The 144,179-nt window shown below is 44.1% G+C and overlaps 2 protein-coding genes, 1 long non-coding RNA gene and 1 pseudogene across 12 annotated transcripts; 2 read left to right on the top strand and 2 right to left on the bottom strand.

Moving 5' to 3' along the window:
* Nucleotides 1-32,379: 32,379 nt before the first annotated feature.
* On the top strand, nucleotides 32,380-35,006 carry LOC101276342 (serine/threonine-protein phosphatase 1 regulatory subunit 10-like; annotated as a pseudogene).
* Nucleotides 35,007-43,989: 8,983 nt separating this feature from the next.
* RNF11 (ring finger protein 11) lies at nucleotides 43,990-82,179 on the top strand. Its single transcript, XM_004273872.4, has 3 exons — nucleotides 43,990-44,142; nucleotides 79,211-79,380; nucleotides 80,688-82,179. Exons 1-3 carry the CDS (start codon nucleotides 44,020-44,022, stop codon nucleotides 80,857-80,859), a joined length of 465 nt encoding a protein of 154 aa, XP_004273920.1. The 5' UTR covers nucleotides 43,990-44,019; the 3' UTR covers nucleotides 80,860-82,179.
* A 675-nt stretch (nucleotides 82,180-82,854) lies between these two features.
* LOC125961578 (uncharacterized) lies at nucleotides 82,855-90,285 on the bottom strand. Its single transcript, XR_007472453.1, has 2 exons — nucleotides 89,750-90,285; nucleotides 82,855-88,874 (listed from the first exon to the last, which is right to left on the bottom strand). It is a non-coding gene; the product is annotated as an uncharacterized LOC125961578 (long non-coding RNA).
* Nucleotides 90,286-91,052: 767 nt separating this feature from the next.
* Nucleotides 91,053-143,769, bottom strand: TTC39A (tetratricopeptide repeat domain 39A). Of its 10 annotated transcripts, none has more exons than XM_033435543.2 (18): nucleotides 143,621-143,763; nucleotides 123,455-123,559; nucleotides 115,116-115,247; nucleotides 114,145-114,221; nucleotides 112,801-112,868; nucleotides 110,339-110,403; nucleotides 108,195-108,294; nucleotides 106,782-106,847; nucleotides 105,323-105,431; nucleotides 104,811-104,878; nucleotides 104,670-104,729; nucleotides 103,577-103,738; nucleotides 98,732-98,823; nucleotides 96,662-96,782; nucleotides 94,416-94,527; nucleotides 93,880-93,994; nucleotides 92,837-92,953; nucleotides 91,053-92,320 (listed from the first exon to the last, which is right to left on the bottom strand). In XM_033435543.2, exons 1-18 carry the CDS (start codon nucleotides 143,671-143,673, stop codon nucleotides 92,197-92,199), a joined length of 1,746 nt encoding a protein of 581 aa, XP_033291434.1. In that variant the 5' UTR covers nucleotides 143,674-143,763; the 3' UTR covers nucleotides 91,053-92,196. The 10 variants fall into 10 exon arrangements, with proteins under 10 accessions (XP_033291434.1, XP_033291436.1, XP_004273919.1 ...); XM_033435545.2 differs by lacking the exon at nucleotides 143,621-143,763 and adding an exon at nucleotides 143,294-143,587; XM_004273871.4 differs by lacking the exon at nucleotides 143,621-143,763 and adding an exon at nucleotides 130,594-131,759.
* Nucleotides 143,770-144,179: the final 410 nt, after the last annotated feature.

The following is a 144,179-nucleotide window of genomic DNA, read 5'->3' as shown; positions in this document are numbered from 1 at the left end:
GTCCATTGATTCATTTGCAAATATTTTCTCCCATTGTAAGGGTTGTCTTTTTGTCTTGTTTATGGTTTCCTTTGTTATGAAAAAGCTTTTAAGTTTCATTAGGTCCCATTTGTTTATTTTTGTTTTTATTTCCATTTTCTAGGAGGTGGGTCAAAAAAGATCTTTCTGTGATTTATGTCAAAGAGTGTTCTTTCTATGTTTTCCTCTGAGAGTTTTATAGTGTCCGGCCTTACATTTAGGTCTTTAATCCATTTTGAGTTTATTTTTGTGTATGGTATTAGGGAGTGTTCTAACTTCATTCTTTTACATGTAGCTGTCCAGTTTTCCCAGCACCACTTATTGAAGAGACTGTCTTTTCTCCACTGTATATCATTGCCTCCTTTGTCATAAATTAGTTGACCATAGTTGTGTGGGTTTATCTCTGACTTTTCTATCCTGTCCCATTGATTGATATTTCTGTTTTTGTACCAGTATCATATTGTCTTGATGACTGTAGCTTTGTAATATAGTCTGAAGTCAGGGAGTCTGATTCCTCCAGCTCCATTTCTTCCCTCAAGATTGCTTTGGCAATTTGGGGTCTTCTGTGTCTCCATAGAAATTTTAAGATTTTTTGTTCTAGTTCTGTGAAAACTGCCATTGGTAATTTGAAAGCAATTGCATTGAATCTGCAGATTGCTTTGGGTACTATAGTCATTTTCACAGTATGGATTCTTCCAATCCAAGAACATGATATATCTCACCATCTGTTTGTGTCATCTTTGATTTCTTTCATCAGTGTCTTATAGTCTTCTGAGTACAGGTCTTCTACCTCCTTAGGTAGGTGTATTCCTAGGTATTTTTTCTTTTTGTTGCAATGGTGAATGGGATTGTTTCCTTAATTTCTCTTTCTGATCTTTCATTGTTAGTGTATAAGAATGCAAGAGATTTCTGTGCATTAATTTTGTATACTACAACTTTACCAAATTCATTGATTAGCTCTAGTAGTTTTCTGGTAGCATCTTTAGGATTATCTATGTATAGTATCATTGTCATCTGCAAACAGTGACAGTTTCACTTCTTTTCCAATGTGTAGTCCTTTTATTCCTTTTCTTCTCTGATTGCCGTGGCTAAGACTGCAAAACTATGTTGCCTAAGAGTGGTGAGAGTGGACATCCTTCTCCTGTTCCTGATCTTTGAGGAAATGCTTTCAGTTTTTCACCGTTGAGAATGATGTTTGCTGTGGGTTTGTCATAAATGGCTTTTATTATGTTGAGGTAGTTTCCCTCTATGCCCCCTTTCTGGAGAGTTTTTATCGTAAATGGGTGTTGAATTTTATCAAAAGCTTTTTCTGCGTCTATTGAGATTATTGTATGGTTTTTATCCTTCAGTTTTTTAATATCGTGTATCACATCGCTTGATTTGCATATATTGAAGAATCCATGCATCCCTGGCATAAATCCCACTTGATCATGGTGTATGATCCTTTGAATGTGTTGTTGGATTCTATTTGCTAATTTTTTTTGAGGTTTTTTGCATCTATGTTCATCAGTGATATTGGTCTGTAATTTTCTTTTTTTATAGTAAGTTTGTCTGGTTTTGGTATCAGGGTGTTGGTGGCCTCATAGAATGAGTTTGGGAGTGCTTCTCCCTCTGCAATTTTATGGAAGAGTTTGAGAAGGATGGGTGTTAGCTCTTCTCTAAATGTTTGATAGAATTCACCTGTGAAGCCATTTGGTCTGCACTTTTGTTTATTGGAAGATTTTTAATCACAGTTTCAATTTCATTGCTTGTGATTGGTCTGTTCATATTTTCTGTTTCTTCCTGGTTCAGTCTTGGAGGGTTATACTTTTCTAAGAATTTGTCCATTTCTTCCAGGTTGTCCATTTTATTGGCATAGAGTCACTTGTAGTAGTCTCTTAGGATGTTTTTTATTTCTGCGGTGTCCATTGTAACTTCTTTTTCATTTCCAATTTTATTGATTTGAGTCCTCTCCCTCTTTTTCTTGATGAGCCTGGCTAAAGGTTTATCAATTTGTTTATCTTCTCAAAGAACCAGCTTTTACTTTTATTGATCTTTGCTACAGTTTTCTTTGTTACTATGTCATTTATTTCTGCTCTGATCTTTATGATTTCTTTCCTTCTACTGACTTTGCGTTTTCTTACTTCTTCTTTCTCTAGTTGCTTTAGGTATAAGGTTAGATTGTTTATTTGAGGTTTTTCTTGTTTCTTGAAGTAGGACTGTATTGCTATAAACTTCTCTCTTAGAACTGCTTTTGCTGCATCCCATAGGTTTTGGATTGTTGTGTTTTCATTGTCATTTGTCCCCAGGTATTTTTTAATTTCCTCTTTGATTTCTTCAGTGATCTCTTGGTTATTTAGTCATATACTGTTTAGCCTCCATGTGTTTGTGTTTTTTATGTTTTTTCCCCCTATAATTTATTTCTGATCTCATAGTGTTGTGGTCAGAAAAGATGCTTGGTATGATTTCAATTTTCTTAAATTTACCGAGGTTTGTTTTGTGACCCAAGATGTGAACTATCCTGGAGAATGTTCCATGTGCACTTGAGAAGAAAATGTAATCTGTTGGTTTTGGGTGGAATGTCCTATAAATATCAATTAAATCTCTCTGGTCTATTGTGTCATTTAAAGCTTGTATTTCCTTATTTTCCATCTGGATGATCTGTCTTTTGGTGTAAGTGGGGTGTTAAAGTCATCCACTGTTATTGTGTTACTGTTGGTTTCCCCTTTTATGGCTGTTAGCATTTGCCTTATGTATTGAGGTGCTCCTATGTTGTGTGCATAAATATTTATAATTGTTATATCTTCTTCTTGGATTGATCCCTTGATCATTATGTAGTGTCCTTCCTTATCTCTTATAACAGTCTTTATTTTAAAGTCTATTTTATCTGATATGAGCATTACTACTCCAGCTTTCTTGTGATTTCCTTTTGCATGGAATATCTTTTCCCATCCCATCACTTTCAGTCTGTATGTGTCTCTGTGAAGTGGGTTTCTTGTAGACAGCATATATATGGGTCTTGTTTTTGTATCCATTCAGCGAACTGTGTATTTTGGTTGTAGCATTTAATCCATTCACATTTAAGGTAATTATTGATATGTATGTTCTTATGACCATTTTCTTAATTGTTTTGGGTTTGTTTTTGTAGTTCCTTTTCTTCTCTTGTGTTTCCCACTTAGAGAAGTTCCTTTAGCATTTGTTTTAGGGCTGGTTTGGTGGTGCTGAATTCTCTTAGCTTTTGCTTGTCTGTAAAGGTTTTAATTTCTCCATCAAATCTGAATGAGATCCTTGCCAGGTAGAGTAAGCTTGGTTGTAGGTTCTTCCCTTTCATCACTTTAAATATATCATGCCACTCCCTTCTGGCTTGTAGCATTTCTGCTAAGAAATCAGCTGTTAACCTTATGGGAGTTCCCTTGTATGTTATTTGTTATTTTTCCCTTGTTGCTTTTAATAATTTTTCTTTGTTTTTAATTTTTGTCAGTTTGATTACTATGTGTCTCAGCATGTTTCTCCTTGGGTTTATCCCACCTGGGACTCTCTGTGCTTCCTGGACTTGGGTGGCTATTTCCTTTTCCATATTAGGGAAGTTTTCTACTATAATCTCTTCAAATACTTTCTCGGGTCCTTTCTCTGTCTCTTCTCCTTCTGGGACCCCAATAGGACGGATGTTGGTACATTTAATTTTGTCCCAGGGGTCTCAGGCTGTCTTCATTTCTCTTCATTCTTTTTTCTTTATTCTGTTCCATGGCAGTGAATTCCACCATTCTGTCTTCCAGGTCACCTATCCGTTCTTCTGCCTCAGTTATTCTGCTATTGATTTCTTCCAGTGTATTTTTCATTTCGGTTATTGTATTGTTCATCTCTGTTTGTTTGTTCTTTAATTCTTCTAGGTGTTTGTTCTCTAATTCTTCTAGGTCTTTGTTAAATATTTCTTGCATCTTCTCGATCTTTGCCTCCATTCTTTTCCAAGGTCCTGGATCATCTTCACTATCATTATTCTGAATTCTTTTTCTGGAATGTTGCCTATCTCCACTTCATTTAATTGCTTTTCTGGGGTTTTATCTTGTTCCTTCATCTGGTACATAGACCTCTGCCTTTACATGCTGTCTATCTTTCTGTGAATGTGGTTTTCATTTCATAGGCTGCAGGATTGTAGTTCTTGCTTCTGCTGTCTGCCCTCTGGTGGATGAGGCTCTCTAAGAGGCCTGTGCAGGCTTCTAGATGGGAGGGACTGGTGGTAGGTAGAACTGGGTGTTGCTCTGGTGGTCAGAGCACAGTAAAACTTTAATCCACTCATCTGCTGATGTGTGGGGCTGAGTTCCCTCCCTGTTGGTTGTTTGGCCTGAGGCAACCCAGCCCTGGAGACTACAGGCCCTTTGGCTGGTCTAATGGCAGACTCTGGGAGGGCTCACACCAAGGAGTATTTCCCAGAACTTGTTCTGCCAGTGTCCTTGTCCCTGTGGTGAGCCACAGCTGCCCACCCCCTCCGCCTCTGCAGGAGACCCTCCAACACTAGCAGGTAGGTCTGGTTCAGTCTCCTATGGGGTCACTGCTCCTTCCCCCTGGGTCCTGAAGCATTGTGTGTGCCCTCCAAGAGTGGGGTCTCTGTTTCCCCCAGCCCTGTTGAAGTTCTGCAATCAAATCCCAGTAGACTTCAAAGTTTGATTCTGTGAGAATTCCCCCTCTCATTGCCAGACCCCCAGGTTGGGAAGCCTGACGTGGGGCTCAGAACCTTCACTCCAGTGGGTGGACTTCTGTGGTATAATTGTTCTCCAGTTTGTGAGTCACCCATCCAGCAGTTATGGGATTTGATTTTATTGTGATTGCACCCCTCCTACCATATCATTGTGACTTCTCCTTTGTATTTGGATGTGGGGTATCTTTTTTGTTGAGTTCCAGCGTCTTCCTGTCAATGATTGTTCAACAGTTAGTTGTGATTCTGGTGCTCTCTCAATAGGGAGTAAGCGCACGTCCTTCTAATCTGCCATCTTGAACCAATCCAGGGTTGTTTAAGTTTTAACCAAAGAAATATTTTCATACTTGTACTCACTGTTTTCACTGCCATTGTTCCACTTTTTCATCAAAGAGCCATTTACACTTATTAAGCTGGACAACTATTTGAATTTCTTTGTTTTTTAAAGATATTTCTTTTTTTTTAATTAATTAAATAACTTATTTATTTTTGGCTGCACTGCGTCTTCGTTGCTGCGCAAGGGCTTCTCATTGTGGTGGCTTCTCCTGTTGTGGAGCATGGGCTTTAGGCATGTGGGCTTTGGTAGTTGCTGCATGCGGGCTTCAGTTGTTGTGGCTCATGGTCTCTAGAGCGCAGGCTCAGTAGAGGGCCCATGGGCTTAGTCGCTCTGCAGCATGAGGGATCTTCCCAGACCAGGGATCAAACCCATGTCCCCTGCATCGGCAGGTGAATTCTTAACCATTGTGCTACCAGGAAAGTCCCAGCTATTTGAATTTCATAATAGAATTATCTAGACTTTCATTTCCTATTATGCCCATAGCCATACAAATGAACTTTATTATTATCACTTATCAGTAATAATCACTCATTAATAAAGTCATTTCTATACAACTCCCAGATCGACTAAGCCCAGCAGTTCCAAATACCTGGCAGAGGCTGCAGTGAGAGATGCACCATGTGGGCTGCCCCTATAGGACTATAGACAGAGTTATTTAACAAATACCCAATGGCACTTGCTCTGAACCAGCTCTGTGCTTGGGAGACAGATTATAACATAGACCCTGATTCCAAGATTCCCTTGGTCTAGGGAGGGAGATATTTGATATCTGAAAAATACTTCTACCTTGCAGCAGAACTTAAGTGTAATTACAGTGGTACAACATGCCATAAAAGCAGAAGGAGATATTAATTATGATTTAGAAAATTCAGGCAGACATCTTAGAGAGGATACCATTTGGCCTGAAAAGGACATAAGCTCCGTGATGGCAGAGTTATTTTTCACTGTTATATCCTAAGTTCCTACAACTGTGACTGGCACATAGTAAATGCTTAATAAATAGCTATTGAATGAATGGATTGATCTTGAAATCAATAAGAATTTTAATGACAAAAAAAGCAAGGAAAAAGAATTTCCCTTTTGAAAAGGCTTATCTTCAAAACCATGATTACTACCTTTGGTTTACTCTTGACTCTCCTTTATCTTTAGGATAAAATACTGTCTCCTGTCCTCTTCTCCAGAGTTATATCCATGTATCCCATTCCAAGCCATTAGGGTCTGCAGACGTCTGATGTGGAACTGGACATCCTGTATTTCATGTATCTGTCTGAGAAATAAAAAATACAAAATATATTGTGGTATGAATTATTCATGTACCAGCTAACATAAAATATAATGTAAGTTATAAATGAACATACTGATTCTGTGTATATGTGTTTCAAATTGAAATCAATTCAGTTTCAAGTAATAGAAAATCCAATTCAAATTGGCTTAACCTAGTGAAAAGATTTATTGGCAAATGTAACTGAAAGTTGAACAATAGGGTGGACTCCAGGGCAGTTCAGTCACGGCTTTTCCTCAATTGCTCTTCAGTTGTCTCATCTCTGACCTCCATGCATGTAGCCTGTAATACTTTCTTGCTCACATGCAGAAGGAGAGAACATTGCTTCTCAAAACTAATGAATAAAAGTCCCAAACTACAGTTTCTGTAGCCAGAAACTGCCAAATTTGACTGATTTATACCTGATTTACCAGAACAAATCACTGTGTCAAGGGGTTTAAGATTAATCTACTTGGCTTCTGTCAGTCAGAGTCACCTCTAGAGCTGGGATTTAAGTTAACCACACAAGGAGGAAGAATTAGCTCCCAGAGGAAAATATGAGTATGATTAGGAAGAGGAGAGGGAAGGTAGATGCTGAATAGGCAACTAATGAACCTCTAACGTGTTACCTTTTTGATTGGTAAGTATGTATCAACTATTACTAGTATTTTTGTTGAGGTCAACTGGAATTTCTGCTGGTTGTAAAACTACAAACAGGTCTGAGCTTTCTTTTATCATTGCCCCATCACATATTCAGCTCTCTCTCCTCAGGAACCCCCTTTTGCCCAGAAAACTCTTATTGACCTTTAAGAACTACTCTTCCTTGGAAAGGTTTCTCTGACTCTCAATCTGGTTAGGCACTGACACAAGGCTCTCACGATCCCTGGTTTTCCTCCAGGGCAGCACTTGACATACTGAGATGTGTTTGTTTGTTTCTATGCCTGGCTCTCCCACAGGCAGGGTTCTCCTCAAGGATAGTGTTGTCAGATGCTTTGGCTGCAAATAAGAGAAACCTAATGAAAACTGACTTAAACCATAAGAGAATTTATTATTTCTCAAAATAGAAAGTCTTTGGGTAGGGCAGGCTCCAGGATTGGTTAATATAGTGGTTCAATGGTATCATCAAGAACCCATGCTCTTTCCCTCTCTCTGCCATCTTCAGTGTTAACTTCATCCTCGGGCTGCTAACAGGATGGTTAAAAAGTTTCAGGCATCACATAATCTAGAGAAAGAAGAGGAACTTTCTATTTCTTCAGAATAAGGAAACATCCCAGAGACTTCCCTGGTGGTCCAGTGGTAAAGAATCTGCCTTCCAATGCAGGAGACACAGGTTCAATCCCTAGTCAGGGAACTAAGATCCCACATGCCACGGGGCGACTAAGCCTGCATGCCACAACTACTGAGCTCGTGTGCCTCAGCTAGAGAGCCTGCATGCCGCAAACTACAGAGCCCACGCGCTCTGGAGCCTGTTTACCACAGCTAGAGAAGAGAAAACCAGCACGCCACACTAGAGAGAAGCCCGTGCTCCAAAACGAAAGATCCCACATGACTCAACAAAGATCCCACGTGCCACAGCTAAGACCCGACGCAGCCAAAAAAAATTTTTTTTAATTAAAAATAAATAAATAAACAAATATTAAAAAAAAACTTGAAATAAAGAAAGGAAATATATCCCAGACTTGCCCTCATCTTCTCAGACACCCCTAAATCAGCCACTGAGAAGGGAAGTAATGTTATCACAAAGAGTGTAAGCTAATCACCCAAGGCAGGGTGGAAATTGGTAAATGTTTATGTTAATTACTACAGTAAGGTCTTGCTGTCACTCTTCATTTCCTGAACTCTGATACTCTATGGCTCTGTGCATCTGCCTTTGTGACTCCATTTTCCACCCCAGCCCAAATCTCACCAACATGGTCATACCCTAGACCCTATCCTTACCAATAAATACACCCCTCCATAATTTCACTTTCAAGCATCTCAATCTCTGACTGACTATATTTCTAGCTCATTTTCTTTAATACTCCAACTCCAGCAATCTTTCAGTCCCACTTACATTCCGCTGATGACTGACATATTCCACTGATGTTCCTACCACCTTTTCACTGTCCCTCACCCCTTTCATGTCCTCATTTCCCTCCCTACACAGCTTAAATTTCATGGTCCATGATTATAATCACTCCCTTGCATATTCTATCAACTCCCTTGCCCCACTTCATTTCATGATACTTTTTTGGTAAGGCTACAACCGTGCCCATACCCAACACAGCTTATTTTGTGCATCAAGGCCTTTAAGTGTGGCTGGAGAAAAGAACACAAAAAAGTCAACCAGCCCTATTCTACTCTTAATGGGTTTTTACTGCTGAACAGTAAATCTGCTCAGCAATCACAATACATTTCACTAGTCTGTTTTGTCTTTCATTCTCCTAGATGATCTTCCATCTCTTAAAACCTCCAACACCTTTCATGTGCTCAATTTTAGCTGCCTACTCTGCTGCTTATTTTATTGAGAAAGAGCAAAGGTGACTAGAAGAGAACTTCCTTAGATTTCTACCACCACATCTAGCCACCCAGCTGCATCTGTGCCCATAACCTCTGCTTTCTCTGTTAATGTGGATTCACAGTCTATAAAACTAGTGGGCCTATCCCTCTTCTTGTGCCATAGGTCCCATACCTTCTCATTAACTCAAGGATATTGCCCCAGCAATTCTCCAATTTTCTATCCAGCATCACCAATATTTTTATTTTCTACTAAGTCAGTGGTTCTCAGCCGCGGGTGATTTTGTCCATTTCCTTCCCTCCATCTCTCAGGGAACATTTGGCAATGCATAGAGACCCTTATGGTTATCACAACTGGGGAGATTGGGGGATGCTACTGGCATCAAGTGGATAGAATGCCAGGGATGTTATACTTAGAATCTTACAGTGCAAAAGACAGCCCTCCACAACAAAAAATTATTCAACCCAAAATGTCAGTAGTGCCAAAGTTGAGAAACCCTAAACTAGAACATTCCTATAAGCACACACACAAATGTTGATATTTCTCCCATATTAAACTCCTATCCCTGCCCCAACTCCATATCCCCTTCCAACTTCAACCCTATTTGTTGCTTTACTGAGAGAGTCCTCAAAAGTCTTATCTAATCTCACTGTGTCTCTTCTTTTCCTCTAAATCTCACTTAAACTTTCCAGTCTGGCTATGCCCCCAACATTCCATAGGAATTTCTCATCAAGATCACCAATGACCTCCATATTGTTAAGCCCAACAGTCAATTCTCAGCAGCACATAACTGAGTTGATCACTCCCTTTCCCAGAAACATTGCCTTCTTTTGATTCTTAAAATCTACCCTCTCCTGGTTTTCCTTCTAATTTTAATAATTCTTCCTCAGTCTTCTATTCTGGTTTCTTATGTCCTGACCTCTAAATCTTGGAGTGCCCAGAACTCAGTCCTTGGTTGTTTTTCTTGTATACACTCCCTTGGTGACTTCATGTAGCTTCAAATAATCATCTACATGCTGATGAATCCCAGATTTTTATCTCTAGCCTGGAACTCTCCCCTGAACTCCAGACCCATACAATCCAATTGCTTACTCATCATCTCCACCTGAATATTTAATATACATGTCAAAACTAAGCTCCAGATCTTTCTCTTAAAACCTGCTTCTTCCTCAGTCTTATTCACCAAAGTAAATTACAATTCCACCTTTACATTTCCTTAGGGTAAAACCTTGGTGTCATCCTTGACTCCACTCTTTCACACCTCAATTTGATCCATCAGCAAACTTTACAAGCTCTTCCTTTAAAATACAGTATATTCAGAATCAATACCTCTACTGCTATCATTCTGATCCTAGCCACCATCATCTCTCCCTTACAATACCACCTAACTGGTTTCCCTACCTCCACCCTTATCCTTCTTCAGTCTATTATCAACACAGCAACCAGAATAAAAATGTGACATCATAAAGCAGATCATAACACTTCTTGGTTCAAAAACCATCCAATGGCTACCCATCTCTCTCAGAATAAGAGTCAAAATTCTTATAATACTTAATCTTTCCCAGTTACACTGGCCCTTTTGCTGTTTTTGGATCACACCAAGCACACTTCAGACTCAGGCCCTTTGTACTTGCTCTTTCCTCTACCTAGAATGCTCTCCTTTTTGTGAAAATGCAAGGTCTTTGCTCAAATATCACCTTCCTAGAGGGGTCTTTCCTGATCTTGCTATCTCATTGATACTTCCTGTCCCCCTTCTCTTCTTTAGTTTTCTTCCTGACTCTCATCACCTTCTAAAATACTATATATTTTACATATTTATTTGTCTGTCTCTCCCTAATAGAACATAAGCTCCATGAAGGAATGTCTGTTTTGTTTACTGTTGTATCCCCAGTGCCTAGAACAAAGCCTCAAACATAGTATCTTCTCCATACTTATTTGTAGAAAGAATGAGCCAACCCCAATGACCACTACTGGGAGGGACTGTGTCTGACTCTAATCCGAATCCCTGGTGACCAGTAGAGGCAACAACAGGAACTAGTAAAATAAATAACTCTTCGTTGTTGTTTTAAACAGTTGTGCCTGTCACGTGTTTCAGTGTTTCATTATTGTTTTAAACAGTTGTGCCTGTCATGTGTTTCAGATCTCTCTGGGCACTTCTTCCCAGATTCCCTGGTATCTGGGGAGCTCTCTATTTCCTCTCTCCTCTTCCTGGAGCTTTCACCCCATGAGTCTGTACCCCAGCCAAGCCCTGGGCATATATGACACCATCACTTCTTTGGGCTCCATTTCTGGAACCACCTGAATTTTCCACCTAATTTTGGGTTTTTAACACCCTTATTAAACTGATTTCTCCTTCAGGGTAAAGATGATATTTGACTTTTTTATGTCCCTAGTACTTAGGATAGGGCCCAGAACATACTAGGCCTTCTATAAATGGTACTTGGACTAAACCTTTGCCTATTTCTACTTTATTTACTGCCATTTTATAGACCTCATTCTCTCCATACTACCACACAGCCACAATACCTTAGTAAATTTATTAGTAAACATGTCTCAGTGGTGTTGTGATTAAGAGCAAAAACTTTGGGGCTTCCCTGGTGGCACAGTGGTTGAGAATCTGCCTGCCAATGCAGGGCACACGGGTTCGAGCCCTAGTCTGGGAAGATCCCACATGCCGTGGAGCAACTGGGCCCGTGAGCCACAATTACTGAGCCTGCGCGTCTGGAGCCTGTGCTCCGCAACAAGAGAGGCCGCAATAGTGAGAGGCCCGCGCACCGCGATGAAAAGTGGCCCCCGCTTGCCACAACTAGAGAAAGCCCTCGCATGGAAACGAAGACCCAACACAGCCATAAATAAATAAATAAAAAGCAAACTGTCAACGAGTAAAAATAAATAAACACTATTAAAAAAAAAAAAGAGCAAAAACTTTGGAATCCAATAGACTGAGTCCTGGCTCTGTAATTTACTGGTTATATAATTTGGGGCAAGATCCTTAACCTCTGTAGCTTCTCTTTCTCTACTGGTAAAATGGAAATAATGCCACAGAAAGTTATGGTGAAGGTTAAACTCAATATTGTATACTAAGCCCTAGCACTCTGGAGCATAATAGCTCAATGAATGTTCTCTAGCCAAATGTTCTCTAGCCAAAGATAATAATAACAATACAAATATGAGTATCTTGAGGGTCAGGGTCTATATTGCTAGCATCTAGAGCATATAGACCTTGTGAGGGAAGGAAATGATGAGAGATGGGGCTGGTGATGCCAGTTGGGGCCACATTATGAAGGGTTAAGCCTTTATTCCTTAGACAATGAAGAATAATCAGAGTTATATAACACCTTAAAGCAAAGAGCAAGTTAAAGATGGTATTTGTGAGTACCAAATGAGGAAGGCTAGGAGAGCTGCATGGGGCCATGTTAACAACTCATTGAACTTTATGGTGACTGACAACAGTAATGCACTCAGGCTATAGTTACATGATGTCAGCCTTCAGATGAAAATAGAAAACTTCAGTCAAACATCTGGTTGTTTAGTCTACCCAACATCAAAGACCTGGCTGTTCTGAAACTTTCAGATGTTTGGCTGAATGGTTTAGTTTTCATCTTCATCTAAGGGGTCTGGTAGACACAATCACTATGATTTTTGTCAGCTTTAGGCTTGAGAGGTTTTTTTTTTTAATTATAAAAACATTTTTATTGCAACATAAAAGGATTTTTTTAAAAAGAAAAACAAAACCTTCCTAATTCTACCTTGCTAAAACAACTGGTTCTATTTTTGTATATTCCCCTTATAGCATATAAAGTTTACATTGCTTACCCACAGTGAACATATGTTTGTATTTTCTTTGCACTTAGTGTTTATTATAATATTTAACTGTTAATGTAATCCATGTTGGAAAATAATTACTATACACTATTAGCATCTCAAACTAGACATCTACTGAATTTTAACATCTTGAGATTGTTAAAAATTTTCATTGCCTTTAATTTTTCATTAAAATTGATAACATTTTTGTTGATTAAATTTTTCCCCTAAAAAATTTCATAGGATAATCAGTTAAAGGTCAAAGTATTTTTATGACTCAATATAGATTTCTATATTCCAAAGGAATTATATTAATTTATGTTGATAACAGTAATGAATGAGGGGGACCTTCAAGATGGCAGAGGAGTGAGATGTGGAGATCACCTTCCTCTCCACAAAGACATCAGAAATACATCTACTTGTGGAACAACTCCTATAGAACACCTACTGAACACTGGCAGAAGACCTCAGACTTCCCAAAAGGCAAGAAACTCCCCTCGTACCTGGCAAGGGCAAAAGAAAAAAGAAAACACAGAGACAAAAGAATAGGGACAGGACCTGCACCTCAGGGAGGGAGCTGTGAAGGAGGAAGAGTTTCCACCCACTAGGAAGACCCTTCACTGGTGGAGACGGGGGTGGGTGGGGGCGGCGGGGGGGAAGCTTCGGAGCCACGGAGGAGAGCACAGCAACGGAGATGCAGAGGGCAAAGCAGAGAGATTCCGCCACAGAGGATCGGTGCCAACCAGCACTCACTGGCCGGAGAGGCTTGTCTGCTCACGCGCCGGGACAGGTAGGGGCTGGGAGCTGAGGCTCAGGCTTCGGAGGACAGATCCCAGGGAGAGGACTGGGGTTGGCTGCGTGAACACAGCCTGAAGGGGGCTGGTGCACCACAGCTAGCCGAGAGGGAGTACGGGAAAATGTCTGGACCTGCCTAAGAGGCAAGAGACCATTGTTTCCGGGTAAACGAGGAGAGGGGATTCAGAGCACCACTTAAACGAGCTCCAGAGACAGGCACGAGCTGCAGCTATCAGCACGGACACCAGAGATGGGTATGAAATGCTAAGGCTGCTGCTGTAGCCACCAAGAAGCCTGTGTGCAAGCACAGGTCACTATCCACACCTCCCCTCCCAGGAGCCTGTGCAGCCCACCACCGCAGGGTCCCATGATCCAGGGACAACTTCCCCGGAAGAATACATTGCATGCCTCAGGCTGTTGTAACGTCATGTTGGTCTCTGCCACCGCTCACCCCGCATTCCGTACCCCTCCCTCCCCCCCGGCCTGAGTGAGCCAGAGCCCCCAAATCAGCTGATACTTTAACCCCATTCTGTCTGAGCAAAGGACAGACATCCTCAGGTGACCTACACACAGGGATGGGGCCAAATCCAAAGCTGAACCCCAGGAGCTGTGCAAACAAAGAAGATAAAGGGAAATCTCTTTCAGCAGCCTCAGGAGCAGCAGATTAAATCTCCACAATCACCTTGATGTACCCTGCATCTCTGGAATACCTGTGTAGACAATGAATCATCCCAAAATTGAGGCGGTGGACTTCGAGAGCAACTGTAGACTTGGGGTTTGCTTTCTGTGTTTAATTTGTTTCTGGTATTATGTTTATCTTAATTTAGTATTTAGAGCTTATTATCACTGGTAGATTTCTTTATTGATTTGGTTGCTCTCTTCCTTTTTTTTAATATATATATATTTTCCTTTTTTCTCTTTTTGTGAGTTTGTATGTGTATGCTTCTTTATGTGATTTTGTCTGTATAGCTTTGCTTTTACCATTTGTCCTACGGTTCTAGCTGTCTGGTTTTTTTTGTTTTGTTTTCTGGGGGGGTTTTTTAGTATAGTTTTTAGCACTTGTTATCATTGGTGGATTTGGTTTTTGGTTTCATTCCTCTCTTCTTTCTTTCTTTCTTTTTTAAATTACTTTTTAATTTTTTTATTTTTAATAATTTAAAAAAAATTTTATTCTATTAACGTTATTTTATTTTTTCTTTCTTTCTTTCTTTTTTCCTCCCTTTTCTTTTGAGCTGTGTGGCTGACAGAATCTTGGTGGTCCAGTCAGGTGTCAGGCCTGAGCCTCTGAGGTGGGAGAGCCGAGTTCAGGACATTGGTCCACCAGAGACCTCCCAGCTCCACGTAACATCAAATGGCGAAAGATCTCCCAGAGATCTCCATCTCAATGCTAAGACACAACTCCACTCAATGACCAGCAAGCTACAGTGCTGGATGCCCCATGACAAACAACTAGCAAGACAGGAACACAACCCCACCCATTAGCAGAGAGGCTGCCTAAAATCATAATAAGGTCAGAGACATCCCAAAACACCACCAGACGTGGTCCTGCCCACCAGAAAGACAAGATCCAGCCTCATCGACCAGAACACAGGCACCAGTACCCCCCACCAGGAAGCCTACACAACCCACTGAACAAGTCTTACCCACTGGGGACAGACACCAAAAACAACGGGAACTACAAACCTACAGCCTGCGAAAAAGAGACCCCAAACACAGTAAGTTAAGCAAAATGAGAAGACAGAGAAATATGCAGCAGATGAAGGAGCAAGGTAATGACCAGACCAGAAACTTCAAACAAATGAAGAGGAGATAGGCAGCCTACCTGAAAAAGAATTCAGAGTAGTGATGGTGAGGGTGGTCCAAAATCTTGGAAATAAAATGGAGAAAATACAAGAAACATTTAGGCAGGACTTAGAAGAATGAAAGAGCAAACAAACCATGATGAACAACAAAATAAATGAAGTTAAAAATTCTCTGGAAGGAATCAATAGCAGAGTAACTGAGGCAGAAGAACGGATAAGTGACCTGGAAGATAAAATAGTGGAAATAACTATGACAGAACAGAATAAAGAAAAATGAATGAAAAGAATTGAGGAAGGTCTCAGAGACCTCTGGGACAACATTAAATGCACCAACATTTGACTTATGGGGGTCCCAGAGGAAGAAGAGAAAAAAAAGGTACTAGAAAATATTTGAGGAGATTATAGTTGAAAGCTTCCTAATATGAGAAAGGAAATAGTCAATCAGGTCCAGGAAGCACAGAGTCCCATGCAGGATAAATCCAAGGAGAAACGTGCCAAGACATATTAATCAAACTATCAAAAACTGAATACAGAGAAAGAATATTGAAAGCAACAAGGGAAAAGCAACAAATAACATACCAGGGAATCCCCATGGGGTTGACAGCTAGTTTTTTGGTGGAGACTCTGCAGGCCAGAGGGGAGTGGCAGGACATATTTAAAGTAATGAAGGAGAAAAACCTACAACCAAGATTACTCTACCCAGCAAGGATCTCATTCAGATTCAACAGAAAAATTAAAACCTTTACAGACAAGCAAAAGCTAAGAGAATTTAGCACCACCAAACCAACTTTACAACAAATGCTAAAGGGGCTTCTCTAGGCAGGAGACACACGAGAAGGAAAAGACCTACAATAAAAAACCCAAAACATTAAGAAAATGGTAATAGGAACATACATATAGATAACTACCTTAAATGTAAATGGATTAAATGCTCCAACCAAGAGACATAGACTGGCTGAATGGATACAAGAATAAGACCCATGTATATACTGTCTACAAGACACTCACTTTACACCTGGGGACACATGCAGACTGAAAGTGAGGGGATGGAAAAAGATATTCCATGCAAATGGAAATCAAAGGAAAGTTGGAGTAGCAATTCTCATATCAGAAAAAATAGACTTTAAAACAAAGACTACCACAAGAGACAAGGAAGGACACTACATGATGATCAAGGGATCAGTCCCAGAAGAAGATAAAACAATTGTAAATATTTATGCACCCAACATAGGAGCACCTCAATACATAAGGCAAATACTAACAGTCATAAAAGGGGAAATCAACAGTAACACATTCATAGTAGGGGAATTTAACACCCCACTTTCACCAATGGACAGATCATCCAAAATGAAAATAAATAAGGAAACACAAGCTTTACGTGATACATTAAACAAGATGGACTTAACGGATATTTATAGGACGTTCCATCCAAAAATAACAGAATACATATTTTTCTCAAGTGCTCATGGAACATTCTCCAGGATAGATCATATCTTGGGTCACAACTCAAGCCTTGGTAAATTTAAGAAAATTGAAATTGTATCAAGTATCTTTTCTGACCACAATGCTATGAGATTAGATATCAATTACAGGAAAAGATCTGTAAAAAATACAAACACATGGAGGCCATACAATACACTACTTAATAACGAAGTGATCAATGGAGAAATCAAAGAGGAAGTTAAAAAATACCTAGAAACAAATGACAATGGAGACACAACGACCCAAAACCTCTGGGATGCAGCAAAAGCAGTTCTAAGAGGGAAGATTATAGCAATATAATCCTACCTTAAGAAACAGGAAACATCTCGAATAAACAACCTAACCTTGCACCTAAAGCAATTAGAGAAAGAAGAACAAAAAAGCCCCAAAGTTAGCAGAAGGAAAGAAATAATAAAGGTCAGATCAGAAATAAATGAAAAAAATGAAGGAAATGTTAGCAAAGATCAATAAAACTAAAAGCTGGTTCTTTGAGAAGATAAACAAAATTGATAAACCTTTAGCCAGACTCATCAAGAAAAAAAGGGAGAAGACTCAAATCAATAGCATTAGAAATGAAAAAGGAGAAGTAACAACTGACACTGCAGAAATTCAAAAGATCATGAGAGATTACTACAAGCAACTCTATGCCAATAAAATGGACAACCTGGAAGAAATGGACAAATTCTTAGAAATGCACAACCTGCCAAGACTGAATCAGGAAGAAATAGAAAATATGAACAGACCAATCACAAGCACTGAAATTGAAACTGTGATTAAAAATTTTCCAACAAACAAAAACACAGGACCAGATGGTTTCACAAGCGAATTCTATCAAACATTCAGAGAAGAGCTAACACCTATCCTTCTCAAACTCTTCCAAAATATAGCAGAGGGAGGAACACTCCCAAACTCATTCTACGAGGCCACCATCACCCTGATACCAAAGGATGACAAGGATGTCACAAAGAAAGAAAACTAGAGGCCAATATCACTGATGAACATAGATGCAAAAATCCTCAACAAAATACTAGCAAACAGAATCCAACAGCACGTTAAAAGGATCATACACCATGATCAAGTGGGATTTAATCCAGGAATGCAAGGATTCTTCAATATACACCAATCAATCAACGTGATACACCATATTAACAAACTGAAGGAGAAAAACCATATGATCATCTCAATAGATGCAGAGAAAGCTTTCAACAAAATTCAACACTCATTTATGATAAAAACACTGCAGAAAGTAGGCATAGATGGAACTTTCCTCAACATAATAAAGGCCATATATGACAAATCCACAGCCAACATCGTCCTCAATGGTCGTCCTCATTTTCATTGTCCTCAATGAAAAACTGAAAGCATTTCCACCAAAATCAGGAACAAGACAAGATTGCCCACTCTCACCACTCTTATTCAACATAGTTTTGGAAGTTTTAGCCACAGCAATCAGAGAAGAAAAGGAAATAAAAGGAATCCAAATCGGAAAAGAAGAAGTAAAGCTGTCACTGTTTGCAGATGACATTGTACTATACATAGAGAATCCTAAAGATGCTACAAGAGAATTACTAGAGCTAATCAATGAATTTCATAAAGTAGCAGGATACAAAATTAATGCACAGAAATATCTAGCATTCCTATACACTAATGATGAAAAATCTGAAAGTTAATATAAGAAAACACTCCCATTTACCATTACAACAAAAAGAGTAAAATATCTAGGAATAAACCTACCTAAGGAGACAAAAGACCTGTATGCAGAAAATTATAAGACACTGATGAAAGAAATTAAAGATGATACAAATAGATGGAGAGATATACCATGTCCTTGGATTGGAAGAATCAACATTGTGAAAATGACTCTACTACCCAAAGCAATCTACAGATTCAATGCAATCCCTATCAAACTACCACTGGCATTATCCACAGAACTAGAGCAAAAAATTTCACAATTTGTATAGAAACACAAAACACCCCGAATAGCCAAAGCAATCTTGAGAAAGAAAAATGGAGCTAGAGGAATCAGGCTCCCTGACTTCAGACTATACTACAAAGCTACAATAATCAAGATAGTATGATGCTGGCACAAAAACAGAAATATAGATCAGTGGAACAGGATAAAAAGTCCAGAGATAAACCCACGCACATATGTTCACCTTATGTTTGATAAAGGAGGCAGGAATGTACAGTGGAGAAAGGACAGCCTCTTCAATAAGTGGTGCTGGGAAAACTGGACAGTTACATGTAAAAGTATGAGATTAGAACACTCCCTAACACCATACACAAAAATAAGCTCAAAATGGATTAAAGACGTAAATGTAAGGCCAGAAACTGTCAAACTCTTAGAGGAAAACATAGGCAGAACACTCTATGACATAAATCACAGCAAGATCCTTTTTGACCCACCTCCTAGATAAATGGAAATAAAAAAAATAAACAAATGGGACCTAATGAAACTACAAAGCTTTTGCACAGCAAAGGAAACCATAAACAAGACCAAAAGACAACCCTCAGTAAGGGAGAAAATATTTACAAATGAAGCAACTGACAAAGGATTAATCTCCAATATTTACAAGCAGCTCATGCAGCTCAACAAAAAAACAAATAACCCAATCCACAAATGGGCAGAAGACCTAAATAGACATTTCTCCAAAGAAGATATACAGATTAGTAAGAAACACATGAAAGAATGCTCAACATCATTAATCATTAGAGAAATGCAAATCAAAACTACAATGAGATATCATCTCACACCGGTCAGAATGGACATCATCAAAAACTCTAGAAACAATAAATGCTGGAGAGGGTGTGGAGAAAAGGGAACCCTCTTGCACTGCTGGTGGGAATGTGAATTGGTTCAGCCACTATGGAGTACAGGTGGGATGTTCCTTAAAAAACTACAAATAGAACTACCATATGACCCAGCAATCCCACTACTGGGCATGTACCCTGAGAAAACCATAATTCAAAAAGAGTCATGTACCAAAATGTTCATTGCAGCTCTATTTACAATAACCAGGAGATGGAAGCAACCTAAGTGCCCATCATCGGATGAATGCATAAAGAAGATTTGGCACATATATACAATGGAATATTACTCAGCCAGAAAAAGAAACGAAATTGAGTTATTTGTAGTGAGGTGGATGGACCTAGAGTCTGTCATACAGAGTGAAGTAAGTCAGAAAGAGAAAAACAAATACCGTATGCCAACACATATATATATGGAATCTAAGAAAAAAAATGTCATGAAGAACCTAAGGGTAAGATGGGAATAAAGATACAGACCTACTAGAGAATGGACTTGAGGATATGGGGAGGGGGAAGGGTAAGCTGTGACAAAGTGAGACAGTGGCATCGACATATATACACTACCAAACGTAAAATATATAGGTAATGGGAAGCAGCCGCATAGCACAGGGAGATGCTATGTTCTTTGTGACTAGCTTTGAGGGGTGGGATAGGGAGGGTGGGAGGGAGGGTGGGAGGGAGGGAGACGCAAGAGGGAAGAGATATGGGAACATATGTATATGTATAACTGATTCACTTTGTTATAAAGCAGAAACTAACACACCATTGTAAAGCAATTATACTCCAATAAAGATGTTTTAAAAAAAATAAAAGAAAAATTATTAAAGAAAGAATACAGGAAAAAATTTCCAGACTAGAGAATACATATTTCCAGTTTGTAAATGCTTATCAAGGGCTGAGCACAATAGTTTTAAATAACAAAAACAAAAACTATATTAAGTTGCAACATTAAGAAATTTCAGAACACTAGGAGATTAAAAAAAATATGCTCAGACTTCCAGGGGAAAATAATGGCATCATGCAAGGGACTGAGAGAGATTGAAATGACATTAAATTTCTCAACAACAAATACCAGAAACTAGGATACAAAGCAGCAATGCCTTGGGCTTCCCTGGTGGCGCAGTGGTTGAGAGTCTGCCTGCTGATGCAGGGGACATGGGTTCATGCCCCGGTCCGGGAAGATCCCGCATGCCACGGAGCGGCTGGGCCCGTGAGCCGTGGCTGCTGAGCCTGTGCGTCTGGAGCCTGTGCTCCGCAGCAGAAGAGGCCAAAACAGTGAGAGGCCCGCGTACCGCAAAAAAAAACCCAAAACAAACAAACAAAAAAAAAACAAAGTAGCAATGCCTTAAAAGTTCTGTGCAAAAAATTTTTTCAACCTAGAATTCTATATCCAGAGAACTACCAATCAAGTGTGAAGGTAAAATTAAGGCACATTGAGACTTGCAAAGTCTTAAAAAAAATTATTTCCCATACCTCTTTTCCAGAAAGCTACTACAGGATATGCACCACTAAAATGAGGGAGTTTAAAAATAAAAGAGAGAGAGAGAGAGAGAGAGAGAGAAACATGGGATTTGTAAAAAAAAGAAATAGGAAATATAACACAGGAGAGAGGCAAAGAGAATACCCATGATGATTTTAAAAGGGAATCCTAGGATAACCACTGTTTAGTATGTAAAAAGATTGGAACAGGAGAATAGAGGGCTCCAGGACTTATGTCTTCAGGAAAATAAATGGAACAGATACATTATCTGATATATTTGATAATGTAGAAAATAGTGAAATAGAGAGCTAAGCAAATGAAAAAATAAAATTATTAATGTCTCCAGTAAGAAAAGTATGTACAAGAAAGGAAATATAATTATAGTACAGAATTTAGCTTAGCAGCAACCAATGCTTAACACTAATTCAAAAAATGAATTTTGAATTAGTCAAGTTTTATTTTAACTACATAAGGGAGAGGAAATAGGGGCCTACGGTGATGGAAGAGATGAATCCTCATCTTCCAAAATATGAATTCAAAAGATAATGTCTAAAACTGATAAATAAAAAAGAATCAGTATAACTATATTATTTTTTAATGGAAGTAAATACTAGAAGAAATAGCTAAAAGAGTTTGGGCAGGGGGTTTGAGGTTAAGAATGGGTGGAGCTGGAGATTAGGAGTTTTCATAATAAGCATTATAGCATTTTTTGACCTTATAAACAATGTGAATATATTATTTTTATTACTTTTTAAAATTTTTAAATATTTTTTAAACATATCATTTTCATTTAAATTTCCTTAACTGAAGTCTTTCTATCATGTGTTTATGTGCTGACTGCAAGTTACTTAACAAACATTTATGTATATATTTGGTGTCTTACCTGGCACTGGAGATAAATACATGAGGAAAGTTAAAGATTTACCTTTAAAGAAATAGCTCACAGCACAGGTGAGGGAGAAAGATAAATAACCAAGTAGCTATCAAACAGATGACAAGTGCTATAACAGAGAAATATGAAGGGCACTAGCAGAAAGCAGTGCATATCTAGCTTTGCCTTGGGAGAGGTGAATCTGAGCTGCTTCACAGAGGAGGATAATGGAAGGGGGAGCTTTCCAGGCAAATGGAATTCATGTGAAAAGGATTGGAGGTGTCAGCAAGTTTCCTTTGTCATGTTTGTTAAGGCTAGAAGGTAAGACATGCAGAATGTGAGCTTGCCTCAGCTTTTGTTTAGTTTTATTTGGGTCAGGTCAAGTTTTGTGGCCTTCTGTGGACATTTTCAAATCTCAGAAAGGTACCTGTTATTAAAATGCAGCTGGCATCCTGTCTTTGAGGTAGAAACAAGGCACACAGCTATAGATGGAATAGTTTCACAAATGGGAAGGCCAGGAAAACACTAGTGTCTGAACTTTTTTGGTATGTGTATCCTCTTATGGTCTCAATGTGTCTGATTTGCCATGTGTGGAAGACCACTGAGTTGTAAGCAGAGTTCCTGACTTTCCAAATACTCTCTCCAAGCAAAACCAGCAGCATTTAATCATCTTTCAAAATACTATGCCCAAAGGGAAATAGACATCAGCTATGAAAATAAGCACTAGTCCACATGTTCCTCGGTTCCCTTTCCTCCAACCTCGCTACCATCATCCTAGTTCACGCCTTGATATCAGACACTGCAACTGAGTCCTGACTCCCTTCTGTATGCCTCCAGCCTCTTCCATTCAGTCCATTTTTCCTTGCCATCAGATTACTCCTTCTAAAACACAGACATAATCATGGCATTCCTTTGATTAAAAAAGAACAAAAGAGGGCTTCCCTGGTGGCGCCGTAGTTAAGAATCCACCTGCCAGTGCAGGGGACATGGGTTCCATCTCTGGTCCGGGAAGATCCTGCATTTTGCAGAGCAACTAAGCCCAGGCACCACAACTGCTGGGCCTGCGCTCTAGAGCCCACGAGCCACAACTGCTGAGCCCACGTGCCACAACTACTGAAGCTCACATGCCTAGAGCCCATGCTCCGCAACAAGAGAGGCCACTGCAGTGAGAAGCCCATGCACCATAACGAAGAGTAGCCCCTGCTCACCGCAACTAGAGAAAGCCACATACAGCAACGAAGATCCAACTCAGCCAAAAATAAATAAATAAAATTTATTAAAAAAAAAAAAAGAAGAAGAAGAAAAGCAACTTCAATGCCTCTGCATAGCCTACAAGATCAAGTCCAAACTCTTTTGTCTAGCATCCAGGCCTTCTTACCTGGCCACAAACTACTGGGTTGGCCAAAAGTTTCATTCGGTTTTTTCCATAAGATGGCTCTAGTAACACTTACTTGTCTTTAACTTCATTCTAAACAATTTTGTTAGATAGTATTGTGACATCTGTCATATCAGCATGCATTTTGAAAAAACTTATCAAAATTGGTGAATTTTTGTGTAGCCATTTAAATATTGAAGCTGGAGGGAGAAAAGCAACATTTCAGCATTTTATGCTTTACTATTTCAAGAAAGGTAAAAACACAACTGAAACGCAAAAAAAGATTTATGCAGTGTATGGAGAAGGTGCTGTGACTTATTGAACGTGTCAAAGGTGGTTTGCAAAGTTTCATGCTGGAGATTTCTCGCTGGACGATGCTCCACAGTCGTCGTGTAGACCAGTCGAAGTTGATAGTGATCAAATCGAGACATTAATTGAGAACAATCAACATTATACCACGCGGGAGATAGCCGACATACTCAAAATATCGAAATCAAGCAGTGAAAATAATTTGCACCAGCTTGGTTACGTTAAGCACTTTGAGGTTTGGGTTCCACGTAAGTTAAGCGAAAAAAACCTTCTTGACCGTATTTCCGCATGCGATTCTCTACTTAAATGTAATAAAAATATTCCATTTTTAAAACAAATTGTGACGGATAATGAAAAGTGGATATTGTACAATAATATGGAATGGAAGAGATCATGGGGCAAGCAAAATGAAACACCCCCCAACCACACCAAAGGCCGGTCTTCATCCAAAGAAGGTGATGTTGTATATATGGTGGGATTGGAAGGGAGTCCTCTATGAACTCCTTCTGGAAAACCAAACGATTAATTCCAACAAGTACTGCTCCCAATTAGACTAACTGAAAGCAGCGCTCGACGAAAAGTGTCCGGAATTAGTCAACAGAAAACGCATAATCTTCCATCAGGATAATGCAAGCCTATGTGTTTCTTTGATGACCAGGCAAAAACTGTTACAGCTTGGCTGGGAAGTTCTGATTCATCCACTGTATTCACCAGACATTGCACCGTCAGATTTCCATTTATTTCGGTCTTTACAAAATTTTCTTAATGAAAAAAATTTCAATTCCCTGGAAACTGTAAAAGGCACCTGGAACAGTTCTTTGCTCAAAAAGATAACAAGTTTTGGGAAGATGGAATTATGAAGTTGCCTGAAAAATGGCAGAAGGTAGTGGAACAAAATGGTGAATATGTTGTTCAATAAAGTTCTTGGTGAAAATGAAAAATGTGTCTTTTATTTTAAAACCAAAGGAACTTTTTGGGCAACCCAATACATTTCTAGCACCCTCTTCTATCATTCTTCTGTAACCCTCTCTCTCCACTTCCTACCACACACACACACACACACACACACACACACACACACAATGTTCTTTCTCTAAAGGTCCCTAAACTTCCCTGAAATCCTATTCTTAGAACACAGTGAACTTTCATACCATCAAGTATTTGCATTTGTTTTTCTCTCTTAAATGCCCTTTGGTCCACAAATCTCCCTGTCTTAAGGTCCAGTTTAAATGTCCCTACTTATGGCTAAAACATGATGTCTGACTCACCAGGATCCAACCCAGGATTACTAAATGTGTGACTTGAACATGTTACCTAAGCTCTCTTTGCTTTAGAAATAAAAGTAGAAAATAACAGTACCTGTTTCACAGGATTGTTGTGAGATATCAATAACATGTGTAAAATGCTTAGAACAATGGCAGGTACATGGTTTGAGCTCAGTGAATGTTAGCTCTGGTTTAAAATAATAATAAACGAATAATGAATAAACAAATGTCCTCTTTTCTAGGAAGCTTTATTCACTTCTCCAAGGAAAATTAATCATTCCTTCTATTTCCCACAAGGAAAATTAATCATAAGTAATTCATATTGCTTGTGACATTTACTTTCACATTTCTTCTACTTTATACAATTTCAGTCATGTAGAATATGTTCAAAATAATTTTTAAAATAAAGTTATATTAACTTCTGAAGTCTTTTAAAGTATCGTTTCAAAGCTGTTAGACATGGATTCACATCCTGGATCAACCACCTATTAATAATGTGATCTTCAGCAAGTGACAAAACCTCAGTTTCTATATGTATAAAAAGAAGAAAAACATCATTTATCTGACTGAGGATTCAGTGATACTTTTCCTTCAGAGGTCTCCCTGGGTCTGTAGAAAAGCCTAAAACACTTGGCCAGGCACACAAGTCCCTCCATCATCTGGCCCTTTTCTATCTTTCCAGCTTCATCTACCCCATTCTCCCTTGTACTTGCTACTTCAACAATTCTGAAATGCTTTCAGTTTCCTAAGCTGTCCAGGTTTTTGCATTTTTGTACATGCTGTTCATTCTGCCTGAAACGTCCCTCCTTTCACTTCTACTTACCCAGTTCTTCTTCGTCCTTCAAAACTCATTAAAATATTTATTGGATACCTAATAATATATGTTCTATGTCCCGCTGGTCATTCAACAGCTGTCCAAATGTCATCTGGTGTAGCTCAACTGCCTTCAACTGCATGGGAACTGAAAATCAGAGCTATTAAGAGCCTTATGGTTCACCTAACCTAGCCCAACACTGCCCAAGTTGAAGAAGTAGTTCTAGAGAGAAGAGACTGACCCAAGGTCATGGAGATCTCAGTTATCTACTGTTGTGTAACAAAGTACCCCAAAGTTCAGCAGCTTAGATCAACAACCATTATATTATTTCTCACAATTTTATGAGTCAGGAATCTAGTCAAGGCTAGGCTAGTTGCTGCTTCTGCTCCACATGGAGTCAAATGAAATCTCTCCATGGTATTCGTTTGGCTTCACCCAACGTCTTGAGCCTTGGCTTCATTTGGCCCCCTCTCTCCTTCCAGAGTGTCTCAGTGTGATATCTCCAGCAGAGTATATGGTATCTCAGGGCTCAAAGAGAAAATGTTCCCAGGAGACAGGAAGTGGAAGTTACCAGTCTCTTAAGACCTGGGCTTGGAAACTAGTACAGTGTCACCTCTGCAGTATTCTATTGGTCAAAACAATCATAGAGCCCATCCAGACTCCAGAGGAGGAGACATTGTCAATGGGAGGAGGATCCAACAATTTACAGCCATCTTTAATCTGTCACCGTCTGCCCTCTGGCCACAAATTGTTTACATTCTTCCCACAGCAAAATACATTCACTTCCTCAAAGGACCTACCCCTCCAAACTCAACCTATTACGGTGTTACGCTCAGGATCAAGGTCCATGATCTCATCATCTGAATAAGTTCCAGATGTGGATGAGTTTCCTCAGATGTAGTTCCTAGGGTATAGTTTCTTGAGCACTGTTCCTTTCCATTGAAAATCTCTGAACAAAAGAGAAAAGTTATCTTCCCCATATATACCCAACTACAATGGTGAGACAGGCATAAGGTAACTGCTGTAGACACTCTTGTTCAAAAGAGGGTGGGGTGGTGGTGGTGGGTAGAAGGAATGGAAGCACAGAGGAGTCACTGGTGCTTAGAAATTCTGAAATCTAGCCAAACACATGATGCCAGTGCTTTAATTAAGGCCTAGTTCTGCTCCCTGGGAATGAGTCTCTGTGACTTTTGGTTCTGCCCTCTGAGTCACCATTCTTTTCCCATAAGAAATAGCCCATTTTTATAGTTCAGTAGTTTTCTCAGCCTGCTCTCTGCCCATAGTAGACTGGGAGTCCAAAGACCTCTTTTCATTTCGTACTGTCTCTGTGAGCTTCAGGCCAAGCTAACGTAATTCTTTTTAAATTGGGGGGGGGGGTTCCTGTGTATCAAATTATGCTCTACTCCATTATCCAAAAAAACACACCCACAAATCTTTCAGGTAGCCTTTCTTGACCTTGGGCCCCCTGTGAACCTGTTGTGGAAAAACACCCTTAACACTCTTAGAAATCCTGTTGTTTAACATAGAGGGTCCATGAGGCACAGCATTAAGTTCCGCAGAAAGAATTTTTTTCCACTAGGAATAACTTTGAAAGCATCTATGAGACACTGCCTTAAATCTTTCTGACCTACACTGCTGGTGGAATGTAAACTGGTACAGCCATATGGAAAACAGTATTGAGCTTCCTCAAAAAATTAAGGATATAACTATGATATGATCCAGCTATTCTACTACTGGGTATTTATCCAAAGAATATGAAAACACTAATTAGAAAAGATACACGTACCCCTATGTTCATTACAGCATTATGTATGATAGCTAAGATATGGAAACAACCTAAGTGCCCATCAACAGAAGAATGGATAAAGAAGATGTGGTATACATACATACACACACACACACACACACACACACACACACACACACACACACCAGTGGAATACTACTTAGTCATAAAAAAGATGAAATCTTGCCATTTGCCACAACATGCATGGACGTTGAGGGTATTAGGCTAAGTGAAATAAGTCAGAGAGAAAGACAAACAACTTATGATTTCATTCATATGTGGAATATTTTAAAAAGTAAAATAAAAACAAGCACATAGATACAGAGAACAAAGTAGTGGTTTCCAGAGGGGAAGAGGTATGGGGATAGGGTAAAATGAGTAAAGGGGATCAACTGTATGTGGTGAATTGAAACTAAACTTTTGGTGGTAAGTATGCTGTAGTGTATATACAAGTCTAAATATAATGTTATACACATGACTGTTATCAACCAATGTTACCTCAATTAAAAAAATCTTTCTGAGGTCTTAAAGGATTTTACAGTTGCATCCTCGACTTGTCTTTACCCTGTGATCTCATTTTGCTAGCAACACCTTAGAGCTGATCTTTACTATAAGGCCATTTTTTTCCATTGAGATTCTTGTGCTGTCTGGAAATACTATCCTAGGTCCTCTTTTAGTTTACCTCTCTCTTCTCATATTTCATTATAAATAGCTAGAAAAAGCCAGCTGACACTTTGGACTTTCTGCCTGGAAACTCGCCAAACAGATCCTCAAACTCATTAGGTACCTTTCTATTTTCCGTGTTCCCGCAAGTAACCTTGCTGCCAAACCTTTGTCTAGCTTCCAGTAACAATTCCTTTACTGTTTTGAAAGTGATCACCAACACCTCCTCCAAGTCTTTCTAGCTTTCACTGACAGACGCCTCAAGGCCCTTCAAGTCCCCACACATTGCCAGGTCTCAAAGCCAATGTCACATGTTTGGGGGTTTGGGTTATAGAAGTGCCCAATTCCCAGTTATCAACTTCTGTTGTGGTTATCAGTTGTTGCGTAACAAACCACCCCCAAACTTAGTAGCTTTAAAAAAAAAATCATTATATGTCTCGATTTTGTGTGTCAATATTTGAGGTAAGCCTCGAATGACCAGCTCTTCAACTCCACATGAAGTGAACTGGGGTCAGTTGATATTCAGCTGGCAGTTGGGCTGGTCTGAAGGATCCAAGATAGCTTCACTCACATGACTGAGACATTGGCAAGGACAACTGCAAGGCTAGATTCAGTCTTCTCTTGAAGGCCTTCTCTTTGTCCCTCTCTTGAAGGCTGGGCTCAGTCAGGCCCTTCTCTTCTGCATGTAGTCTCAAAGCCTGTTCATGAAGTGTGTCCAGAAGGGATGTCAAACATCTTACGTGACACCCAAGGGATCCAAGAGGCAGTGTTCCAAGAGATAGGAAATGGAAGCTTCCAGTTTTTCAAGTCCTGGGCTTGGAAACTGGCAATGTCATTTCTGTCATATTTTATTTATTAGCTAAAGCAGTTACAGACTCTGCTCAGATTCAAGGGGAAAGTATATGGACATCATCTCTTAATAGAAGGAGCATCAAAGAATTTGTGGCCATATTTAATCTGCCACATAAAGAAAGTTAGCAGTAAAACAAAGAGTTGAACCCAGATCTTCTGCCTTCAGATGCATGCATGGGTCATAGCACTCATTCATTCTTTCATTCATTCATGATGCAAGAAACATTTCTGAAATGCCGCTGTCTGTTAGGTACCATGTTAGATGCTGAGCAGGATATAAACATTATCTTCTATTCTAGGATAGCCCACAGTCTAATGAGGTTAGTAGATGTGTTCACAGATAATGCTAGATACTAATAGAAAGTTACGCCAAATGCTGGGGGAACACCGAAGATGGAGGGAATATCTACAATGTGAAAGAGGGAATGTTGGGAAGGCTTGCTAGAGAAATGACCTTAGAGCTGAGATTTAAAAGCTGAAGAGAATTTGCTGAGAAGAGAAGACAGTGAAAGACTTTCTAGGCATGGGCCAAGAAGAGGCGGGGTGAGAGAGCATGGTATGTTTGGGAAACATTGAGGAGTTCACATGACTGATGTGGAGAATGTGAGGGGTACAAGCCTGAAATTATTTTAATGTTTTTTTCCTGAGGTAGTCAGAGAGGTATAGGGAGAAGTTGATTGGAGACTTCATTTCAACCTAATGCTTTTCCTATTGATTCTAAGAGTTGTGACTCCAAAGCTTTTCCTTCTTTGTTTCTATTTGCAACCCTCCCACCCTGTTTCTTCATTAAATCATGGCAATAGGCTCAGAGGAAGATAAGGTCATTTAATGTTCTATATTTACATCCAGCATATAAACTTCGGTTTTCCAACATGTGTGCAAGTCTGGGTAACAGACTGTGTCATAAATATTCATCCTGCCTTTTCATATGGTTATTTGAAGGCTACACATTAAGCCTGACATTAGTCCTTAGTGGAGCGGAGATTGATGTGGTTCAACAAAGAGGTATTTTACTCGGCAACAGACTCCAACATGCTAAGTCAAAGACCCATTTCAATACCTGTCCCCTGCAATGCCTGTGTGAAAATTAGAAAAATGTACATCCTCTGGGCTCACACCAGGTTTCAGTGGCTTGGAGAGTAGAGCAGGGTCTGAATATCAGCTGCCACTTGTTTCCTGCCTCTGGCACCTTTGTGACATGTACAGAATGTGTGACTCTATGTTCTGGCTTTGGCTAGTTACTGGTGTTCTATTGTTAAATGCAGAATAGAGCCTGTGGAAACAGACCAGAGAAGCTAGTTTCTGTCCCCTGCTCCCCACATCCTTTAATTATATTCTGTGACTTACTGTTCAAACAGTAAGCAAATCATTCTCCTTCTTTGTCTTTATTATCCTCTCTCTGAAAGCTCCAGGGACCGTTCCTTCCTACCTGGAATATAGAGCCCAATTTGTCAGGAATAAGTTTGGTAAGCATAATATTCTATCCATACTTTCATCTGCCTCAGGAAAATGACTTTTTAAAAAAGCTGTTTGTTTTCAGTGTACAGACTATTTTGAAACACTAATACCAGGAATAAAGAGAAAGAGGGGGAGAAAATATTGCCGACAATCCTGTCTCCTATCGTATAAACTATTTTCATTTCTCCACTTAACCTTGGTGACCATTGTCTCCAAGTTCCTAAATTCCAAACTCTTGTCAATGTGTGTCATTTTTTATTGTTTTAATGGAAGAATACATTTCATTTTATTTTCTGCACTTTTTACTAAATAGTATGTCCCCCCAAAATTTCATGTTTCCTTCATGCATATACCCAACAAATATTTACTTAGTTCTTATAATTTGCCAGGTTCTATTTTAGATGACAAGGATTCAGTAATGAATATGCCAAAGCTCTTACCCTGAGGACTTAATGCCAGTGAGAGACACATACAACAAACAATGCAAATGTCGAGTGCTGTAAAGTAAATTAAACCAAGGCAATGGAACAGAAGTAATGTAGAGAGTGACCATTTTAGAAAATACCTCTTGGAGTAAATATACAATTACTTAATATTTCCCTTTGATCAAACATTTAGATCATTGTTTTTGAGATTATCTGCCAGTGAAATATATATATATATTATATATATTATATATATTATATATATATTTATTTATTTATATTCTTGGCTGCGTTGGGTCTTCATTGCTGCTCAGGCTTTCTCTAGCTGTGGTGAGCAGGGATTACTCTTTGTTGCAGTGCACAGGCTTCTCATTGCAGTGGCTTCTCTTGTAGAGCACCGGCTCTAGGTGTGCCGGCTTCAGTAGTTGTGGCATGAGGGCTCAGTAGTTGTGGCTCACGGGCTCTAGGAGTGCAGGCTCAGTAGTTGTGGCACACGGGCTTAGTTGCTCCGCGGCATGTGGGATCTTCCCGGGCCAGGGCTCGAACCCGTGTCCCCTGCATTGGGAGGTGGATTCTTATCCACTGCACCACCAGGGAAGCCCTATGTATTTATTTTTTATTTAAAATTTTCCTTTAGAATGAAACTCCAGAAGAGGACTACTGGCAGTTTTAGCTCCTGGTTTTACTGTAAAGATTGTAATCACCACAATTCATGCTTCAGAGGACAAAATGTTAGCAAGAGAGGATTCTGGGAAGACGGCAAAGTAGAAAGCACCAGGATGCTATCTCCCCACCTAGACAACAACTTCACTAGCAGAATCTGCCTCATGTAACTGTTTGGAATTCCAGAGTCTATTGAAGGCTTGCTTACAACTTCCAGGGGAAGACTTGCTTCTGATCACCAACGTGCAGACAAAGAGGCAGGCCGTTGTTGCTGCACATCCCACCCTGTTGCAAGCTCCTACCCATGTAGCTAAATTCCCGGGGATTTAAAGGGCTGGCACCCCTATTTCCACCCCCCCTCATTTTTCTCTTTTCCTTCTGATGGAATTGAAGGGAGAAATAGAAGGCTCGATTCTGGGGTTCTTTTAGAGGTTTGAATTTTCTCAGAGAAAGACAGGACGGCCATGAGGAAAAAAGAAACAAACTGCAGCAACATCGAAGACCTTGAAAGGAACCTGAGGGTGTCAGAGGAAGGAAAACAGTAGCCACAAGCCCAAGCACTTGTATCTTCTGCCTCTTGCCACCTACCTTGCCCACCCCACCAGCCCACTCTGCCTGGGACTTGAAATCTGTGGCTGAAGGACCATCACCACGTAGCTTCAAAAATAATTAACAACCCTCCCTTCCCAAACACACCCAAATTCACTCATCCAGCATTTACTTTTTTGAATCCACTCAGAACTTTTTTTCTACAACCCCCCTCCCTAAATGGAGTTGGTGGCGGTGGGGGGATGAATACTGAGCTGGCCTTAGTTTTTTTTAAAGAGAATTTTTGATCCAATGAGGCCCCCCAAATAATTGAGTTTTGGGTTCTGGTTGGTTGTTTTATTTTTTCCCCCAAATTTTAACCCCCTCCACCCCAAGTCCGATAAAACCTTGATCATGGGTTCAGGTCCCGTAGACCCCAAAGAGCCTCCTTAAGCTTAAGGAAGCTGGATAGCTTCCTTAACTGAGATGGGGAAGTCAAGAGTGTGGATGGGATTTCGAAGATCTTCAGTATGATAAAGGAAGCACGAAAGACAGTAAGTCGATGTATTTACTTGAACACTCTCCTGCAGACCTGTTCAACTAGAAATATTGGTCAAGTTTACTGATGTTGGTAGTTACAAGTTTCTTAACAATTGGCTGACGTATTCAAAGACAACAAGCAACATTCCCCTCTAGCAGCAAATTCTGCTGACGCTGCAGCATCTACCACTCACTGTTGACCATCTCAAGCAGCACAACACAGCCAAACTGGTGAAGCAACTGAGCAAGTCAAGCAAGGATGAAGAGCTCTGGAAATTGGCCTCAGTCCTTATCAGCGACTGAATGACTGTCATCCACTCCCAGAGCAGTACCCAGCCTGCTGAGAAAGATAAGAAGAAATGGAAAGAAGAGGGAAAGAGTTGAACCACCCCTCCTGAGTGACCTTTGACTGAGGTGGAGGCTGAGACTCAGACTGAGGAGGCCCCAGAGGAGAAGAGGGAGAAGCCCAGGTCTCTCTGAACCGTGGTGCCCAGTCACGTCACATTCCTTTCCACTAGGCTAGAGCTGGAGACCCCATCTTCGGTGCCTGTAAAGAAGAATGCCAGTGCAGTGGTGGTTTCTGACAAGTACAACCTTAAACCCATCTCCCTCAAGTGTCAGAGTTCCACAGCTGCCCCAGGAGATGCTGCACCCCCCGCAGAGAAGAAATACAAGCCACTCAACACGACACCCAATGCCACCAAAGAGATCAAAGTGAAGATCATCCCACCATAGCCTATGGAGGGCCTGGGCTTTTTGGATGCACTAAATTCAGCACCTGTTCCAGGCAACAAAATTAAGAAGAAGAAGGTGCTGTCACCCACAGCTGCCAAGTCAAGCCCATTTGAATGGAAAACAAGCACAGAACCGAGCACAGCAAACCTTCTTCCCTAGAGCCAGCACCTCCTTCTGCGGCTATGGACACAGAACGTCCAGGGACCCCAGTCCCCACTGTTGAAGTCCCAGAACTCATGGATACCGCCTCTTTGGAACCAGGAGCTTGGGATGCAAAGCCAGTGGAGATCCTAGCCAGCTGACCCGGAAGGGCAGGAAGAGGAAAACTGTGACGTGACCTGAGGAGGGCAAACAGAGAGTATTTCTATTTTGAACTGAATGAAACTGAACGAGTAAATGTGAATAAGATCAAGGATTTTGGTGAGTCAGCTAAGTGAGAGAGACTGTCAGGCCGACACGCATTTGAGGTAGCCCAGCGTCTGAGCCACGACAGCATGGAGGAGAATGTGCCCTGGGTGTGCCCCCAGCTCCTGGTGCTGCTCTCGCCTCTCATCACCCCTGGAAGCAGTAGCCAGGATCAGTACATCCAGGCTGAGCAGGAGAAGGGGATCCTTCAGGAGCTCTTCCTGAGCAAGGAAAGTCCTCACAATCCTGATCCTGAGCCCTATTCATCCCCCTAGATGAGGAATGTTCCATGGATAAAGCCCCATATGTTGAGACCCTGGAGCCTATTAGGTTGGTTGGGCTGTGGTTCACCTGATGGGGTAAGTGTTTCCAAGTTGCCTTCTGTTCTGGACGATCTTATGGAAAACATGGGTGCCGGGAAGAGCCCCCTGGGTTCTGGAGGAGGAGGCATCGATGTGCAAGAGATCCTCCCTCCATCGTGGGTAGCCCTAACAGTCATCCCACAGAGGAACTGCTGAAACAAACAGACTATCCAGACAAGGTCAAGCAGATGCCAGTGCCACACAGACTCTTAGGCCCTGATCTGATAGCCAATGGTTTTCTACCGGGAGGCCCCGGGAGCCCCCAAGGGCATACAGCACTTCCCCCCTGGACCTAGGGGACCAATGCCAGGTCCCCATGTAGGCCCTGCGTGCCCTAGTGGGCCAGTGGTCCACGTCTCCTGGGTCCCCCACCCCCTCCCTGGGGGCAGTGCAATCCCTTCTAGGATGACCCAGTTTTCCCCATTCAGGGTGGCCTGACGCTGGGGGTATCAGGACCAGGTCCTGGACCATCCCATAGAGGCCGTGGTGGCCAAGGAGGAAATGAACCTCTTCCTCCTCTTCCATTCTGAGGGACCAGAGGAGGTTGCTCTGGAGGAGGACCCCCAAATGAACAAGGGGGCCCTGGTGGGGGCATGGTTGGAGGCGATGGGCATGGTCTCCATGAAGGCCCTGGTGGAGGAATGGGTGCTTGTGATGGACATCAGCCCCATGAAGGCCCTGGTTATGGGGGGCCCCATGGCCACTGGCCTCATTATGTCCCTGGTCACTGAGGCCATGACCATCGAAGGCCACCCCCTCGTAAGTACCGTGGCTATGATGGCTCTGGCCATGGAGAAGGGGGTCACCAAGGGCCTGATGGAGGCCACAGCCATGGAGGTGACATGTCAGACTGCCCTGTTTGTTGACATATCATGATGTTCTCATAGCAACTGATGCTATGAGAACAACTGTGCCTTCTACCACCCGAGTGTCAATGGCCCCTCCTGCCCTAGGGAATCACCTGCCCGCCCCATCCACACACACCCCTATGTACTGTAGCCTTGCTCCTTTCACACTTTTATGGCTTCTGTGAGGCCCATTTTCCCCTTTCCCCAGCTGATGAGCTGGCCCCCTCAGGGCCCACCTGCCTGGGTTCCTGTGGGTTTTCTGATCACTGGTGCACATTGATGTACATATTTTCCTCCAGTCTGGGGAGTAGAGAGACTGGACACATTATTTACCTTGGACTGCTTAAGAGGAGACCAAGTTGCCTTCACTTTTTGAGATTTGCCCTGTATCCCAAGCCCCTTTCTGGTATTACCCTTTATGCCTGAGAACCTAAAGCTGGTTATCCTGGAGAATACCTCTACCCTCCTATTGTGGGTCCTCCTCATGCACACACAACTCTGATGTAGGATCAGCTGCACTTATGAAATCATCCCAGTCAAGTTCATTCTTCCTTATGGGGTGAGGAGATGGCAAAAGGGGTATTGTGTATCCTACTGCACTGAGAAGGCTCAATCCAGTTGGATTTGAGTTCTAGAGTACACATCATGTCCACTCTTCCTCTCACACAAGCTTTACATTCTGAGTCCTTTCTCAAGTAAGACTTTGCAATCTTCTGTGAATACCCAAGTTTGCATTATGGGTCTGCTAGGTTCAGTGATGGCAAATTCATACTGGCATCCAGTGAAAGTTTCAGCTTGCATAGGTGAGGCCATTGATGGTGGTCTACAGCTCATTCTGGAAACTGTAAAACACTTCAGTGAGACCAGCTTTCTATCAGCTGAAGCCGAGTGTGCTGGGCCTGACAGTCACACTACTTGCACTCCTCTGGGAATTAGCTTGCTCCTGGCCTCCACCTGGAACCTTGTCAGTGTGAGGCCTCCAGCTCCCTTGCCCTGTCAGCCACCTCTGAATCCCCACCACGTGCTTTCCTGGGTGGATTCAATAAGATGATTTGCCCTCTCACAGCCCTCTCCTTCACTTGTCTCAGCATCAGTTGTTTTCTAAGAAAACAGTGCATTGGTTGGATTTTGTGCACAGACTTGGGTTAGAGCCACAATGGATTTGAGGATGAGTATTTTCTTTTTCTTTTGGTTTTGTATATTTTGTAAATTCATAATCAACAATGGAAAGAGAAACAGCTTATTAAAAAAAAATAGTATGCTCTACAACAATAGTTGACAAAACATACATACCAAAACTTATAGGGCTCAGTGAAATCAGTTTCAAGGGGAAAATTTATAGCTATAAACACATGAAAAAAAAATCTCAAATCAACAATTTAACTGTACAACTTAAGGAACTAGAAAAAGAAGAACAAATTAAACCCAAAGCTAGCAGAAAAAAAAGGAAATAATAAAGATAAAGCAGAGATAAATGAAACAGAATATACAAACAATGGGAAAAAAATCAATGAAACAAAAAGTTGCTTCTTCAAAAAAATCAACAAAATTGACAAACCTCTAACTAGAGAGACCAAAAAGGAAGAGAAAAGACTCGAATTACTAAAATCAGAAATGAAAGTGGGAACATAACTACAGAATCTACAGAAATAACAAGGATTATAAGAGATTACTATCAACAAGTATATAGCAACAAATTGGATTACCAAGATGAAATGGTCAAATTACTAGAAAAATAACCCAAGACTAAATCACAAAGAAACAGAAAACCTGAATAGACGTATAAAGAGTAAAGAGATTGAATTCACAATCAAAAAATCTCCCTACAAAGGAAAACTCCCTTCCTAATGCCTTCATTGGTGAATTCTACCAAACATTTTAAAAAGAAAAAACATCAATCCTTCCCAAACTTTTGCAAAAAGTTGAAGAGGAGGGAACACTTCTTAACTCATTCTGTGAGGCCAGCATTACCCTGATGCCAGAGCCAGACAAAGATACTATTAGAAAACTAAAGATCAATATCCCTTACAAACATTGATGCAAAAATCCTCAACAAAACACTGGCAAAGCAAATTCAGCAACATATTAAAAGGATTATACACCATGACCAGGTGCAATTTATTCCTGGAATGCAAGGATGTTTCATTATATGAAAACTGACTAGTCTCTCTCATGAGCATAGATGTAAAACGTCCTCAGCAAAATATTAGTAAATAGACTCTAACAATGTATAAAAAGAATTATATACCAAGTGACATTTACCCCAGGTATGCGAGGCTTGTTCAACATTTGAAAATCAATTAATATAATCCATTACATCACAACCTTAACAGTCTCAAGAAGAAAAATCACATGATTATATTAATAGATGTAGGAAAAGCATTTGACAAAATCCAACACCCATACATGATAAATACTCCCAGTAAACTAGGACTAGAGGGGAACTTCCTCAATGGCATAAAGAATATCTACAAAAAAACCTGCAGTAGCATTATACTGAATGGTGAGATTCCAACATTAGTGAGAAGATTTTCCACTGAGATAAAGAACAAGGAAAGGATGTACCCTCTCACCACTGCTTTTTAACATTGTCCTGGAAGTCCTAGTTAATACAATAAGACAAGAAAAAAAAATAATTAGGGGAGAATGGACACACATATATGTATGGCTGAGTCCCTTTGCTGTGCACCTGAAACTATCACAACATTGTTAATCAGCTATACTCCAATATAAAATAAAAAGTTAAAAAAAAAGAAAAGGAAATCAAAATTATACAGATTGAGAAGGAGGAAATCAAACTGATTTTGTTAATAGAAGACATGATTATCTCTATAGAAAATTCAAAAGAATCAACAAAAAAACCCTCCTGGAACTAATAAGTGATTATAGTAAGATTGGAGGTGTTAACATACAGTGTTAACATACAAAAGTCGACTGCTTTCCTATATAACCAGCAATGAACAAGTGGAATTTGAAATTAAAAACACACTATCACTTAACATTAGCACTCCTCAAAATGAAATACTTAGATACATACCTAATAAAATATGTATAAGAACTATATGAGAAAAACTACAAAATTTTGATTAATGAAATCTAAGAAGAACTAAGTGAATGGAGAGATAGTCCATATTCATGGATAGGAAGACTCAATATTGTCAAGATGTCAGTTTTTCCCAACTTGATCTATAGATTCAATGCAATCCCAATGAAAATCCCAGCAAGTTATTTAGAGGTTATCAACAAACTGATTCTAACGTTTATATGGAGAGGCAAAAAGACCCAGAATAGCCAATAGATTATTGAAAAAGAAGAACAAGTTGGAGGATTGATGCTACCCAACTTCAAGACTTACTATAAAGTTGCAATAATGAAGACAGTATGTTATTGGTGAAAGAATAGACAAACAGATTAATGGAACATAATAAAAGCCCAGATAGTCCCACATAAATATACTCAACTGATCTTTAACAAAGGAGCAAAGGCAATACAATGGAGAAAAGATAATCTTTTTAACAAATAGTACTAGAACAACTGGACACCCACATGTGAAAAAATGGATCTAGACACAGGCCTTACACACTTCACAAAAATTAACTCAAAATGGATCACATCTAAATGTAAAATACAAATATATAAAACTCCTAAAAGATAACATAGGAGAAAAATCTAGATTATTTTGGGTTTGGTGATGATATTTTAGATACAATCCATGAAAGAAAGAATTGATAAGCTGGACTTCATTAAAATTAAAAATTTCTGCTGGGCGGAAGATGCTTTCAAAAGAATGAAAATACAAGCTTCAGACTGAGAAGAAATATTTGCAAAAGACATATCTGATAATGGACTGTCCTCTAAAATATATAAAGAACTCTTACAACTCAACAACAAGAAAATAAACAACTCTTTTAAAAAATAGGCCAAAACCTCAACAGACACCTCACCAATTAAAATATACAGATGGCAAATAAGCATATGAAAGGAAAATTTAAGGGAAATGGAAATCAAATAACAATGAGATACTACTATGTACCTATTAGAATAGCCAAAACCCAAACACTGACAACATCAAAAGCTGGTGAGAATATGGAGCTACAGGAACACTCATTCATAGCTGGTGGGGATGCAAAATGGTACAGCCACTTTGGAAGACAGTTTAGTAGTTTCTTACAAAACTAAGCACACTTTTACCATACAATCCAGCAATTGTGTTCCTTGGTACTATCCAAATTAGTTGAAACTTATGCTCACATAAAAGCCTGCAAACATACTGTTTGAGGGAATGTAAAATGGTACAGCTACCGTGAAAAAACAGTATGACAGTTCCTCAAAAAATTAAACACAGAATTACCATATAATACAGCAATTCCACTCTGGGTATATAATCAAAGAATTGAAATTAGGGTCTTGAAGAGATATTTGTACATCCATGTTCATAGCAGCATGATAGTAGCTAAAATGTGGAAGCCACCCAAGTGTCCATCAATGAATGAATGGATAAGCAAAATGTGGTATATACATATAATGGAATATTACAGCAGTCAGCCTTAAAAAGGAAGGAAATTCTGCAATATACTATACCATGGATGAACCTTGAAGACATTATGCTAAATGAAATAAGCCAGTCACAAAAGGACAAATGTTGTATGATTATACTTATATAAGATACTTCGAGTGGTAAAAATCATAGAGACAGAAAGTAGGATGATGATTACCAGGAGCTGAGGGGAGGGGAAAAAGGATAGTTATTGTTTAATGGGTAGTTTTGGTTTTACAAGATGAAAAGCATTCTGGAGACGAACGGTGGTAATGGCTGCAAAATATTATGAACGTATTAAATACTGAACTGTACACTTAAAAATGGTTAAGGTGGTAAGTTTTATGTTAAGTGTATTTTACTACAATAAAAAAATTGGGAAAAACCCTATACGTAGATATTTATAGCAGCTTTATTCATAATTGCCAAAACTTGGAAGCAACTAAAACGTCCTTCAGTAGATAAATGAATAAATCAACTGTGGGACATCTAGAGAGTGGAATATTATTCAGTGCTAAAAAGAAATTAGTTATCAAGCCATGGATAGAAACGGAGGAACCTTAGTTTTCATTTAAGTGAAAGAAGCCAATGTGAAAAGACTACATGCTGTATGATTCTAAATATATGACATTTTGGAAAAGGTAAAACTATGGAGTCTGTTAAGAAATAAGTGGTTGCCAGGGGTTAGGAGCAAGGGAAGAATGAATAGGCTGAGCACAGAAGATTTTTAGGGCAGTGTAACTATTCTGTATGACACTATAATGGTAGATACACATCGTTATACATTTGTCTAAACCCATAGAATGTACAACACCAAGAGTGAACTCTAACTTAAGCAAGGATTTTGTGTGATAGCTTATCAATGTAACAAATGTACCACTCTGGTGCAGGGTGTTGATAATGGGAGAGGCTATGCATGTACAGGGGCAGGGGTATATGGTAAATCTCTGTACCTTCTGCTCAATTTTGAAGTGAACCTAAAACTGGTCTAAAAAGATAAAGACTATTTTAAAAAATCTGGCTCAACAGAGGGTACTAGATTTTCATATCGGCTTCTGCATTACATCTCCTGCTGTCAGAGAAAACCAGAACCAGACAAGTTAAAGCAGTGAAAGCAAATTTTATTCAGGACCTATTGCAAAAGGGGAAGAGAAACCTCAGTATAGAACTGGACTTCACTCTGTATTATACAAAAAGGACAAGTGGGGATTTATGGGCAAGGACTAGGGTGGGAGAAAGTGGATGGAAAATTACAAAAAGGAAACATCAGAGTTAAAAGGGAATTCTGGCTAAACCCATCGATAGGATTTCTGCTGAAGGCAGGCCAAGGTGGTCAGATACTGAGGGAGGGGGATTCTGGCTAAACTAACTCAGCTAGAATCTTGCTAAAACTGGAATAAGTGGGCTAAGCACAGAACCCAAGGTTAAGGCCTTGAGGGCTTAGAGGAGCTTGACTAGAGTTGGGTCTAGGAGAGTCTTTGTCACTTCAATAGTCTTGGTTACTTTTTTTATTTAAAATTATGTTTTGTGATTAGATCACACTCTCTGGTCTACAGGACACTTCCCAAGGGTTCTTTTCTAAATCTGGATTAGGAAGAAAGATCATTGAATAACTACTTCCTTACAAAGATACATGTAGATGCTAAAGGCATTCAAGGTAAGTCTTCCCCCATTTTCTTGTTTTTATACACTGAGAAAGGAATATCAGGCTGAAAAAACGTTGTAGTTCCCTCCCACAACCTAATAAATGCAACTGGTATATAATTCAAATCTTGGCTTTACCCCTGAATAGCCATGTTTCTATTCCTATAAAACAGGAATGTCAACATTAACTTTTCAAGGCTCAGGCTGATAAATGGAAGTTATGATTTTATACATATATATATGTATATATATATATACACACATATCTGTTTATATATATGAATTATGTTAAAATATTCACATATGTTATATAGATATACACAATATAATACAATAATAGATCCCGTTTATTTTACATAGTTATATATATTCCAACTAAGTGAAATAGAGGTCAGCTACATGAAGAAGGTAGTATTTAAGGAGGGTCTTAAAGATAGTTGGATTTCAACAGAAGGGAACAGCATGGCAAAAGATCAGAAGTGGAAAAGCACAGTGAAAACTGAGGGCATGGTAAGTAGTGTGATATGGCTGGAATATAGGATGCCTGGTTTGAGTCAGAGTCATATGGGAGATTAGGATGGGACCAAATGGTTCAAGGCCTTAGTGCCATGCTAAATTTCTGAACCACAAGTCTATGAATGCTCTCTGATTACATTTTTCATGGTAGTAGTGTGGAGAATGGATTGACGGTGCAGAGGCAAGGGCTTCATTAAGAAGTTGTCGCAATAGTTCAGAGGGGACAAGGAAAATGGCAATAGGAGAAAAGAGGCAAATGCCTGAAAATTTCCTCCCAAATAATTTTATTTGTCCAAGCCAGAGAATTAAGTAATGATTCTTGGGGATGTGTGAAAGATTCTGATAAAAAACATGGCATTAGGGATACGCCTATTTAGGTGGGAGCCATTAATAGGAAGGAAGGCAAGTCTTGGAAAAGAGGGTAAATAGCAAACTGGTTATATTTAATATGAGATATGAGTGCATTTAAATAAAATATGTGATTTTATAGAATAGGGACTCCAAAGTTAGAGCACTTAGGCCCATGCCAGTTTGACACTGTTCTGCTTCCAAGAATCCTTTCTGATCCTCACCCAATGGTCTAATCACTCCCTTCTGTGCCCTCTAAAAACCTTTGGTAGTGGGTGACAGAAGAACTCATCTGTTTACTTGTCTTCCCATCTGGATTCTGGGCTCCATCAGGAACTAGCCAGGTTTCCCTAGTGCCTAGCATAGGGTCTAGAGAAAAAATTAAAAAATCAGTAAATGATGAATGAAAGAAATGGAGTCAAGACCCAATTTTAGTCTCTTGTTGAATGAATGACTATTAGGAGCATTCTCATCTTTCTTTCCTTCCTTTACATACATTGCTTCTTGAGCTCTTTGTTCATTCAACCAAGAATAAAGCCTACACTGCCTTAGCAATGTGCCAGGCCTTGCACAGAGGAGGTACAGATGATTCAGCTTGATCAGCCTGTGACAGAGAGAAGCTCAGGGACTGAGAGCACAGAGGAGGCAACTAACCCAGACTGGAGGGTTAGGAGAGGCTTCCCAGTGGCACCAAAGTTGAGTCCAGGAAGACAAGTGGGGATAAAGTTTAGCTTAATGGGAGGTATAAGGTCAGGAGTGGGAAGAAGTGAGTTTCTGTCAGAGAAAAAATATGGGTAAAGGCCTCAGCCAGAGGGAATAGTCCTCTAGATAACTGAAACTACTTTATTTAGACATCCTAGAGTTTAGAATATGCAGGGAACAATGCTGCTAATGAGATAGGAGAGGTAGCCAGATTTGTAAACAATTTAACAATTAATACTTAGTCATAACAGCATTGGGAAGCCATTGAAGGTTTTAAAAGGCTTAAATTCCCCCTAGGGGAATGACATGATCATATTTACATTTAAAAAAGGTAACTCAACTGTACAAATAGTGGATTGAATGGGAGCAATGGTGAATGCAGGGGAAAGAGTTCAATGTATTACAGTAGAGAAGTGATGGTAACTTGTACTATGGTGGTGGGAATGGAAAGAAATAGAACAATTGGTAGAAGAATCTTTCTGGCTGTGATGTAGGAGGTTTAGGAAGTAACTGGGGAAGTAGGGAAGGTTCATTAGTGAGTTTGGACTCTATTCTGAAGGGATAAATGGTAAACCTTTTAACATTTTAATCATGGGAGTGATCCATTCATACACGGGTTTAAAAATAGATCCCTTGGCTGAAGGTGGTGAGAAGACTGTCAAAACAGCGCACAGGTAAGAGCTGAGACAAGCGAGGTGGGCGCAGTGCGTCTGGGGAGGCACGGGAGACGCAGGATTGGTTTCGGAGTCACGTCTCAGACTGTCAGAGAAGCAGAAACTGACGCAGGCCCAGGAACAGCTGCTTAGGACTGGAGAAGGCGAGAGAGGCGGGGTGGGGGGGGACGCGCAGCTGAGAGCCGCCCACGCCTCCCAGCGCCGGGGGCGGGACCAGAGCACGCACGGCGGCGTGACGCAGGGCCGCAGCTGGCCTCGTTCTGGCCGTCGCCGCCGCTTTCAGGCGGAGTAGGATGAGGCCCGCGGCTGCAGCTCCGGCGTCGGCGGGGGCAGCAGCAGCTGAGGCAGCAGCTGAGGGAGCCTCGACGGCCGCGCCCCCCGCTCCTGACCTGGATTAGGCCCAGCAGCTCCGTGGCCGCCGCCGCCCCGCGGGGGGGCGGGGTGGGGAAGTGTTTTGTCTCCCCGCCCCCCCCCCCCACCGCCGCCGCCGCCGCCGCCGCTGCCGCCTCGTAGGAGGCTACCGCCGCGACCCCAGGGAACCCGCGGCCCAGCCTTAAGCCCCCAACCCCGGGGGCTGGCATGAGCGGCTCTTCGGCGGCGCCGGGGGGCGGGTTAGCCGTCGCCGCCTGAGCCCCGGCCTGCCGCCCGACCCCACCTCGCTGACCGAGGCAGACGGCGGAGCGTGCGAACGACCCCGCTACTGCTTTCTTCCTCCCCTAGATCACACACCCCAGCCCCGGAAGATGGGGAACTGCCTGAAGTCCCCCACTTCGGATGACATCTCCCTGCTTCACGAGTCTCAGTCCGACCGGGCTAGCTTTGGCGAGGGGACGGAGCCGGATCAGGAGCCGCCGCCGCCATATCAGGTAGGGGAGGGTGTGTGTTGGGCAACGGGGGTGCGAGGAGTAGAGGCAGCTCTGGCTGAGATTGTGGGATCTTCGGGGCTGTCACTGCCCCTGGCCTGAGGAGCACTGACCCCCTTAGGGCTGGATGTGAGGGTGATTGCTTCCCACCCTCAGGATAGGGGGAATCCTTCACCTCCCCTCAAGCACTGCGTGGGGATGGTACTTGTCCTTGAGTTCTGGGATTCGAGTATGTGTGATATCCCCTTGGCCTGTGGCTGGTGGTTAGATGGTGGAGTTTGGAAGTGATATTTTCCTGCCTTTATGCCTGAACTGTGAGGTTTGGAGGTGATTTCCTCATCGCATCGCCAGCTGGATTTTGGGTTCTGGATAGGTCGTTACCCCCTCCCCCCCCCCCCCCCCCCCGTTTATACTTTCAAGTGTGATCATCCTCTCCTCCCTCCTGTCTGTCTGTATTCATTGGATCTGGTAGGCGTTCATTTCTCCCTCTGCTTGGGAGATTTCCAAGTAGTGATTTTGGTTCTAGCAACATCGAGTTACTTGTTTTTATATATGTTTATATTAATTTTTAATCCCTCCTTTTGCTCCACCCCTATGACACACCTTTTAAACACGCTGACTTAAGAGAACTTGCTTATCTTGAACTTTGGAAACCTTCAAACCTTACCTGAGAAATAGCTTATGTTACTCGTGGTTCTCCCTTTGTATCAAAGACTTGTCTTCCAAATAGCTTCACTGCTTTTTGTACAGCAATCAGCAGCTCCAGATATCTTTACACAATTAATAAAGAGCTAAAGACTGCTTTAGAAAACTCAAAATAGATATGCAGCTGTTATAATCCGTAATATATATAAACCTTTCCTCTACTTTTTCAATTTTAAATAATGGTGATTAAAAACTTTTTCCCCAGAAGGGCTTGGATAGTTGTGGCTTAATTTTTTTCATGAATGGGGTTTAATTTTCAAACTGGGCAGTCTCCTTTGTTGTTTCATGTAGTGACATCATTATCTAGTGTTATTCTTTTCTCATTCCTATGTAAATCAGTGTCTCACCACACCAGAAAAACCTGATCACATATGCTGGTTTTCTGGATAAAACCCTTCAGGGGCCTTTCATATATGCCAATAAAGTCCAGTCTTTTAATTGTGGCATAGAGAAGTCTCCATGATTTCTCTTTCACATTCATATTCCAGGCCTATCAAATACAACAGCCTGTTCACACATCTCTGCCTTAGCTCCATTTGCCCCCTCTGGAGCCCTTCCCCCAAGGTCAGCAGGTGAACAGCGTAATCCTCTTTGAGGACTCAACTGTATCTGAAGTCCCTACATTCCCCTCCCTCTCGCCCTGAATCCATTACTTCCTTCTTTGTGTCCCCCCTGAAGGAAGTGTCCACACTTTCATAAGCAGCCCATTTAACACTTGAATGTTATCCTTGTTTAGTTAGATGTGTGTCTCATTCTTGAGGCATTTCCCTCCTTCTCCAGTATAAGCTGTATGCAGGTAGGGACCCTGTGTTTCCTGTTTGTTGTATACGCAGCATCTGGCTCATAGTAGATGCTTAGTAACTGGAGTGAGTGAAGACTGTAAGCCCTTGAGAACAGGGACTATGTCCCCCTTGCTTAGTGCAATTTCTGGCACATAAGCACTTAAATGTTGAGTGAATTAATGAATTTGAATTCAGTTTTGTAAATTTACACACCCGTTTCTTCCAAAGAATTGTCACAAGGGAAGTCTCTTAAAAAATCCAAGCTCAGTCTAGATGTTTTTCTGAGTCTTTGAAGCAAGTAAATAGTTTATATTTCACTCTTGGTTTCCTTCATAAATGCTATAGGACAGTGTGCTTATTTCAGTTTCATAAGCAAATTCTTTTAGAAGTATGAGTTTTTATTTCAAAATCTCCTTGCATGTTCCCTAGCCCCCTTCTAGGCAAGTCAAATATCTTTGACTTTCTACACTCTTTCTCTTATATCCTTATGATAAATACAGTGTTAAGAATAACTTCTTTAGAATTTATGTGAATTGTATTTGCCTTTTCCAGCAGGATAAGATGATAAGAGAGTTTTTTTGGTGTCATGAAAGAACGTTTTTTGAAACATGTTTGTGACAGCGGGAGTTTTTTGTGGTTGCCATTTCCTGAAATGAACGACCCAGATACTGATATGCAAATTTGGCATCAATTTGAAAGAAGTAATTTCTTTAAAGATAGAAGCATAAAAAGAGAAACTTTTGTAGAAATTTGTCTTACCTGAAGGAATTGAAGTTTTTAGGAATGTAAATCAGGTGATCTGAGAAACACTAATCCAAGGTAAATGATTTATATTTTCAGTGGATAGAAGTGACTTATTTTTTTCTTCAAAAATAGTGTATAATTGACAGAGCTACAGAAATATTGGCTTATTTCCTTAAAGAATAGTCTCAGTTACAGTAGGATTTTTAAAAAATTCATGGAGGGAATAACTGATTATAAAGGAACACACTTGGTATTTCTCTGTAGTGAATGGTTAAAAGAAAAGATGTACAATGTATCTATATGCCAAGAGCTCTATATAAAAAACTTCTGTAACATCCAGTTATTTCTTATTAACAGGATCTGAGATTTGTTTTATCTATTTATGCTTAAATGTAAGCACTGCACTACTGTGGTCAAAGTTGATGGGAAGTACATATTTCTCTCCTGGGTTTCTTTTGTAGCCTCCTAACTGGTCTCTCTGCTTTCACCCTTACCCTCCCTTTAGTCTATGCTTAACCCATCATCCAGAGTGATTATGGTAAAACAGATCATGACACTCTACTCAACTTTCTGTGGATCCTCATTTCGTTCAAAGTAAAAGCCAAATTCCTTAGTGTCCCATAAACCCTACATGATCTATACCCTCTGCTCCCATACAGAGCTCTTATGACACCTCTTACTACTCTGCCCTTTGCTGGCTTCCTCTGGCCTCCTTGTTTCTAGGATACTCCAGGACCTTTACTCTGGTTTTTTCTGTGCCTTGAGTACTCTTCCCCCAGGTATCATCATGGCTGACTCCCTTACCTTCAAGTTTTTAGTCAAATGACACCTTCTTACACCCTCTCTGACCACCCTATTTAAAAGTGCACTTGCCTTGGCACCCTGGAATTCTCGCTTACCTTGTTCTATTTTTTTCCATAGCGTTTATCACTTTCTAACACATTGTCTTTACTTATTATATTTATTGTTTATTATCTGTCTCCTCCTGCTAGGTGGTAAACTCCCTGAGGAAAGGGGAGTTTTTAAAAAATTGTTGTTTCCCAAGTGCCTAAATAGTGCCTGGCACACATTAGGCAGTCAGTTGTTGGTTGAATGACTGGATTTCTTTTAAATGATTTAATATATTTATTTTGAGGCAAGTGCAGTAGAATGTTTTGTAAGAATTATGCACATTCCTAGTGCCTTTTTCCTTTATAATGGATCATTTTTAAGGACTCAATCCTAAAAATCAAATCCCAATAATATTAAATATAGGCATTGGTTTAAAATAATTATTGATAAAATAGGTTTTTTCCATCTTGTTTATATTCTATAACAAAATGTTTATTTTGTGAGAAAGAACTTAAATCTTTGTCCTTAAAGAAATTGGAGGGAAAAGGTTAGAGCTTTTCTTGAATTAGAAGGTAAAAAACAAATTTGGCACGTCGTCTACTCTTTCCTTCCTGAATGTTTAAAAAGAATACAGAGGAAATCTGCCCATCAAGGGCAGTCTTAGAAGGGTTGTGAGAGGGAGGATAAGTCATGAAAGGCTGAGGAATGAAGGTTGATAAGAGGAAAGGGCCAGGTAGGTAGCCCAGCTTTGAAAGGTGTAAGTGAACAGATTGAGAAACCACTAACTAGTCACTCTAAAACCCCCATTTCTCATGACTAATTTGGGAGTGGCACTCTGTTAAATTAATATTCATCGACAACAAAAAAGCACTTTACAGTACTTTAATCTGAATATATATATACATATATAAATAAAGTGGTATCTCTCACTTTTGCAGTAGTTATATAGTTTGAGATTTACTCATCTCTTCCTTCTGCTGTGCACTTTGTGATTAATACATTTGAGATTTTAAAATGAGAAGAAAAATTATTGGTAATACAGCGCTGAGTGCAAGTATAGCTCTGGTTTTGGAGTCAGATGGGTCTGAGTTCATATCCTGGTTCATATCACGTGTAAAATATGAAGAGAGTTTATCAGATTATGTTGTGTCTTGAGGAACTTCTTTCACAAATAACAAAACATAACATTCTGGATATTTCAAACTGACTGAAGGTTACTTTTTTTTTTAAGGCTTGGTCTCTCCTATAGAACTCATTAAAAGTAACCCCTCTCATTTAAAGATCTAGAATATAAGAAGATACTCATTTTTAAGCATTCAGAGCTTTAATAGTAATAATAACTTGTTTTTCTGGTATCTTTATGAAGTTAAGTTCAGGTAGTTAATTTTTTTTTTTATGTATTAGTGTTTTGTTTACTATTTTGTTGGAAATTACCTCAGTGTATCTCACCTATCTTGCTCTTATTAAACAAATTATTTAACTTAAAAAAACTCCCTTTGTGTGAAATTTTATCCCTCCCCTGTTGAAATTTTACCTTTTCATTGAGGTGCAGATCAACTCCAACCTCTTTAATAAATCCTCCACTGACCATTTTTTTCCCCTTTCCTGATTTCTTCAAGTGTAGTATTTTCTGTTTGTAATATTTATCTGGAAATCATGTATTATCTTATTAGCTCTCGGTGCTTTAACATTTATTATTTTTCCAGATTACCGTTTCCTTAAAAGTGAGAATGATGTGTTAAGATTTTAAAAGTTTCTCAGTGGAGTGGAATGGTACCTTACACATTGTAGACACCCGGTGTCTAACTTAGAACTCTGCCTTCTCCCTCTTACACTGTCACCACTGGAACTGAGGTCTTCATGACCTCTCACAATTACCTATTTGATGTCTCCTCTTCCATGCATTTCATCCCCAACCATTTATTGTTCAGTAAATTCTATCCAAATCAGCTTCCCTTGCCTCTTAATCCTTAATGATTCTTCCCGACTCATCACTGAAGATCTGTCCTAGCATTCAGAGTTATGATCTGGCTTCTTTTATACTTTTCCAGCTTTTCGTAGTCTTATATAAAACCTATACTCTAGTCAGACTGAAGTTTGCTATGTTCTGTATATGCCTTCTGCTTTCCAGCCTCTGCCTTTGCTCATTCTATTCCTGTTGCCCAGAATACTCCTCTTTATACACTTCTTTACCCTTCCTATTTGATTTTAATTACTCCTCTTTATACACTTCTTTACCCTGCCTATTTGATTTTAATTATTTATAACAATGTTGCCTGTACCCTACTAGAATCCAAGTCTGATGATTCATCTTTGCATTGCTAGAACTGTGCTTTTCACATAGCAGGCACTCAAATACTTGAGTAAATGTGAAAATCAGTTATTGTGTTTTTCTGTGAGTGTGAAGTCTTAACGGTTGTTCGATTCTTTATAAATTGTTCCCAGAATCCTGTGCTTTAGTGTTTGGCTTTTGTACTTTAAAGGGTTCTGCTATTTTTCTCTCCCACATTAACTATTTTATCTGACTATATTCACTTTTGTCCTGTCACTTCTAATTTATAATGTGCGTAAGCTTTGGGAAAGTTAATCTGTTTACCTTGTTTTCATTTGAGTTTGGTCTGTGTTCTGTGTAGCTCAGCTTGCCTCTTCTTTTTTTTAATAACTAAGCAAATATCTTTGCTTATTTATTTGTAACCATTGTTACAAGGGTTTTGTTTGTTTATGCATGATCTACCCCTCTGGATGTCCTTTAATTAAGGCTGATTCTTTGCCATTAAGAATGTATGAGCACCTTTAAGAGTAGGACAGTCTGTGTGTCAGTTTAATTCTAGAGCCAATTATAGGGTAACTTGAGAAGATAGGGGTAATGAGTACTTGGTACATAAGGTCTGAGAACTTGACTTTCTTAAAATATTTTTTAGTTAGCACTTTCTAGGATATATTTTTGTAAAATTTAGATCTTTTAAAAATCATAATATAATACTTTAGGTAGGAGGGGATTTTTTTTAAAGATCTTAATTTTATTTGGTTCCTTCTACATAGAAAAATTGTCACAGAATGGCTACTATAGGTTTTCCCTGACTTCTTTTTCTTCAACTTGTACCACTTCTTTCTGTCTTTACTGTCTCAGCCAAGTTCAAAATTTCTAGAAATGAGGAAGGAAGTGAAAAGAGGATGATTGTAAATACAGTTGGAATTAGATGTTGTATTTCTTTGTCATCTTGCCTCAAGCCATTTCTGAATGTAATTATCTTCTGTGTATTACCTTTTTTCAAGCAAAGAGTTAGGGATTATGTGTTTCTGTCCTGTATCAACAGATTATTAAAAAATAGGCTGTAACAAATTTCCAGAAGTTGATTCCTTGTCAGTAACTTTTAATATAGAATTTAACAAATATTTATGATATTGTTAACCTGTTCAGTATTCAGGATTTTTGCAGTTGTGATGTAAATGAAATCAAGAGTGAGGTGGTAAAGATACTAAAGACTCAGAGTGGAAATGTGAGTGAAAGATGTGAGGAAAAGCTAGCGCATAGATAGCCAAAGTGTGTGTGTTTTTAATGGCAGAAGAAATTGCTACATGCTGTTGAAAAGTAAAGTGATAAGGGAGAACTAAATATATTTTCTGCTCTTGGAGAATCTGCCTGACCTTTTGGTTTTGATATTCAATTTGACTTTATGGTATGTTGCTTTTCAAGTCTTAGAAGAGTTCCTTATTGTAACCAATTAAAAATACTTTGAGTTCATTTTAATATGAATGCACATATACCTATCTTTTAATTAAATAGCCAACATGGAGTGTGCTCCCAGGGGCAGTTGAGTAATTATCTTGTTACTTAATCCAGAGAGCATACAGTAAGGTAAGTAAGGGATATGAAGATGTGGGAATGAAGAAAGCAATCCTCCAGATATATTAGTTCCTAAATTTATTAAAACTTTATGAATTCTTATGAAGCTGAATGGCTTTAAGAAGAATGAGACTTTTATAATTGATCCAATTAGTTAAAATTACATGTAATTTTGTATAACAATTTAATTCTTACATATGTGGCAAAAAAAAGCAGTTTACCATAAACTGAATGGCAAGGCTTTAAGGATAAAAACCAGGACACTTGATACTTCATTTCTTCTATCGGTCAGCAGGTATGTGTTGGGCACCAAGGTGAAAGGAGAAATGAGTCCTTTACCCTTAAGGATCTACCACTTTAAGGAGGCAAGATTAATGTATATACATGAAGCATTTATTCAGTGTGAAACAGTATAATCAAGTATTAAACTTGAGACTTTAAGTTGGAGGATCAATTTATGATAGGGCAGTGGATCACAAAATAACTCTTTAGCTTCTGAAGACATCAAATGATGAACGTAAATGTAAAAAATAATAAAAGCAAAAGAGCTGCCCTGATTAAACTATGAGTTGGGGAGCTTGGAGCTGGAAGAATAATCAGTAGGTGGTGAGCATGAATTTAGAGGAAGTTGTATAATGTTGTACAGTTAAAGTATAATATGTGTGTGTGTGTGTAAAACCTTTATATTGCTTATATACAATAAAGAGTATATCTTTAATAGTATAAATAACATCTTAACTATATAGTCCGGTGACCTTTTACATATTATAACCACCATCGAGATATAGCCAATATCCAACCCCCCAAAAGGCTCCCTCATATCTCCTCTAACAGTCAATACCCCTTCCCCAAAGGTAACTACTGTTCTGACCTCTTACCACCTTCTGTTTGTTTTGCCCAGTTTTGAACTTAAATAATTTGTTCAGCATTGTTTGTGAAATTAGGTTATGATGTTCCATATTGTGGCAGTAGCTCATATTATTTTTCATTGCTGTAGAGGATTCAGTTGTATAAATATACTTTTAAAACCCATTTTACTATTAATACATATTTGGGTTGTGTTAGTTTTTGACTGTATGAATGTGCTGTGAACATTTTTTAAAATATACGTAAATACCTATTTGGTTTATATTCAGGAGTGGAAATGCTGGGTAATGGAACAGGTATATATTTAGTTTTTCCCACAATATTTTATTATGGAAATTTCAAAAACAAAGAGAAGTTGACAGAATTGTTTGAATACCCATATTCCTACCATTTAGACTGTAGTTAACATTTTGCTGTATTTGTTTTAACACATACCCTGTCCCTTTATCAATCCATCCTATTTTTGGATGCATTTCAAAATAAGTTGCCAAAGTGGTTTCACCAGTTTACACTCCTATCAGCTATATACGAGAGTTCTGTTTGCTCTGCATCCTTACCAGCACCTGGTATTGTCAGTCTTTTATTTTAGGCACTCTGATAAGTGTGTAGAAGTGTTTCATTGTGGTTTTAATTTGCATTTCCCCAATGAGAAGTGCATACCAGTATGCATACTAATATGTGGTCTTTTGTCGCTGGTCTCTTACTGTTTTCAAGATTCATCTATGTTGTAGCATGTATCAGGACTTCATTTCTTTTATTGTGAAGCATTTCATTGTGTGGATCAGCCACATTTTGTTTAGCCATTCTTCATTGATGAACATTTGGGCTTCCATTTTTTGGCTCTTATGAATGCTTTTATAAACATTTGTGTGCAAGTTTTTGTACAGATATGTTTTCATATCGCTTGGTTATACACTTCCTAGTAGAATTGCTGTGTCACATAATTCCATGTTTAACCTTTTGAGGGACTGCCAAACTGTTTTCCAAAACACTTGTAGTATGGTTTTACATTCCCACTAGCAGCGCACAAGGGTTCCAATTTCTGCACATCATCACCAAAACTTATTATCTTTTTTTTTTTTAATTATAGCCATTCTAGTGCCTATGAAGTGGTATCTCATTGCGGTTTGGGGTTTTTTTTTAAATTAATTAATTAGCTTATTTGTTTATTTTTGGCTGCGTTGGGTCTTCGTTGCTGCACGCGGGCTCTCTCTAGTTGCAGCGAGTGGGGGCTACTCTTCATTGCAGTGCATGGGCTTCTCATTGCGGTGGCTTCTCGTTGCAGAGCACGGCCTCTAGGCGAGCGGGCTTCAGTAGTTGTGGCACGCGGGCTCAGTAGTTGTGGCTGGCAGGCTCTAGAGCGCAGGCTCTAGAGCGCGGGCTCAGCGCACAGGCTTAGTTGCTCCGTGGCATGTGGGATCTTCCCAGACCAGGGCTCGAATCCCCTGCATTGGCAGGCAGATTCTTAACACCGTGCCACCAGGGAAGTCCTCATTGTGGTTTTGATTGCATTTCCGTAAAGGCTCATGTTGAGCATCTTTTCACGTGCTTCTTGGCCATTTGTACATCTTTGGAGAAATGTCTATTCAGATCCTTATTGAGTTGTAAGAGTTCATTATATATTCTGATCCCTTGTCAGATATGAGATTTGCAAGTTTTCTCCTGTTTTGTGGACTGTCTTTTCACTTTTTAAAAATTAATTTTTATTGGAGTATAGTTGATTAACAATGTTGTGTTAGTTCCTGCTATACAGCAAAGTGAATCAGTTATACATATATCCACTCTTCTTAAAATTCTTTTCCCATATGGGTCATTACAGAGTGTTGAGTAGAGTTCCCTGTGTTATACAGTAGGTCCTTATTAGTTATCTGTTGTCAATCCCAATCTCCTAATTTATCCCCTCCCCCGTTCCTCCTTGGTAACCATGAGTTTACCTTCCTTTAAATCTTTATGTCCCTTCCTCTTAGTTAATTACAGACAGAGAACATATATGACATGAATAATCCTTCCATTGAAAGCGCTCAGAGAAAGGGTATGAAGTGGTATTTTTCAGAAGAACATAACATTACTGGGAGCAGACTGACAGCTGTTTTGGTGATGAGAATTTCAGAATTTTGGACGAATGAAGACAGTGATAGTCATCTACTCTGAGACTGTTTTAAGACTGTTGTCAGAATCTTTGGAAGCGAATGCAAACAAAAAGCCAGTAGATTTTGTAATTATACCCTATAAAGCTGTTTTCTGCTTCTAGAGACCCTAACAAGCATACCCTGTTAAATTTCATATTTTATTTGTACTTTTCCATCATTTCTGCAAAGAAACCTTCAAATATCATTATTAGATCTTTGTGAGTGATCTCTCCTGCTTGTTCCTACAGATAGCCTAGTTTGGGGGGGGTGGTTTAATTTTTATGGGAGTATAGTTGATTTACAATGTTGTGTTAGTTTCTGCTGTAGAGCAAAGTGTATCAGTTATACATATACATATATCCATTCTTTTTCCATATAGGTCATTACAGAGTATTGAGTAGAGTTCCGTTTGCTATACAGTGTCCCTATTAGTTATCTATTTTATATATATGTGTATATGTCAATCCCAATCTCCCAATTTATCCCTCCCCCCTTTTCCCCCCTGGTAACCATAAATTTGTTTTTTATATCTGTGACTCTGTTTCTGTTTGTAAATAAGTTCATTTGTAACATTTTTTTAGTTTCCACGTATAAACGCTATCATAAGATATTTGTCGTTCTCTGTCTGACTTACATCACTCAGTGTGACAATCTCTAGGTCCATCCATGTTGCAAATGGCATTATTTCATCCTTTTTTATGCCTGAGTAATATTCCATTGTATATATGTGCCACATTTTCTTTATCCATTCCTCTGTTCATGGACATTTAGGTTGCTTCCATGTCTTGGCAGTTGTAAATAGTGCTGCAGTGAACATTAGGGTGCATGTATCTTTTCCAGTTATGGTTTTCTCCGGATATATGGCCAGGAGTGGGATTGCTTATCATATGGTAGCTCTATTTTTACTTTTTTAAGGAACTGCCATACTGAATCTAAAAAAAAAAAAATGTCTCTAACAAACCTAGGGGCAGTACAGGAATAAAGACACGGATGTAGAGAATGGACTTGAGGACATGGGGAGGGGGAAGGGTAAGCTGGGACGAAGTGAGAGAGTAGCATTGACATATATACACTACCAAATGTAAAATAGGTAGCTAGTGGGAAGCAGCTGCATAGCACAGGGAGATCAGCTCAGTGTTTTGTGACCACCTAGAGGAGTCGGATGGGGAGGGTGGGAGGGAGATGCAAGAGGGAGGGCATATGGGGATACATGTATACATATAGCTGATTCACTTTGTGATGCAGCAGAAACTAACACAACATTGTAAAGCCATTATACTCCAATAAAGATGTTTTAAAAAAAAAAAAGGAACTGCCATATGTTCTCCATAGTGGCTGTACCAATTTACATTCCCACCAACAGTGTAGGAGGATTCCCTTTTCTCCACACCCACTCCAGCATTTATTGTTTGTCGATTTTTTGGTGGTGGCCATTCTGACCGGTGTGAGGTGATACCTCATTGTAGTTTTGAGTTTCATCTCTCTAATAATTAGTGATGTTGAGCATCTTTTTTTTTTAATTAATTAATTTATTTATTTATTTTTGCCTGCATTGGGTCTTTGTTGCGCATGGGCTTTCTCTAGTCGTGGTCTTCATTGCGGTGTGTAGGCTTCTCATTGCGGTGGCTTCTCTTGTTTCGGAGCACGGCCTCTAGGCGTGCTGGCTTCAGTAATTGTGGCTTGCAGGCTCTAGAGCGCAGGCTCAGTAGTTGTGGTGAACGGGCTTAGTTGCTCTGTGGCATGTGGGATCTTCCTGGACCAGGGCTCGAACCCACGTCCCCTGCATTGGCAGGCGGATTCTTAACCACTGCGCCACCAAGGAAGCCCTGTTGAGCATCTTTTTGTGTGCTTTTTGGCCATCTGTATATCTTCTTCGGAGAAATGTCTATTTAGATCTTCCAACAACCATTTTTCGATTGGGTTGCTTTTTTTTGATATTGAGCTGCATGAGCTGTTTGTATATTTTGGAGATTAATCCCTGTTGGTCACTTTCTTTACAAATATTTTCTCCCATTCTGTGGGTTGTCTTTTTGTTTTGTTTATGGTTTCCTTTGCTATGGTCTTTTCACTTTCTTGATGGTGTTACTTGAGCACAAAAATTGCTAATTCTGGTGGATCCAGTTTATTTTTTCTTTTGTCACTTGAGCTTTTGGTGTTGTGTCTAAGAAAATTTTGCCTAACCCACATTCACAAAGATTTACTCCTGTGTTTTCTTTTAAGAGTTAATTTTTGTGTGTAGTGTAAGGAAGGCCCCAGATTTATTATTTTGAATGTGACTATCCTATCAGAGCACCATTTGTTCAATATTTCCCCATTGTTGTGCCCCAAATCAATTGTCCATTAAGTGTTAAGTATTTCTGGACTCTTCAGTTATGTTCCATTGATCTACATGTCTACTCTTGGCTTCTCTTGTTGTGGAGCACTGGCTATAGGCATGTGGGCTTCAGTAGTTGTGGTGTGCGAGCTTTAGAGTGCAGGCTCAATAGTTGTGGCACACGGGCTTAGTTGCTCCGCGGCATGTGGGATCTTCCCAGACCAGGGATCAAACCCGTGTCCCCTGCATTGGCAGGCAGATTCCTAACCACCGTGCCACCAGGGAAGTCCCTACATGTCTATTCTTTTTTTTTTTAATTTAAATTTTATTTGTTTATTTTTGTCTGTGTTGGGTCTTCCTTGCTGTGTGCGGGCTTTCTCTATTTGCGGTGAGTGGGGGCTACTCTTTGTTGCAGTGCATGGGCTTCTCATTGCAGTAGCTTCTCTTGTTGTGGAGCATGTGCTCTAGACACCTGGGCTTCAGTAGTTGTGGCACACAGGCTCAGTAGCTGTGGCACATGGGCTTAGTTGCTCTACAGCATGTGGGATCTTCCCGGAGCAGGGATTGAACCCGTGTCCCCTGCGTTGGCAGGTGGATTCTTAACCACTGCACCAGCAGGGAAGTCCGTACATGTCTTTTTTTTTTTTTTGCGGTACGCGGGCCTCTCACTGTTGTGGCCTCTCCCGTTGCGGAGCACAGGCTCCGGACGCGCAGGCTCAGCGGCCATGGCTCATGGACCCAGCCACTCTGCGGCATGTGGGATCTTCCCGGACCGGGGCACAAACCCGTGTCCCCTGCATCAGCAGGCGGACTCTCAACCACTGCACCACCCGGGAAGCCCTACATGTCTATTCTTAATGCTAGTCCTACACTAGTTTTGCAGTAAGTTTTGCAATCAGGAGGTGTGAATCTTCAGACTTTGTTCTTATTATTCAACATTATTTTGGCTATTCTTAGTCCCTTATAATTCCATATGAATTTTGGGATCAATTGTCAATTTCTGAAAATAAACCAGCTGGGATTTTGATAGGGCCACATTTAATTTTTTTTTAATGAATCTACACTAAAATATTATTATCCAAAATCCATAGCTTGGTGTTGTATACTCTGTGAGTTTGGACGGATGTACAATGACATGGATTCTCCGTTATGTATAGTATCATACAGAATATTTTGCCTGCCTAAAAAATCCTCTGTGCTCCACATGTTCATCCCTTCCTCCTAACCCCTGGCAACCACTGATCTTTTACTGTCTCCACAGTTTTTCTTTTCCAGAATGTCATATATTTAGAAGCAAACAGCATGTAGCCTTTTCACATTGGCTTCTTTCACTTAGTAACGTGCAATGAAGTTTCTTCCATGTTTATCCATGGCTTAATAGCTCATTTCTTTTTAGCACTGAATAGTATTCCGTTGTCTTGATGCACCACAAGTTTATCCATTTACCTACTAAAGCATATCTTGGTTGCTTCCAAGTTTTGGGAATTATGATTGAAGCTGCTGTTAACATCCATGTGCAGGTTTTTGGGTGGATATAAGTTTTCAACTCCTTTAGGTAAATACCAAGGAGCATAATTGCTGGATTGTGTATGGTAAGAGTATGTTTGGTTTTGTAAGAAACCGCCAAACCGTCTTTCAAAGTGGCTGTGCCATTTGCATTCCCACCAGCAGTAAGGGAGAGCTCCTGTTGCTCCATCCACATCTTCACCAGCATTTGATACTGTCAAGTGTTTTCAGTTTTCACTGTTCTAATAGGTGTAAGTGGTGTTTTTGTTTGCTTGTTTTAATTTGCAATTCCCAGTGCTTCTCAGTGTCCGCCTCTACCCCCTTAGGTGAAGAAGAACAGAATGCTCTGGCATATATCAAAATGGTTCCTTTCCCACTCCTCCTCTTGGGAGCATGAGGGGAATTTTTCTCTGATACTCACTGGGAGGACCTGGCAAAGCTCATGGAAATAAAACTTACGAATTGACTGTGGGGTCCCCCTGGAGTTTTTAACTCAGACTTGTTCACACTGAACCCCTAGTAATCATACAGTCCCCAGCAGAATTACAGTTCAGGTTTTCCTACCCCAGCACTGGTTCTGCTGACAGGTTTCTGCTCTCGTAAGTTGTGATTTTCTGTATCCGTCTGTCTCTCAAGTTTTGGGGTCAGCAGTTTGCTCTCTGACCTCACATCTCTGACCGATCTAAGAAGAGTTGTTGATTTTTTTGTTAGGGTGGTGTGGTGACTTCTAAGCTTACATGCTAGATCAGAAACTGGAAATTCTTGATTTTCATAATAATTATATGAAAGTGAATGTTATTCTCATCTTATAGATGAAGAAATAGGTTTAGCAGTAGAGCTAGTCAGCTATGAGAATTGAGTTTTAGATGGTAGAGGTAATTGCACAGTGTGGCAGAGGACTAGTAGAAGAATCAAAATAGATATGGTAACACTGGATTTGACTCAAAGGCAGTCATGGGGACCTGGGAATCCTTTTCCAGTAGAGTGAATCTGTCAGAAGAATGGAATATTGGAATGAAGTGGTTTATATGTAATAATTGAGGTAATGAGACTCCTTTCTAATAAAGTGGGTCTTCTAAAAATATCTCCTAAATCATATAAAGGTAAGTTTCATATAGCACAGCAGTGTTCTGCTAAATTGATAGAAACGTCCCTGTGCATAACATCTATTTTGTCATTTGAAAATACACACCACTGTCACTCAGTAAAATGCTAAAATTAACAAAGTGTGTTTTTGGTGTTCCAGTGTCCTCTTTTCTGTCCTCAATTGGTGATTCCCCTTTCACCTTTCTTTTCTCCCTTAGGTGATCAGGGCTCCCTGTCTAACCTTTCTCTCTCAAATCAAACATTGTACATTTGCCATTAATTGATATTAAGGCACCAATTCCTGATTGAGGCTAATTTATAGTATAGTGTGAATGTGTTTTATTTAGCATTATCTCCACTAGTCATTTGTATCCTAGTTTCTTGCCTTTTACTGTGGTTTTTTTTAAAATTTATTTATTTATTTTTGGCTGCACTGGGTCTTCATTGCTGCACGCAGGCTTTCTTTAGTTGTGTCCAGCAGGGGCTACTCTTCGTTGTGGTGTGCTGGCTTCTCATCGCGGTGGCTTCTCTTGTTGCGGAGCATGGGCTCTAGGCACAAGGCTTCAGTAGTTGTGGCTCGTAGGCTCTAGAGCGCAGGCTCTGTAGTTGTGGCACACAGGGCTTAGTTGCTCCGCAGCATGTGGGATCTTCCCAGACCAGGGCTCGAACCTGTGTCTCCTGCATTGGCAGGCGGATTCTCCACTGTGCCACCAGGGAAGCCCTGTGATATTTTTTTAAACATAGAAGTAATAGAAGTAGATTTGAAGCTTAAGAGGGCCCTGAAGCCATAGGTACTGATAAGTAGTCTGTTCAGGGTAATGAAGGAGCAAGGAGACTTAAAAAACAAGACTTAAAAAGATGGGTTATTGAAATCACACAGGAGAATTGAATGGATCCAGTTGTAGAAAGTATAACTGCAATTAAATTTAAGTGAAATTTTCCAATTCAAACAGTTTATTTTGGATAGATAAGTTTTGGATAGAGACCTTCTAAAATATGTTTTACATTTTTAACTTTTTTTTTATTCCAGAACACTGTCTTTGGTAACAGTGTCTTACTAAGACTGATTCGCAGCTGGGTCTTTTCAAACTTCACAATGCTCCCTTTTCATTCTCACTCCTTCCCCCATAAATCACTGAAATACTGACTTATAAGCAGATTTTCATCTCATTTTACTGATTCAAAACATACTAGAAGGATTAGTTTATTATTCTCTGTAGGTGATAGAATGGTGCCCCAGAGTCTTATTATGTAGGAATATTTGTGTTACTGAATGAAATCTGTTCTGCTTTTAATTCTTTTCTTTTTTTTTTTTTAATTTATTTGGTTGCACCAGGTCTTAGTTGCAGCTCGCCGGATCCTTAGTTTCGGCTCTCAGGTTCCATAGTTGTGGCTCAGCAGCTCCTTAGTTGCGGCACTCAAGCTCCTTAGTTGTGTCATGTGAACTCTTAGTTGAGGCATGCATGTAGGATCTAGTTCCCTGCCCAGGGATCGAACCCGGGGCCCCTGCATTGGGAGCGTGGAGTTTTATCTACTGCACCACCAGGGAAGTCCTTCTGCTTTTAATTCTTGTACCAGCATTTTATAATTTTTTTTCTCATTGTCTTCCCACTGTCTGATGGTTCTTCATCTGCTGTTAATGCAGCTCCCCTTATAGTAACTCTTCTAGTATTCTGCATATCGGAAAATCAGATAATTAGGCTTGTCATAATATTTCCTAGCAGCTGCCAGTAGAAGAGAGCCCAGAGGTAGTACCTATGAGTAGAGCAGCATTTTTGTTTGTGAATAAACTGTTTGGGGATTTGTATATATGGGCACCTTGTACTTTTTTTAAGGTTCAAAAAATTAGTTTTAGAGTTTCCATTGCAGAAATTTGCTTAAGTAAATAAAGTTGATTTTAGCAGGAAGTCCATATATACATGAGTGTAGAGAAATAGAGAAAGGGAAGAAACCTTCCTTAATATTGAGGTAAGCTTATCAGTATTTCATTTTTCACATACACCTCCCATCCCCCACTGTGTTTCATTATCTGGAATTTTCTCTTGTTCCTAGATACTGTTTCTCAAAATGCTTTATATTTCTTAAAACGTGCTTTAGTTACCTAGGACTTCTTACATATAAATTTTTAAACTCGGTGTAATCTTTATATTGATGAATACTTACGCTTAGGTCCACAGATCCTTATAGGGTCAAGAATAGAACTGTATTTCAGTGTAACTAATTTCCTTGGTAATCTTATGTATCCATTCAAAAGCACTATCTGAGAAGGAATCCATGACTTTTCATCAGATTGGTAAAGGTTTCCATGCCACAAAGAAGGTTAAGAATCCCTGAGAGGCAGTCTCTGAGTTGCAGGTAATGAGCTCATATCTCTGCAGCCAGAAACCGCAAAGCCTTTGGGGTTTGAGCCACAGAGTTCTGATAGGTGTGTGGTATAGGTATTCAGTTAAATTTTGCTGTTGCAACACTGTTAGGTAAATTATCAGACCTCATTTAAGATTAGGTAGTGTGAAATAGAGCCATTTTAAAATGGCTGAAATTCTGAAACCTATTGAAAGTTAACTTGAAGTATAATTTCTTAGTCATAGATGAAAAAAATTGAATCATAGGAAAACAGTAGTATCATAGTCTCAAATAGCTTAGACCATGGGTTCAGATATATTTTTGGCAACTCAAAATAGAAAAAATACATTTTATACCATGTTTCAGTTTGTAAAAACGGAAACAAGTTTCATAAAACAGTGTTGACCCTTACTATTATATATTCTGTATATTCTATTTCATTTTCTAAAAAGTCCTAGCTTTGACCCTCTAAAACTTATTTTACAGTCCACAATGGTCATGACCTGCAGTCCAGAAAAAGACTCCAAGATATTGTACCAAAAAGATAAGATTATGAAATACATTTAAAATATTTTTTATGTCTGGCATTTCAAACAAAATCCCTTAGGAATTCAAACTTGCCTCTCTAAAAAGAGCATTTTGGAGAAGTGGGTACATGTTTGTACCCTGGGAATAGTCATTAAGATGCTTGTGCCAGGTTCTTTACATTTATTATCTTTATTAAGGATTTTGGACTTTATCCTAGAACAGAGGAAAGCTAGCCAGTGAAGGATTTTAGGTGGGGTTGGGAGGGGGGTATTTTTAAAGAAGGACTCTGAGAACAAAGAGTATATATACTATTTAGGAAGCCACTGCATTAGCAGATATTGTTAGCTAGGGTGTTGGCAATAGAGATGAAGAGTTATAGATGAATTCTATTGATATTTGAGAGACAAAAACAGCAGAACTTAGTAGTGGATTGTATGGTAAGAATTTTTCCAGGAGATTGAGATATAGAAACATCAAGAACAGATTATTTTGGGAGAAGATCGGCTGTGAAGCAGGGGAGGGGTATAGGAATAGGGCAATAATTAGATGTGGAATCGATGGTGGATTAGTTTGTTTTAATGAGAAAGACTTATGTTTATAAGCTGATGGGAAGGATGCAGTGAAAAGAAGTTGAATATGGAGAGCAGCAAAAATCTGTAGTATAAGGTTTCTGAGAAGGTGGAAGCACATGGAATCCAAACAGAGGTAGTAGGGTTGGCCTACACAAAAGAAAACAATCTTTAAATTTATTTTTTAATGATTTTAAATAATATATTCATATGGTCAAATTCTAGAAAAGTATGGATGAGACATCTTATTTGTTCTGTAGCCACTCAGTTCCACATCTAATAGGCAACTGAAGTTAATGTTTTTTGTATATCCTTCAAGAGATTTTATACACATGCAAACAAATACAAGTAGTCCTCCTTGACCCCTTTACACAAAAAGTAGCCCGCTGCACAGAACAATTCTGCATGTTGCTTTTTTTTCCACACTGTATCTTGAAGCTGTTTCCCTATCAGTACATAAAAAGCTTCTTTCTTCTCTAGGGCTGCATAGTATTAATTGTGTGTACTGTTATTTATTTAATCAGTTCCCTGTTTGATGGACATTTAGGTCATTACCATTCTTTTGATAGAACCTCTATTTTAACAAGATGAAAACACTAACTGGAGATAGGTGCACATGTGAGCAGGACTGTATGTTTGACTCTAAAAGTTAAGTGGTCCAAATGATCTGGATACAGAGAGCTAGGTGGTCCATTTTTGGGCCAGCAGACTGAACTTTAATATTCAGGTTAAAGAGCTGATGTGTGGAGACTCACTTGGTCAAATAAGCAGGAATTAAAATACCACATCTAGGGAACTCTTGCCAGGTCAATAAACTAGATGGAGGTAAGGGAGTCACTAGACCAAAGTTGGAGACAATAGCCAGGAAAACTCTTTAAACTACATGTTTGTCAGTCAAAAGTCATTTTCAGAAATCACCTTTTGATAGTGAAGAATTAAGACTATTTTTTGGTAGCCTCAAATTAGGACCCTCCATTCAAGGTTAAATAGATCTAGCCCATCTGAAGTGAAGGGCAAGGAGTCCTTTTTAGGGCAAATACTGCGTTTTGGGTTCAGAAGCTCTATGAGAAGGCATTACTGCCTAATTTCCAAAGAATTTCAGTTTTCTACTGTTGTTTTTTATTTATAGAATGTGTAATTTTAACGTAAAATAGAAAAATGCATAAGTCTAAATTATAAATTTGTTTGCACTGACTTAAGGCACCTGAAAGTGGTTATAATTTTTTCAGTTAACTTTCGTGGGTTGACTTTCTGGGAGGTCACTCTCACTGTTAGGTACCATGGGCCAAGTATAAGATCAAACATGAAACAGTACAAAGTCATACGGGTGACAGGTGCTAGAGGAGGCTTGAAGTGAGACAGCTAACTTTTGGTTACAGTTTTGTGAGATGGCTTCTTGAAGGACTGGGTGTTCAGGTGTCAAAAACCAAGATTTCTTTTATCTCTTTGTTTGAAATGTTTCCTTATATTCCTTCAACTGGTTTTTCTGTTTCTGTGGCAGCCATCCAAGTTCACAGAAGTGTCTCTTAACCCTTTTGTTATTTAATAACTCTTGGGAAGCTGAAAACCGTAAGTCCTCTTCCTGGGAAGGTGCACAGAATTTTGCATGCAATTTCAAGGGATTTATATACCCCACTTAAGCCCAGATCTCAATTAACAACCTCTCGTCTATCATCTCAAACTTCTGTTCTTACTTTCTTTCATTGCCTTCTTCATTATATCTTGTCTACTGCTGCCAGGTCTCCTATTAAACAGTGATCCCTCAGTGCCAGCTATTTAATATAAAGAACAAAAATTTAAGGACATTTGATGTCCTATACTCTTAGATATTTGACTGAATGGGTGTGACAGGGTCACACAGCTATTTTGTAACACCACACTGAGCCATGTTTTCCTGACTTATGGTACACAGCGTGTATCATTGGATTTCATTACATAATTCTAAACTAGAAGTGGTTTGTATACTTTAAAAAGATATTGTGAAATTTAACAATCCTTTTTCTTTGTAGTTTTACATTTTAAGTATAAAAAACAGTTAATTTCCACTGATTTGTATACCTTTGCACTCCAAGTTGCATTGTTGAAACCAAATATTGTTTAGCTAATAGTACCCTACATGCAAGAAACTCAAAAGAATTATGAATGACTGGTTCACTATATCTTAAAATTGGACTTAACACATACTACAGCATGGACGAAGCTCAAATATAGCTCAGTGAAAGAAGCTAGACACCAAAAAAAAGTCATGTAATGTAGTCTGTGATTCTATTTATATGAAATATCTAGAATAGGTAAGTCCATAGAAACAGGCTGGGGAAAAGGAGGAATGGGTGATAACTACCTAAAGGGTACTGAGTTTTATGCTTTTTTCCCAAATGCAAATATTTAAAAATATGTATAATATTACTCTCTTATATTTTTTTGCATACTTTTAGTTTTTACTCAGTGTCATTTTACAAGCATTTTCTCATGTTACTGTAGTTTTGAAAGCTCCAATTTTTAAAAACCATTAAATTTATAAATCTATTGAGTCCATATTACTCTCCTATACATTCAGGTTATTTCTTGATATTCCAGGATAAGTTTCTTGATTCTTGATGGTAGTAGGGGTAGAGGAGATGTTGAGATGTGTTTCTCATCTAGAAATTGAACCAGGGGAGCTTTTATGAAAAAGTAGTGTGTTGACAGTTTCAGTTTGAAAATAAGTTGTAAGTAGCTGGCTGATGGGTAAATAGCTGGCTGATGGGTAGATAGCCTTGCTTAGGGCAACTTTACATTTGGGAACATTAGTATCTCTCTAGTAATCTTAACTTTCGTTTTACTTATATTTGTATTAGGAAGCCTTTTTTTTTTTTTTTTGAGGTTCATTAGCAAAAGGACTTAAGCACTCTGTATTCCATATTCTGCTTACTAGTTAGAGATTTCCTGATGACCTGACCCCTGGAATTGAGCTTGAGGAAGAATCTAAAGACTAAACCTGATTTTCTAGTTTAAGATTTGTAGGTGCTGATACTCAGCATAATCTGAGCAGTCTAGTGGACAAGTATCAGCATCTCAGTATTTATTTAGTACAGTCTCAATGTTGAGATCTGAGGTGTGTGTCTTAAAGAGGATCACTGTAAGACAATTATAATTTTTCTTTGTTTTCTATGTTTGGGTATGTTACATGAAACAACATGAACAATTAGAAGGCAAGTATTAGGGATATGGTATTTTTTTTAAATTTTCATTAAGACTGGTTGAGCAGTATTTTTTTATGGATCATGCTTTTTAAAAAAAAAATTTATTTATTTATTTACTTACTTATTTAGTCTGTGCCAGGTCTTAGTTGTGGCACACAGGATCTTTAGTTGTGGCATGTGGACTCTTAGTTGCGGCATGCATGTAGGATCTAGTTCCCTGGCCAGGGATCGAACCCAGGTCCTCTGCACTGGGAGCGTGGAGTTTTACTCACTGGACCACCAGGGAAGTCCCAGGGATATGGTATTGAATGCATAGTCCATTAGAAAATAAGAACCAGCTATGTAGAAGCTTCAGCAGCTGATTTGACTAGAGGACATAGAAAACATAATTGGTCAGACTAATTTTTTTACACCTCCTGAAGAGATACCATTTGCTTAAAATAAGCAGTCTTATAAAATCCTTACTCCTTTAACCTCCTCCCTGAAATATTTCACTAGGCTTCTGGGAAAACTCACATTAAAATGTAGGCCTTTTCAAAACAATTTTCAACAGTTGGTGCTGGGACACCTGCATATTCACAAAGAATGAGGTTGGACCCCTTCTTCACACCATATACAAAAATAAACTCAATGGTTCATATACTATAGTTTTAGTAAGAGCTAAAACTATGAAACTCTTAAATATAGATGTCTTCTTGACCTTGGATTAGGTAAAGCCTTCTTAGATATGATACAAAAAGCACAACTGACCAAAAAATAAATTAGGTGGATATCATGAAATTAAAAACTTGTGCTTCAAAGGACACCAGCAAAGTGAAAAGACAATCCATAGAATGCAAGAAAGTATTTGCAAATCATCTATCTGATAAGGAACTTATGTTCAGGATATATACAGAACTCTTTACAACTCAGTGAAGATAAAAATCCCAGTTTTAAAAAGGAGTGACAGGGCTTCCCTGGTGGCGCAGTGGTTGAGAGTCCGCCTGCCGATGCAGGGGACACGGGTTCGTCCGGGAAGATCCCACATGCCGCGGAGCGGCTGGGCCCGTGAGCCATGGCCGCTGAGCCTGCGCGTCCGGAGCCTGTGCTCTGCAACGGGAGAGGCCGGGGCAGTGAGAGGCCCGCGTACCGCAAAAAAAAAAAAAAAAAAGGAGTAACATCTGGATAGACATTTCTCCAAAGAAGATATACAAATGGCCACCAGCACATGAAAAGTTGTTTAACACCATTTGCCATCAGGGAAATGCAAATCAAAACCACTAGGGTGGCTATAATTTAAAACAAACAAAAAACAGAAACAAAATAAGATTTGGCAATGATGTGGAGAAATTGGAAATAACCATCATACACTTCTGGTGGGAATGTACAATGGTACAAGCACTTTGGAAAACAGTTGGGCAGTTGCTCAAAAGATTGAAATAGAATTATCATATGACCCAGCAATTCTGCTCCTAGGTGTATACCCAAGATTGAAAACATGCCCACACAAACTTGTACACAAATGCTCATAGCAGTGTATTCATAATAGCCAAGAAGTGGAAACAGCCCAAATGTCCATCAACTAATGAATGACTAAACAAAATGTGGTATATACATACAATGCAGTATTATTCAGCAATAAAAAGGAATGAGGTTTTGATAAATGCTACAACATGGGTAAAACATGCTAAGTTGTAAGTCGCCAAAGAACTACTATTGTATAAAATAAACAACAAGGATATATTGTACAGCACAGGGAAATATAGTCATTGTTTTGTAATGAGGTTAAATGGAGTATAATCTATAAAAATATTGAATGACTCTGCTGTACACTTGAACCTAATATAATATTGTAAATCAACTACACTTCAACAATAGCAGCAAGAAGCTGTTAGAATCCAAGAAATACACCTTCTAAAGAGTTTTGCAGGGGCTTCCCTCGTGGCGCAGTGGTTGAGAGTCCACCTGCTGATGCAGGGGACACGGGTTTGTGCCCCGGTCCGGGAAGATCCCACATGCCGCGGAGCGGCTCGGCCCGTGAGCCATGGCCGCTGAGCCTGCGCGTCCGGAGCCTGTGCTCCGCAATGGGAGAGGCCACAACAGTGAGAGGCCTGCGTACCGCAAAAAAAAAAAAAAGAATCCACCTGCCAATGCAGGGGACACGGGTTCGAGCCCTGGTCCAGAAGGATCCCACATGCTGCAGAGCAACTAAGCCCGTGCGCCACAACTACTGAGCCTGCACTCTAGAGCTCGTGAGCCACAACGACTGAAGCCTGTGCGCCTAGAGCCCGTGCTCCACAACAAGAGAAGCCACCACAATGAGAGACCTGCACACTACAACGAAGAGTAGCCCTTGCTTGCCACAACTAGAGAAAACCCACACATAGCAACAAAGACCCAATGCAGCCAAAAATAAAATAAAATTTAAAAATTAAAAAAATAAGTTTTGCAGAATTCTTACAACTGAAGTTCACCAGTTTTCAGAGGGAATTAATATTTTTTGATGATGTTAGCCCTTCAAAAAATAACCCTTAAAAAGAGAGGGGAAGGTATCTGTTAGAGAGCTTAGTACAGTAAATGCAATAACAGACTTCCTGAGCTCCAAAGACAACGCTTGGCTGCTACAAACATATTCTTTTTGGAATTAACACCTTTTTAAGCTTTCATCTTTTAACTCCTTAAAGGCTGTGTATATTCTGACTCTGGTTTTGCAAAGAATTCTTGGGCTTATTACTGTTAGCTTTCAAGTAGTCATATATTTGAATCTTCCATTTAAGGATGAAAGATAGTTATTGAAATGTATATTCTTATTCTTTGAACTGGTAAAATTCAAAGATAGGATGCTTAAATGAGAAAAATTCCAGTATGTTTTGGCTGTAGCAAAGAAGTAGTTCCAACAATAACTCATGCACTAACTCCGATGTGATATCTCTAGGCCCACAACTACCCTGGAGATCTGCCCCACTGGTAAGCACTTCTTTGTTAGTAAGTGGGTACCATTTCCCCTCTGGAAACCAGTTTGCTTGATGAGAAGGAAAAGGTGGTCTAATTTAGGTCTCATTCAGTAAAGAAAATAGTGGTGGTGCTTAGGAGACTCTTATTTTAGACAAAATTAACTCAGAGGAAACGTGCTTTATTTTAACGATATACACATGGATTAGAATCAGACAGCTGTCAAGGAACCAAGGCAGCCACTTTCTCCCATTTTTCTTACCCAGAGGCTTCAGGATTTTTCATTTGTGGGCTTTCCTAATGTCTGCTTCACTCAGCATTTCTAATCTGTCTTTAATACAAACAGTTTCCTCAAACCTCAGTTTATACATCTTGTATTTGCTGCTCAATGACCTTTCAGGTCAGTTAATTCAGTTTTCCAATTCTAATTCTAAGAGAAGACAGTCTGTTGATTCATCCTCTCTTCACCAGTCAGGAGGTTGCAAGTCATCAAATGTTGACTAGCCTATGGATCCACTGGAATGTATGCCTGTCCCAGGAATTGCCAGGTCATGGGCAATTTAGGGATAGTAGGAGCCATGGGTGAGGTAATCATCTTGTCTTGTTTGCTATATCTCTGTATCCCCCTACTGTAGGGGATTTAGGCTTTGTAAGGACAGTCTTGGTCACCACTGTATCTCCTTTGCCTAAAGCAGCATCTGAAATATGGTTGAGTATTCAAGAAATATTGTAATTTGTGCCTAGGCTCAAAATGTGACCTTGATTTTCAGTTGTCTTGACTCTTAGATGGATTTATGACTTGCTAATGCTGAGTGCCTATGGTGATGATGCCTACCAGGTCTCCACCAATTAGGATACTGTATATAACCCTGTATGACAAGTGCTCAGTGAATATTTATGTAATGAATAAAAGAAGCCAACTTTTTCATTTCTTTAAAAAATAAGCAAACAAATAAATGCCAAAACGCCTCCCTGGAAGCAGTGCTCTTTTTCCATGCAGATCACTTCGGTTTGATCTCATTAAATAAAACATATCATTTGTCAGTATCATTGATGGGATGCTGGCTTTTTTCCCCTCTATGTATAATTGTTATCCTTTATGGTTCAGGAATTTCATTAATGCTAATCTTTGGGGTTTTGTTTGGTTTGGGGGTTTTTGTTCAAGATTCACTGAACATCAGAGTTAGAATATGCATTGAGATCATTTATTCCAAATCCTCCATTTTATGGCCTTAGGTTTCAGTCTGGCAAAATTCAGAAAAAAACATTCCCAGTAGGAAACTGCAGCTGGGGAGGGGGTGGTGCCAGCAGCAGTTTGTAAGGCTGTAAGGAGAAAATCAGAAGAGCTGACTCTTCTGGAGGAAAGGATACAGCTTTTGGTGACAAGCTGCATTCTTTGGCAGTGACTTTATTTTTCCTTCACCACAAACCAGACTTGTACTATTTCCAGCCTCAGCACATTATTTAGGCACTTCCCCACTGCATTGTTTTATTTAGTTTCTGAAATTATATCATATTCCCTAACCTGGGTCCAACTTTTAGCCTTTCAGATAGACAAGTTCACACTTTGATCTGTTTCTTTCTTGACTTGTAAACTCTGAGATTCGGGCCCATTTTATTTTTCACAACATTCATCATTTTATAGATGATACATTATTTATTAACAAACAATTGGAGCACTTCAGAGATTTTCCTCATCAGGTCAAACCTTGCTTTTTTGTGTGACTGACCCTGTCTTTGCTCTTTGCTCTGCCTCAGCACATTTTGTAAACCTTTGTTCCTTGTCTATTCTACCCCTTTCCATGATGCTGCATTTCTTTTCCTAACACATTTTAATTTAAATTTTTCCCTTTCTTTAAGGCAGATGCTTTTGCTTGGATTCTCTTTGGGGTTTTTTGTTTTTTGCATGAAGACGTAGAGAAGTAAAGCATTAAAGAGGAAAAAAAATGTTTAAATTTACTTGAAATATATCTGCTTCTCTTACTGTGAATTCCCTCTTTCTCAAAATTTAAACTCACAGGGCAGTTACATGTATGTCTCCTATCAACATTGAGAAAATGGTAGTTAGGTAAGCCATTTAAGTAGATGCTGGGGATAAAGGGAAAGGGGGAAGAGATGTGTACTTTGGATGACTAATGATGTCATTATAGGAAGGCCCAGATATTTGAGCCCCTATCGTGGTTGGTACATTTTCTTAGTTATTCCTTACAACATTCTTTTTTTTTTTTTTTTTTTTTTTTTTTTTGCGGTACGCGGGCCTCTCACCGTTGTGGCCTCTCCCGTTGCGGAGTACAGGCTCCGGACGCGCAGGCTCAGCGGCCATGGCTCACAGGCCGAGCCGCTCCGCGGCACGTGGGATCTTCCCGGACCGGGGCACGAACCCGTGTCCCCTGCATCGGCAGGCGGACTCTCAACCACTGCGCCACCAGGGAAGCCCTTACAACATTCTTTTAAGATGGGTATTCTATTCATTTTTCTGATGAGGAACCTTAGGCTTAGAGGTATTAAGTAACTTGCCTATGGTCACATACCTGATAAGTGCCAGAGGATGAAATTCTATGATATGTCTGTGTTCCTTCCACTATACTTTTCTATTATTAACGTAGATAGTGGGCATAGAAATTCTGAGCTTGAGAAGGATTGTGGAAGTAGAAGGAGATAATTAGTTTGATTTTGGACAAATTGAAGTTACTGTGGGATAGAAAGGTAGGTTGAAATTTCAAAGAGGCAACAAACCAGGTTATCACTTGGAGAAGGAATGTTGGTTGTAATTTATATCAGGTTTTCCTTTTTGGTTTTATTGTGGCATAATCCAAATCCTTAGCAAAATTTTCATAGCATGTTTATAAAATCCTGATAAGAATATATGACATGGATTACAGGAACATGAGTGCTTTGATTTAAATCATTCAGTTATCCAGTAATGTTTGAATCCCTACTATGTGAAAGATACTGTGCTAGGTAAATAGTATATATTGGTGGGCAAAACAGACATAATCCCTACCTTTATCAAGCTTATAGTCTAGTGGTGAAGGAATACACTAATAAAATAGTCACGCAATCACCTTTTTAGCCCAGAGACAAAATACTTCGTGAATCATATTCATAGACATAGATAGAGGTGAGGGCAGCCAACTGAACCACCCTTGAAGGTTGCCAGCATTTATATTAATTAGCAATTTACTGTATTGGTGATTTAGATTTTCATAAACCCATTCATTTTGTACGAAGTGCCCTTGTACATTGTAAATGATTAATTTGTAAATGTTATTTTCCACAGGTCTTCAAAATCGTATTTAGGATTCACTTTTGGAGGGATTGGTGGAGATACTATTATTATCAGTCATTCTTTTTTCTTTTTGCGGTACGCGGGCCTCTCACTGTTGTGGCCTCTCCCGTTGCGGAGCACAGGCTCTGGATGCGCAGGCTCAGCGGTCATGGCTCACGGGCCCAGCCGCTCCGCGGCATGTGGGATCTTCCCGGACCGGGGCACGAACCCGTGTCCCCTGCATCGGCAGGCGGACTCTCAACCACTGCGCCACCAGGGAAGCCCCTATCAGTCATTCTTAAAGAATATACTTAGCAAAGCAAAACCAACTCTGTAATCCCAGTGTTATAGCATGTATACTAACTTTAATAAGTATAGAAACACTGAAATGAGAAGGAACACGGGAGTAAGTTAATGGGTGACTATTTTTAGCTATTAGTAGATAACATTTTTAGTAGGTCATTTATTCATCTATCCATTCAGTAAGGAGCAAAACCAGACACAATTCTTATCATTGATCTTACAGTCTGGTGGGAAAGACAACATTTAAATTACTATAACTAAATATAAAATTACAAATATGACAAATGCCATGGAGGAAAGTTACTTGTTATGTAAGAGCCTATAATAGAGGAGAATGGTTAGTTAGGGAAGATTTCTGAAAAAATAGAAGTTGAACTGAGCTCAGAAGGAAGGAAAAAAAGAGGTATTTAAGCAGAGTGATGGTGGAGGAGAGTGTTTCATGCAGAGAATACAGCAGGTGCTATGACTTCACATAAGAGAGATCATGCTTCTTTAAAGATCTGAAAGAAGGCCAGTGGGGCTAGAAAGCAGTGAGTGAGTTGTTAGATGAGGAAGGAGAGGGTGAGTGGTAGGTAGGTAGGTAACCAGACTATGCAGGGCTTTGGAGGTCTTATTAAGGACTTTGGACTTCATCCAAAGAGCAGTGGGAAGCTATTGAAGGAGTTTTAAAGTATGTTGAGGAGGGCATAGGGTTGGATTTGTTTTGGAAAAATTGCTGTAACTTCTGGGTAGAAAACAAATTGAGATTTTCCTAGCTAATATTGTACACCAGGAAAGAAATGGGAACTTAGACTGGAGTATTGGCAATAGACATGGAAAGAAATGAACAGATTCTATCAGCATTTCAATAGAAAATAAATTCACTAGAACCCGGTGATGTATTAAATATGGGAAGGTAAAGGGAAGGGAGGTACCAAGGATGTTTCTGTCTTCCAGAACTAGAAAGGTGGTTGTGTCATTTACTGAGATAGGGAAGAGGACCAGGTTTTGGAGGGGAGTTCATTTTTGGACATCGAATTAGAACTGTCAAAGTAGAGCCTGGAGTTTAAAAGCGAGATCTAGACTGGAATATAAATTTGTGAATCATTTATATCTAGGTGGTAGTTTTAGCTGTCAACATGGACATAGTTTTGGTGAAGAGTATAGGGCAGGAGAAGAGACCAGGACAAAAATAGTCACACACTCCAAATACCGTCACATCATGAGGTTCTGGGGATTAGAATTTCAGCATAAGAATTTTGGGGGACACAGTTCAGCATATAACCCTTCTATGTCAGAGGTGTTTTTCTCTGTGCTAAATAATAAATGTTCAAAATATTAGTTCCTTCAAACTTGCTTTGAAAAAAGGAATAAAACAGAAGTACTGTGTAACTGCCATTGTCAAAACACACATTTTTCACAAAGGAGCATTTCTTTTTTTTTTTTTTTGTTTTGGTGGCCATGCCACACAGCATGCGGGATCTTAGTTCCCCGACCAGGGATCAAACCCATGCCTTCTGCAGTGGAAGTGCGGAGTCTTAACCACTGGACCTCCAAGGAAGTCCACAAAGGAGCATTTCTAATGAACATCACCAAATAAACTGCTTGAAAACAAAGGAGTCAATGCAGGCACTATCCATCACTCTTTTTTGGGGTGGGGGAGGTGGGTAAGTGCCAAACCCGAGCCCCCTGCAGTGGAAGTGCAGAGCCCTAACCACTGGACTGCCAGGGAATTCCCCCTATCACTCTTAACATTATCTAGAATGATCTTCAGTTCCATTGGAGGACTCATAGTTCTTAGCATATAATTGTAATCACAGCTATGATTTATTACTGCACAAGATCGCAAATCAAAATTGGTAAAGGGAAAAGATGCAAAGGTCCATAGGAAAGGCACAGGCTTCTAAGAGTTCTCTCCTAGTGGAGTCACACGGAATGTGCTTAATTCTCCAGCACTGAATTGTGCCAACATGTTTGAAGTGTTATCTACCAGGGAAGCCCAAAGTACTGAGCCACTGCCTAACATATACCAAAATTCTAGACTCCCAGAGGGAAAGCAGGTGTTCAGCATAAATCGCACTGTTCACACAAAGAGTTTAGGCACAGTGAGCCATTAGTTAGGGAATGTTGAGAACTGTCCCAGAGTCCAAATCTTTTAAACAGTGCTGTTTTTATATCCCCATCCAATCTTCCATTCAGTGTCTTCTAGCTGACAGGAGAAACAAGTTTACATTTTGCCACCTAGAAAATACCATTGGATCTCTAGTTACTAAATAGTAATTCATACTTAAGGTCATTTTTAATAAGTATGATGGGACTTAAAACTAGGTGTGTGTGGTAAGAAGGGTGAGGCTATCTTTAAAATATCAGGAGCTCTTAGTCATTTTCTTCCCTATAGAGGGTTTCTGAAAAGTTGCATATAAACTGAAATTAGAATGGTGAATCACTTAAAATATCTGGAGGGTTTCTTTCGTTTAACAAAAATACCAAAGAGGAAAATACATCCATAATGTGAATAAGAGATAGGCGTTTTGTTTTTCTATCTATTAATATGCTTCTTTGTAAGGTAGAGCTTTCCTTTTCTGTTCTTTCTGTGTTCTCTGTACCCATATGTGAACCACAAGACCAAAGAAATCTAGCCTCTTAAAAAGCACGTGCTTAGAGACAGTTAAAGTCTTTTTGTTTGTAGTATAGGTCTTTTTGTTTGTAGTAGGTATGTTCAAGGATTAAGGAGTACCTCATTACCCACAGTCTTATACTAATTGTTTCACTGACTTCCGTATGAGTCATATCTTGATGTGGATGGCAGCTCATCAAGACTGGTAAGTTGGTCTGGGACTGAGAATAATGAAAGGTAGTCTAGACTGGAAATCATAATTCAAGGGTTGAAAATCTGAGCTGGCAGGGGTTACAACAGAGGCTGAAGAGTTTCTTGTATTCAGAGACAAGCCAGAAAGATAGGACCAAAGCCAGGGGCAATAGTAGTTAGCTTCAAGTCTGCAAACAAGAGTCATTTGATGTTGAGAGAAAGCAGAGGGTTAGAATAACTTACTACAGGAAGTATCAGAGACTCAAATCTTATAATTTAATTTTTCAGACTGAAAATCCCATATTCATAAATAGCAGTGTTTTAAAAACGGTATTCTATTGATTCCTAGGATTCTGTGAAGGTACCCCAGCTGGAGTGGGGGTGTGGGATTCTATTTTTCTATCAGCAATAGAGTATATTTTACAGGGCAGTTTCAAAATGGATTTGATGTTCTTTGAAATTCTTAAATTTTAGAAGTTGCTGAAATTATGAAACCTTTATTGCAGATGAAAAATCTTTATAACTTTATTAGAAATTCTTTATTTTGATGGCTTTCTTAAAATGTCATTTCAGTATAATATAAATGGACAAAGTCCAAATCATTTTACTTGGAGAATCTCCTTCCTATCCAGCAACCAAGCATGATGTAGTGGAAATTACCAGCTTAAAAGGGAGACCAGAATTCTAATTCCAACATTGTCAGTAATTTTGTGACTGTAGGTAAGCTTGGGCCTATAAAATGAGAGAGTTGTTCTTAAGTGAATTTCTAAGATTCTTTTTGACAAGTTTTACTTACCTCTGTCATAGTCTAGTCCATTTCTTCTTTTTTAAAAAAAATTGTTTTATTTCAGCTTTACTGAGTTATAATTGACATACAAAATTGAAAATTCAGTCCATTTCTTAAACGTTGCAGTGCTTTTCTATAGTCACATACTAGTAGAGACAGAATAATATTGTAGTAGCTAACATTTATTTAGCTAACACTTATTTAATGAGCTTTTGTATGTGTGTCTCATGCTGTACCGGGACAGCAGTTACAAGTCTCTTTTAATTCTTACACTAGTCCTGGTACTTTACACATAGAGAAACTGAGTCTAATAGAGGTTAAGTAAATAACTTGGTCAAGGTCTTATGACTGATAAGTAGCAGAGCACGGACAGCCTTTTTGACTCTGAACTATGAAACTTTTCTGCATCGAAAGTTAGCCTGCTAGGTATAAAACCTTAAAGAGGAGAATTTCTAAACCAGAGGTGAAACAGCCATTTTTATGATCTTTAACAACAGAAGGGTCATGTAACTTTTATATGCACTATAAAGCCTGGTCAGCAAAGTTATTTTTCTAGTGCATAAAAGATTCTCTGAGTTTGACCTACAAACTGAAATTTTTTGTATATGTACAGACTTGTTTAAAAGGAAATATTGGTTAAAAAAATAACTTTTTATAAAGCAAAAAATTGCCTGTAGTCACAGTGGTGTAGATATATAGGGCTGAAAGAAAGTTTTCATACTGTGCTAAAGAAATGCAGTTTTTAATTAGTTAATTATTTTTGGCTGCATTGGGTCTTTGTCGCTGCGCACGGGCTATCTCTAGTTGCAGTGAGCGGGGGCTACTCTTCGTTGCGGTGCACGGGCTTCTAATTGCAGTGGCTTCTCTTGTTGCGGAGCATGGGCTCCAGGTGTGCGGGCTTCAGTAGTTGTGGCACACGGGCTCAGTAGTTGTGGCTCTCAGGCTCTAGAGCACAGGCTCAGTAGTTGTGGCGCATGGGCTTAGTTGCTCCGCGGCATGTGGGATCTTCCCAGACCAGAGCTCGAACCCATGTCCCCTGCATTGGCAGGCGGATTCTTAACCACTGCACCACCAGGGAAGTCCTGAAATGCAGTCAGTTTTGTACTTCACTTCCTCTTTGAAAGCTAGAAGAATTGACAGTCTCTTCTCACTTGATGACTGCACTTGTGAAAGCTTTACTGTATTCTGTATATTCGTCCTAATTCTTTTATAGGTAGACACCTATGTAATTAAGCTGAGGCTAGAGGCAGAGTCTGTCAATATTGGGTGGTAGGGAGGAGGATTGGGGAAAGCTTTAGGTCAACAAGCTGCTAGACGAGGTAGGATTTGGACCAAGGGACCTGCAGGGGATACTAGAGGGGATAGCAAGAACAAAGCCAGTAAGATGGACAAGCATGAAACATACGAAACAGCTAATTGGACTGCAGTAATAAACATAGCTCTTCGAATGCAGTGTTAATAGTTATAATAGCTACCATTTATTGAGTTCCTGCCATTCCAAGGTTCACCATCTTTCTCATTTAAGTCTTATAGCAACCATATAAGGTAGGGTAACCCAGATAGGTTAAATCACTTCAACACGGTCACTCTGTTAAGTGGCAGAGAAGTGACTTTAACCCAAGGTTATCTGGATCCAAGAACCATACTTAATAATAAATCTTCTTTGCATGTAATATGAACTAAATAAATATTTGGATGAAGAATATAGGTCTGATAAGCACTCACATGCTTGGTTATTATTTCCTAAATCATGAGCTAGAAGTATGAAAGTAACCATTAATGATTTTATGTGGAAATTCATAAAACATGAAACTTTGAACTACTGACATTTTACCAGAGAATGTAATCTTAATTATTTGATAAAGGATTTACTGTGTTTTGAGATCTTTAATTACAGATTTGTTCTGAATCTCAGAGAAAAGAAATATTTAAAGTCTTAAGTTGAACTGCCTTTGATAAGAAACTCAATAATAACTACTGTCAGAAAAAGGGTTTATAAGAATAAGGCTAATTTTAAAGGTACATAATGGTATCTTTAAGAGACATTGTAGTGAAGTGCCTTTTTCCTTGAATTAGATATTTCAGTATTTGAGCCTACTTTATATGTATCTGAGACTTTCCCCTAAAATTTCTCTTTGAAAAGGATATTTATACTTGAGTCCTTATGAAGTCTCTAATTATGGGTACATTCTTAATTATTTTATTTTGAACCCCAGAAGCCATTGGCTCAAAACAGCTTCAACTGATGCTAGTTCTGAATGCTTATGGAGGTTATTTCACAGAATTTTTTTTTTTAAAGCTTAACACAAATTTAGCAATTATTCCTGGAGGCATAATCTCATACTTGCAAATGTTGGCTGTCATTGTAAATGAGTGCTTAAATTGTAGAAATCATGAGTGATCCTACAGGATGAATGAAAATAACATTTTCTAATGTAATGTGAGTAGGTAGTTGTGATTTAACGTAAATTTTCCCATGAAAACATCATACATGGATTGAAAGTGTTATGGCTCAGTTTATACAGTAGAGATGTTGTCTGAAACACCGTATTAGGTGGCTCAAAAATGGTTTTAGCCACAATGAAATCATTAGGTCAGAGATGCACTGTTTCCCTCGTATTCATTGAGGTCTCTTCCCAAATGTCTCATCAGAGAGATTTTTTCTGAGTATCTTACCTAAAGTAGCATTCTCCATCAATCTAGGAACTTTATTTTGTTTACTCTGCACTCCCCATCACCTAGCACATAATAGATACTCAAGTATCTGTTGAAAGACTGTATAGAGTGTGAATAAAATTATCTCATAAATGTGAGTAGGAAATAAAAGCAATACAGTTGACCCTTGAACAACACAGGTTTGGACTGCACGGGTCCACTTATATACAGATTTTTTTTTTCAACAAATACATACTGCAGTACTGCATGATCCATGGTTGGTTGAGTCCTTGGATATGTATTCCATTTGGAAGGAAGGTGGCCTTATTTGGCTCACTGGATTATCATATCTAAATATGTATCCAAAAGCCTAAAAGAAATTTTACAGAAGTTTATTGCAATAATGTCCAGTCTTTCCAAATAAATAATAAATTAATTTTAAGATTGTTGTCTGTATGGAAAGAAAGAATAAGTTTGCAAATAAGAGGAATCTACAGTGGCCAATTCTAATGTAAATAATGATATACTGAGGCCACAGAACTCCATTGTGGCCTACAGAATATTGAATACCGTCCATTTGGTTAATTAATTGGTTACATTGATTTATCTTTTTGTGTATCAGGAATGAATATGTCTGTGTTATATGGTTTTCCTGTAGAAATACTTGAAGTAACATTCCATTCCAGTTTTTCTGTAAAGCTGTGTTTCAGTATCCTTTAAACATAGGTCAGATATGCTAAAGTTAAGGCAGGGTAAAAGAGAATCTCATGCTACTGCATACTTGTCCAGTCTCCTCCTCCCCAAGGCCCCCTCCCCCAGCCAAAAAAGGAAGAAACAAAAGGAAAACACTACCCCAGAAAACAAATCTTTAAAAAATAATTCTTTTCTCCATTAAAAAAAATTTAGGAACAAGTTCCAGTTCCGGTCTATCATCCAACACCTAGCCAGACTCGCCTAGCAACTCAGCTGACTGAAGAGGAACAAATTAGGATAGCTCAAAGAATAGGCCTTATACAGCATCTGCCTAAAGGAGTTTATGACCCTGGAAGAGATGGATCAGAAAAAAAGATCCGGGAGTAAGTTTTAATTTATACATATTTCAAAGATCTATCTTCAGAGATCTGATTTTTAAAAATACTCTCCTGCATTTTGGAAGTCAGATGTTTAATCATTTCTTACAAGGAAATGTTTAGATGTAGCAATTAAGAAGAATTTTCATATAAAAATAGCTAAGAAATAAATGATGGTGTGAATTCTGACCATTTTATATGTTGCCTCTGTCCATTTGGATGACAGTTAATGTCAGTTAAAAATGATTTACCTGTGTAATAACTGTGAACTAGTACCAGCATTGCTGGTGGCCTAATCAGTTGGGAAAGTCATTTGGCAGGATGTCAAGGACCTTTAGATCGAAATCCTTTGAAACAGTTAATTCTAGAGATTTATCCTAAAATATGTGCCTCACTTCAATCCCTAGAGTTTTATGCATAAAGATAGTCACCATAGTTTTATTTAGTGAAAAATAACAGTAGAGGAATACTTTGGTAGGTTATGTAGCCATTAAAATGGTTTGCTAAGGGTTTTAGTGATATGAGGAAAATCTTATCCATTTCTTAACTTGTAGAATAATTGTACTAAGCCTGAGTTAAATATAAGGGAGATTTTGTCCTCAGAGCTCATTATTGTCTGAGAATCCCTAATGAGGACAGCCATTCTCCTTTTAGGTTGAGAATGGTCGTTACCAACACAGACATAAAGTAATTTACTATGTTGTGTTTGGCTGTTTGAGCTGTAGCACCATTTAGGGCTAGTACTTAAGATTATAACCTATCTAGAATATTGACTGCCGAATTGGGTTGCTTCTTGAACCTGTAGAAGAGTGCAGTGAGCTTGAAACTGGGGTTGTTGAAGAGAACTTTAGCCTGTAGCAGCCCAGTAAGTAGGCTGAAATTAGTGGTCTGTATTTACATACACTTATTAAAGTGAAAACTATATGGGCTTACACTAAAAAAGCAGTTCAAATAAAATTAACATGGTTTCCTACGTACTAAAGCTTCACATTCTTCTTAAGGTTTCTTCTGTAATAGCTGTTTTACAAGTAAAATTCTAGCAGTGGACTTGATCCCTATGTGATACCTTTCTCTTTGCCCTGTTGATTGCTCTCAAACTCTTCAAATTCCCAGGTGATTGAAATAAGAGATTGTGGCTGTATAACACTTATTAAGAAAAAATTCAATCTGGATGCTTAGGTGGTAGGATGACAGGCAAGCCATTTTCATCTGTTCGTATTAACACTGTCTTTGTAATGGGGATTTTAAAGAGTATTCTAGATGGATCACTTCTCTAAAAATGCTTTCTTATTTCTCTCCCTCACCCTCAACAGGTGTGTGATCTGTATGATGGACTTTGTTTATGGGGACCCAATTCGATTTCTGCCGTGCATGCACATCTATCACCTGGACTGTATAGATGACTGGTTGATGAGATCCTTCACGTGCCCCTCCTGCATGGAGCCAGTTGATGCAGCACTGCTTTCATCCTACGAGACTAATTGAGCCAGGGTCTCTCATCTGACTTCAAGTGAACCATCATTTTTGGTGGTTTTGATCTTTTGTCACTGAGCCCAAAGAGCCAGGGATTAGGAATTAAGATCATGCACAAAAGTTTCCTAAAAATTCCTGCATGGCTGCAGGAATTCCTGAATGGCTGCAGATGTTGGGGGAAAAAAGTATGTGATATTTTAGAAACTTAGGGGGAAAAGTAGGAAGGTATTTTTATGTAAAGCCTTGACCCAGTGTTCAAAAATATAATTGTATTTAGATCTTGTTATTGCTCCAGTACATAGGAATTGTGTAAAGTGTTATACAGCAGCTGTATATGTTTAAATTGTGTCTGTTGAAGATTAGGAAAAAGATAGTGGTTGTTTTTCCTAAATGAAATAACTTTCTTCTTCCCCCCCACCCAAATTCTCTTCTCAAGTTGCTGGCATTTGGGTCAAGGTTTTATTAAAAGCTACATTTTATAACACTGGCACAAAAAAAGTAGTTTTAAGCTTGTTTGCACAGTTCTTTTTTTCCATTGGAAATGGAATTCATTGCCTTAGGTCTTTTTAAATAGTGTATTATTATCGTTGGGGCTGGCTCTATGCTTGAAAACCAGTTTATTTATAACCTGTTATAAGTGCTATATCTGTTTGCAGTTAGGAAATGCAGAATTCAAAGTGATCTCCTAGCTTGTAAGCAAACTGAGATGCACTATCCCTTTTCTATAAAAAAATGAGTTAATGTGTCAAGAAACCAACTCTAGTAAAGTGGGGTTTAATATTACCCTTTCTTATGTGTTTCACCTAATTATTTTGGTTGTTAATATGGTGATAATTAAAAGTCAAGGTAAATTTTAAATATTAAGAATTCTGATTTATTGAGCTTGAATTATGCCACCATGCTTATGTAAAAATGAAAGTGGCACCATGGTTAAACTGAGAAAAGTTTCTCAGTTGCAACAATTTTGATTTATTCTTTCCTGTGACCTCCTTCCCTGTTGTCTTGAACATAGCAAAAGGATACTGCATCTCTTCTTATTGTAGTGCTGAGGTTACTGAAGTTATATAAAAACACATCTCTGTTTCTGTTGGAAGGACAGTCCTGCTAGTTGACTGACAATTCTAAGCAGGGAGAATTAAGATAAATGTGTTTCATGTTTTGCACACAAATGCAGAATTTGTATAACCACATGACTTCATAGTTGTGATCTCAAAAAAGAAGGAATTTCTCTTTTATCTTTTTCTTGCAGTTAATATAAGAACACTGAATCTCTAAGCTTCTGAAGTGTTAGAGGTAGAGATGGTCTAGTAAAGATGTAGTTGTAATGTTTTATCCATTTAGCATGTGTTTATTTTTCTTTATGTACTCGAAGGTGACATATTTGTACAACTCAGTGATATTACAGCTAAAAAATCATTCATTAGCAAAAGGAGAAGCAATCTCAACCCAACAAATCAGAAATGTTTCTTTTTATTTTATATTGAGTTGAATATTTGACTTTAACACTTTTCTACATACAAAACACAAGTCTCTTGAAGGGTTCTTCATAATTGCATTATAGAAGAATTTAGTATGTCATAAGCACTTAAAGATTTGACATTCAACTGTAGCAGTATCCATGTTGGTTAATTTTCTTATGAGCCCCATGATGAGTTCGAGAAAAATTGAAAGAAATTAGATTATCAAGTTCTGTTAAATTGTTACATGTATCTTGCTTAAGTTTTTGTTCATTAATTTATATCCAATTACATAAAGCAAATTTGGAGGAAACACCTGAAGTTGTGCAATATTTTCAGCGGTATTACTTTTTTTATCTTTGTGTTTTCTACTTAAACGTGATGTCTGTCATCAAGTATTATAGTCACTTTCTTTTTTTCTAGATTGTTAAAATTGGTAAATGAACTTTTTGTTTTAATCATCTTCTATGTTGCTGTTAGTCTTTATTACAAGGCTTCTTTCACAGAAGTTTGGCAGTAATATTGAAGGAACCAGGATTGAGCTGAATGCTTTTTTTTTTTTAAGGTATTTTGTATTCTTTAATTTTGATTTCCACATACCATGTTAAGAACCATCAGTTTTGGCTTTTACCAAGTTAAATAAAGTTATAATACAGTTGTAAAGGGCTAAAGTTAGAATTGATTACATAAGAATATTCTAATCCTTTCTTTAAAACACACATGTATAAATTTAATTACTTAAAAATTTCTAGGTATATATACTTTTGGGGAAGTATTTTTTATGGCTTGGCATTTAATACCATCTAATCATAAATTTAGAAGCTTGATAGCTTCTAAATTTTCTTAAGCCAAATAATAGGTACAACATATTTGGATTTGGGCAAGATATGTTCAGGCTTGGCTGTAGGATTTGAGATGTCTGGAAAGCCTGACCAGGAAAAAATAAAAGAATCTTACTCTTTTAAATGTAAACCGAACAATTTGAAATACTTTCAGATACTTGTAGTTTGGTTCACACAAACCTTTTAAATGCTATGAGTGTTCTTTATAAGACATCTCAGGTATTAGAAGACTCTCCAACTACTTTCGGTTGTCTGTGTAATATAAAACAGAATATAGTGAGCATTGAGGTAACAAATTTTCTGTGAACAAAGCTCCTTCTTAAGGAAGCATGCATTTTAAAAAAGGAATAACAATAAAGGAGTCCAAAGCAGAACTGCCTATGGTCCTGAGACTGAAAATGGCAAACAGGAAAGAAGGTAAGTTTCTTTGGCATAGTTCGGAAATGTAGGCAATTGGTGGCCATGTTTGCTTACAAAGGCATTGGCTAGCAATCAGTTTCTCAGAGTCAGCTGATGACACTTGCATGTTAAACGCATCAGAGCTAATCAGCTAATTTTTTAAGCCTTTAATTTTGAAATTGGTGGACATGAGAAAAGGTGGATTTTGGTTAGTATCTCCTGAAGTAATACTAAATTTACCCACCTGAATTTAAAGATCATCTATTCTTTTACTGGGTATGGAAAAAGTTAGTGAAGATAGTTTGTAACCCCTCCTTCTCTACCCTATCTAGCTCCCCTGTTCTAGTCTTACACTCAACTAGACTTCCCTAAGACACAGGCCTGGTTCAGATGTCCCCATCATGTGAGGCATGGGAATGAGAGCCATCAGCGTCCTATGCAGTCTTATTCTGACTGCATTATATTATTCCTTTTGAGAACATAGCTGAATTCCTTATAATTTCTTCCCCCTTGGTCCCACTTTCTAAGTATTTTGCCATTATTAAATTAAAAAGTGTGGAGTAAAAATGTCCAACTATGAAAATTTCCATCTTTGCATTTAATGTCATTACTGATTGACGCACTGTTAGGTGATTTACCTAAGAGCTACCAAGAAGTGGTCTCTGAAAGAATTTTTTCTCAGTTCTGTATTGTCAGAATAGGTGTTTGCTTATGGCCAGGCAGTGAGTGGTTTAATGCTCATAATTCAGATTTAGAGAGGACTTTAGTTTGTAGTAATTCAAGTGAAACATAAGGGTTTAATGGGAGGAGTAACTGTAAATGCTTGATTACATTATATAAAACACCTTAAAACAGTACTTTTTCTGAGTGGTTTGAAAGATGTAGTAAGTTCATTTTATATATTTAGAGAAAGTTAGCTGGACTATTTGTTAGTTCTCTCTTCACATAAAGTACTGTTTTTAACTAGAGAAAAATAACATCTTTTTTTTTAAGCTCCTAAGAGTTACATTGTAACACATTAACGTTTATATTAAAATGACATATAGAAGTTAGTAAATGGATGAGGCACATGTATCTGGGGAATATTAATTTAAATATACTTTGTAATCCTTTTTCTGAGAGCCTCTGGTTCTAAAAACAGCAGTGCTGGGTGATTATTTATTCAGCTATTGATTGTCCTGATACAAGTATCCAGACTTTGCTTTTCCATTTATCCTTTGGCTGTTTCCTTGCTCTTTAGCATGGATGAAAATCCAGATGAATCCCTTTACAGCCCATTTCCTGATCCATAAAATTTTTGTTAGAGGCTTCAGTAAAATTTTACAAAAGGGGTTTGGATTTATCTGCACATCTTAATTGTTCACATTGTTCTTGTTTGCCTTATCACGCTAAGCAATGGTCATTAGCCCAGGATAATAACTGGATCCATCTAATTAATGTTACTGATAGACTGAAACCATCTACCATCTCATACATTTTTTATGGAAACTTTAAGAGATACTAACTTTCTTTTACATTTTTGTTTTTTGAGAAAACTAACTGTCCACTGGAAGATTTAGTCATCTTTGGATGCTTTCCACAGCAAGTTTGGTTTTCTCTGCGTATGAATGAAGCAGCATTATCAATAAGGTACAGATTTTAGGCATTTAAAACTGATTGTGATCAAAGGATGAGCAGTGCCTGTTTACTTTGAATACATTCTTATCAGTGTGTAACAGCAGTGCTTATCGACTAGATTTCTTCATGCGGAGAAAATGAAGTTGAAAAAGGTAACTGAGGGTTTACTTCAAGAGTCTGGTCATAGTGATGAATGCTTATGAGAAGATGTGGTTGGCTAAGCAAGTGATGGGCCCAGCTTTTCTCTGGGGGGCCATATAATAGTTAATCTAGTCATTCAGGATCCAAAAGCAAGTCTTAGGTGTTGTGTGAATTGGGAAGCCTGGACTGTGCTATCAGATTGGCTTCCAGCACTATCCATACCAGAGGTATGGGGATAAGCTACATTCTGCCAATTCCGGGATCACAGCCTGTCTTCGGCTTTGAGCTAGTGCAGAATAATGATCTTCTTTCTATGACGGTAGCTGAACTCAAGCAGACAGGTAAGTTAATGGCTACAATTTTAGGGTATGCAGTGAAGGGAAGTTGTTTTTCACAAACCATTTGTCCTCATGGCCCTTGACAATCACTGTCCATGATGTTATTTTGATATGAGGAATAATAACCATTCTTCTTTTCAGTAGTGAGATGGGTGCTAATGGCGTTGTCAGGTTGGTCATTTTTGCAAGCCTTGTTCTCAGGATTATTTATTTCTGAAACTTTGCGTTAATGGCATTGAAGATACCTTTGAAGTAAGAGATCATGTTTATGGGTTTGGATTTTTGATAAACTGGGTTGCTGATTTCTCATGAAGAGTAAAGAACAAGAAATGCCAACTCACATTGACTCTTAGAGCCTGATTATCACTTAGCAGCATATTGAAAGTTTTTTTTCCCCGTAAGTGTGGTAGCTGGTGCAGGGAAGAGGAGGTATTTTAATGGCAATTCTCATGAAGCAGAAGCAATTGGTGCTGTTGGCCTTTGGCATGGCACTGGCCTCCCAGCTTCCATGTTTAACCCTGTATAGTACATTCTTCACACAGCAGTTAAAATAGTTTTGAGTAAACTGGATGATGTCTTTCATCTGCGTAGAACTTTTAATTGCTTCCCATTGTGTGGAGAATAAAATCCAAGCTTCTTAATGGAGACAGCAGACTTTCTGCCTCTCTCCTTTCATAGTACTCTACTTTCTAGACTTTTTTGTGTGTGCTTTCTAAAATGGCAAGCTCTTTCCTGTCTCAGATCTTTTGTAGTTCCATCCTGTAGTTCACTTCCCCAGATTGTTTGATGGCTGGTTTCTTACCCTGTGGACCAACAGCCCCTGTTTATTTACTCCATGGCTCTAATTTGTTTACTTTCATGAGAGCAGGACATTTAGGTGCTCAACAGATATTTATTAAGTGAAGGGAAGGAGAAAGCAGGGAGGAAGAGAAGCCCTAAGGAATCTGAGCATTTCTGATGGAGTGGGAGCCATCATCAAGGAGGTTCCCATGGAGAATTGGGGCCTTATAAAGATCGCTGAGGGTTGCAAGGAGAAGGACAAAGGCAAAGCTCTTCCTGAATGGGCAGCTTTCTAATAAGCCTTGTCTCTAACCAGTACTGCCCTCATCCTCCCCTTCACCTGAGAATGTTGGCAGGTCATAGTTCCTGTATGTCAACTTTTGAAAGAAAGGACATATTGGATACATGTTTTTGTCTGCCCAGTACCCCATCTTTTTTAGTAATAACTCCCAACCGAGCATGTAATCCAAGATAGACCCATTGTAGTACCTCACTCCCTTTCCAAGGCAGTGGTTCTCAGGCTTCAGTGTGCATCAGATCCACTTGGAGGACTTGTTCAGGTGGTTCGGCCTCACCCCTGCATCAGGGGGAGGGGGGGCTGATAATTTGCATTTCCAACAAATTCCCTGATATCTAATGCTGATCTGGGGAACCACTGGCCTAAGGGATGGACATTCAAGCCAAGTCAGACTAATCAGAGTCCTTATCTGGGGATTTTTCATACTGGAGGTAGGAAAAGGAGCCCTTTTCTTGTCACAGAGCTGTAAGGACGTAAGGTCTGAACTGCCACGCAGAGAAGTCAGTCCAAGAGAATAAATCTAACACAAGAGCAAAGCCAAGAGATGGAGAAGGCCTGATGGATGCACTAGAGCCATTGATTCAGTCATCCCCTAGGCCAAACTCACCACTGCCTTCCCACAGTATGTGTGGGCCAATACATTTACCTTCTTAATATACTGAGGACTGTGCGAGGCTGCTTAGTTGATTTCTTTTTATTCTCAGCAGTCCTGTGAAGCAGTTGGCATTGGCCCCATTTTACAGAAGAGTAAACTGATTCTCAAAGCAGAATAATTTGAATTCAGTCTGTACTTTTATCCACTATTATCCCATGTAATTAATATAATTTAAAGTTGCTATTTTTAGTAGATCAGGCTTTTCTCTTATGAATTTGCTCACCACCTCTTTTCCATAGATAGTTGTCTGAAAGTCACCTTTAGCCCAAGGGTGACAGATTTCTGGCCCATGGACCACTTTGACCCACAGGTGTGATATGTTTGGCCAGCCAGCACTCTTAGGTGCTTAAACTTAAAATTCTAAGAGTGCCTTCAGCATCGTATGCTTCCTAGTTTGTCAGTGTTCCTACCTCTTACTGCCTTACACCAAACCTCTTCTAGCATATGGTTTGGACTCAAGCCTCAGTCCAGGCCTGAGCCTCTGCATCTGTTCACTACCCATCTCTGGAGTAGCTGACTGGAACTCTACCTATCCAGCTGGGGATTAGATCATGCCTTTTCCTTCAACATCCTGATGATTTTATGAGCAATATGGTGCTTAAGGATTGCCTTTGTCCAAGATAGACCCTGTCCCTACCTCATGATGCCAAGTGCCACAGGGGAACCGTGCCACACAGGCATATGCTCCATGTGCTCCACGCCAGGGATTTCTAGTGTTTGAGTTACCAGCCAGTACCTTTTCCATACTTAACAGTGGCCCAAGAGTCAATGTAAGTCAGATCCGACTTTAAGCTGATAATTTGAAAGCTTGACCAGCAGTTCAGGAAAGCATGAGCTTTAGAGTTCAGCTGCCTGACTTCAAATATTTCTGATGCATAATAGCTGTGTGGTCTTAAGGCAAGTTATTTAACCTATGTCTCAGTTTTCTCATCTGTAAAATGGCAATAATAGCTCCACTTCAAATGTAAAGTACTTAGAATCACAACTGGTAAATAGCACTTAATATTAGCTAGTATTATTCCACCGAGGGCATATGGTATCTGGTGTTATGAAGTGTTTGTTCAGGACATGAAGAAAAACAAAACCATCCTATCCAGTCATCTGTGAGGTGTTAGCTGTGATGTGTCTGATTAAACTTGAACGTCAGCTTTTAGAAGTCCATAGTGACCTTCTGTAATTGCATGTCTTACCAAAGTAAGGGCTCTATTATATTTTGTCACTTGAGAGCTGACTAGACAGTAGAAGCAACTCATAGATTGCTTACTTCGAAATGGATTTTTCAGATCCCTAAATGAGGCTCCTTGTTTGTGGACTGACTTACCCTGTTGGACAGTGATGAACTTTGTACCAGATTTCCACAGAGCTGTGCTAATCCAAGAAGAAAGGCACTTTCCAACCTTGGAAAGCTGCATCTGAGGGCGAGGGTGAGAAGTTCCCATTTGCTGCTTGGTTTTCAGAATCCAGACACCTCTCACTTATTACTGAATTAGTGTGATGGTGCTAAGGACATAAGAAAACTGTTAAAAAGGCACACTGTTGGGCTTTAAATTTGAAGCAGAGAAGAAGACTGTTGTCCACTCCCTATCATCTTAGAAGAGATAAACTTGGGAGTAACTCCAGAGAAAAGTGTCTTTGGATTTTATTCCCTCATCGAATGATTGCAGCACTCAGCAGGCTGGGGCTTTTTAAAATCCTCCTGATGCTCCCTTCAGTTGCTGGGAATCTCCCACCTGGACCTCAGCCTAGTGTTTGGTTGGCGTTGGCCTTTTAGGGTCCTGGCTTTGCTGTCAGGTCGTGGCTTTTTTTGCTGTGAATGACGACAGCTGTCTTGGAAACACTCCCATTCTGACTTGAGAGATAAGGAATAGGGAATCCTGCCAACATATGGGAGAGCTGATAGGGACCAGCACAGTGCTGGAAGCTACCCTGCCAGTCCAAGGCCTGGGACCAGTGAGAGGCAGAGGTAGCCTTTCTGTTGCCAAGAGCCTATTCAGAGCATGTTACACAGTTGCTGCTTCCTAACAACTGAGTTCCTCTGTGTGGCACAGGATTCAGACTTTCCCCAAATGAGGATTATTTGCTCTCTGGGTGTCCTGGGAGGAAGGCTATCATCACTTCTGGTAAGCAGCCTGGTGGCACAAGGCTTTGACAAAAGGTAGGAAGGTATATATCTTGCCTCTTTTTGGAGATGAAAGCCCAGAAACAGACTTGACCAGACAGAATCAGAACTGTTGACAGCAGCAGAGAGCCTTAATCTAGTCCAAATTACTAATTTTTAGAGGGTCCATGACTTTCCCAAGGTCACTCTGAAAGGCAGTAGCAAAACAAGGACTAGAATTCAGGTCTCCTTATTTCTAGGCCAAGACTCTCCTCACCTGATCAGGTGCCTCTCCAGGGCAGATGTGCTAGAAAGGTCTGCAGTGTTAGAGAAGCAGTGACCAGAAACGGCTCAAGACGCAATGAGAAGCCCATGACAGAATTTTCACCTTCAGAGGCCTCTGCACAAGGATATGGTGGTGTCAGACACCCAGCATTTTCACCTTCACATACATTTTTTGTTTGTTTTTGGCCACGCCACTCGGCTTGCGGGATCTTAGTTCCCCCACCAGGGACTGAACCTGGGCCACGGCAGTAAAAGCACTGAGTCCTAACCACTGGACCACCAGGGAACTCCCTCACATACATGTTTTTGATGGACTAACTCAAGCTGCAGGTAGGAATAAAGGAGACAGAACTCATAGCCAGACTGCAGCCAGAGGTAAAGGTGACAGAGGCTAATTAATGAAGCCCAGCAGGAAACAGCAACAACTAGGAAACCATCCTGGCATAAAAATTTAAAAATAAAAGCACCTAAGATGAACATTGAGATGAAAGTGTTTTGCAAACGGCAGTTTTGCGAATTATATGTTTGGTATCCTGTGACCGGCGCTGCTTTTATACTGTAATAGGTAGCATTCTAATATGTGAGGGAGGACAACAGGCCACCTTCATTCAGCAGCCTGGCTCTAGTTCACCCCTTTCACCTGCCCTGTCCAACAACCTGGAAGTAGGCTGGGCTCCCAGCATTCAGGCTGTGGAGGAGAGAGAGCTTGCAAAGGACTTGCCCTCTGTGGAAAGCACTCTTTTGTCTAGTTCTAACAAAATAAACAAGGAGTCTTCCTTTCATAGCATTTCTGCTGTGACAGTACAGTAAGTGCAAAAGGGGACTTGGATGAGGGTTTTCGGCTTTGCTTTCCTAATGAGAATATGCTTTACCTAAAACCCATAACTTCATTCAGCATCAGCCGCAGGAAGCTTGGTTGTGTATTAATAGATTAAACCACCTAGCTTCTGGCAAATGCTCAGAAGTGTTTGCTAAATACAGCAGGCTGGAAGACTGGAAAAGTTGTCTTGTGGTTCTTCCTTTACAGAAACTGCATTCAGTGTTTGAGGAATCACATTTCCACAGCTGAATATTTTTACCAGGAAAATGGTTAAGTTGAAGTATGCTGTTGTTAGAGTGTGAATGGTAAAACTTGGTGTTTGTTGGTCACTGAACTTGAGTCCTCACTTTAACAGTCCCACTGGGTGCAAATTCAGATGCTTTTAGGCGCCAGAAAGATTATAAGTGTTGAAAAGAGCCTCTACTCAGCTCCAACTGATTGTTGCCTTGTGGGAATGAGGCCCAATATTGCCAGATTATTAAAATAAGATGCCAGAAACCAGATTTATTTGTGAAATCTCCCCATTTTAAAATGTTAGTAACTTATTCTAAAAATTTTAAAACATCATGTTGGCTAAATAAAACATGCCTGAGCCATATGACTTCTGATTCAAACTTTCTGCCCAGCCTAAGAATTCAAGCAACAACATATTTTACTGAAATAGATGTTGCATGATCTCTTAAAGTGTATAAGTTTTATTACTTAAATATATCTTTTCTCTTAACTGAAAAATCTGAAACACACAAACAGGCCAAGAATAACCATTCTGTTTCTAAGAAAAACGCTGTCGGTAAATAAGTGTACCTCGAAGGGAAATACAGAAGATTTTTATGTTTCATAAATCATTCCCAGTGGTTTCAATTTGGCATATAGCAGACTGGTGTCTGAGAAACTTTACCTGCCAAACTTCTTGGCTTTGGCACAGAAAGGGCCACAGGGCTCCCCCTTCCTTCAGGCCTCGGTATCGCTATTCCTTAGTGGCGAAGATTGATTTTTTTTTTTCTACAGATGGACTCAAAATTATCTCACTAAAAAGATGTGTTTGATTTTTTTTAAATTGGAAAGTTGTTACAAAGGGAGTGTAAGAAGGAAGGTACTGGGAGTGTGTGAAACCTCTATGTCCAACCCCCAGAAACCTCAAAGCCTGCAGTGCAGATCCTCCTTTGGGTCCTGCCAGCCCTGGAAGCTGAGACCTCGCTCAAATCTGAAAAGCACTTTGGCCCTTGGCATCATAGATTTGCCTCCACATCAGTAGGGGTTAAAACAGTGATTTACAGGTGGTTGGTTGGTAGTTTTTTCCAAAGCTTTGATCCCATCAATGTATTTCTAAGGAAAATGTAAACTGTTTATACATTCTCTTAAACATCACAGTGAAAAACAAGTACCCGTATATGTGATAGGGTAGGCAGAGGGCTCCAGCAACTCTGTCCTTGGCAGAGGCCCTTGGCCACACTGGTGAAAATGCCAGCTTCGCTTCTGCACAGATACCTATGTCGTGTCATCGCACTGGAGCACTGGTGGACCCCAACGGCAGGGCAGGGGGAGGGGATCTTTTTGAAATGTTTCCAGGAGCTCTGTCCAGCTGACTCTGTCTTCCAGCCTGGGAATGCTGCACAAAACTACAAGGGCATTGATGAAACCATGGATCTGTTGCCATTCTCTAGGGAAGACTTGGCTTGGAGTGTGGCTGCCTGGATTCGAAAATGTGTCCTTGATTCCATGGAATAATTCTTATAATTTTGCCTGGAAGAAGCCAGAGAATCAGACACATGAGGCTGCTCCAGGAAGTGCTTTTCCTTTAGTCTGAACTGTGGGAGCCCACTAGCCAAGCAATATTTTTAGAGGCTTAGATCCCTACCTCTGTCTAAAGAAAGAGTTGGGCCCTGACTAATAGAGATTACCTGTTACCATGCCCTCTGGTGCCACTGTTGGTCCCTGAGCTTGAAGGAGTGGTTTCAAGAGGTAGATCTAAGGGCTGGAAGGCAGGAGACCTGCACCTTCACACCAGCCCTGCAGCTGGCTTGTGGTGTGACCCTCAGTCCCTGATGCTGGGAATATCAGTTCCTCATTGGTAAATTGAGGAAGAGGCCTCCCCTATGCCAGGTGAGAGCTGGGTTCCCCAGGGACATGGGCCCAGCCTCTGGGCTGCCTATACTGCCTCTGCCTGCACCCTCCTCCCTCACTGCTGCCTGGCCTCTTCTGCCCATGCCCTGCACTCCATGGGGAACAAAGGACAGACCAAGGGCAATCATGCCTTACTTGGCAGTTTCCAAGAGTTTGACAGCCTCTTCATTTCTGCCTTGCTCCATAAACAGCAGGGCCAGCTCCAGCAGGGCATTTGGGATCAAGTAGTGGTCATATTTAATCCTCTTTTCACTGCAGGACAGAGGAAAACATGGCTTACAGGCTCTGCTCTTGAGACATCCTTCAGGCACGTCCTTCAGACTCCTCCTGAGCCTCTCCCCAGTGGCAGGATCCAGCTCATGGTCTTGTGGGGTTTTCTGATCTGAATTCCAGTTTGGGAGGGTTCCCACTACCTAGCCCTAGAAAGGCTTAAGATTCCACAGCAAAGCCTTCCGATCCTCTGCACCTGGGGCCCCAAGTCCCTGACAACCTATGGCTCATGTCATGTCCTTAGTTAGCCCACCCCCACCTCAGTCCCCAACCCCCCCTTTATTTCATCTGCAACCCTTTCCCTCTACAACCTCACCCAGGCAGGGAAGGACCTGACCACTGTCACCCAACCTCAGGTGTCTTTCCTGTGTCCAGGCATTTGCACATGCTCTACCTACTCCACTTAAAACTCCTCCTTCCTTGCTTTCTCTGCCTGGTAAACTTCCCAATTTAAGTGGCATCCCTGGAAAGCCTTTCCTGGTATCTAGCATTATTAGGTTTAGGTCCCTCCTCCTGGCACCTGCTGTCCTCTGCTTTCCTCTAGCACAGCCCTCACCATACCAGATTGAGTTGCCTGTAGCTGTCTGTCTCTCTAACATCTGCACTCCCCAAGGGCAGAGTTGATAAATTACAAACTCCAGGGGGCACCATTCACACAAAACTCATTACCGATGGTCTCCTGTAGTTGGGCAATCTGGTGGCCCTAGAGGACAACGTGGGAATGATCTGTGCCCAGCAAGGGTCCTGGCACAGGATAGACACTAGTACATGTGGAGCGAGTAGGGGTAGTCCAGAGTCAGGCACTGTGCATGTGTGCATGAGGAAAGAGAAGCCCAGAAAATGCTGCCCTGGAGCCACGGGCCCAGCAGCAGGCCATCTGGAGTGGGAGTGGCCACAGAGGCACTTACTTGGCAGAGATGCTCCTGAAATTCTCCTCGGCCTCCTGGACACGGCCCAGATATTTCAGACACAGGCCTTTCAGCAGCTTCACCAAGCACTCATCATCCACTGAGTACTCATTCTCTGAGAATAGGGGAGTGAGGGAAGACGACAGGTTTGTTCATTTTTTTCAGCAGTTACTCATGGAGCCCCTACTCTGTGCTGGGCCCTGGGGAGACAGAGGCGGCTCACACATGGTCCCCATGCTCAGGGAGCTCACATCTGGGGAGGAAAGACAGATACTGAGACGATGACAATACAGTGATACCAGGACTGATTGAAGGAAGCCCGGGGGTTGTGGGAGCCCAGAAGAGGCCCTGACCCTACCTGGGGGACAAGGGACAGCTTCTTGGAGGAGCTGCCACTGAAGCTCAGTCTGGAAAGGCAAAGGACAATTACCAGGGTAGAGAAGTGAGGAAGGACGTTTTTGGTAGAGGGAATCTTCAACTGTAAAGACCTGTGGTCTGACCCAGCCTGGCAGGTTCAAGGGCCTGGGGGTAGTCACCTGGGCCCTTTTCCAGCAACTCTTCAGTCTTGGTGATAATCTCAAGTATCCCGTCTGTGAGTTCCGGCTGCTTCCCAATCACAGCGTAGCCATTCCAAATGTACATCATTTCCTGGGGGCAGGGGAGCAAGTCAGTCCCAGCTTTCCTCCCCATTGGGGCCTCAAGTTTCCCCATCTGTAAAATGGGTAGCTCAGATCAGAGGATCACTAAAGGCCCTTCTAACTCTAGAAGTCTCAGCCCAGGCTTTGAAGCTGTGGACTTGAGGGAGTTATGGGGAGTCTTATCTCTTACTTACTATTGAGATCTCCCCTTACCCCAGTAAGAATTTAAGATGGACCCATATTCTCACTCTTCTGCTCATAGCTGCTGATAGTTTTCAGTTACTTTTCTGCTCATGGCTTCCTGGGGCACTACTCTGCTCTCTCCCAATCTCTCTGTGCCCACACTCTTCCCATTCTTTGAGGACCAGGTCATGCCCCACACTCTCCAGGGAGTCCTCCTCCTTGCTCCAGCTAATAGGGCCTCCTATATTGGAGGAACCATAATTTACTTAAGCACTTCAGGAGCTTAAGACCATGTTACCTTCTCTCCTATTTCGCCAAGGCACTGAGCGTGAGTATCCATCTATGAAACATACCTGATGCCTTTTTTTGCCTTAACTGCCAGGAAGTTCAGAATACTAAATCAAATTTTCATTCTAGTAATTGTGTTAGCTTAGATTAGCATTTCCTAAACTATCAAACCAGGCAATGGATGTGAAAGTGACTTGTATACATAAAGTTCTAGAAAGACTTTTGTTATGTTCCAGGGAGGGATTTTAAGTTTAGACAAGGTTTTATCAAGTTGTTATATGGTCTCAAGTTAGCAAGTGTTCCATTAAAAGATTGTTCTGTGGCCAAATAAGTTAGGGAAAAACTGCATCTTCAAGCTTCTCCTTGGAGACCTACCATGCAGATTAGCATAGAAAGGCTCCAAGGTCTACGGTATATAAACTTGGTTTAGGCCAGTCTTTCCCAAATGTATTTAATCACAGAAATCATTTTATGCACAAATAACATTTTTCAGATTATAGTTTTGGAAATTCTCCCCTAAATTTCTCGTATAGTTGCTTCCCCTGCCCCCATTTGATAATTGCTTTGTTGTATATTTTAACCTGTAAAATAGCTCAGATTTTATTTAAAGATATTCAGGATACGAGCTCTAAATAAATTCTACATAAATATTGAACTTTTTGATTTCTAAAGTGTTTAACATGTTTTATCAGCTGATTCTCATAACTGCCCTATGAAATGGGCAAGGAATATATTATTATTTACATTAAGGGAAAGGGGGCCCTACACAGGGTCACACAATTAGTGAATAGCAGAGCCAGGTCTCTGAAGCAGCACCCTTTCTACCTTTCTGGCTGCCTTATTATTTGAATAACAAGGACTCTTAACAAACTAGAAACTTCTCTGATGCCTGCTCAAATCATGCATGGAATTAGCATCAAAACCATGGTTCAGAATATGGGCTCTGGAACCAGACTACCTGGGTTCAAATTCTGGCTAACTCACTAGCTATGGGACTTGGACAAGTTATTTCATTTTTCTACTTATATCTTATCTACTTAGTAGATATTTTATCTTCCTCCTTATCTATTAGGCCTTATTATCCCCTTCTGTAAAATGGAGATGCCACCAGCACCTACTAAGAGGGTTGTTGTGAGGATCAAATGAGGCCATAGGCAATGGGTATAAGGAGCCTTGAACACAGCAAGTGCCCAATAACGATGCCAGCAATTGCTGTTATTTCAGAGTTGACTGTAATATAACATGGTCCCAGCCTCAGAAAATCTTGGTCCAGTGAGGGCGGGACAGTGTAAACAACAATTCTAATCGTGTGACAAGACAGAAACAGGGTGGAAACACAAACAGCCAGGGGATGCCTCTGCCCAGGGACAGGGGTGTGGGGCTCTCTGGGGGGGCTGCTCTTTCTGCCTTGAGGTGCCTGCAGCCTACTCACCTGTCTCTCCACCCCCATCCCTAGTAGACCAGTGCTTTCTCAGAGGTTGAGGCAGGCTCCAGCTCATCTGTGTCCCCCACCCAGTACCAGGTGAATTGTGAAATCCTCTCCAGGCCCCTGAGGCATGAGGTCTTCTTCCCTCATCCACCTCCCCCGGGGCCAGTGGCTATATCCCTGGCTCTCAGCTCATCCCCACAATCCCAAACTGGAGTTCAGAGCCAGTCAAGACCCTCCTACCCACCAGAGCAGGGATGGGCAATGAGATAGGTTTGCGGGAGAGGTAGCGTCTGGACTTCCGGATGGCAAACTTCTCTGTAGGTAGAGATTTCCCAGCAATCTTGAGTTTCAGGCCCGGCACAGCTCTGTGGAAGAGATGAGGAGGGTGGGGAGAGGGCGAGAAAGTGCTAGGAAGGACAGAGTCCCCAGCCTCTGCTTGGCCCCTCTCTGGGCCTCAGTTTCCCCATCTATATGATGAGAGTGTTGGACTCATAGCCTGTGGCTATGGCCTTATTTCACAGGCCCTGCCCCAAGACCCGAGCACTTCCTAGGGCTAGGCAAGGGGCTCCTCCGCAGCAGCCGGTGGAGGTGAGAATGTACACAAACCCCCCAGGCCTGCTCTGCCTTTTAGTTGTCCCTCTCTACTCCCAGCCCCCATTTCCTAAGGGCCCAGTGGAAGTCTTACCCTACTTTCACAGAGGAGATTAAAACTCATAAAGGGAAGGACCTGCCCAAGACCACACAGCACAAACCTTTCATTAACTTTGGCCACGTGAGTTGTGGCCTCCTCAGCTGTTCCCAAGGGTACGGTAAAATGTGGTATGCAGCTGGGCAAGCCTCCACATCTGGGGCCTCACCCACCCAGCTCCGCCTTACCCTCGATCCCTGCCATAATCATGGGGGTATGGCTGTGACCTTCAGAACCTGAGCTGTCCAGGCCCAGCAAACAGCTGGACCTAGTTGTGAGGTCCCCCACCAAACACCTCCCCTGCTTATTCACTGTGGAACCTCTTCTGGGCCTGCTTTCTCATCCCTGAAATGGAGACAATGATATGAAAGGGAAAAGTTGTTACCCTCAAATATGCTTCTTAGGCATAAAGATTATTTTAGGCTGATTCTTTTTAAGAAACAGCAGACACACAAAAAGCTCTGAAAACCTAGTAGAAGTTACCTTTTTGTACGAGACATTTACATTTATAAGGGAAATCTCCATTTGTAAGGTTATCTCTCTCTGTACCAGGAAGAGGAGGATAACTAAATCTCTAGAAACTTATCAGTGGAGAAGGCAGAGACTTAAATCTGCGTAACAACCACATACCCTCTTTTACCTGAAAACCTCCCATAACTGGCTCCCTATGCCCCCAGATCTTTTGTCCTTTAGCTGGAGATGGCACTTAAGGTAATGGCTCGGGCCATTTCAGAGAGTTAGCTCAGTCTTCCTGAGTCTCTCCCACGTATACAGGAGTTAGTAAACTTCTGTTTGCTTTTCTCCTGTTAATCTTATTATGAGGGTCTCAGCCAAGAACCTAGAAGGATGGAGAAAAAATTACTCTTCCTCCCCCACAGATTCTTACCCTCACAGATCTTCTAGAAGAGTTACATAAGATGGAGACACAAAGTTACTCAGTAAATGATAAACACTCTGTGACTGTGACAGCCCAGGAAGCTAGGGTTACCTAGCATGTTGCATGTTGGGGCCAACCCTCACCATGACTGGAGGAAAGCCCTAGGCTCCATCCTCAGCCTGCCATGGCTGAGCCCTGCTCTAGGCCCTTTGCAGAAGGCAAACACAGTAGTGCAGATAAGAATAAAAACAGCCGCCATTTATTGGCTCCAGGCCCTACCCCAGGCTCTTTAAATCTGTCCTCTTTGATGCGCAGAACGACACTGCAGAGGCAAAGGTTGTTATTCCCATTTTACAGATCCTGAAATTGTCCAAGGTGACACAGCTAACAAATGGCAGAGGCTAGATTTTATCCTGTTTATGTGATTCCAACTCTGCTTTTCTGAGTGGATCAGGTTAACTCAGCAGAAGGAAACTCTCTGGACCTCAGTGTCCACATCTGTCCTACTCTCCAGGTGAAAGAGGTTCAGTGGAAAGAATGTTGACAGAACGACTTTTGTGAAAGAAAACCTCTGAATGGATTCAAAGGGCTCTCACCAGTGGCAGCAGGAGGCCCCCGGCTATGGGACGGAAGGACAGGCACGTGGGGTGACTGTGGGGGAGTGTCAGGGAGACGACAACTCCACCACCTCCCTCAGCTCAGGCTGGCTGTGGGCAGGGCCTACGACAGGTTGCAACGGTCGGACCCACCTGAACAGCTCCACTTCGTCATCCCCGAACGGCTTGTAGTCCTCCTTCCCAAACATGCTGAGGTAGGCGGCCTTCATGTAGATGTAGGTGGCCTGTGTGAGGCAGAGCAACAGTCAGGTGTGAGCAGCCTGCCCTCCAATCGCAGTCCTGAACTGGCACCAGTACCTTACTGGAACCTCACTATGGCCCAGCATAGTAGCTGACATTATATTATCCCCAAGCCCCAGGGGAGAAACTGGGCGAGGAAGCCGAAGCAGCTTGAGGATTTGAGCTAGGAGTTAACTCCACGATGGGCCATGTCTAAGCAGCTGCCCTCTCCACTCTGAAGTAGCAGGGCAGCCTCAAGCAACTAGAGGATGCACGGGGTGGTGCTGAGGATAGGATGGAGACACAAAGACGGGGCAGCACGGGCTGCAGGGAAGCAGCCACTTCAGACTGGGCCCTTGAACGCCGATGGGAAGATTCACAGAGACAGAAAAAGGACCTTCCAGGCAAGGGGAACAGCCTGATCAAAGCCAGGGAGGGCAGAGATGTGTGTACGTAGGATACAAATCACTAGCATAAAGCATGGGATGTATACAAGAAGAGGTGTGAGGCTAGAAGAATAAACAGGGCCCTGGGTCAGGGCTCAGCTCAGGGCCCCTTGGTGAAACTGCCTTGCTGTGTGCCAGGCACTCTACATATATCACCTCACTTGATCCCAGACAATGCCAGAAAGGAATCTGTACCCCACCTCTACTTCCTGGGACAGCAGAGCTGCTAGGAGCAGAGCTGGGAGTGACCCCAGGTTTGTGTGGCTTCAAGGGTCTGCCCACTGGTTCCACAGCTGCCACTGACAGCTGCCACAACCACCCCCCCACCCCCGGCCAAAGATCCATTCCGGAAAGCCGCTCCCCTTTGCTTGAAGTCCAGTGCCAGGGGAGTCTGGCTCTGTGCTGCCCTCCAGTGGCCAAGTCTTGAACCACAGCTCCTGCCACCTGGGGCAGCTACCCAGCAAACAAGTGTAGCGGATGGAGGAGGAAACGGAGCAGGACATCCTGGAGTCTAGTCTTAGGAGAGAGAAGGTGGGAAGCAACCTCCACCTGGGAGCCCCACCCATGCTGAAGCCCAGGGCTACTCCCAGTTCCAGTCTGCCCTCAGCACCGCAGTCTGCCCTTCACAACATGAGGAAAAGCTGGTCTTTGTGGGGTGTGCTGAGAAGAAGCTCCCCTCTGTGAAATCTGTTCCCCATCCCATCTGTAACCTCCCAGTGTCATCTGTGCCTTCTCCCTCTCCCCGGCCCTGGTAGTGAGCCACCAAGCCCTCATGATTTTACCTCCCATATAGCTCCGAAATCCCACGGGCCTTGCCCTAGCCCTCACCTCAATTATTGAACCAGCCTCCACAGCATCTCCCTGCTCCGGGCCACCAGGGATGTCTTTCTGCTGTCCTAGTTCACATGGTTTCCTAACTGATCTCCTGCTCCCCTCCTGGCCCTGCAAGCCATTTTCCATACCACCTGCCACTCTGACCTTTTAGAAGCAGATCACATCAGTCCCTCCTAGACATCGTCTCACGGTATCCCATCGCACTTAGGAGAACATCCAAATGCCCTGTCATGGCCTGCAAGACCCTGTGCGGTCCGCCCCGTTTCCTCTCCAGTTCCCCTCCACTGTTGCCCCCTCACTCTAGCCACACTGGCCTCCGGGCTGCTTCCAGAACACATCAACTCACGGCTTCAGCTTCCTCCCCCTCTTGCCCTAATATCTACCAGCGCCCTCTACCTGGACTGTTCTTCATGGAGATGTCCACATGGCTTGCTCCTTCACTTCATTCTGGTGTCTTCTCATAAAGACCTCCCCTGACCACACTGTTCATCACGCCCTGCACCCGTACCTTACCCGATTTTTCTTCATCGCACTTGCTGGAACCTGACGTTATCTTACACTGTACATCATCTATTTGTGTGTTTCTTGTCTCTCTCTCTTCCCACTAGAACATGAGCCTTGAGGGGACCTTTGCTTGGTTCATTTGTGTATGTCCTGCCCTAGAACAGGACCTGGCGTGTGAGCGTGCCCAGTGACTGCAGGAGGGATTTCTTAAAAGCACAAATCTAAGCCACAAGCATGGGCTCCCCCACTGTCAGACTGAAGCCCAAACAGCCACTCAGGGCCCTTGTGACCTGCTTTTCTGGCTCCTCCTCTTCTGGCCACTCTTCCCCATCACTCCTGGAACTCACCTCAGGCCTTTGCCTGTGCTGTCCCTCTGCCTGGGATGCCATTGTCCTTTCTCTGCCAGGCTCGTCTGCTGGCTTCCTCTAAGAGCCTTCTCCTACTCCCCCGGGACAGCGCACCCTCACTGAGTCCACAGGAATTAGGATGGACGCAGTGACCTAGAGTTGTGAGACCCATGGACATCCAAGTTACCAGGGGATCTTATGGGGCCACACTGATGGAAAACTGCAGTCACCTTCCCTGATGGGACTCCTGTCTCCCAGAGTTATCTGTTTGCCTATTGAGTCCACATATTTATTTTGCTGGATTATTCTACCAGGCTCTGTGATATCAGACAGTCCTTGTCCTCAAGAAGCTTACAGCGAGTGGCTTAGAGGGGGACGGTCCCTCCACAGTCCCTCTGCACTCCCACCCACAAACCCTACGCCCCTGCAGTTCTCTCGGTTTGGGGAGAGAACTTCCACTTTCTCCCCTCTGCCACCCTAATTCCTCCTCCTTCAAGGTTCAGTTCAGACATCTCCTTTTCCAGAAGCCTTCCTTGTCCCCTTGGCTGGGCTGCCCAGGGATGCCTCTGAGCTCCCCTCAGATTCCCCCGTTACAGCACTGAGCACACAGTTGTCACCATCTGGTTTCTGGTCACCCAAGCTGCGAGTACTGCGGGAAACATGACGGGCCCAAAGGGACGACTCGGCATGGTACAGGCAGGGAAGAATGCTGAGCAGAGGGATCGGCACGTATGGCAGTGGCCACAGGCCAACTTCCTAGAGCTGGAAGTTGGTGGACTCCGGTGGCCAAGTGCTGGAGATTAGGGATGAATGAAGCCCCAGAACTCGGGGTGCCACAACCCCTACTTTCACAGGAAACCCTTCTGAGGAAAGTGTTGCAGAGAAAGCGGGGCTGACCTCCCCAAAGTCACAGAGCTGGAGACTGAGCCAAGTCAGGAAGCCAGACTCCCTGACACCTGGAGGCCTCATCCTCCCTCTGCTCCTCACAGCAGCTGTGTGGCCCAGCAAAGTCACACACCCTCTCTAAGCCTCAGCGCCCCTCCTGGGCCTGACGGAGATAACGCCTGGGCACACAGAGCTCCGTGAAAGCCCACTCCTCCTGCGGGCCCCACCTGCCCACACCCAGAGAGCTCCCTTTCAGCTTGGGCCCCAGGTAGGGGGACTGAAAAGGGACTTTCATGCAGAGGTGGGGGAGAGATGAGAAATAGGGATTTAAGGTCATTGAGACACAAGTGCTATGGATCTGACACTACCAGATGCTCTGTGATGATCTAGATGACTCTAAGACCCTTGGTTCGGAAGTCTGTGCTATGGTTACTATGATGATAACGCCTGATACTTATTTCATCACTCACCATGATGTTATAAGCTATAAGATGCTGCGCTGAGCATCTGTTTTGTTTCGTTTTGCCTACATGGCATCTCTTTAATGCCCACCCCCATCCACACTTATTCTGGGGCATCACCTCATTTTTCTTCTGGGGAACCACCCATCTTCTACTCCCAATCCATGAGGGGTCCTCCCACCCCTGTTTCCAGGCATTGACTTGTGATCTATGCCAGACCAATGAGGCTCTATCCAGGGACTCTGGTTGAAACCAAAGGGAAGATGTGAGTTAGGGGCAGGCAGCCCATAGCCACCCTGCTGGCAAATGGAGGGAACCTGCCTGTACGATAAAGATGTCATAGAGGAGAGCACAGTCCCAGGTGGAAAAAACAAGCCCAGACGACATATGAATTCCTGAATTCAGCCCTACCTGAAGTCAGATGTGCCTAGAATTTTCGGTTATATGAACCAATGAGCCTCTTATGTTTACACCCGCATAGTCAGGTACTATGTCCACTAGCTCCATGTGACTTTTTACATTTAAGTTAGTTAAAATGGAATAAAATTGAAGACATCCAGTTTCCCAATTGCAGTAGGCACATTTCGAGTGCTCGGTGTGCACGTATGGCTAGGGGCTACCACATTGGACAGTGCAGAAATAGAGCATTTCCGGGACTTCCCTGGCGGCGCAGTGGTTAAGAATCCGCCTGCCAATGCAGGGGACACGGGTTCGAGCCCTGGTCCGGGAAGATCCCACATGCTGCGGAGCAACTAAGCCCGTGCACCACAACTACTGAGCCTGCGTGCCACAACTACTGAGCCCACATGCCACAACTACTGAAGCCCGCACACCTGGAGCCCGTGCTCCGCAACAAGAGAAGCCCGCACACCGCAACGAAGAGTAGCCCCCACTCGCCGCAGCTAGAGAAAGACCACGCACAGCAACGAAGACCCAACGCAGCCAAAAATAAATTAATAAATTAATTACAAAAAAAGAAATAGAGCATTTCCACGGTAATGGAAGGTTCTGTTGGGCGACACTCATATAGACCATGTGAGTCACAACACACTTCTGTCCCTTGTGACTAAAAATCTCGACACACTCTAGTTCTAAAGGTCATCTGTTCCTCATGGTCTTTAGTTTTTTCCAACCCTGAGGCCTGGTAGAATTTGTGGTTTTGGTTAAATTCCAGCTGAGACATCTGCGTTCAGTTAGGGGTTTGGCCCTTGCTCTGGGGGCTCATGGCCAGTGTGGGTTGGCCTGGTCCCCCCGTGCCCCCAGCACATGGTGTCAGCCCACCTTGGACCAGGAGTTCTCCTTGCTGAGCAGGTCTGCGTAGAAGTAGGCCATCTTCCACTGGCCCTTGTAGGTGAAGCACCACATCAGCTCCCAGTAGCACATGTGGTGGAACTGCTTCCAGTGCTGCTGGGCCTCGCAGCACTCCTCGAACCGCCGGATGGCCTGTGGGAACCTGCCGGTCAGCCTCGGTGGGTGTCCCCTGGCCCGCCCCTGCCCCGCTCTCTGCACCCTCTGTCCCCATCCAGCTCCACAGTAGCCCCAGCCTCCTGCCGTGCACAGCGGCCCAGCCCTGTGCCAGGCTCGGGGAGGGGGCGAGGGGCAGCATCAGGGAGACAGGAGTTGTGGCCTCCAGTCCTGGTTCTACCGCCTAAGTCTTACACGACCTTGGGCCCAGTTACTGCCCCTCCTGGGGACTCTGGTCTTGCAGCACAAAATGAAAGGGTGGGACAGAGCTATAATAGAGGGATAACAGGCAGTGGAAAGTGCTAATCTTAAAGTGATATAATAATAACGTCTATGCCTCAGAGCAAATTCCAAAGGTTCCAGAAGCCCCCATGAAGTGACCTGGACCTGGGGCATCTGTCCTGCTGCCTGAGGAACCACAGCCAGGACCAGTGGGAGACGCCAGAACTCCAGGTCACGGAGTCCGTCCTGGGCCTTGGTTTAATGCTGGGGATTCTGCCCGGACCGTGACCCGCCCCTCTCTCACCCCTTCGACGGCTCCCTCCCACCTACAGAGCCCAGACTCCTTAGCCAGACCCTCAAGGTGCCCGCTTCAGCCCCTGGCACCAGGTTCCAGCCTGTCGCCCTGCCCTGGACAGCGGGTCTTCCCACCTCTCTGCCTTACTCAAGGATGCGGTAGCCTTCCATCTCCCGTTCAAATCCTACTCACCACAAATGCCAACTCCTCCCTCATCTTCCCAGACTGCCTCAGTTGGAAGTGCCTCTCCTGCCCCCGCTCTCCTGTAAGTCCTCTCTTGGGGCCCTCCTCCCAGTCTGCCCTGTCCCTGAGTTCGTCTGTGTGTATCTGTCTTCCTACTGGCCTGGGAGACCCGAGGGCCCTCCAGCACCGGCTCCGACCCCCATTACTCACCGCGTCAACATTGCCTTTAATGGCTTCAATCCGCCCGGCAAAGAACAGGAAGATGGTGCCCTGCAACAACACGCATGTGGGTCCGTGTGGGTCCACAAGGCACACGTGGGCTGGGAGTATCTGCCAGGAGGTAGGGCTCACCTTAGGGTATCGCTTCAGGTAGGGTCTCAAGAGCTTCTCTGCCTCCGCAATGTTGACGTTCCCAGTGCCTGAAGGAGGTGGGGGGACAATAGGACACGTCACCATCCTCCCTGGTGATCCGCCTCCCAGCAACCTACCAGGGGCTTCTCAGGGTCTCCGTTTCCCCTCTGTGAAATGGGGATGATAACTCTTCTATCTCCAGGGTGATGTGAGGATTGAATTAGACAGTACAGCCTACAGCATCCTCACACCCTCTCTGAGGTGGGCATGACCCACCCCCATTTCACAGATGAGAAAACTGGGGCTGGAACCCAGTCACACTGTGAGGAAGCGAGTGGTCAGCAGGCCAGGCCCCAGGACAGTTGACTCGGCTCTGCTGTTTCTGGTTTCAGTGCCCCATCCCCAGTCCTGGGGGCCCGAGCAGGGTCTGCAGCCCCTTGCCCTCTCACCCCCTGCCCTTAGAGCCCACCAAAGCCCAGAGGCCCCAGCACTCGCCCCGAGCGCACCCCTACCGAGCACAAAGGTGAGGAAGGTGTGGTAGCACAGCAGCAGCATGACACAGAGCACGGCGCGGAAGCTGTGCCCCGATGCCCCCTCCTCCAGCTGCCGCAGCCCGTAGTCCTGGAGGAAAGACGGGGACTGGCTGAGGCCAGCAAGGCCTGAGCTCCCCAGGGTCCTCCATGGGACCCAGGGAGGGGGGGAGGGGCCTGGGAGGTCACTGGACAGGCGTGAGGGCAATGCTGCCACAGAAGAGACCAGAGAGTGCTGGACTCCGAGTCTGGAGCCCTGGAGGCCGGGTCAGCTGCTCCCAGGCTGTGCAACCTCGAACAAGGGGCTGCCCCTCTCAGTGCCTCAGCCATCTTCCTGAGGGCAGGGGACACCGCTGCCACAGCCAGGGCAAAGGCGTGGGTGTCCCCTACCTCCTCAATAGCCCCTTCCCCATTCCCCCCTTCATTCACTTGCTCAGTCCCCATAGTGGGCACCCAAGCCCTGAGTAGCCCCAAGTCTGGTGGGGGAGTAGGAATGACAAGGAGGCAGATAATCCTAACCACAGGCTCAGGGCACAGACAGGGCTTTGGTAAGGTTGCTCAGTTCTTGTATTAATTGTTATGATTATGTTCTGATCGTGCCACATAATACGGGTTTTCTGTGTAGTAATGTTTCCTTTAAATAAATTTAAGTAAAAAATGTGAATCACATTTGAGAAAAATGATACATAAGTAATAATACAGAGGTGTGTGGACATGGCAAAAATCAGGAAGGGCTGGAGAAAGTCCAAGTTGGAGAAACATTGACCTGATGTAAAAAAAAAAAAAAGAAAAAAAAAGCCCCTTGTTTTACAAAACAAAGAGGCCCAGAGGAGGGCGGGCCTTGCTCAGACTCACAGGGAGAAGGGGATGAGGCTGGACTGACCCAGGGCCCCTGACTTCCAGGTTAATGCTTCTTGTACCACATCAGGCCTCCTCCACCAGGGAGCCCTCCCTGATCTGCTACCTGGCACTCAGATTCCTGCCCTCAGTAAAGCCTCTGGGTGCTTGAATCCTCTGGTTTCCACCTCAAGGCCCAATGCACAGTAGGGCTTCCCTTGGGCATCTCCCAGACCAGAAAATGGTCCCAAGGGAAGGGACTTGCTCAAGGTCTTCTGAGGGGAGAAGGACCAGGTTCCTGACACCTGCCAGGCTCAGAGAATATGGTCCCAGGCCCCTGAAGGACCCCAGGAGCTGCTCTTCACACCCACCCTTACCCGAGAGCCTCTCTACCCTGGGAAGGGCCTGGCAGGGATCAATGGCCTCATTTGCAGGAGAGGAGACTGAGGTCCAGAGAGGTCTGAGCCTTGTCCAGGGCCACACACTGAGGGGGGCGGAGCCAGGACTGGCACTCAGGCCCCGCAGCCCCTCAGCCTCACCCTGTTCAGCTGAGCTCCAGCCCTGGGGCTGAGCAGGTTGAGATCCCCAGAAGGAAGGTGTTTACCTTGTTTCCTGAAAACCCCACAAACTCTAGCAGCCGCAGGATCCTGGTAGGAAGCATGGACAGCGTCTGCAGGAAGAGGCAGGTGGACACGTGAAGGGGTGGGGGCTGACCCTCCCAATCTCCAAGTCTCCAGAGTCCTGGGGGTAATCCCAGAGGTGCAGGCCCTGTCTCTGGAATGCCCATGAGGAGGCCCTAGGTTTCTGAAAGCCAGCTTCCCCAGATAGAGGCACTACTGAGTGACAGTTAGGAGCCGACTGCGTCTAAATCCTAGTCTCACCACTCCCAGCTCGGGCAGCTACATTTCCTCTCTCTGCCTCAGTTTCCTCATCTGTAAAATGGGAATAATAATAGCCCCTACCAGATGGATCAAATTAATATATGTGAAGCACATAATAGGGCCTGCGCCTAGCAGTTAGCTATTGTTATTACACTGAATCCCTACTTTGTAACAGGGGCTCTGTCATTGCATGTGATCCTCAGAACAGTCCTGCAAAGAAGGGATCACTAACCCCTTTCAACAGACGGAGAAACAGGGCACAGATAAGTGACAGGATATGTCCGAGGCACCACAGCTCATCAGAGGTGGAGCCGGTTCTCGAACCGCAGCCAGTCCAGCTACAACCTGCTGAAGTACCTGATGCACTTGGCAGCTGGTATTTCCCAGCACTTGGGCAGGGATCACTGCTCCCATTTTATACAGGGGGAATCTGGAACCCAGAGAGGGGTAGGGACCCCCATCAGAACAGGCTTTGCCTAGAGGGGAGAGAGCCACCCCCTGCCACACTCACACTTTTGGGTAAGTCCCTGGCCACCCAGGGCCAGAAGTCTGAATTGTCAGAGAGCAGCTCCTCCTTCCAGGAGCAGGCACAATTCTTTCTTCTGAGCCTCCCTGCCTCAGCTCACTGTTCCCTCTGCCTAGAATGCCCTTCCTGCCTGGAAAACGTCCTCCGTTTATGGATGCTTCCAGATCCAGCTCAAATATTATCCCCTCTGTGAAACCTTCCCGGGCTCCCCCAGGAAGGAGTCCTGGCTCTCTGTTCCCTGTGGGTCATCAGCTGTTTCCAGGCCTGTCTCCTTCCCTGCCACTGGTCAATGTTTAACCACCAGCCCTCCAGGGAGGAAAAGGCCCCCATGTATTGTGTTTGTCAGTTTCTGGTGCTGTAAACGCTGCCACTATAGTGGATTTCAAGCTTTCAACTTGCCTTGGGAAGAAACGCACAGAAGGGACTCTGGAGCCACAGGCCAGCCCCCATCTCCACCCCAGCTGTGAGCCCCCAGGCTGGCCACGTGTCTGCTTCATCACTGGGGCGTGGGATAGTAGCTCGGCAGAGACCATGGGTAGGGCAGGGATGTGCAGGCAAGGTTAATCTTGAACCCAGACACTGTGGATGTGGGAAGGGCATGCCCACTCACCAGGTTGAAGGCTCCCACACCGAGCTTCACTCCTCCTTCAAAGTGCCTGTGGTTCTCTCCCTTGCAGTACTGTGAGGACTGCACGAGGCTGTCTAGCTCCCTGCGGAGGGATGCAAAGCCTGTTTCAGCCACATTTGCGGGGCTGGGTCCTCTTCCAGCTGGGCCCAAGTTGCCCCTATACTCCTAGCTGATCTCAGAACTCCCTGGCGGTGGATCTGTAACCGTCTGGCAATCCGGAGAGCTGACATTCGAGGAATTTCTAGCCCCATCTCCCATCGTAATGACACACCGCTTGCTCTTGAATTTCAGCTATATCAGCCCTAGCACGCCCGCCTTGTCCAACATCTAGGCATTTGCTCGTGCTCTGCATTCTGTCTAGAACAGTTTCTCAACCTCGGCACTACTAGTATTTTAGGCTGGATAACCGGATAATTTCTTTGTTCAGGTGGGGGCGGGAGGCCGTCCTGTGCATCCTGGGGTGCTCAGCAGCAGCCCTGGCCTCTACCCACTAGATGCCAGCAGCAACCTCCCCCAGTATGACAATCAAAATGTCTCCAGACACAGCCAAATGTCTTGTGGGAGGAAAAAGCGCCCCCAGTTGGGAACCACTGGGTTAACTCCAACACCGCCTCCTTGAGGAAGTCTTCCTGGAGTCTCTTGGTTGGAATCCAACCCTCTTTCTTCTGGTCACCAAGAGCTCAGAGTCCATATCCCAGTCTGTCTGGGGCAGGACAGGGGCTTTAAAGATGTACCTGCCTCCCTTCCAGGCCACGAGCATCTTGAGGAGATTTGCTCAGCAAACACGGACTAAGGTTTCTCTATGCCAAGCACCGGAGGACAGCAGGGAGCAAAGCCACCAAGCTGCTGTCCTCACAACTCTCCCGCTCTTAGAGACAGACCCCTATCGAGTCACTGTGAGGATGAAGAGGAACCCTGGAGCCTGGCCTAGTTTGGGGTTCTGGGAAGGTTTCCTCAAGGAGCTGACATCTGAGCTGAAAACTGAGTGATGAGGAGTTAGCCTGGCACAAAGTGTTCCTGGCAGAGAAGACAGTGTGTCCCAGGGCCCTGAGGTAGAAATCTGGCATGTTTGAAAACCTGAGGGAAGGCCCAAATGTCTGAGGCACGGTGGGACGGGAGCTACGGCTAGGAGGACAGGGGGACCTCCCAGGAATGACTCGGCAGGACCCAGGAGTTTATTCTAAGAGCAAGAGGGGGTCTCAGGAGTTGGCAGGGACTGACTGACCTGACAAGGTTTGTGCTTTGAAAACATCACTCTGGCAGCTGGTAGGGAGACTACAAGGGCCAGAACACAGTCTGGTTTCCCTGAACAATTCCAGCAGGACCCACAAAGCAGTGTGGTGTCCATATACTGCATGGTGTGCTATACCCCAGTAGTACCTGGAACTCACCATCTCTCTGCAGGGAAATAGTCACATTAAGAGGGGAAAATAAAGATGATAGTCTCAAGTCAATTCAAGTCAACTTTTAATGGAAAAGGAGTTTCAATGCCAAAATTGGGGCAGTGGGGAGGGTTAATTATTTTCAGAGCTTTTCTGATTTTGGAATTGTAGATAAGGATTGTGGGACCACATTGGGCAGAAGTGCTCTGGACTGAGTCTTCAGTCTTTGCTCCATAAACACGGCCTACGTGTGGCCCATTGCTGAGATGGCATGGAAATAATCTGGCTCTCGAGGAGCTCCCAGTTTGGAGAGGTGGTGTGTATTATGTAAGCATCATCCCTGTGTACTGGAGGGTTCAAGGAAGGCTTCATGGGGAAAGCGGCATTTGGACGGGGCCTTTACTGATGTGTAGGAGTCCTGCTGCTATTCTCAAAATGACTGTTCCTGTGTCTTTCTCCCACCCCCACCAGACCGAGCTGTTTGTACAGAACATGTGCCTTGTTTTCCCCTAGCTCAGGGTCAGGCACAGAGTCAGCTCTCAGGGGGACCAAATGAATGGATACACCCAGGGGAATAATATTCCAGAAAACTGAAGTCCTGAGGGTACAGAAATCTATCTAAGGTCACATAGCATTCTAGGTTTCCTGCCTCCAGCCAGTGCCCTCTACCTCCCACAAAGCAGCCTGAGGGACACAGGGCAGTAGATGCTGTGGCCTCAGGCCCCCCAGGCCAGCCCCACTCACTTGTAGGTCTGGTAGCTGTTTCGAACTTTGATGCCACCCTTGATGAAGCTCACCATGTTCTCGTCCTGCAGGGGGGGAGAGATGCTAAGAGCCGGGCCTGGGTGGGTAGCCACAGGCTTGAGAGGGATCATACAAGCCTCTGGATACTGCCTGGCCCTCCCTGGGCCCAGCTTTATGAGGGGCCCCACGTGGGTGGGGTCAGAGGCCTCCCCACTCTACCCCTGGTACTTGAGATAAGGGTCTTGCTTGCCAAACAAGACCTCCACAATGCCCAGGGCTCAACCACAACCTCCTGTAGCAGGCTCATATGTACATATACTATGTGCGTTGAGAGAGGCCTGGAGGAGATGCTCCCACTGGTTAACAGGGGCGGAACTGTGGGGAAGGAAGGGAGACGTTCGTTTTTTGATTGCTTGTGTTTTTTTACAACAAGCAGGTATTTATCACATTTGTAATTTAAAGCGCCAGTACCTGGGGACTTCCCCGGCGGTCCAGTGATTATGACTCCGTGCTTCCACTAGAGGGGGCACAGGTTCGAACCCTGGTTGGGGAACTAAGATCCCGCATGCCACACAGTGCAGCCAAAAAAAAAAAAAAGCACCAATACCTACAGTCCACCTGACAGTTCCACTCCCAGGTATACACCCAAGAGAAATGGATGAACATCTTCAAGAATGCTCACAGAATCACAGTTCATAGCAGCCAAGAACCGGAAACAACCCAGATATCCTTCAGCAGGATAATGGATAAACAAACTGGTATATTCATAGAAGGCAGTATTACACTGCCACGTACGGTTGGGTGAAGAAAGCAAGTCCCACACAGCTTGAGGCCTTAAGAAGCTCAAAGGCAACTAAAACATAACAATATGCTGTTCAGACATGAATAGGAAGCCGAGAAAACCATTTTTAAAAAATAGGGCGGGGGGGCTTCCCTGGTGGTGCAGTGGTTGAGAGTCCGCCTGCCGACGCAGGGGACGTGGGTTCGTGCCCCGGTCCGGGAAGATCCCACATGCCGCGGAGCGGCTGGGCCCATGAGCCATGGCCGCTGAGCCTGCGCGTCTGGAGCCTGTGCTCCGCAACGGGAGAGGCCACAACAGTGAGAGGCCCGCGTACCGCCAAAAAAAAAAAAAAAATAGGGCGGGTGATGATAAATACAAACTCTAGGTAGTGGTTTCCCCTGGGGGAAGGGAGGCAGAGGGCAAGGAGATGTGCCAGCAGGGTTCTGTTCTCCGGTTGGGTGGGGGGTTCGTGGGTGATTATTATGTGTAATAATAGGGTAAACAAACAACGGAAATAAAAGGCCAGTCATGGTGCAATTATTACAGTGATCCTAACGAAGAATTCAGATTAATCCAATTCTAATCATCTGAGGTCCAAAAAGACAGAAAAATCACTAACAAAAATAAACAGTACCCCAACAATAAAATTTATAGGTGCCTCTCCACCCCAGTACACCTATTTACATGACGATTATATTTTATAATTATAATCCAGGCTTTTTGGTAAAATCATGATGATGATGGTTCTCATAATTTCCACTGTGGTGAGGAGCATAGGCTCTGAGTTGGCCAGACCTGGTTCAAATCCCAGCTCTGCCATTTGCTAACCATGTGACCCTGGGAAAGCGGTTCCTCCCCCACTAATCCTCCCCATCATAGGCCTGGGAGGTGCTGATTAAATAATACAAAGAAATGTAGGTAAAAACAAACATGTAGGGGCTTCCCTGGTGGCGCAGTGGTTGAGAATCTGCCTGCTAATGCAGGGGACACGGGTTCAAGCCCTGGTATGGGAGGATCCCACATGCCGCGGAGCAACTAGGCCTGTGAGCCACAACTACTGAGCCTGCACGTCTGGAGCCTGTGCTCCGCAACAAGAGAGGCCGCGATAGTGAGAGGCCCGCGCACCGCGATGAAGAGTGGCCCCCGCTTGCCACAACTAGAGAAAGCCCTCACACAGAAACGAAGACCCAACACAGCAAAAATAAATAAATTAATAAACTCCTACCCCCAACATCTTAAAAAAAAAAAAATGCAATGTGTATAATGTATGTAAAAACAACATGCCTGTAATGTACATACAAAGCCTGGTATGTTGCAGGTTCTACAAGTCAAGTTCTTGAATGAATCACGTTTGATTCATTCAGACTAGTCTGCTGAATGAATCAAACGTAAAGCAGGCTCTGTCACCCCTGTGACATGAAAACAGCAGGGAAGCAGCAGTCACGAGGTGGAAGCACATCCTGGTAGTGGGTGGGAACGCGTGTGCTCCGTGTGGAGGGGTAAGGCCCATCACCTCTGCCACTGAGCCTGCCCAGGGCCAGGAGTGTTGGGGTGACGGAGCCTCAGTCCTCGCCTCAACCCCAAGGGGGCTGGGCATGGCTGCTCTAGACCCTTCAGGCTAAGACGTGGTGACCCATCTTCTGAAACCCCCAGGCTGCTTGTACAAGAAGAGGGTTCCTACCTGCAGGAAGGTCAGGGCTGCTCTCTGCAGCAGGCACTCTGCGTAGCAGACCTCAGCGTGGATTTCCACTGCAGGGAGAAAACCAAAGCCCTGCGGCCTCCTGGGACTCTTGGCAGGAGGCTTGGGCCAAATCCTCCTCATCCCACTTCCCCAAAGGCAAAGGGAGCCTGAGTCAGCACCTGCCTGCCACCTCCCGAATCCCCATCACCAGGTTGCCTGGTGGCAGGCACCATTGCCCTGAATTAGCTCACACCCCCGACCCCACCCCCGAGAATGTCAGCACAGGGCCCTGGGCCTTGTTCTCTTGTCCTCCGGGTGTCACTGTAGGTGCTGTGCACCAACACCCCTACAGTGCTGGGATGAATGGATAAACCCAGGGAAGCCGCAGGCTGCAGGAGTAAGGAAGGAGAACGAACACAGCCCGAGGAGTCAGGAAAGACTTCCAGAAGAAGACACCTGAGTTGGGCTATTTGAGTTGAACATGGGATGGAAGGATGAGGCAGGAAGAGCTTTCTCGGCAGAGGCCCAGGAAAGCCAAACAACTCAGGTGCCTGGGGGACAGCTGAGCCACAGAAGGTTGAAATGGGGTGGAGCAGGGAGAGATTTAGGGGACAGGGAAAGATGAGGGGCAGAAGTCTGGCTGTAAAGGGTCTTAAACACTGGTGGAGGCCTGCAGATTTGGTCCTGTGGGCAGCAGGGAGCCATGGAAGGTAGGAAGGAGAGAGTGGCACCATCATAAGCACTGTTTTGCACTGGAACCTTCAAAGGGCTCTCGAGGTGGGGAGGGCCATTTGCCCCTGCACTAAAGGGCCCCAAATTGCTTATGGTTGGCTGCTGCTGTCTCCAGGACTGCCACATGTGGTCACGGCACAAAGATGCCACATGGCTCTGGCGGCCCAGACCTTCTCTTCCACGGCCCCCAGCTGTTTCATCTCAGTGTGTCAGCCTCTAGGACCACATTCCCCGCAGGAGCACGTGAGATCACTAAGATAATTAAACCAGTAAACCTAACTGCACACACAGTCCTAAGCCCACACTGGCCTGAGGAGCAAAGTGCATGGACCTTGTGACAGCATTTTCTTACCTAATTTCCAGCAGGTAATACTGTCAGGTAAGTGAGTCTCACCTGCTCCCCCGCCCTCACCACCCCACCCCCACCCCCGCCACCTGAGACCAGTCCTCAAAAGGCCCCAGGTCTGACCCATCTGTGTCCCAGTGTCTAGGGCAGGGCCCGGCCCCCTGGGTGACAACTGGGAGGACACCTGTCCCTTCCCACCCCTTCCTGGGCCTGGAACCGGGCTGCCTGGCGTCAGCAGAGTTGAGAGCACATCCCAGATGCCACACCTTCCGTGAATTGGTCCATAGTGGGGCGGTGCAACAGGTTGTTGAAGGAATCTGTTACAGAGGACTTCCTCCGGTGCCTGAAGAGGAAAATGGGATCTCAGGTCATTCAGGGAGGGTGAGCGAGGGGCCCGTGTGCCTCCAACAGCATCTCCTGCCCCTCCTGTAGGACTCCACACACTAAACTCCTGGCAACTCCCCCCAGTCCAGGCCTTCTCACACCCTTGCCCCTGCTGTTGCCTCTGCATGGAGCCCCCTCCCCCGCCCGCTCTACCCTGGCCAGTTCCTAGTCACCCTACAGGACCCAGCTCTGGCATTACCTCCTCCAGGATGCCTTTCCTGCTCCTCCAGCTGGACCCCCACGACCCCATGACCCTCCCTGCATCGGGCTAGGATGTTACTGTCTGTGCCTGTCTCCCCGATCAGGCAGTTCAGGCGTCAGAGGGGCCGGGGTCTGATGATTCCCTGGGTGGCTAGTGCCCAGCACAGGGCCTGGCCTAGGGCAGGCAGGGGTGTGTCCCAGTGAATGACGACTCCACCTGTGCACAACCCTGAGGGTCTATTCATTCACGCATACAGGCAGTTAACGTGTACTGAACACAAACTATGCACCAGGTCCCGTAACCGAAGTCTTCATTCAGTCCCCACAACAACCCTGTCATCACACCCATTTCACAGATGAGGAAAGTTCAGACCAGAAAGGGGCTTGCCCAAGGTCAGCGAGTTATTACGTGACAGAGCCAGGATTTGTCTCCTCCCAAGCCAGCCTGGCCCCTGGAAGCCCTCCGTGACTGGCTCAGACAACACAGCTCCTGAGGCAGTGCTAACAGGGATGGGTTTTAGCACTTGGGGACACCTTTTTTTAGCCAAAAGGAGTAGGACTGATAGTGGCATGTTAGGCACTGGGATAGGCCAAGGTGACAGAAGGATGGGCCTCACAACCCCTCATCCCTGTCCACACCCCCGGCCGCGACCTCTGACAGAGCGACTGGGCCTCCTTCAACATGTTGCCAGCAAGTAGGATGTCCTGGGGGTCAAAGGTCATCATGGCCTGCATCTCCAGGATGGTGGCATACGTCAGTGAGTGGTACATGCTCTCCTTGGTTCTGCCAGAGAGAAGGGACACGAGAGCATAAACTCCTAGAATTCCAAGGTAGCTGACCCTGTGTCATCACCCCCCGTTCCCTCCCCCAACCCGCATGGGAGGAAACACAGGTCCAGAGAGGGGAAGGGACTCGCCAAGGGCTGATCCTTCCATTGCTGCTCAGGCGGCCTCGGATCCCAGCATCTCTTCTTCCTGCTGAGTGGCTCTACGTGACTCCAATCTGAGCCTCGGTTTCTCACCCATTCCATATGGACGGCAGCAGCAAGGCTGCCGTGAGGACTCCGAAAGAGCTCAGCAGTGTGTTGGCCTGAGGTGGTACTCCCCTGCGCCAGGGCCTGCCTCTCACCTGCTGCCCCATCTACCACAGGTCCTGTCTGTGGGGTCTCTTCTCTCCTCAAGCCCCACCTCGGGCTTGCCCATCCTTGTTCCCTGGACCTCACTGACCTCGCCACCTCCTGCCTCTCCCCACCCCATCATCTGATCCTGTTGCTCTCTGCCTGAGCCCTCCCATGACTTCCACATCCCATGAGACAATGCTGGGGGCCCGAGGCGCCACACATCACAGGCCCTGCCCACCTCTCCAGCCCAACCCTCATATCACTTATGCTTCTGACCCACCATCTGGTCACATTCAAGACTATACCACACTGAACCACACACACTCTCCTCGAGAAAAGCCCACATCTTCCCTCCTGCAGGCCTTTGTCCTTGCTGTTCCCTCAGCCTGAAATGCCCATCCCCTACCCCCGCATCCCCTGACTCATCTGTCAAGGCCCTCAAATGCCTCAAAGGCCACTGGGAATCCAGGGCTCCCTCCCAAAGGGAGCATGTGTCTATAACTGAGGCACAGGTCACACTGAACTTATATCAGCCGAGGCTCAGCTCTCTCCCAGACTGTGGGCTCCTCAAGGACAGCGCTTGTGTGAGATTTATCTCTGACTCAGCACCAACGTGACAGGGCTGAGCGAGCCGGTCTCAGGAAGCCTCCCCGTCCTGTCTCCTGGCTCCGCCACAGCCCCAGACCTTGCATCTAAAGGGTGTTGGGGGGAAGAGGGGTGGCATTTAATCTAACACACGCAGAGAGCAACAGGCAAGGAAGGATGGGACCAATGCCAGTCCTCCTCTGTACGTGGGGAAGTCACAATGTATCTGGGCCTTGATTTATGCTTCTGCAAAATGGGGACAATAATGCTGGCCCACCCGAGTCCATGTGGGTCTGGCTGGGGATTACCCTTGCCTGGCACACAGTAGATGCTGCAGCGATTTTTTGCTCCCTTCCCTACACCCCCTTATTAATTATTTTCCAAACTCCTCAGTGCCAGGCTTATGCTGGGGACTTCAGGGGAGAGAGAAGATGACTGAGGTTTATAGACCATCTATTCTATCGTAAGACTTCACCTGTTCCTCATTCATAAAGCACCTCTGTAAATTAAGTTGTTTTTTTACTTCTGGGTGATTCTCAGGTGATATTATCCTTGGAAGTCAAAGGTTCATGAAGGAGACCAGTGCTGGCAGCTGTTGGGACACCTCCCAGGTCTCTGCTAGAACTGCTTATCTGAGGGCAGTGGCTTGTGGAAAGGAGGCCACGGTCTGCAGTGGGGTTACAGAACTCAGGCTTCAGAGTCTCTCAGACACAGGTTGGAATCCTGGCCTCGCTAGTCACCAGCTGTGTGATCCTCGTGAGTCTTGCAGCCTCTCTGAGCCTCAGGCTTTTCCTCTGTAAAATGGATACAATAACCCTTCTCTCCCAGGACTTTGGGTGGCTTAAGTAGGGTGCCCAGGCCAGGGCCATAACACCGATGTTCAATGAATGTGAGTCTGAGTCCCTCTGTGTCCTGCCAGGGTCAAGGGTCATTGCCCTACATAAAAACTTTCTCCCTGAGGAAGGGTTTCCCGGGCAGCACACAGACCCACCTCCCAGATAATCCCCTTCCCCCAGGCCTCTCCAACTCTCACCCTCCTCGCCCCCAGGTCCCAGGCCCAGACTCAGCCACACCTGCCCAGCCCAGTAGGAGGGAGAGCCCCTCCTGGGCAGCTGGCAGGCGAAATGGAATTTCTAGTCTGAGGCCCAAGGCCCCGACAGGCACCTGCAGCTGGGAATCCTAGCCCCTCCCCAGCCCATGACGTGGAAGCCCCCAACTCTGGTCTGGACTGGGATTCAGGGCACAGAGGTATAACAACCCCCCGGACCTCGGGCACCCCAAGTTTAGTCTGCACTCCACAAAGTCCTTGTTGTACATATGGCGACCAGACCCCTAGAAACAACGATCCCCTCACCTCTGAGCTAGACCCACCTCTAGGACATGAAGCCCAATGGGGTCTCACCTGCCAGGCCTAGACAAGCTGTCAAGATGGGGAGGGCACTGGAAGAGCCATCGGAAAAGCAGGGTGTTGGGACTGGGGACTCCTTGGCCACCTGGAGGTCTGCTAAGCCCAGCGGCCTCCAGCCCTTCCCTCCTCTGCCAGTAGCCAGGGCTCAGGCCCTTGTCAGCTATTCATCAGCCATCCTGTCCTCACCATCAGGACGACTGACTCTGACCCAAACCCCACTGCTGTTTCCTGGGGACACCCCTGCAGTCCCAGCCTAAGGCCTTACTTCCCGAGGACCTCTCTGGGCGAGGATGCCCCCCTGCAGCCTGTCTCAGAGACAGACCCCCTGCCTCCAAGCCACTTTCCTTCACCCTCATGAAATCCCCCCACGCCTCTCAGACCCACCTTGCCGCCCTCCTCTCCAGCCCAACCACCTTCTGGGGGACTCATATCCCCAGTCCACCTTCCATCACCCTGCCCTCTCCCTTCTGGGACCGTCCCCAGCTCTCCCCACCCCAGCCAGGCTGACTATCTGTCTTCCTCAAATACACTAGACCCTTGTTCACTGCCAGGCCTTGGCACTGGCTGTTCCTCTGCCTGGAAATGCCCTCTCCATCTGGCTGACTCCTTCTCATCCAACCTCTCTCAACTTAAATGTCACTTCCTCCAGGAAGACTTCCGGGGCTGGCTGAACACAGGTGTGCGATCTGTGCAGTCACACGGGGCTCCATGCTTGGTTTAATGCTCTGCTGTCACCGTTTTGAAACCCTTAATAATTTTTGAACAAAGAATTCCACATTTTCACGTCGCAGTGCACCCCGGAAGGTATGTGGCTGGTCCTAAAGCCATTATTACTTGTTTCACTTGGTGCAGTGAGGAACCCTGAGAAGGGCTCATGCCCTGCTCGGTACTGCAGCCCCAGCACCCGGCCCACCGCCGGCCACAAGAGGGCACTCCTGAGGTGCTGCCGAGTGAACGGGCCCCAGGCGCCCAACTGCCCCATCCCATGGTTCACACCTTGACCTCCCCGTCAGCCCAGAAGCCAGCTCTGCTTCTGGAGTCCTGCACGATACCACCCACCCTCCCAGCCACAGACTCCCCGCCTGCCGCCTGTGCGCTCTCTCCAGTCACTCCCACTGCCCCATCCCCCCACCTCCAGCCTGTCCTCTCTCCCTGACCCCCTAGCTGAGCTTCCTCATACCAGCCACTCTCTTGTCAAAACCCTCACTGCTGGCCTGCCAACTCCCGCTGCCCTGGTTAGGAGCCGCGCGACCGCCTAGTTTCTCCGCGGCGCTGCCACTGAGCAAGGCAGGAGGAAGCCGCCAGCCACACGGACGGGCACGCTCTGAGCGGGGCCCCCAGCCTCGGCCCATCGTGCCACTCATGAACTTCTGCCCAGTCCCTGCCACCTCCCCAGCCCAGCACCAGCCTGGCCCCTTCCTCTCAGCGGGGGACTTCGCTTCCTCCCCCAGAGGGATCCGGGACAGTGCAGGGGCACACCACCCTCCCTCGGCCCCACACACCTGTTCTACCTCCTTCCCTCCCTCCTGGAAGACGCGGCACGTGTGAGGCCTCCTGTGCCAGGGAAACTCCACCTGCTTGAGATCCAGGATGGCCCAGGAGGCAAAGTGTGGGTTGTGGAGCTGAATGGGGCTGGATGTGCATCCTGGTCCTGCTGCTTATCAACCATGACCATGTTTTTCATCAAATGAGTAGTGTAGCTACCATGTTCCAGAGACAGTGCTCAGGGACACACACAGCGTGAAGTAAAATAAACCAGAAGCTACTCAAAGAAGTGAAAAAAGGAAAGCAAATGGTGTATATATGGTGACATATATACACCAATCTGTATAAAACAGATAACTAATAAGAACCTGCTGTAAAACAAACAAACAAACAACAAAGTAGTATAACATGCAGGTTCTGGTGTTAGTTTGGGGGAAAGAAAAAAGAAAGAAGTGAAAAAGGGAAAGCAGAAGCTGGGGTGGGGGGAGGCTTGGAGAGCCCAGTTACTCCCCGAGGGCAAAGTGTGGGTGACAGTGAAACGAGACACCACACGTGCTATGGGGAGCAGTGGATGACACTGACCCCCAGCATCCTTCACAGCTTCAGTGGCTGTGAATGGGGAGAGCAGACCGTTTTTGAGCAAGAATTATTTTATCTAGACCAGTGGTTCTTAACAGAGATGGGGAGGTATTTTTACTGAATCTGCCCACCCCTCCCCTGACAGCTAGCAATTTCTGGAAACATTATTTGGTTGTCACAAGAAGGGACGGGGAGTGTGCTCATGACATCCACTGTTTGGGGAGGAAGCGCTTCAACTCAAAAGAAAGCAAAGACCCTTTTCCGGAATGGGGCAGGAGTCAAGAGAAAGAGAGGTTACAGTGCCTCACATGTGAGATGAAAGGTGGCCTCACAGGAAGCCTGTTCTCTCTGTGGTGCTTCCTTCAGGGCAGGCGTTGCCTCTCGGGGGCCTGAGTTGCAGGACCCCTAGTAGAGGGCCCTCCTGAGGTGAGGGAAGGCGAGGCAGCCCCTCAGCGAGGAGGGGGCCGAGGGCGGGAGGAGGGCGTTGAGGGGGCAGTGGCAGAGAGGAGCCACTTCGGGACAGGTAGTGACCAGGAGGGAAGGGGAGCCGGGGAGCCTCCCTAAAGCACTGGGAGGGGAGCCTGGATGTTCGGTGATGGGGCAAGATGGGGCCTGGCCTGCCTCAGGCAGCGGCCCCACTCCCAAGCAGACCCGGCCCTGCCGTACCTCAAGCTGGATCCCCCCAGAGGGTGGGGATGAGGTGTGAGGACTGCTCGCGGAGGGACTACCGTACGACTCAAGACCACCAAGCCCTGGAGCTGCCCCGCTCAGAAGCTGGGCCACTGACCCCAGACAGGAGATCAATGGGTCAGTCAGGTCTAGAGAAACTGAACAGGCCTAGCTTGAGGCTTGGGGAAAGCCGTCCCCCTACCCCAGCACTTGCTTTCGCCGGGGACCTGGGGGAACCAGTTGTGGCAGAGGACAACCTAGAGCTGCAAAGAGGGGATCGGGCAAGCAGGCAGCAGACATGATTAGACCCCTGGCCCCTCACCCCTATCCCAGTCCCGGAACTCAGGCAGCCAGGGGCTCTCTGTCCAGACTGAGGAATGGAGGATTCTTCTCTGGAAAAGCTAACATCTGGGGCCCGCTCTCTGCCAGATCATTCAAAAGCTGATCCCACCAATTACAAGGCTTCTTGGCCCAGACCTTCCAGTTGGCCTTTGAGTGAATGTGCTCTTAAATACGACCAGACAGCCAGCCAGGGACCATCGGGCATTTCAGGGTAGCGCCCCCCACCCTACCATGAGGAGAGTACTCCCCCCATTACACAGAAAAAGGAAACCTGGAGAAAGCCAAGATTATGCAGGGAAAGAATAAAATACTTTTAAAAGAGATAATATTCTGTGCTAATAGTAATAACAACAATAAATACTTATTAGAGGGCTTGCTACATGCCAGGTCCTATCCTCAGGACACTCATATTTTTAAATATACATATAAAGAACACAGTGCACTCATAAACAAAGAATAAGATGTTTTAGGAAAAAAAGAACATTCAGAGAACACTGAAGAGTACTAGGGAATTAATCATATGATTACACACAAGAAAGAAAAGTCAGTGGATTTAATGATAAGGTTGAGGAACTCTCCCATAAATCAGAGGAAAAAAGATAAAGAAATGCGAGGGGGGTGGTGTGTGGATAAATATCTTAGAAGAGGACTGATCCAGGAAGTCCAATACCTGCCTTAAACAAAGCCCAGGAAAGGGAAACAGAACGTGGAAGGATCATACGAGAGAATTTCCTAGAACTCAGTTTCCGAATAAAAAAATACCAAGAGGACTTCCCCGTTGACGCAGTGGTTGGGAATCCGCCTGCTAACCTGGGGACATGGGTTCGAGCCCTGGTCTGGGAAGATCCCACATGCCACGGAGTAACTAAGCCCGTGTGCCACAATACTGAGCCTGTGGTCTAGGGCCCACGAGCCACAACTACTGAGTCCGTGTGCTGCAACTACTGAAGCCCGCGCGCCTAGAGCCTGTGCTCGGCAACAAGAGAAGCCACTGCAATAAGCCCGCACACTGTAATGAAGAGTAGCCCCCGCTCGCTGCAACTAGAGGAAGCCCGTGTGCAGCAACGAAGACCCAGCGCAGCCAAAACAAACAAAGAAAAAAAAATGCCAAGTAAAAAGACCTACATTCTGGCACATCATTGTGAAATTTCAGATTTGCAGGAATAAAAGAGAAGATCCTAAACATCTCTGGAGAAGGAAAAAAGACCCCATGCCATGTAAGAAGAATCAGGATTCTCCCGGCTACAGTACATGCCAGAAAACAGGGCAGAAAACAACGCCTTCAAAATTCTGAGGGGGAAAGATCATATTCATGCAACTCTCTCTTTGGAAATTTCTAGAGGACATGCTCTAGTTAAATGAGGGAGGATACAGATATGAGAGAGAAAAAGCCAGGCCAAGCAAACAGGGGAGAAGCAAAGGGGATTCCAGGAGCCGGCTGGAAGGTGGCCAGTAAACAGGCCTGTCTTCCAGGGGAAAGGTTTCCAGGAAAAAGAGGGACTGAGGGCTTACCTGATATGTCTGAGTATTTATGGAAAACCTCATGACTTGATGGAGTAGTTATAAAGAGTTCAGGATAAACGTATAGCGAATCAGGCAAATGAAGAAAACAAGACAATTATTAACTCCAGAAAGAAAATGTAATCTTATAATGTAAGACTTGTCTCTGCAATGAGCATAATTACATAGTTATAATAATGAAAATACTGATTACTGATTTAGCCAGATATTGTGATATAATGATAGGAGGAGGGAAGGGAGGTGAGGCAGGGGTATAAGAAAGCTAAATTCTTGTCAACCATCAGGTGATGTGTAAAAGCAAAAAGTAACAAGAGTGAGTTTTATGGTATGTGAATTATATCTCAACTTAATTTCAGTTTTTAAAAAATTGAAAAAAGTGGTAAGTAAAGAAAGAGCACTCTAAGCATATTATTTAGAAATAAGGCAGGGAATTCCCTGGTGGTGCAGTGGTTAAGAATCTGCCTGCCAATGCAGGGGACCCGGGTTCAATCCCTGGTCGGGGAAGATCCCACATACCACAGAGTAACTAAGCCCGTGTGCCACAACTACTGAGCCTGCGCTCTAGAGCCCCAAGCCACAACTACTGAGCCCACACGCCACAACTACTGAAGCCTGTGCACCCTAGAGCCCACGCGCCGCAACTACCGAAGACTGCACACTCAAGGGGCCGAGTGCCACAACCACTGAGCCCGCGTGCTGCAACTACTGAAGCCCACGTGCCTAGAGCCTGTGCTCCGCAACAAGAGAAGCCACCGCAATGAGAAGCCCGCACACCGCAACTAGAGAAAGCCTGCGCGCAATGCAGCCAAAAAAAGAAATAAGGCAGTCAACACTAGAAGAAATGGCTAAACTACTGTCATCATTGCCCTAAAGCCTTGAGTAAAAGCAACTCAAGTCTTCAGTGCTTTGGAGGAAAATAACAAAAAGGGGCTGTTTTAGAGCTGGATTCAGTGGGAACAAGAAATCAAAGTGGAAGAAGCTGCAAGACCTGAGGGGAAGGAAGTCACAGTGACCTTGGGGAGGGCCTGGCTGTTCCTGGCTGTGGAATGGGGACCCTGAGCCATTTTTATGGGATTCTCAGGGGTCATAGTGACCCAGAAGGCTGAAGGCATTGAGTTACACAGGGTTCCTCTCACATAAAACCTCTGGTTCTCCATCTGGCATCCCCATCCCTACACTTACATGTGTGCATGCACGTGTGCGCACGTGCACACACACACACACACACACACACACACACACACACACACCCTCCATCCCCAACCTGGGCTTAAGCCTCACCTGGGCTTGAGGTAGCTGAGTGCTTCTGAGAACTGGTTGGTGAGGAAGAGGTCCAGGGCGGTCATGCACTGGTCCAGGGACTCATGGAGGCTGCTCCCAGGAGTCCTGATGGGAGAGACACAGGCATGACCTGGGAGCTCTCAACAGAGCCTCAGTTGAGAGGCTCGACTGTCCTGGCTGGAACAGAGCCGCCCAAGGCGCCCAAGGCGAACTACCTGGTGGTCCTTGGATGCCTGTCATGAGCTCCTCCAGGCTGCCCACTCTGTACTAAGACACAGGACAATGTGGACTTACCTCTAAGTGTTCCTAAAGGTGGGAGGGGGAGCAGAGGGGGGTGGTGTCATCTGAGATCGTGGGGAGGGGCTGAGGATGGGATGTGGTGGGTTGGTGCAAGGAAACCTCAGGAATAAATTTATCTTACCTCTCACAAGGGTAAAAGGAGTCTTTGTGGCCCTTCCGACCCATTGGACTTTTCTGCCCCCACTGGGGGGCACAGCCTACCCACTAAATCCCACTTCAGCTCTTTTCTTCCTGCGTCTTCTCTAGGCCTTCTCCTGGCCTCCTCAGGCCTGCATTCTAGAACCCCACAGGCGCTGTCACAATGGGCCATAGTGGGCAGCCACCCTGTAAGAGCTGTCAGGGCCTTTTATGTTCAAGGGCCACCTTCCCAATGGCACCTCCAGTACACCCGACCTCCTTCCAGTCCTTACACTTCTTGATAGCTCTTACCACCCTCTGACATATATATATTTTTTACTTATTTTTGTGTTTATTGTCTGTCTCCCTCCACTAAAATATAAGCTTCCTGAGGGCAGGAATCTTTGTTTTGTTCACTGCTGTATCACCGGCACCTAGTATCTGGTACAAAATGGGCTTTTGATAAATATAGGTTAAGTCAGTGAATGAATGAATGAATGGATGGAGAGTCTTGGGCTAGGAGGGCAAATCCCTGATCTTTCTGAGCCTCCACTTCCCATCTGAAAGATGAGAGATGATCCCAAAAGTCCTGTCTGATGGTCTTATGAATGTCTCTTCTCAAGGGGTCGCTTTTAAGTAGAGAAGGCTCTAAAAAGTGTCTCGATGATCGTACTGAAAGGAGATCCTTTTCCCCCAAAGTTAATAAAGTTCTTTCTCCACCAGGTAAACTTCTACACCTGTCTTAAGGCCCAGCTCTAATATCTCCTCCTCTGTGATGCATCAGCAGAACTTCCCAGGCAAAATGAAACATGCTTTGGTCAGAACTGAACTCTTGTTTGTTCTCCCAAATCTGTTCTCCAGATTTGCCACCTCAATAAATAGTACCCCTCGACCAAGTTTCTCAAGTCAGAAATAGTCATCCTTGACACATCCTCCCCCTGGCCTCCGTCATCTACTCCATCAATAAGCCCTATCAGTTCCACCTCCTGAACATCTCTTAATCCACTTCCTTCTACACCCAGTGCCCCCCAGTCCAGGCCACTACCATCTGTACCCACGTCTGATGGAAGACCCCTCCTCTACTCCTGTCCATTCCTAACTCTTCTCTCTCTCTGTTATCCCATTTTATTGTTTTTCATGCCTCTTCTCTCTCTTCTTTGCCATCTCGTTCACTCTCTCTGTTAGATTCTAAGTAATTTCTTTAGATCTTTCATTTCGCTAATTCTCTTTAAGTGGGTCTCATCCGCTACTTATCCTCTACTGAGTTTTTAATTTCAGTGATTTTATTTTTCATCTCAGAAATTCCACTTGGTTCTTTTTCAAATCTGCTTGGTCATTTTGGGCAGTATTTTGTTCCCTGCGTATTGTTGCAAGTCTATCTTTGATTTCTTTATACATTTTAAACACAATCAGTTATAATCAATATCTTAACACTCTAGGATCTTAGACTCTTAATTCTGCTATTTCTTGCTTCTGGTATCTATTGCTCACAGCGACTTGTTTCTTTGTGTGTTTTGTAATTTTACCATGAGCTCCTATTTGACTGATCCCGAAGGGATCTTGAAATGAGAATCCATTCCTCCAGAGAGGATTTTCATTTACTTCAGCCAGCTTCCCTGGGGTGCTACCACCCCCCCCAAGACCATTTATGTTACTTTTTTTAGTTTAGCATACCCAGGACCACAGAGGTAGTGTATATTCAAACCTGAAATTTGTGTGAGGGCAGACCAACATGTATAATTGTCTAGGGGGCCTCTTTGTCCCCACAAGAACTGCCGCCTCCCTTCGTGGTGGGTGGGTGTTTTTTCTAGTCAATGCCCCTATTTGCTGAGGACGCCCTTTGAAGGTGGCAGATTCACGTGAGGTGGTAGGGAGGCTAAGTTCCAACTCTTCACACTGTCGTTGGGTAGCCCCAAGTCCTTATTTCCCTTTCCTTAAGTGTCATTAAAACTCAAGAGTCTAGGTTTCTGGAATTTGTAAATACCCTCAGGTGGCTTCATCTAATTTACCAGCCTGATTTCAGCTCTCTCTGAATTCTTGGCCTGAGAGGATCTGTTACTTCTGTGGGCACTCAGGAATGTATTTTAAAGGATGTATGTTGTAACTCATCCAGCCTCTAGGTAGTTTTTTTAAGGGATAATGTAGGAAGCATTATTCCCTTTACTCTGTCCCTCTCATAATAGCCAAAATTATCTTTTTAAAACCGAAATCTGACCATGTCACTTCTGGATTTGAAATCCTTCACTGTCCTACTCTTAGGATAAAGATCAAGTTCCTTTCCAGGGCCAAAAAGGCCCCACTGGAAGCAGCCTCTGCCCGCCTCTTCATGAGGCAGGGACAGAGTCTTCCTTGGCACCCAGGGCTTAGCCTAGTGAGTGGTGTTCATTCCACTGTCTCTGTTGCATGAATCAATGAAAAGGCAGTGAGTACCTACTGCCCCAGGCATTTAACTGGCGTGCTCTCCGTGAGCCCTCACAAAGCCTTGTGGAGTGGGGTTATTACCTCCACTGCAGATGAGGAGACTGAGGCACAGAAGACAGGTGACTTGGCCAAGGTCACAGGCCTAAGCGTGGGTTCTAACCCGTTACTGCCTGAGCCAGTGCCCACCAGCTCAGCCCCAGGAAGTCAAGTCCATTGTCCTGGCTTCTGCCCATCTCTAAACAATTCCAGAGTCGAGAGCCTACCTCCCACTTCTGCGCACACCCCGCTCCCACCCCCACCTCCAACCCAGTCAAGAGGTTCTGCCTCCTTGGTCTACCTGGAGGGAAAGATGCACAGACAGCACAGAGACGCATAGTCCCTCCCCTGGCAGCCCCAGCGCCACTTCCCCTTAACTGTCATGAGGTGGGTCTGCGGTGACCTCTCCAGACGGGCAGCTGCTTTGGGGCAGCCCTGGAGCTGATTTCTTCCCTGCCACAAACATCCACCCATCTCTGGCTCTGGGCCAGGCCTGGGGCTGGACTCTGGGGAAAGAAACTGGACCCAGACGTGGGCCTGCCCTTGAGGGCTACAGTGATGGCCAGAGCCATCAGGGCCGTGATCATGGGGGTCACTGGGGGCTGGGGAGGCCCGGAAGTGAGGGGGGTGCCGTCAAGGAAGCTTTCTGGATAAGATGGCCCTGAACTGAGGACAAGATGGAGAAGGAAGTCCCAGAAGAGGAAAAGAGTGTGAGCAAAGGGCTGGAGGCATGATACCATAGTGAGGAGGGGGCACAGGCCATCATGGGGCAGGTGGAGAAGACAGAGGCTCTGGAAGGCCTGTAAGTGTACGGGTGGGATGGGGGCATCCCAGCTGGCTGGGGAGCTCAGGCAGGCTGGGGACATTGGCCCCATTTGACCTAATAATAGCATGAACAAACACCTATCACCACTACGAGAATATCACTTCAAGTTATCTAAATTGATGATTGCATTATTTCACTCAGTCCTCCCACCAGCCCCAAGAGCCAGATGTTCTTATCTGCATTTGATAGATAAGTGAAGACAGTGAAGACAGGAACCTGATGTCCTCCTCCCAGGAACCTGGGAGAAGACAGAAATACTTTCTGCAAAAGCAACCTGCCAAACCATTACCCTCCCCTGGCTGTGACTGAGGTCCCCACTTCTCTGCAGGCTGTCCCCATGTCTTTAAGGCCTTTCTGCTCCAAGCCACCCTGCCGGGGCCCAGGCCAAAATATTCCTGGGCTCCCAAGTGGTGATGGTGTCCTCTTTGCTGTGCCGGGTGGAAACTCTGGTATGGGGAGGATGCTGAGCAGGGTGGAGCGTGGAGCATGGCTGGTAACGACTAACACCAGGAACTTTAGTGTAGTGGGGGAGGGGGCTTGAAGCCAAAGTGAGAAGAGGGCCACCCCACTCCCCTTTCCTCCCACCTCCCCACGGTGGTCTGCCTGTAAACCACTACCTCAGTGTCTGATGGGCAGAGCTGGGGGACCCTCTTCTCCGCTGGAGACAGGAAGCCCTCCTACCCGGATCCCAGTCAGGGTGAGATGGGTGGGGCAGTGGAGGCAGGGCGAGGCAGTCACTCAGAGAGCTGACTGGAATCAGAGCTGGCTTTTACTTCCTTCCAGCATTCAGGGGGAACTTCTGGCTCAGGGGGTAAGGCAACCTGTCCATGGGGATCTGTCACATCCACAGTGACCTTTCTAAATTGCAAATACGATTGTGACTCTGCTCCCAGAGTCCCGCTTAGCTGTGCATAACGTGAGTACCACGTGGCAGGGAGTGATGTGGTGTGGCCTAGGTAGCGTGGAGTTTTGAAAGCAGACAACCCTGGACTCAAGCTGCAGCTCAGCAATCACTTGTTGGAGAAACGTGGGAAGGTTCTTTAACCTCTATGAGCCTCAGTTTCCTCATCAATGAAATGGGAATGACCTACCTCCCAGGGTTGCTGGGAAGAATGACTGAGACAGTGGAAAGCACAATAGGAAGTATTCGGGAAACATTAGCAAATTTTTTTCCCTAAGATTATGTATTTCCATCATTTCTTTTACCGAGCGGCACTACTTTTATAATGAAACTAAGTAACTTTAAAAGATTGAGCGCACATATCCTGTAAAATCCCAGCAATTCCACTCCTACCTGGCAACATGGAAGAACGCTCACATATGTGCAAAGGACAATCATTCAAGAATATTCAATGTTTGAATAACAAGACACTGGGAACCACCTCAGTGTTCACCAAGAAGGCTGGATAAATAAATAAATGATGGTCTCTACATCAGGTGGCATATCATACTTCAAGGCAAGTGGGGACCAGGGCTTCAAGGATCAAGAGAGCTAAATCTCAGTAACCTGAAGCTGAGTGAGAAAAAGCAAGCTGCAGAATGATTTGTGCTATATGACTCCATTTACAGAAAAAATTTAAAGAGCTACGCATTTTTTAGGCTTATACATACTCAGCAAAAGAATAAAAACAGACAGAGAAATGGTAAAACCAAAATTCAGGATGGTGACTATCTCTGTAGACGGAAGGGTGGGCTGGTCCACAGGGATGCTTTATGTCTTACAAAGAATATGAAATAAACAGGGCACAATGTTAACATCTGAAAAAGCTTGCTGGCAAGGGCATGGAGTTCATTTTATTATTTGTGATATTCTTCTGAAGGCTGAAAATATTTCATAATTTTTAAAGTGGAGGAGATTTAAATGTTGGTCTTTTCACCACTGAGCCTCACACATGGGGCTGGGCCCAGAGCAGGCCTGGGAGTGTTTGTTGACTGACTGAATGAGTGTCTATGGTGAAGGTGGAACTGCTTTGCTCCTGCTCTGCTCAGACCCCACCAGAATGGCACTGAACAGGGCCAGGGACAGATGGACCTGGAGGGCACGCAGGTGGGTAGGTATGGTTTAGTGTGAGGATGACCTGCCAGTGCTAGAAGGGCAGGCTCATTGCCCTGGAGGCCCAAGGAGGGGCCAGAGGAGCCCTGGGTTGTAGAGAGGACTCAGTCAGGGATGTGAGTGTGCAAGGAAGAAGGATGAATGAGGGGTCTAGTCTGGGAGTTCAGGATTCTTTAATAGGTGCCCTGCTCCATGCCTGCCTTCTCTCCTGGAAACCATTTTTCTGGGCCCAATGGGGTGGTGCTCAGGACTGGGCAGAAGGGATTTAACCAGCTTCCAGATTTACAAAGACCAGCCCAGAGAAGGAAGGGAGCAGCCAGCCCAGCCTCCCTGTATTTTCCAAAGGAGGGACCAGAAGTCTAGGGAGGATAAAGGACTTGGTCGATGTCATACAAAACACTGCCTGACTCACCAGGCAACCCTCCCCCAGGCCAGGGTGTCCACCGGCCACCCAACTTCCAAGCCCTCAGCCTGGGACACACACAGGCCCTGTGGAGGCCTCCAGCTGACAGCTGGCACCAGCCGAGTCACCTCCCTGTTCATGTGTTAGCCCTGAGGCCCTAGGCAAATATTGTCCCTGGTGGTGAGGCTCCAGGCAGAACGGCAGCCCTCCCAGCTCACCTGCGCAGGATCTCCACCCAGCAACCTCCTAGCAGTGCCCGCTCCCAGCAGCAGGGCTCCCAGCCCCTATCCACGGGGGTCCAGGAATGGCAGAGTTGCTCCAGGTCTCCCAGCAGCTGGCAGCTGTCACTGCTACAGGGGCGGTGTAGGGGTCCTACAGGGTTCCTCAACGGGGTGGGGTGAGGATGAGCAGAAGTGCCACGTTGAAAGTGACAACACCCACCTTTACTACCCCTGTTCCGGTTGTGCCCGGTGGGCCGGGCCAGTTCCTATCTTAGTCTTTTAACTCCTCCGAATATCCCCGAACATGAAGAACTGTCTGGCATCGCTGGGTTCAAATCCCAGGCCCACTTCTCACCTCCTGGGAGACCTAAGACAAGTCATTTAAGAGCTACTGCTCAGTTTCCTCACCTGTTTCGGAAGTGACAATAAGAGCCCACCCACAGGTGTGGAGATGTAAACGCCACGAGCGGAGGAAGGAGGCTCTGACTCGGCTGTGGCCACAGCTTCCTAACAAAGTTGGGACCCAGCGGGGAGTGACCGACCGACCCACGGTGCCCAGGGCCTCCACCGTCCCCGCGCAGCCCCCTCCCCGCTCTCCGAAGGTGGCGGCGGCAGCACCCGGAGGCCGGGAGGGGCGGGGGTCGCGGTGCCGCCCCGCAGAGGCTGGAAGCCGCAGTGCGGGCCTCGCGGGAGGCCAGGCCCGGCGCCGCCCCCCGCCCCGCCCCGCCCGCGCCCTCCGGGGCCGCTCCGCAGCGCACTTACCCTGCCGGCACGGCGCCCGGGGAGCCGGCCGTGGTCATCGCCGAGGGGGGCGGACAGCGTGCCCCCGCGGACGCCAGCCGCGGCCCAGGTGCTGCCGCCGGAACCCAGAGCGGGCGCTGTGCCGCCGAGCCGCGGACGCGCCGGCCGGGGAGGGGAGCGCCGGGGGCGGGGAAGGCGGCGGGGCAGGGCCGGGCCTCGGTCTGCCCACCTGCGCAGTGGGGCCAGGCCGCCGCCCGCCCGAGGCCGACCGCAGACGCGGGCCCAGCAGCGGGCGGGGGCTGCTTGGGGCCTGCCCGCCAGCGGAAGGCGCCCCCGCCCCACCTCCGCTTTGACGGGTAAGACCCCTGGGCGCCCAAGGTCTGCCCAGCCCATGCCCCCGAGAGCGGGGGCTCGCTCCTTCCTAAGGAGCCCCACCAGTGTGGTCCCGGGAAGTTCTCCTAGGCCTGAGGTCCACCTCCCTGCCACTCTCACCGCCCCCGACCCAAGCCCTTCATCATCCTACTGCATCGGGTCGGAGGCATTCATGCAAAGAAAGACATGGCCTCCAGAGTCAGGCTTGGATTTTAATCCCACCCACCTGTCCACAGCTTGACTGTGTTTGCAGGAGACCAGAAGGCAGAAAATAACGCGGTTTAGCACTCGCTGCTAGCCAGCAGTTCACACTCGCCTCCTCAAATAGTCCCCATAGCTGCCATTTTACAGATGGGGAAACTAAGGTACAGAGTTCACGTGACTTGCCCAAGGCCACTCACCTAAAAAAACGGCAAGTCGTGATTGGAACTCAACCCTCCTGACTCCAAAGTGCACACCCTTGCCTTCTGGGTCCCCTCTCCCCTGAATCCCCAGGGCCTATGTGGGGTCACCCATAACACTCCTCAGATGCCTACTGTGTGCCCAGCCCTAAGGTATATGTCTAGGACCAGGGTTGAAGCCGACCTGGTCTCCTGGCAGAAGAGCCACTGGCCCATGAAGAGTTAACCAGCTACCACGTCCAGGCCCCAGATGCTCTTAATCATGACTCATCAGAGCACGTGGCTGCCATTAGAGCTGTCCCTTCACAAAGGCAGGGGACAGAAGGAGGAGGGACTCCAGCACCCCTGGATCTGCCCTGAGCTCCAGGATGTTAGAAAAGGAAACAGGAGGAGTCTGTAGAAGCAGCCATGATAGAAAGAGGGCTTGGACTAGGTCCTGGGAGAGCCAGGCAGATTGGGCCTGGTGGCAGAGGGGAGAGGTTTAGGGGATTACTGTTTAAATCTAAACAGGTTGTCTAGAAAGGTAGTGAGTTCTTATGCTGTCCATATGTGAGCAGAGCCAGGTGCTCACTAGCAAGGGTTATCCCACCTCTGGGATTCTGACATAAGCATGGAAAAGATAATTAACTACAAGGAGTGGGCTATGATAACATCCACTGTCATCTGCAGAAGTCCAGATAAGGGAGAGTGCTATATAGGCTGGGGGCTTCCTGGAGAAGGTGGACAGAGTTGAGCCTTGAAGTTTGTATTATTTATACACAATGAAGTTGTAGAAAGGATGTACCAGATGGGTACATGGATGAAAAAGCATGGAAGTGGGCAAAGGTACACTGAGGACAGCTGGAGTTTGTGAAGCTGGTGAGAAGACCAGCACTGTGTGTAAAGAGGAGCCTGGGTGAGGAGGCTGGCGGTGGGGGGCTGGGGGGTCTTATCACATGCCAGGCACTTTCAGGTCTCTAGGCATTTGCACATACTGTTCCCTCTGCCTGGAACACACCTTCTTCCTTGTCACATATTATTCATTCATTTAACCAAGGGATGATCCAAAATCGTACAATTGAAAGGCTTCTTTTTTTAAAAAAAAATACAAATTTACCAAAATAAAATTGCCAGGGTCCTCCCAGAGCCTTGGGAGGGGCCAGGTGAGTAAGGAGTTCTGAAGGTTTATGCTACATTAGCTTCAAAGTAAATCTTTACTGTATTTGACCAACATTTATTAAAATCCTGCCCTGTGCGAAAGCTCCTACTCACCCTGCAGTTTTCAGTTCAGATGCCTCCTCTTCCAGGAAGCCCTTCCTCCCTAGATGGGTCAGGGGCTTCCCGGGCACACACTGCTCTAACCCACTTTGACCTCCCCTATCACCCTGGGTGAACACCATCTGTGTAGGGTGGGGGTGGAGTGAGGTTTGTATGTGACTGTCTCTGCCATCAGACTGGGACCTTCTGGAGGGTAGGGCCTGGTCTGACATCTCTGTATAAGTGCCTAACTAATCACCAAAAACTTTAACACTGAGCCTAGCACTTTACCATTTTCCTCTGAGGTAATGATTATAATAATGACTGATATTCATCGAAGGCTTATTATGTGCCACACATGTTAAATATGTAACGTGGATTATCTCGTTTAATGCACACTTTTAACCACCTCTCTGAGCCTCAGTTTCCTCATCAGTAAGATGGAAGTACTGCCTGCTTCAAAGGGTCATTGTGAGGATTAAGCATTATGTGTAAAATGCCCAGGATGGTGCCTAGCATGTGCTTATGGTGTTACATAAGTGCCCTGACGATGGCGGTGACAGTGCCAAGGTAGATGCTATTATTCTCCCCCTTCTACAGAGGAAAACTGAGGCTCCGCTTTGCCTTCAGAGCTGGAACTCTGCCCATGCCACAACGGTGGCAGTGATGCTGGGGCCACTCGCCTGGTGAGTCAGAGCATCAGAGTGGCCCACCCCTCCTGAGGGTTCCACCTGGGTAGTTCCCGGCTCCCAAGAGCTCCTTCCTAGCCCCAACCCTGGGGAGCCTGTGAGTCACCATTATTTCTGCCTCCCAACCCCAGTGACCCTGCTCAGGTCACCTGCTCATTCCCAGGGGACCAGGAGAGCATCCTGAGTCCTGGGTTCCCTCCTCCCCTGCCAGGGGACCTTTTTTTCTGGTGCTTGGTGCCTGGGAGATGCGAGGCCTGTTTTCCTCTCTCATCTTCTCCCCAGCGTGTAAGAACAAACCACTGGGCTCACTGCACTTCTCAGTGGCCCTGAGACATCTCAATATAGACTGTTTTCACCAATACCATCTCTCAGCTTAAGAAGGACTTCAGGAAATTCCCTGGTGGTCCAGTGGTTAAGACTTGGTGCTTTCACTGTCAGGGCCCGGGTTTGATCCCTGGTCAGGGAACTAAGATCCCGAAAGCTGCATAGCCTGGCCAAATTTAAAAAGATTTAAAAAAGAAAAGAAGAAGGTCTTCAATAAGTATCTGTTTAGTGAAACCTCCTCAGAATGCTCCAGAAAGCTCCATAGTAGCTTTATCTCCCATCCTACAGATGAGAAGACTGAGGCTTGGACCAAGTGTGACTTGGACTCAGGTCTAGCCATATCTTAAACCAGGTCTCAATTCTATCCTGTAGAGAAAATGTGTGGAAATGTGTGTGTGTGTGTGTGTGTGTCACAGAAATAGGGGTGTGAGCATGTGAAAAGTGATGCCATCGTAGAAGGAGCTTAAGCTGTGAAGTCAGTTCTCTCTGAATCTCAGTCTTCCATCTGTAAACCTGGGATAATAGTGCCAACCTCTCAGGGGTGCTGGTAGTAATGCTTACTGAGCATTACTTGGGTGACCCCTTGTCCCCTTCCCTATTCTCAGTGCCTTTCTCCAGACCTCTCCCTGGAGAAAGCCTCCACCCCCCAGCCCCACCCCCACTGTCTCTAAAGCCCAGAACTATCCACCTCAGACCCTAGAGCCCTCCCAGTGGCTGTAAAGCAGGTTTTCTTAAAGTGAGTGAGCCCCACCCAGCAGGCTACAGGCTTGGGCTCGTTAATAATTCACAAGTAAACAGGCCCATCCACAAAGGGCCCTGGAAGAGGGCTGAACCAGTCACAGTTCTTCAATATTCCCTGGAGACAGGCCCTTAGGGAGCACGAGGCCTGCTCCTTGGGCCGGCCCCCTTCCTCCTCAAGGACTCTGGCCCCTACTAGCTGTGAACCTCAGACAAGTTACTGCTTCACTCTGGCCCTTAGTTTCTCTCTCCCTACCAAATATAAAAGGGAGAGAAGATTGCACCAGGAAGTCAAGGACCCTCCCTGCTCTGATGTTCTCAGTTCTGGGATCTGAGCTCTTTTATGAAAGTCTGGTCTCCAGGAGCTGCCAAGGGTGGGTCTAAGAAAGGAGCCTCCAGTCAGGCACAAAGGACCAAGAACAATTCTGAGTGAAAAGAAGATACAGAATGCTAACGAAGGGTTTCTGGCATCGAGTGGCATCCCGTCAGAGGTTAGAACTTGGGCTGCAGGACCAGGAAGATCTGGCTGGACTCCTGCCCCACCATGTCCTTGCTCCGCAGCCCCAAGCAAGTCAGTCATCCTACTAGCTTGCGGCAGGGCAGGGAACGGTTCAGAGAGCAGGTTTGCAAGCCAGGGCTTATACCCCCCCCCCCCCGACACCCTGCACTGCATCTCTGAAATGGGGATGTTGATCGCACCAACCTCACTGGGTTGCTGTAAGGATTAAACGAGATAAAATACATAAAGCTCTTAGAATGGGGCCTTATCATTATTCTTTGAGCTTTAGTTTCCTCACCCATAAAGCAGGGATAACAAGACTGTCGTGAGCATTAAATAAGCAAATGAACCCAAAAGAGCTTTGGAACTACGCAAGGCTGTCCAGAGAAGAGGCATTTCCCCTATGATGTGCACCCAGACCTGGCCAGGTCCAGAAGGACAGAGCAGCATCCATTGGACACCTACTACATGCCCTCAGGGCAAATGTGCTACCTCACTCACTGCTGGTGGGAGTAGAAAGTGGCACTGGCTTTCTGAAGGGCAACTGGAATTAGGGGCTGAAAGCCTCAAAAAGATGACCAGTAACACCTGGGTAGCAAACATGTCTTAAGAAACAATCAGACACAAAGATTTATTGTACATTGATGTTCATCATAGTGTTTCCTATAATATACAGCTGGAAATAACCTAAATGCCCATCAATAAGGAATTAGTTCAGGGACTTCCCTGGTGGCGCAGTGGTTGAGAATCCGCCTGCCAGTGCAGGGGACACGGGTTCGAGCCCTGGTCCCCGTGTGCCACAACTACTGAGCCTGCACTCTACAGCCCGCGAGCCACAACTACTGAAGCCCACGCACCTAGAGCCTGTGCTCCGTAACAAGAGAAGTCACTGCAATGAGAAGCCTGTGCACCACAATGACGAGTAGCCCCCGCTCACCGCAACTAGAGAAAGCCCGTGTGCAGCAACAAAGACCCAACGCAGCCAAAAATAAATAAATATATATATATTTAAAAAAATAAGGAATTAGTTCAGTGAATTATAGTGAATTTGTAGGGTGAACTATTCTGCAGATATTAAATTTATAGAGAAGTTATTTGCCTGGATTACTGCATTGTCTCCTAATTGTTTTCTCTGCTCTTACCCTTGTCCCCTTATTGTCTACTCTCTACACAGCACCAGACCCACTTGATCAGATCATGTCACGCTCCTGTTCACACCTCTGCACTGGCTTCCCATCGTGCTCAGTGCAAAAGTTAAAGTCTTCGCTTGGCCACCAGGCCTGGATGCCGTGCACCCCCATCTCTCTCTCTGATATCATCTCCCTTTACTCTCTTATTCAGCCACACTGGCCTCCTTGCTCTTCTCCAAATATGTCAGGCACGCTCCCACGTCAGGAGTGTGCCTTTGCACTTCCTGTTCCCTGTGCCTGGAATGCTCTTCCTGCAGATATTCACATGATTAGTCCCTCACCTCCTTCAGGACTTAGCTCAAATGTTACCTTCTCTGTGAGGCCTTCCCTGACCATTCTGTTTAAAATGGAACCATCACACTCATTCTCCCAGTTCCTTTGCCCTGCATTATTTTTTCCATAGCACTTGTTATCTGACATCCTGTATATTTTGCTTATTCGTTTAGTCTCTGTCTCTCCCTACTAAATTCTACACTCCACAAGAGAAGAGTTTGTTTTCGGTTTTTTTTCCAGCTTTGTTCTCTAACATATTTTCAGTGCCCAGAACAGTGCCTGGCACACAGTAGGTGCTCAATAAATATTTATTGCATGAATGAGTTTTTGAAAAGGTGGAAAAATATGAGAAAAGCAGAATACAAAATTACACATCCAGTACTAAAAAGAAAACCCCAATGTCTATGCATTTGAGAAAGTATGAGGAGGCTTCAATTTCCTCATCTATTAGAATTGGAGACAACAGGGCTCCCGGTCAGAGTTGTGGTGCATCGAAGATGATGATGCATGTCAAGTCAGGGCACAGCCAAGGGCAGATCTCGCTGTTATTACAGATCACTGAGGCAGCAGAGTTGAAGGGCACAAGGTCTTCTGGAGGCAGGGGCCTAGTTAAGAGGGTGTCGGGGAGAGAAGCTGTGGCTGGAGGGAGCAGGGGCAAGTGCAGGTGGAGAACGGTGACGATTTGAGTGCAGTGCTGTCCTCAGAGCCTGGGGAGCCTCCATCCCCCTTTGAGTGGCCTGGCCTGCACTCAGGGACAGTGCTTGGGTGTGCCCTTCAGTCACTGATATAAAGGAAGTACCCACCCAGCAATTTTCTTGGAAAGAGAGCAGAGTTACTTCAATCTGACACTTGGATGCTCTATCTGGGGGAGGCTGTTTCTTAGCTGGAGATGAATTTTTACAGGGGGTGGGTATTGTAGGGCAACTCCGCGAGGGGGTAAGGGGAACACCTGAGGCTGTGGGAGGGAACATGCACGGACAAACTTTGTCTGATGGGGGAAAAAGGAAATCAAAAGGAATAGACCAGGGCTTCTCTGGTGGCGCAGTGGTTGAGAATCTGCCTGCTAATGCAGGGAACACGGGTTCGAGCCCTGGTCTGGGAGGATCCCACATGCCGCGGAGCAACTAGGCCCGTGAGCCACAACTACTGAGCCTGCACGTCTGGAGCCTGTGCTCCGCAACAAGAGAGGCCGCGACAGTAAGAGGCTCGCGCACCGCGATGAAGAGTGACCCCCACTTGCCACAACTAGAGAAAGCCCTCGCACAGAAACGAAGACGCAACACAGCAAAAATTAATTAATTAATTAATAAACTCCTATCCCCAACATCTAAAAAAAAAAAGAGGAATAGACCAGACCCAGGTCTACCTGGATGGGTGCCTGATGTCCCACCCACTGTCATAATTCCTAATATAATTGTCTGGGTTATAATATAACCAGCCAGTTAGTAGGCTGGGCAAAGGATTTTACCTGAAAGCAGTAGATTTCTGCACTGCCGTTCACCTGGGAAAGGGCTGATCTTGAGAAAGGAAAGGAAGGCTTGGTTGTCTTGGTTAAGGCAGAAATTTCCTCCTCTCTCGGGAGGGAAGATGCTGGAAGACATACATTGGGCCCTCCCAGAAGTAGAAGTTCTGCAGGAAGGCTCCTTCCAGGATGGTTGAGGGGCTTGGAGAGAAGCCACAGAATCATAAAATTCAGTTGCTCATTCCTTGCATCCCAAGGTGGCCTTAAAAGTTACAGCCTGGTCCTAGTCAAGTGGTAGGGAATTAGGGGAAAGGTCTGTCCCACCCTTGGGATGGGGTGATAAAGCAAAGAGCCTACACCCTCTCCAGGCCAGGGAGGTGGTGGTAGTCATGGAGAGAATGGGACTAGGGCTGGCAAAGCCACAATCGCAGGGGGTGGTGCGTGGCACAGGTCCCAAGCAGGGTTCATAAGGGACTAGTTCCCAGCTCCCAGGGGGTCAACAACAGCTGGAAGACTGAGACAGATGGTCAGCGGTGCTCCAAGGAAATCATAATTTGGGTACTTCATGAAACTATGGCTTTATTTTAAGGCCTGCCATGTGGCCAACATGGATGCTACAACCCTCCCCGCCCTGAACCCTTCCCTGCCACCCACTTGTTTTTAGAGAACTGTTTCTCCTCCTCTCCTCTCCTGCCCCAGTGGCTGAACGGAAGGTGCGTTCTCTTCCTTGACCCCACCTCTCAGGACACAGTGGTTGGTTAAAGAAGAGCCAATTGGAATACTTCCCTGAGCTTTTTCATATTAGAGCTGGTGGAGAAGCCCCTTTCTCTCCTGGCCTGGGGAGACTAATCATAATAATCAGTAACACTCTTGGGTATAGTACCGACTATGTGTCAAGGACGGTCCTCTGTGCTTTGCATAAACTAATTCATGCAGTCCTCACAACAACCCTGTGAGGCAAGTCCTACCATTACCCTCACTTTACAGATGAAGAAACTGAGGCGCAGAGAACTTAAACAACCTGTCCAAGGTCACACTGGTAGAAAGGCCCGGAGTCAGGATTCAAAATCAACCTGTGTGGCTCCAGAGGACTTTCCACTGCTTTGTCTTACTGTCCCAGGACGTGAGCTTGGAAACGGCTGGCATCCCTGTCTTGCATTGAGTAGAGAAGTAGGTGAGCATTAGGAGAGAATGGAGCTGACCACAGACAGAAACTGAGCTGAGAGGCAGAAATTTTCAGGGGAAGGACAAAGCAACTCAAGCAACTAGAGCTACAGATTGAAGAGATTTCAGGAAATGTGGCATGCTGGCAGAACTGAAATTGCACCCTAAATAATCTATTTTCCATTGACCTCAAGAAAGGACCAAAAATACCCCAAGTCAGAATCCCTCCATAACTGACAAAGGGGGACAAAGGTTACTTGGAGTTTTCCCATGGTATCCTCACCAGGGGTTGAGGATCTGAGGGACCACATTGTGCCTCCCACACCAGAGCCCTCTCCTACTCCATGCAGCTGCCCTCAGCAACAGGGGGTAAATCAGAATCCTGGGGTCAGTAGCTTCAACATCATAGACATTTGGAATTTTAAATCATGAGTCTGGTGATCACAGATGCCTCAGCTCACAGGATCTGAGGTGAAAACTCAGCACTGGCCTTGAGTCCACATCCAGTCCCAAGGAAGGGACCCCATAGCTGCCCAAGGATTCCAGTCACCAAATTCGAAACTCCCTACCTGGAGGCATCTGAGAGCTCCTTGAGCTCAGACTCAAACCAAGAGCAAGAAATCTTCCAACAACAGCCCAGCAGGCCCCCAGCCTCTTCAGCAGGGCCCCTCCATTCTTGGGGCGGCCCCTCCCTCCTACAAGCTCTACCACTGAATTACTCTCTCAAAAGCGTTCTGCCTGGACTTCCCTGGTGGTGCAGTGGTTGAGAATCCACCTGCCAACGCAGGGGACATGGGTTCCAGCCCTGGTCTGGGAAGATCCCACATGCCGCAGAGCAACTAAGCCCGTGCGCCACAACTACTGAGCCTGCGCTCTAGAGCCTGCGAGCCACAACTACTGAGACTGCGTGCCACAGATACTGAAGCCCACTCACTTAGAGCCTGTGCTCGGCAACAAGAGAAGCCACCACAGTGAGAAGCCCGCGCACCGCAACGAAGAGCAGCCCCCGCTCACCGCAACTAGAGAAAGCCTGCGTGCAGCAACGAAGACCCAACACAGCCAAAATAAATAAAGAAATGAATTAATTTATTTTAAAAAAGCGTTCTGCCTGCCTACACTTGCCCCTCTGATCCTGGTGCTGTCTCTTATGGGAGCAGCCATGGGGTGGGGGCAGGGGCTACTGGTATGACTGGGAAGGGACCCTGTTTGTAGGCCGAGTAGGTGGCCATCCCCATCTTAAGATGCACAGGCATCATTTCCCTCTCCTAACAGTCCCTGGCTACCCAGTCCTGGTGCCTGGAATCCCACCATTGGCTCCCAAACCATTCTGAATCCCCTCTGTTCAATGCAAATACCTCAGAAGGAAGATTCCCTCGTACCAGTGAATTCACATTTACTGGTCACTGAATATGCTCGGTGGCTTTTTGTTAGGTCCTTTACCAGTGTGGCTTCACCAGGTCTTCCGCCACTTGGTAAGTAGCTACTATTTTATAGCTGAGTAAACTAAGGCTCACATGGGTCAGGCGACTGAATCAGGGTCATAGAGCCAGTATGTAAGTGGCAGAGCAGGGGCCGAGCACCCTCCCAAGCCCTTCACCCCTCAGCCAGGCTTTGGGAGACAGGCAGCGTGGTGGGTGAGGCCTGAGGGTGGAGAAGTCACAGGTCCCGAGCTGAGAGAAAGGAGACCTGGTTTGTTGTCCCAGGTGTGAGATCTTGTGAGGGCGACTGGGAGTCAGAATTCTCTGAGTATTTGTGTCCAGCAAGTTCCAGCTGAAGTAGAAAGGTACATGTGTTCAGGCCCTCAACTACACTGCAGCACGCAGGGTGCCTGCAGGACAGAGCACAGCTGGGTTCTTACAGGAGGGCAGGCAGGCAAGAAATCCATGTAAACCCAGCCGCTCCTCAGCACCCCAACTGTGATCTCACCCTCCTCAGAAATCATCCCCCCAGGTTCTCATCAAAACCGAAGCATTCTGTGCTGGGCTTCGGGGACATGGGGGCAGATGAACCCCATCCCCTCTCCATATGTGGTGGGGAGACAGAGAGGGGTGACCATGCCCCAGCGTTAAAATCCTTTCTCCATGGGGTAGCTGGATCATCTTTAAATATGAGTCCCCTCTTTAACGCCCTCTAGTGGCTCCCAACACACAATGAAATCCAAACTTGGCCCTCTTCTGGGCAGCCTGCCTCCTGGATCCCAACAGGCAGGGATCCTCAACAACACACACACCTTTCTGCTCCTCAGACACATCTCAGGCTTTGACAGGAGCTATCCTCACTGCAGGGAATGCTCTGGGAAAGATGGATTTTACTGTCTATCACATGGCTCTATTTTAAGCCTTACAGCATCGGTTTCTGGTGTTTACTTATTTATTTGCCTAGTTGTTTAATCTGTCTTTCCCACTAGAACGTGGTCTCCTGAGAGCAGGGGCTTGTATGTCATAAGTAACACCATATCCACACTACCTAGTACGATGCCTGGAACATGGTACGTGCCCAAGAATGTTTGCTGAAAAACTGAATGAGAGCCATGAGAGGGAAGCAAAGATGCTGGAGCCCAGAAAGCCTCTGAGCCTGACTCAGGGTGGGCTCAGAAAGTTTCTCTAAAAGAGGTCACCTAAAGTAAGACAGAGAAAGACAAATACCATATAATATCACTTATATGTGGAATCTAAAATATGATACAAGTGAACTTATTTACAAAACAGAAATAGATTCACAGACATAGAAAACAAACTTATGGTTACCAAAGGGGAAAGGGGGTGGGGGAAGGATAAATTCAGAGTTTGGGATTAGCAGATACAAACTACTGTATATAAAATAAACAACAAGGTCCTATTGTATAGCATAGGAAACTATATTCAGTATCTTGTAATAACCTATAATGGAAAAGAATCTGAAAAAGAATATATATATATATATATATATATACACACACACACATATGGATAACTGAATCACTTTGCTGATTAATACAACATTGTAAATCAACTATACTTCAATTAAAACAAACACACAAACAAAAACCCCACAAAAACAAAAAACCCCAGACAAATCAAACCTATGGTATTAGAAGTCAGGATAGTATCAATAGTTACCTTTGGGGGCTTGCAGCTGGGTGGGGCACAAGGGAGACTCTGGGGGCTGGTAATAGTCTGTGTCTTAATCTGGGTGCTGGTTACATGGGTACTGGTTACTTTGTGAAGAGTCATTGAGCTGTACACTTACAATGGGTACACTTTTCTCTATATGTGCTACCCTTGAATTAAAAGTTTATTTTAAAAGTCAAAACAAAATTTTTTTAATAACAAAAGATGTCACCTAAAGTTGAATCTTATAGGGTGAATGTCAGGAGTAGAGGATGGCATTCCAGGCAGAAGTAGCCCTGAGCAGCCCAGCACAGTTGTGAGAGCCCTACAAAGCCAGACCAGAGTGAGGGTCAGAGAGTGATGGGAAGCGGGGCTGGGCAGGTCACAGCTTCTCCCCTGGAGAGCCTTGACCTTTCACCTCTGTGATAGAGAGCCATAGAAGAACTTTAAAGCAGAAAAATGACATGGTCTGGTTTGTGCTTTAGAAAAGACAAGTCTGAAGGATGCATGGAAAGGGGAAGACTGGAGGAAATGGAAAAGTTAGGGGCTATTACAATAGTCCAGGGGGAATGAACAGCTTTGAGAGACATCAAAAAGATAAAATCAGCAGAACTTGGAGACCAGGGTGGAGGAGAGGGAGGGAGGTGAGAGGGATGACTCCCAGGTTCCAGGCTTGGGCAACTGGGTGGATGACTATGCCATGGGGACACAGGAGGAGGAACAGGTTTGGGGGTGAAGATGTGAAGTTTGATTTGGGGCTTGCCGAGTTTGATGTGCCCATGTGACAGTCAGATGGAGGTGTTGGGAAGGCAGTTAGATTGCCCTTCTCCAGGGAGTAGCAGAGTGAACTTTAAATATATAAAGGAAAGAAATTGGGGGTCACAGCTCAGAAGAGAGGTCAGGGCTGTCCCCTCTCCCCTTTCTCATGAGAACACATCTGGAGAAACCAACTCACCCAGGAGGTGGGGACAGCTGGGAGTTGGAGGTGACACACAGGAGGCAATGACACATCCCTGAAGGGTTGACCTTGAAGAAGCTGTGGTGCACACAGTTCCACCATGGACAGGCACTGGGACGCAGGATTTCCCTCCACACTGCTGCCCCCAGATGTGGACAACCCCTGGCGGGGGATAGTGTATCTGCTCTCACCTGTCCGGGCACACGTACCCCTATCTCTGCTCATGCAACGCTGGGGAGGTTCAGGTGCGTGAGCAACACTGCTAAGGCGAGACAGAGACGTAGCTGCCCAAACCTGACTCCCAGCCCGCCCGAGGTCCAGCTCACCTGAGTTGCCCTCACAGGTGGCTCACAGGTTGTGGCACCGGAAGCGGGGCTCGGGTGGGACCGGGGTGTTGGGGGCGTATCTCTTCACCCCCAGGCCCAGCCCTGCTGGGGGCCATAACACGCGAGCAAGGGATACGTGGGGGGGCTGGGGTGAGAGGGGCTGGGCTGCCTCTCTCCCCGGGCCCTTCGGCCGTTACCCCGCGGCCAGCAGCCCGCACACTGCTGTCTCGGGCTGTGTTCCGTCAGCTGCCCCTCCCGTCGGCTGTTCTCCAGACGCCCCTCAGTCCCATCAGTGCCTCCCGCCGAGTCCCCGCCCCCGCCCGGTACCTGCGGTCGCTTTCCCCGGAGACCGCCCGCTTCCAGGCGGTCAGAAAGGCCATGGACACGGGCCGGACTTGGATGGAGGCGCGGGCGGCCCCTCGTGGCGGCTGTGGCAGTAGCGGCGGCTCCGGCGGCAGCACCTGGACGGGTTGGGCGGGGCGGGACCCGTGGCTCCACCCCGCCGCGGCCGGGCGCCTCCCTGCCTGGCAATGACGTCGGTGTCCCGGGAGCGGACCTGGGGAACCAGAGCAAGACCACTACCGACCAGAGCCGTCGAGACGCATCAGTATACACAAGGAGAAACTGAGGCCCACCCAGGAAGGCCAGGGATTTGTCCAAGGTCACACAGAGGGCCAGTGGCAGCATCAGGACCGACTCCAGGCCCTTCCACTTCCAGTATAGAGCCCGTCCTCCGTATCGATGGGTGATGATGTCACCAATGCCTTTCCCACCTGCCTAAGTGCGGAGCCTGCCTTGCCAGGGCTGTACCTGGATAGGCTCAGGGGCTTGGGACTGCCCCCAAGTGCAGGGCACAGAGCAGGAGGGGCAGGCAAGGGGGAGGACA

This window comes from Orcinus orca, chromosome 1 (genome assembly GCF_937001465.1).
Source record: "Orcinus orca chromosome 1, mOrcOrc1.1, whole genome shotgun sequence".
Lineage (NCBI taxonomy): Eukaryota > Metazoa > Chordata > Mammalia > Artiodactyla > Delphinidae > Orcinus > Orcinus orca.
The sequence above is the reverse complement of the archived record's forward strand: the minus strand, read 5'-3'. Positions and strand labels throughout refer to the sequence as shown.

Bases quoted from the DNA above. Each gene is read 5' to 3' on its own strand.
- RNF11 (XM_004273872.4), top strand. From the start codon at position 44,020: ATGGGGAACTGCCTGAAGTCCCCCACTTCGGATGACATCTCCCTGCTT. The intron at 44,143-79,210 runs GTAGGGGAGGGT...AAAAAAATTTAG, and splicing joins AGCCGCCGCCGCCATATCAG to GAACAAGTTCCAGTTCCGGT. The intron at 79,381-80,687 runs GTAAGTTTTAAT...CACCCTCAACAG, and splicing joins TCAGAAAAAAAGATCCGGGA to GTGTGTGATCTGTATGATGG.
- TTC39A (XM_033435543.2), bottom strand. From the start codon at position 143,673: ATGGCCTTTCTGACCGCCTGGAAGCGGGCGGTCTCCGGGGAAAGCGAC. The intron at 105,432-106,781 runs GTAAACACCTTC...TCTTTCCTCCAG, and splicing joins TGGGGTTTTCAGGAAACAAG to GACTACGGGCTGCGGCAGCT. The intron at 93,995-94,415 runs GTGACTACCCCC...CCCTATTCTCAG, and splicing joins GTTGCTGGAAAAGGGCCCAG to AGAATGAGTACTCAGTGGAT.